The sequence below is a fragment of the Melospiza melodia genome, chromosome 6 (assembly GCF_035770615.1).
Source record: "Melospiza melodia melodia isolate bMelMel2 chromosome 6, bMelMel2.pri, whole genome shotgun sequence".
Lineage (NCBI taxonomy): Eukaryota > Metazoa > Chordata > Aves > Passeriformes > Passerellidae > Melospiza > Melospiza melodia.
Window position 1 is genome coordinate 59,983,530 of NC_086199.1, and position 110,282 is coordinate 60,093,811.

At 40.8% G+C, this 110,282-nt stretch overlaps 2 protein-coding genes across 2 annotated transcripts; both read right to left on the bottom strand.

Moving 5' to 3' along the window:
- Positions 1-15,002: 15,002 nt before the first annotated feature.
- KCNJ11 (potassium inwardly rectifying channel subfamily J member 11) lies at positions 15,003-16,924 on the bottom strand. The gene has a single exon (XM_063158565.1). The coding sequence runs from the start codon at positions 16,877-16,879 to the stop codon at positions 15,677-15,679; it is 1,203 nt and encodes a 400-aa protein (XP_063014635.1). The 5' UTR covers positions 16,880-16,924; the 3' UTR covers positions 15,003-15,676.
- Positions 16,925-22,217: 5,293 nt separating this feature from the next.
- Positions 22,218-95,671, bottom strand: ABCC8 (ATP binding cassette subfamily C member 8). The gene is made up of 39 exons (XM_063158567.1): positions 95,507-95,671; positions 94,069-94,210; positions 91,320-91,441; positions 85,371-85,537; positions 83,821-84,063; positions 82,788-82,976; positions 77,789-77,953; positions 75,706-75,861; positions 70,133-70,267; positions 68,998-69,160; positions 65,609-65,649; positions 65,165-65,310; positions 60,923-61,028; positions 60,591-60,701; positions 58,644-58,719; positions 58,448-58,553; positions 54,194-54,229; positions 52,656-52,691; positions 49,318-49,416; positions 48,433-48,517; positions 47,694-47,774; positions 45,520-45,657; positions 43,013-43,138; positions 42,225-42,318; positions 41,379-41,626; positions 40,677-40,837; positions 39,445-39,514; positions 38,640-38,797; positions 37,391-37,483; positions 33,148-33,250; positions 31,692-31,805; positions 30,946-31,066; positions 30,658-30,788; positions 30,039-30,117; positions 29,063-29,171; positions 27,573-27,676; positions 26,664-26,797; positions 25,321-25,383; positions 22,218-22,839 (listed from the first exon to the last, which is right to left on the bottom strand). Exons 1-39 carry the CDS (start codon positions 95,652-95,654, stop codon positions 22,702-22,704), a joined length of 4,737 nt encoding a protein of 1,578 aa, XP_063014637.1. The 5' UTR covers positions 95,655-95,671; the 3' UTR covers positions 22,218-22,701.
- Between the last annotated feature and the right edge of the window lie 14,611 nt (positions 95,672-110,282).

Genomic DNA, 110,282 nt, shown 5'->3' on the forward strand with positions numbered 1-110,282 from the left:
AACACAAACCAAACTAATTAAAATCCTACTGTGCCACAGCATTACAAACTCCTAACACCACCCCACAGTTCCCTGACTTGTTCACATTCAAAACAGAAATTCCAGAGAAGGTGAAGCACCCAGGGCCTTAGTAACACACTCTTCTATAGGTTGCATTCTGTGCCTAGATTTTGCATTCCTAGTCAGGTGTTGGCCACTTCAGGATGTGAGAATGGCTGGGACAAGGTGTCTCCTACATCCACAGGATGTGATAGCCTATCCAGCCACATTAGAATTTTCCATCTCATGAATTTATCTGGACTAGGGAAAATATGATGCATGGTAGGGTTTTGTAAAGAAACAAAGCTTTGAACTAGGGCTTGTCCTTTGGTGATTTATGCACAAGTAGGCAACAGATGCCAAGGGCTGTCCCTAAGGTTGGTCCCAGTTGTACCAAGGCTGTGAAATGGGAGCTCCATCTGAAAACAGCAACACTGACTATTTAGTTACAGTTCTAGAAATGAATTATTTTTTACATAATGAGAAAGGAGGGAGTGAGTTGAGTCCTATTATTTATGCAACCACAGGCAGCAAATATCAAAACCATCTACAGTTACCTAATGCCTTAAATGTTACCTAATGCTTTAAAAGCGCCACTTGCCAGAACTAGGTTATATTCAGTAGTAACAGTTTTTATAATTATACTATGAAAAAACCTGCTAAATAACACCCTACCTACTTGCTTGTGTGGTAAGGTACAATATCAGTGAGGGAGAATAATTTTTCAGAGATAATTCAGTTTCTAAACCTGGTGTAGCTGTCGGTGACAAAGGTGGGGATAGAGCAGCACAGCAGAACTGACCTTTCCATTCTTTGCCCCTTTTCCATCAATTCAAGCAGCTGTTGGTCTGAGTGACTGCACAGCAGTCCCCGTGCAAACAATTCCTATTTACTCAAACGTGTATTTCCTTAAACACATAACAGCTCACAGCTGCTCTCTCCCGAGAAACTGCCCACAGAGCCATCCTGTGCCAAGGGAGGTGCCAGGGCATGCAATATCTCACTTCCCCCCCAATATCTCACTTCACACCCTCCCTCACTCTCTTATCACTGCTGTTAATAATGCGCCGAGAAGAAGGATTCCCTTTCTGTGTCCCCTGTCAGCAGGGACATGGCAGAACAGGGGATGGAGGCACAGCCCTCCAGCTCCTCTGTGCCCATCCCAGGCTATCCCTGTGCACAAACGCGGGGCCCGCCGAGGAGGAGGAGAGGATGAGCTGCCCAGCCATGGAGCCCCCAGCAAGCGGCATTTCCCGCAATTCCCATGCCCGGGAAGGCGAGCGCAGCTCCGGAGCCCGGGCCAGCCCCGGAGGCAGCGCAAACCCGGGCAATGCAAACCCGGGCAGCGCAAACCCTGGCAATGCAAACCCGGGCAATGCAAACCCTGCCAGCGCAAACCCTGCCAGCGCAAACCCTGCCAGCGCAAACCCTGCCAGCGCAAACCCTGCCAGCGCAAACCCTGCCAGCGCAAACCCTGCCAGCGCAAACCCGGGCAGCGCAAACCCGGGCAGCGCAAACCCGGGCAGCGCAAACCCTGCCAGCGCAAACCCTGCCAGCGCAAACCCGGGCAATGCAAACCCTGCCAGCGCAAACCCTGGCAGCGCAAACCCGGGCAGGGCTTTCAGCAGCGCACAGAGTGACCGCCGCAACATCGCCACAAACCCTCCGGGATGTCTCAGGGAAATCTGCACCATTCCCTCACTAGAGGGAGTCTCAAGACAAGCATTGCTGAGCCCTCTCCGCAGCCGATAAAGGAGCAGAGGGGCGGCGCAGTAAAATGGGATGTTGGGAAGGGAATGAGCCCTCAAAAGCCAAACAACAGCAGCTGCCGTGTTCCAAAAGGGCTTTTGGTTTTTTTTCTTCGACAGAAGGCATTTCTTGCACTATGCTGTTTCCTTCTGAAAGACGCCCTGAAAGTGCAAACGAGCACTAAGCCAATGATGCTCTCCCTGAATAGACACCTCTGTACTTCATCTCCCACTGCAGTACACCACAGCTGGGGAACAATGTGAGGATTAGCTGGTATTTAGAACCCAAGATACTGACCATGAAAAACCACTGTTTACATTTACACCTTGAAAACACAGTCCTAGAGAAGGCTCCTACCTATTAGTGAAACAAAAAAGCAACACCTGTACTTTTTCTGGAGGAAACAAGATTATCATGGTCACTCCAGAGGCTGCTCAATAAACAGCTACTTTGGAGGGAGATGCAAGTTGTAATTTTTGCCCCTCAGGAGTTCTAAAGTTAAAATTTGCATATATTGAAGCCAGCTTAGGCATGCTGCTTCACTTGGTCTCTGAAGCTCCCAGGGAAGTGTGATCACCAATGAACAGCCAAGAAAACTCATAAAAACCATCCTGTTAAATATGAGACCTCAGATTAAAGAATAAGGAGTTGCCATCCAGGCACACCTTAAATTTATGAGCAGTTTGCCTTCATCCCTAGTTCAATTTCAACGTTCAGTGTCATGTTGCTCACTGCATATAAAGCCACAACTCAATTTCATCTACAATAGCTTTATAATTCTTAGCCTAAAAATCCTCTTTCTATGTATTTCTTTTTAACAAGAGGAAAGTTAAGTGCTGTAGATATTAATTTGCGTTCATTGAATATTATAAATACGAATGACCCTGTATTTGAACTTCCTACTTTGTTTTCAGATGAGAAAAATAACCAGCCAGTTATCTATCCTGATGAGTATTTAGTTCAATCCACAGGTAATGATAGTTTCACCATAACAGTCCTAATTAATTTACCTATTAATTATTTACAGGCCCCAAGCTGCACTTCATTTGGCTCAGTCTTTGGATTAACAGCTGCTTGCCTTCCCCTTGGGCTGAGCTCTCCCGTACATCAAGCACTACCAACCACATCAGTGGCTGCCAGAGTCTCGATTTCAATTCTGTGTTACAATTTCTACCCTGAGAACTGCTCCTGCAGATGATTTTATTCTGAGGCTAATGGGAAGGACGAACAACTGCAGCCAGCACTGGAATGCTCCTCACCATTACTGGGATTTCACCCCAGCTCCCAAAAGCAACACTCACACACCTCTGCTCTCGTTTGCCTAAAAGCAGAAAGTTTTCCTTTGGTCCCCTGGCAGCTGCAGCGGGGCTGGAGATTGCTAAACCATCTGTGCCTGACGTGGCACTGCAGAGCTGGCCCTGGCAGCTCCTGCATGTTTCATCAGGGCTCAGCTTTCAGTCCAGACAGCTCCTCAACGTTTCAGAGCCTCGGGACAAAGCCAGGGTGGCACCAAGTGTGCACAGAGCATTTTTTTTAAAAATTAAAAACAAAACAAAGCCCCTCAACAAACATATTGCAACATAGCAGTTATGAACCATGGAAAAAGCTGTGCTGGGACTAGAGGCAGTGCATTCACATGCTGCCATAGCTGACTGGCTGAATAGATGCAGTTTGACCCAAAACCAGCACATGCACATCTTCCTGCTCATGCCTGAGGCACAGGTGTCATCAGCAGGACTTCAAAGTGAAACTCCCAACTCCTTGATGACATGGTTTCTTCATTATTGAACTGTGACAAACTCATGCATCTAAAGAACCCTTTCCCAAACAAATTCACAGAGAACAATCTTTGCCTGTAGCTGACCTCAGTCACATATCTGGCAACAGTGGTGGACTAAAGGCTACTTAAATAATTGCAGCTTTTCAACTAAGAGATTGTAACTGCATGTTTTAAAGCAATAAGGCAATAAAATACCTTAATGCACTATCACAGTCCAGTATCTAAACCTTTATAAAGTGAACAACCAACTCACATTTATGAGTTCAGGGGAAAAATAAAGCAAACTCCAGGTTATTTCGGGCAGGCACTTCCCCTGTGTAAATGCAGCTCCCTTTCCCACACGGCTCCCCAGGGCTCCCAGAAGCTGAGCAGGCTGTCCCACTCTTGGGGTAAGTGTGCATCCACACACAAGCGTATTTCCCTTTTTCCCTTACAGCTCCTCAAAAAGAAACATTGTTCAAAGGAAGCACAGAAAATAAGCTTTTGGAAGGAGCTGCCCTGAATTACGAGCTTGTGGGCTTTCATCCCAAACCATTATTACTACAACTTTTTATCAGAAATATCCACAAGAAAGGGAGGTACACACTTTCCTCTGACATGCAAAGCAGGGAGAAGACAAAGCAATTCTGCTAAAGAACCAGGGGGACCTGAAAGCTTTTCAGTTTCAGGCACACACACACAGAGGACAATGAGACTTTTGTGCACTGTTGGTCACAGCCAAACCAGGAAAAGCAGACACATTTTGGGTATTTCTCCAGAGGAATTTAACACCTGCCCTGGGTGCAGTCATGAAGCCCATCCTGCCCAAATCCCATTTCTGCCTGTGCTCTGGGCTGCCAGCATGGGCTCCTCTGCAGGCTGTGTGCTCAGGGGCTGGGAGAGGGGACACCCTCAATCAGCACCTTGCTGTGCTCTCTTCTCTTGATAAAACTTGCTACAAATCTGGTGATTTGGTTTTTAGCCCCACCAGAGCTGGATGCAGCGCAGTGCTCAATGGACAGGCCAGCTGCTGTGGAGGCTCCTCAATTTGCACAGCCCATTCCTTCTTTCCTGAAGGAATTAAACTCTTTAGGCAAAAATCATCTTTTTGTCTAAAGAGTTCATCTTTTTTGAGTAGCTCTCAGATGGATCCTCTGCAGATCCTCAAGACAAAGGTCTTTTACTTGCTGCTGGGGACAAAACTGCATTGCAAAGCAACCAAATTCCATTTTCACAGCCCCACAGACAGCTCATTGCTGATGCTGGACACCCAAAGGGTACTGCAAGGAAATCCTCTCGGTCTGCAAGGTGATTCTCTTATCCTATCTCCTTTGGGCAGGGTGTTTGTGCTTTTCTCTTTGGAAGCATCTGGAGAGGACAGAGTGCCTGTAAAGCTGTGCTGGTTCTGCCATGAGTCAGACACTGCAAGAGTGCCCTGGGGGAGCTCAGTGCAGCTTTACAAACACTGACACACCAGGAACAGAGAGTTTGGACAGGGCTGCACCCAAGGAGCAACACAAGTGCTGCTCCTGATAAGATCTCCAAGGATTTGTCACAAACTCTCTTAATAAAGTATTTAGGAAAAACCCAATAGAATCCCACACAGACCTGGGTGTCCCACTGTGAGACATCTACAGAGCACTGCACTCGCAAACCAATGCATAAAAAAGAGAAGAAAAATGTAGATGTAGATCTAAATCTGACCTGAGGATTAGATTAAGCTTAAAAAACAGAGAATTTCAAAGCCTGACAATTCCAAAGTGTCCATGGCATCTGTATTCCTGTTTACCCTACTGAAAATCAGAGAGCCTTGTCCACTATGGTCTACTTATCTTTGAAGGCTTCAAGAAATATCTCTTGGAGTTTGCTAAGTGTTTTCCTGAGGAAGCATATTTTAATAGGATAACATTGACCCTTTATGTTGTCTTAGAGACAGTAAATAGATTATTCCTCCTGCAGCAGGGAAGCCACTTGCACTTTGTAATTCCTAAGTTTTTAAATTGTGCTGGCATAGCTGTTTCAGGGTCAGGAGAAGGACTGGCAAGGAGAAGCTGGGAACTTCATAAACTGGGGAAAATAAAATAGGTAATTACATGGTACATTTGTTACATAAGCCTTGTAGCTGGATGAGTACTAAATTAATATAAATAAATTCATTTTCATAGCCAGAGGACTGAAGTTCAGTCATGTTTAAGCTGTAAAAAACCTATTGTTTTTCATATTTCTACCAGAAATGGAATTCCTCTTATTTCCCTTATAAATAACCAAATATATAAATACCAAGAGATAAATAATCAAGTTTCTTTGATCTCCTTTTCACATCTTTATCTGCTTATCTAGTAGGAGCTACTCTGTAGTCTCTCTGGGTGCAGAGAATAAGTGGTTTCTGACCTAAAGAGATGAAAATTCAGTGGTTATTGGAGGAGGACATAATCAATAAATAATAATAAATATATTTATAATAATTATAATATTTTAAATAAATAAATATAATGAATAAATAGAAAAAATTAATAATAAACAAGAGCTACTGGGCCACTAAGGCAACTGCTTCTACCTTTATCCTGTGCTTCAGATGACACTACAGTTTTCATATTTGTCAAAAAATAAAGCTGTTTTCAAAGTAATATACAAAGTCTGGAGAAACCTATTAAAAAAAAAAAAAGATTTCTAAGGTTGTCAGGCACATAAAATAAATCTGTGTTGTTCTCTCACTGGAAGGGCAGCACAGAGCAGCGCTTGATGCAATTTGTGAGGGGCAGCAATTTTGTTTCAGCTGTACAGAGTCACTTGGGCCAGAAAGGTAACTCACGAGTCACTGCAGGCACAGTTCAGCCCACCCTGGCTGCAGCTTTATATCAAATTATTCCATGCAGTGCTCCACAAGATGGGTTCACTTGGATGCTATTTTTGCTATTGAGAATCTCAACAAAATCTCCAACAAACTGGGGTAACAAAGGCTGAGTTTTACTCGGGTTTTTGCTTTGCTTCAATTGCTTCATTTCAAGTGACTGAAGAATAGTGTATTCCCCACTATGAAATGCTGAAAGTGGTTGGGGAATAAAAGCCACAAATTGAGTTCTGTTATCTTTAATCCAGCCATTCCACCACCAATTTGCTTTCCATGAGATCATATCTGACAGGAACGATTTCTCTTTCCTTCTCCCCTCTCAACCACAAGATGTAAATTCATATTTACCCTGCTGTAAAATCCTAGAGGCTAGAAAGCAGCATAGATTTTGCATTTCACACTTGAGAACCGTCGGCATCAAACCTTTGCTGGGGTATTTTAGCTAAAAAACAAACTTCACTTCTTAACTAATTTGTTCTCAAAGTATAACTCTTCTCCTTTTCCTGCAGCAAAGTAGCAGAAGGTTTTAATTGGTGGATGATGGTGATGGGGCTGAAAACAGCCTGCTCTAGTCAAGGGCTTAATTGCTATTATGTTGATAGGAATCATACTTTAGTCTTACTCCTGCTGCCAGAAAAAAAACTTGAGAAACACCCTCTTAAGACAAGAACAAGCTTATCAACTCACTCTTGCAGGCAAACTGTATTATTTTATAAATATTTGTTACCTTTTAGAAGTTAGTTTAAATTTGGGTACTAGTTTTGCAAACACTCAAGCTTCTTCTACTGTGGCTGGATAAAGGAATAAGAGACCCCACAAAGTTATTAAAGAGTGTTACCTAAAGGACATTATTTCTTTAAACAAGTATTTTTCTATGTCAGAAAATGTGGAAATTTGCAAAATATTCCACCCCCCTGCAGCAATGAATGAGCTGTAGCTACAAAGTAAATTCCAAAAACAAACTAACAAAACTTTGCACCTCCAACTCACTAAGGATCAAGAGAAACCTCCCAACAACCGCTGCTCAGTATTTTTTCATTTATTAAAACTGTTTCAGGAAAATGAATGAAATGTGAGCACCAGCACACCATTCTAGCCAGGCACTCTCTGAGCCACATCCAGACTGTTTTGAGCCAGTGAAATGACATCTGTTGAATTTAGCACACTTTGGAGCAGCTTCCCTGAGAGCCAATGGGAAAAGCAGTGAGCACTGGATACTGAGTAATGAGAGCAAAATCACTAAAAATGTTTCTGGACTGGTGTAAGTTGGGAAATACTGTAAAATGAGAGATTGAGGATTTCTCTATGGATATACTGACTCCCTTTACAACAGGTCAGTGTAAGAACATTCTACTGCAATTAATTTAATTCCTGCTGCTTTGTAGAAGAAGCCAACAGGGCTGCTAATAAACTGCACCTACTAAAAAGCAAATCTTATAAACAGAGTCTTCATAGTTTTAGAACAGAACAAACCTGCAAAGGTCATTCTGATAGTATCACCCTGAGCACGATCCTCACCTCAGCAGGCAAACATCTGGAACATCTGGTAAGTGAGAGGAGTCAGCAGCTGCTTGGCCCTACAGAACTCCAGGTCTGGGACCAGCAACACACACGTGGAATGGGAAGAAAGAGGCAGAATCTGTATTATCCATCACCACAAGCTGTCTCCAGGTTAATATGAATAGTTTTTAAACCAAGCTGGGTTTTTTTCCATATGCAAGTCAGCTGAAGGTAAGGGATCTCTGGCAGTCCTGAGAGGGCAGAGATAAAGAGAAGGGGTTTGAGCACACAAGTTTCACACCTGGCCTGCTCAAGGCCAAGCCCAAACAATGGGAACAAGGTAGCAGAGAGTCTTATTTTAGAGCTGTTTTTTCAAGTAATTATTTAATATTACAGGACACCAGTGAAATGTAGAAATTACAGTTTTAATAGTAAAACACAGACCACTCAGCCATAATATGACACATTTATGGAGTGGCTTTTCTGCCAAAACATTTATTCACTTCCCTCTGAAAAAAGAAAATAAACAGTCCTGGTCCACCCAGCCAGGAAGCATTCCCACTTTGGAGATGAAAGTGCACTGCTGCACATCCAAAGGCCACTGTGACAAATACTCACTTCTGGTGTGTGCAAGGAAGAGAAAATGGGTGAGTTTAGTTATCTGGTTTAAGGGACTATTCCCATTTGACAACCAAGGTAGAAAACAAGGACTGGGTAGGGATAGGTCTGGTTTAATCTCCTATATAACTTGCAAAAAGAAAATCAAGTGAAGAATGTAGGTTCAGGTGTGAGTTTCTACTGAAGATAAGACTTTCGAGGAAACACAAATTTTAGAATTTAGCTTAAATAACTTAGCTCCACTTAGAGGAGAAAACAGATGTTTCAATGAGCACAGAGCTCCACAGAGGAGAAACATTTGTGATACCATTGAAATACCTTGAGTGGTAGTATTGTAATTCAAGAGTTCTGACCATGTGTCAGAACAGGGCTAGGGCATGCTGGGGAACTTTTAATTCTCTTTCTCTCCTTAAACAAGAGCACAACAGAAAGTGACATGCTTTTCAGGCCACATACAATAATGAGCAAAGAAAGCAGGTTAAAGAGTCTATTAAATTAATAACAACCCTAATTTTAAAAAGGAAACATGAAAGAACAACCTTTCAAACCAAATAATCAAATATCACTGTCAAAAGCATCCATTTAGTAAAGCAGGTGGCTTCTAAACGTAGACTATCCAAGCAACACTCCATAGAAAAAAATCTGTGAGAAAGTAGCAGCTACTTCCTCCAAATTCACTTCTAAAGACAGATGCTGACTTTGGAAAAATATTTGCTTACTGCTTATTATTTAGATAAGAATTTTCCATCATTTTCCACATAGAAGCTGCTCTCTGTGCACTCTGCTCCACCAAAATCCATACAACTTTAAGAGCATCACTGTGATCTTCCTGCTCATCTCACTGCGTCCTTTCTCCACCTACCCCAGGAAAGAAACATCACCCTGCTAATTTTTATTCCTCAGGTTGTAAAGCCAAACTGGAAATAACAACTTTATCGAACCATTACTGTAAGCACACACTCACCAGAAGACACTGAGAACTTGTGATCAGAGAAGGGTTTAGGTTGGGAAAGACCCTCAGATCAGCAAGTCTCAGTGTTAGCCCAGCCCTGGCAACTCCAACACTAAACCAGGTCAGTCAGCAACACACCCACACAGCTCTCAAACACTGCCCTGGGCAGCCTGCTCAAATGCCTGAGAGCCCTTTCAGGGAAGAAATTTTCCCTAATGTCCAACCTAAACCACCCCTGGCATAACTTGAGCCCTTTGCTCTTGTCCTGTCCCTTGCCACTTGGAAAAGACCAAACGTTCACCACACTACAACAACATTTCATGCACATGGCAAGACCATGACACAAACATCCAACAAAGTCCAATGCCTTAGCAAAAGGTTATAAAATATGCACAAGGGCCATATTCCCTCAATCTTGAGAAAAGGAAATAAAGCAAGATTCTTACTCACAAGGCAGACGAACAAGTTCCCAGGAACTGCTGAAGCTGAGAAACAACATCACTGCTGCAGGAAAGCCCCATCAGAGGCTATTTGAGTCAGCTGCCCCCCCATTAACCTAATAGTGCCCAGCCCTAAGAGGGAAATCCTGGTGCTAATGAACTCCCTGGCAATCCTTCTTGGATTTGAAGGCCCAGGCTTTAGAATGGGACCTAGAGTTGAAGTTCATTGATGCTCACTGTCAATTTCAGTGCTCAAACTCCACTCAGGAAAAACATTATGGTGAATATAACAACAACAATAATGGTATTTACATCCTGTGCCTCCCCTCCCTTGGGCAGAGAGCAAAGGCAAAGCTCCTAAGCAAGTATTGGCCACCTGAATGAGCAGCTGGAGGAGGAGAAGGGTGCAGCCCCACTCCCAGGGAGGGAAGGGAAGAGGGGACAAGGTTCTGTGTGGGGGCACTGCCACGAGGCACCCCCAGACCCCCCAGTTGTGATGGGATTGCCATTTACTGCTGCTCAGCCCTGCAGGGAGGAGCTGGTCAGGAAAGATCACGGGGTGGCGTCATCTGCGTTTCAACTCCTGAGTAAGGCAGGCACAAATGTAACAGGGGCAAGTGGCAGAGAGGGGCTGCAGGCTCTGATTTTTGGAAATTCTGTTCAAACAGAACAGAGTTTCACAGAGTCATTGCCCTGTGATAACTCATCAAAGTCACACTATAAATTAAAACAGGAGCACAAGCCAAAGAACATGCAGCATGTTCTGCAGGCACCCTGCAGCGCTCAGAGCAGGACAGAGCAGCATCTGCAGCCTCTCAGGAATGTCTTCTGCTCTTTTAATAGTTCTCCTCGGTGGGGTGGGGAGGTTTGTATCACGTATCTTTCTCCCCTTGCTGAATCAAAAATAGTGCCCTGAGTCACAGGCAGTGCCTGGCCACGCTGAGCACGTGTCCCCAGCTCCCCCGGGCCTCCTCCTCACCTCCAGCAGCTCTCCTGCTCCAGGAGGAGAAAATCCTCTCCCTGCCTCAGCACGTGCTCCCAGCAGCCTGGCAGATGATGCCTGTGGATCCAGAAATACACTGAAATGGGTGGGAAGTTTTCCTGCTGCCTTCCAGGATGTTGGATCAGGGCTGTTGGGTTGGAGATGTCCACCTTGGAATGGGGCAGCTGGCCCTGGATGGATGGAGCTCCACATGGAACATGCCCTGCAAAGAGCACTTATCCTGCCCATTTTTAGTGGGAATGCCAGGATGACATTGAGCACAAAAGGTGTAACCAGGGACCCTTAAATGCAGTGATTTTGAACCTCAATCTCTTCTCCATAACCCTGTTCTGATGAGCCAAAACACTTCCCCTTCCACTCACATCTGCAAAATGAACAACAGGGAGCATAAACCCATGGTGGTTCATCAATGTCCTAAGAATGGATATTTCCATGCTTTGTACAAGTAATCACTGTGAAAGTTGCAAGCTGGGCAGTTTCACAGAAATTTTTGGGTTTCTAGTATCTACTTTAAGTTTGTATTTTACTCCCCAAAACATGTTTGTGCTTTGTCCCACATAATAACAGTCTATGCTAGCATACCTACAGTAATTACCTTCAGGGGTGATTGAGGTACAAAGAGTGGAAAAGGAAGGAAAACACAGAGACACAAATTCAGTTTTCCCAGAGCTGTTAATTACTCATTAGTTTGATATTATTAGCTATTAATACATAACTAACACAGGGGTCAGGCCCCCACAAGCCCTCCTAGCACTGCTCCCAGCAGGGCCCTGCTGTGGCTCCCACCTTGCTCAACAAGCAGCAATATTTACCCACTGGGTTGAGCAATGCTGGCCATGCCCAGCCCAGGCTCACGTTTCAGGGCAGCCTGATTTTGACACTGACCCTGTTGCTAATCTGTGCTAGCATGCAGACCTTGGCCTTGTTAAAGACTCTCATTGCAGCCTCCCAGATCTGCTTTTTAGGGCTTTGGTCTCTCATCCGAGCATCGTCACACCTTTGCTGGCACTTCAAAATAAAATTATTTATTACTGCTTGCCATTCTCTCCATACTGTGTAACTTCTGCATTTTAAATGTATTTATTCTGTATTCCTGACTCTCTTTTCCTTTATAATGCCATCTCTTCATCTCTCTGGTTTTAGGAGAGAACCTTGAGGTGCATCTTACACAGTGAAATAAGGCACTAAGGAGACTTAGGGACAGGCCAAGGATTTCACTTCTGGCTTGTATCTATTTCACAGGGACATGTCCCACCACCGTACACTGCTGTAACACTGCACTTATCATGTGCCTTGAGGGACAACGAGAGAAATTCTGACCCTGTTATAACCTAATTTTGTACATATATGTTTGGATTTCATCAGGAAAAGCAACACGAACTGAGATGCCCAGTGGCCCACCAGCAGTCACTGTAAGTATTTTAAAGCTGTGACATCCAGGTGCTCTGCAGCCTCCATTTCTGATTAACCAGCTCTGTGATCCTGCTCCCCCATCCAAGCAGCTCCACAAACTCAAAAGCAGTGAATGAACAGCGTGAGCCTGCGAGCACAAACTGACCAGGCTCTCCTGGAGCACACAGCAGGCAATTCCATGGGCTCCCTGCCTGTGTCAGTGCCACGGCCCGGGCAGGGCAAGCCCTGAGCAGGGGATGCCGCCTCCAGCTGCCCCCACGGCCCCCAGCACACGCGGGAGCCACAGCTCTGCAGGATCCAAACCGTGACACCGCCTCCCAAAAGAGACGTGGGCTGGGAAAGAAAGTTGAGGAGCCCACTCACTTCTGAGTTCACCCATGGAAAGCACAGTGCTGGCTCACTGCTGGGAACGAGGACTTTTCTGTGTACAAATGATGGCACTGCTGCCTTCCTCAGAGCCTTCCCACGGAGAATGGGGGTGGGCAGCAGAAGGAGAGCTCTGAGCACCATTTCAGGTACCTGTGCTCCCAAATACCTCATTAGTGACAAACTGAAAGGATTCCCAAAAAGAATATCCTTAATGCAAAATAAATACACTCATCCCTCCTTGCTCTGCCCCCAAAATGCTTCTGAATATTTGAAATGGTGAAAGAACAGAAGGATTTTATATCACAACAATCCTGAAATTCAAAATCACCAGCTCTTTGCTTCAAATAATTCACTATGGTGATTTTAACAGCACAAATCCTCCCTTCCTCATAATATTATGATCCTTTTTGGTTTGTGAGACTTCAGAAAAATCTTTTTGAAAAAGAAATGACATAAAAGATGCTCCTGACAGCAGCCCAGTGAACAGAAGCTGTTTCTTCCCATCCTTCCCCTCCCATCTCACAGGGAACAAAGAGAATTTTCCACCTCTCAGCTTCACAGACTTCCCCAGGGCAAAAAACAAGCTTGCATCAGTCCCTGAAAATAGTTGCAGGGTATTGCTGCTGAAACTGCTTCACATTTAGGTCAAATCTTGAGAAGATTTGCAGCCAGAGCTGAAGTGGTTTTAGGAGAGAACCTTGAGGTGCATCTCACACACTGAAATAAGGCACTAAGGAGACCTAGGGACAGGCCAAGGATTTCAAGTCACTGGAAAGCCAACTAATATTTTGTGTACAACTCTTGTGAGAACAGAGCAGTGTTTTTGTGACAAGTGATAAAGAACAATGAACTTTCAAAGGAACAAAGGTGCCTGGGAAATGCAGGGAGCTCTACTGTAGGTGCTCTCTGAGAGGCAATGGGAGACAGGGGCAGGAAAAAGGGAAAGCCAGAAAATAATATGACAAATCAACTTGGTCTTACAGAAGAAATTTAATCATGTAAGGCATTTAATCATGCCCTATTTTAAAAAAGCAGGAGGAGGGGTATGATTATAATATAAAATGTGCCCTTCCAAATTCTCTTTGCTGACTACTTGCTAATGCTAATTTTACTGTCATTTTGTTGTGAAATTCATTTCACATTTTCAGAGCTGTTCACAGAATTATATAGGTGTACTGGGGATTTGGAAACTGAGCAGGCATTTATTCCTGTAACTAGCAGTCTGGTAATGCTTCATAAAACCAAAATACATAAACACCAAAAACATAACAAATGGTTTTTCATTTTAACCCAATACTTGATTTCACCCAAACGTTGATTTTTCTATGATAGATGCCTGAAAATATTCCACAGTCACTGTGGAAGTTTTCTTATCCTTTTGAATGAGTTTGTCATACAGTTACACTGCCAAGGCATCAGAAATTTGCCATATTATTGCCAACACAAACGATTTTAGTGTCTATTGTGAACCACAGAGCACACAAGTGTTGACACTAGATCCTCCTTGAATAATGATATTTAAAGTAGCTTGGTTCTCTCTGCACTGCCTGTAAAACCAGGTGTGGGATCAGCTCTGTGATGTTCTATAGGTTCCTTTGGACATTTTATGTTTTTTACCTGGGGGGCAGTTTGCCCTGTAGCTGATGCTGGTGCCATGTCCCAACAACCCTGTGTAGGAATAAACTTGCTGCTGCTACCAGGAGCTCCAGAGAGGATTTGCAGGAGTGGTGAAGGGGAATCGTTCCTGTTGTCACTGCGGGGCCGAGAGAGTGAACATGGCTCCTTCATGTTTGCTGGCAAATGACAGATCCTGGAGCCAGCTGAAACCAAGGCAGGCACCAGCTGCACAGGGAGCTCAGGATGAGACTGGAACAGGAATTGCTTCCTCAGCAGCAGTAATGTTTTTGACACAGCATCCCAGGAGTGAACACGCTGTCCTATGCACCCTTCCTTCCCCTGAGCACAAAAAACCTTTGTTTCTTTTACTAAAGGGAAAGGAGTAAAAGGTTTTTCCTACTGCATGCAGATATATTTTCAGCATTCAGCACTGTCCTTTCATTCAAAATATGTAATTCTATTTTTATTCCCTGATTATCTAGCAGAATTCACCGTGACCCAAGGGAGAGGTTAATTCTTGTACTGAATATCCTATTGCCATGTGGTTTAGAGAGAGGGAATGTTGCTTCTCTTCATTTTGAAATTAAAATGCAGAATTTTCCTATTTATAATTGATTTCAACTGTATATTATCTGCTATTCCTTTTAAAGGCAAAGCATTGCTTACTTTCAGAAATGTACAATACAAAAAGGTATTCCTGAATGTTTTATTTTGGAAGTGTAAAGGCTTTTAAAATAAACAAAAGTAAATATTCAAATACATTTCATACTGCATGTGGTAGGAGTGGCTCCATACAACACAATATGGATGATGCAAATTCAGCAGTTAATTTCTTTGAGACATACAGTATAATATAGAGACACTTCCAGATCTGGTCTTGTGCTATTGCCTGACCCTTTTTTTATCATTTAAATCCAGCCTACTTTATTAATTATTAATATTTTATTTTGCTATATTGATTGTTCAAGTTAGGAAAAAAAAAAAACCAGTTAAAAACTACTGACTTGCAAACACTGCAAGACCCTAAAAAACCTGCAATCTCTGAGGATAAATATACATTTATTTTTTGAGAAAATGTGTCATTACCTGCAGTTGAATCAAGGCAAAATGATCGTGCGATTAAATAGTCTGAATTGAAATTTAAAGCTGCAGACCATGATTTTCCCTACTCCCAGTCCTGCTTGAAATCTCTCACACCTTTAAAAAAATATAATTAGCTTTAGATTTCCCCACAATAAATAACACCAGAACATACCTTGTGCTACCAACCTGAATTTTAAAAAAAAGTAAGAGGCCACCTCAGTGTTTTGAGTTCATGAGATCATTCAGACACAAAGCCCTAACAGAGTTTCCCAGTCAGAAGGCATCAGGAAGGCTCCTCGCTTATGGTAAACTTGGGCTTTAGCTTGACAGACCTTTTCCTGATGGTGCCCTTGGGGGACAGCGGCATGGTGTCCATGATGCTCTTGTCCTCCTCCAGCTGCCGGGCAGTGCACGACGGCGTGGGCACTTTCACCGTGTTGCCGAATTTGGAGTAGTCCACCGAGTACCGCCCGTCCTCCTCCGCCACGATGGGCACAAACCTTTGGCCCCAGAGGATCTCGTCCGCCAGGTAGGAGGTTCTGGCCTGCGTAGTGATGCCGGTGGTCTCCACCACCCCTTCCAGGATGACGATGATCTCCAGGTCCTCGTGGTGGTGCAGGTTCATGGGGGAGATGTCGTAGAGGGGGCTGTTCTTGTCTATCACGTGGTAGATGATGAGCGGGGACACCAGGAAGATGCTGTTGCCCCCCACGGGGTTCTCCATCTGGATGTCGATCTGGTTGAGGGGCACCACCTCGCCCTCCAGGCTGGCCGTCTTCTTCACCACCTGCATGCGGATGGTGGCACTGATGATCATGCTCTTGCGGAGGTCGCCCACCCTCAGCATGAAGCAGAGCCGGCCCTCCCGCAGCGCGATCACCGCGTGCTTGCTGAAGATGAGGGTCTCGGCCCGCCGGTGCGCCTGCGACGTCTTCATGAAGATGCAGCCCAGCATGATGGCGTTGATCACCAGCCCCACGATGTTCTGCACGATCAGCACCAGGATGGCGGCCGGGCACTCCTCCGTCACCATGCGCCCCCCGAAGCCGATGGTCACCTGCACCTCGATGGAGAAGAGGAAGGCGGAGGTGAAGGAGTGGATGCTGGTCACGCAGGGCACGAAGGCGGCCGCAGAGCCCGCCGTCCCCTCGGCGGGGTCCCGCTGCAGCCGGGTGCTGTGGTCCAGGTCCCCGTGCGCGAAGGCGATGAGCCACCAGACCATGCCGAAGAGCAGCCAGCTGCACAGGAAGGACATGGTGAAGATGAGCAGCGTGTGCGGCCACTTGAGGTCCACCAGGGTGGTGAAGACGTCCTGCAGGAAGCGCCCCTGCTCGCGGATGTTCTTGTGGGCCACATTGCAGGCGCCGTTCTTGCCCACGAAGCGCGCCCGCCTCTCCCGAGCGCGGTACCGGGCGTGATCGGGCACATCCTCGGCCAGCCGGGTCAGCACGTACTCCTCGGGGATGATGCCCTTCCTCGAGAGCATGGCTCCGCCGCCACCGCCGCCGCGCACCGCCCCGCCAGCCGGGGGGGCCCAGGGGCCCTGCGGGCTCTGCGCGCCCCTGTGCGCTCTGCGCGCCCCTGTGCTCCGCGGGCTCTGCGCGCTGCCGGCTCTGCGCGCCCCTGTGCGCTCTGCGCGCCCCTGCGCGCTGCCGGCTCTGCGCGCCCCTGTGCGCTCTGCGCGCCCCTGTGCTCCGCGGGCTCTGCGCGCTGCCGGCTCTGCGCGCCCGGGCCGAGGGAGCGCCGCGGGCTCGGGGGCGCGGCCGCGCCCGGTGCCGAGCGGGAGCGCCGCCGCCGCCGCCGCAGCCCCCGCCGCCGCAGCCGGGCCGGGAGCGCTCCCCGCCGGAGCTGGGGGCGTTTCTTTACCTTTTCACCCTCCTTTCCTTTTTTTTTTTTTTTTTAATTTCCCTCCGGGGGAAGGGTTTCGCGCCGCGGTTTGTATGTAAACATTTGATACAGGACGAGTTTGCTGCCTTCCATTAGCAGGGGCTCCTTTGTGGGATGCCGTGGCTTCATGTCGGGTGATTATTCCGTGAAATGGGGGCGGGGAGAAAAAAGGTACGGGCCAGTTTTAAAGAAGGAATTTGAATAATAATGATAGTAATAAAAATGATAGTAATAATAATAGTAATAATAATAATAGTAATAATAATGATACTAATAACAATAACAATAACAATATCTTAATAATAATAATAATAACATCCTAATAATATATTTTAAATAATAAAGTAATAGTATCAATAATAATAATAATAGTAGTAGTAGTAGTAATAACAATAATAATAATGTATATACTGAAATTCACCTGTGTGTCGTTTGGTAAGTAGGAGGAAAGCATTCATCTGATAAATCGCCAGGCAGTGGTAGGAAATTGGCTTGAATGAGCTGAATCCAAGGAGGTAATGGCTAAACAGAAACCTGGAACTAAAGGGGCTCAATCCCACTTGAAATTCTGCCAGAGTTATTTAGAATAAATAAGGAAATTTTTTTTGTTTGTTTTGTTTATTTAGTGCAGAGAGGAGACTGTGAAAATGGTGTGAGCTGTGGCTTCTCAGGAAAATGTCTACAGTCCATACAGCAGCAAAAGTTGCAAAAAAAAAATAAATCTGGCCAGAAGGGGTTAACCCCAGTGACATGAACTTTCAGACAGGCATCAAAATCCTCGGAAGAGGCAACAAAGGGAGGCAGGAAGCTAGAACCTGTTCAGGACACTGGGATGTCTCTGTGGGTATAAATACATACATGGGCATGCCTATGAGGATGTGTCCTCCTGACAAGATGCATTATGTAAAAACATTCTGATGTGGCTTTGCTGCTGTATAAACAGCAATATTCTCATTGATGTGTTTATTTCCTCTGGTTTCAATATTTTGTTTCTATTTCAGTTTAGACATCAACACTATGGAGTTTTTACAGCATCCCAGGATATTCTGGATAAGAGTTTTTTCTTTAGTACCAATGGATTTGTGATTATTTATTTTCTAGTTGCACGACATGTGTCCCTGGACTTTCCCTTTAGTTTTGGCTCTAAGTGTTTGGTACACACTGCAAACAGCACTTGGCACAGATTCCCTGGGCAAGGCAATTGTCCAGTGATGTCTGGGAATCAGCCAGTTGGGGTTGAGAGTAACTTCCACCACCTACAGCTGCTTAAAGCAGCCCACCGAGGGATTTCAGAATAGTGGTTTGAAGTAATCACCCTGAGCTCTCTGAGCAGTTGTTATAGGTCTTGTAATTAATTGTTTACTATTGCTTTGGACTATTTGTACTTTCTGTGTATGAATTGTGGCATGTCCTTGCACACATCGATTCCTTTTGGAGGGGTCAGTTTCCCAATCTGGTTCATCTTTCTTGCTGCTTTGATAAATAAAGCTAGAATAGCAACAAGGTGCCCTGGGACGTGGCTGCCAGGCCACTGAGTTAGCCAAAGGTGGCTAAGCCCTATCTCTAGCCCTTTCTCTTCTACATCTCTTCATCTAGTCATCTCCTAAACTCTCTTTGTGCCCTTGGTGTGCATGTCATCTGCACCTACCCCTTTAGGTTGTTAACTACATGATTTATATGACAATTTAATTTTTTAAAGAGTTTGGTTGTGGTTTTTTTCTTTTTAAAAGACCCCATTTTTCTTTCTAAACATGAAAAAGAAAACCCATAACCCAAGAGGATGAAGTTGATTGAAGTTTTACTTGTCAGATGTGTAGTTCTGCAGCTGGTGGCAGGTCCTATTCCAGAATTTTGCAGTGAGCATAAACAGGCTGTAGAACACCAGGCTACTCCTGGGCAGCATTTTACACCCTTGCAGACATGGACATAGGGATTCCAGAGGCAATCCTGACTTTTGTGCCGTTTTTCCCGACTCTTTCCTAAGCGTGGTCTTTATTCTGTGGCTTTTCCTCCAGAGGGCGGTACCTCCATAAACGTGGGATGGATAAAAACCTGTGTCGGGGCGAGGGTTTTGGAGGAAGAGGGAATTGCTGCATGGCCTGTGCTAGGAACGACCCAGGGAGGGGTGATTTATGAGCACACTCACCACGCTGCTTTCAGGAATCCTGAACTCTCTAGAGCAGTGCTTCCTTGCTTCCACTTCTGCAATGGGACTGTCATTTGCCGCTTCTTTTCCTTCATCTCTGAGCACTTAGGGGCTGAGATGGGACAGCAAAGCCAGTGGCTTCTGCTGAAGAATTTAGAGAGCTGTCTTTATGGATCAAGTGGCAGATACTTAAAAGAAAAAAGTGACAGATCTTCTGAGTGAGCCAACATATTTGTGTTAAGAGCTGCTGAAAACAATTGGGCTCACAGGAATGAACAATCCCACTCTGTAGTACTGAATCATGAGGGGTAAGTTCTACCACCCACAAAATAGGTTTTACACTTCAAAACTCCCCCCCTCCATTTATTCTAATTTTAATGGCTATCAAACAAGATCTTATGATAACTGTCAAATTAAAATTTAGTTGTTGCCATGTTATTACTCTGCCTTTAGAAGCTGAGTAAAGCTTCAGAGGCTACATAGTGTTAGTCTGAAATGAAGCCTCATGAATCACCTTGCAGTACGAGTAGGTAGGCTGAAGAAAAGAGATCAGAGTTGGTTCTGCAAAGCCACAAGGGGAGGCAGGAGGAGAGCTGGGAAGAGGACTGATGAGCAGAGCCCTGCTGTGTTTCCTGGCCACACTAAAACAAGGGAATAAACCCTATAAAGTTTTCTGTATGGTGGAAGCATTTATACAAATCAGCAAGAAAACCTCTGGTGCAGCTCCATGGGCAGCCTCTCCCCTAACACCTTTGGGGCTGGGACAAGTCCTATTCCTCAGGAAAACTGAAAGCCTGGCTTGGTTTGCAGCCACTGCAGTACGGCCCTTTGCTTAGTGATGCCTCACTGCCATACAAACACATTTGTGAGCCTGGTTAACAGTGACTGCTGGGCTGCCCATCTCATGGCAACGAGGTCTGCTGACTTGGGTAATGTCAATGAGCCTCACACCACAGAAAAACGTTCTTGGGAACTGCTTCTGCTCACTGGTGACACCCTTAATCCTCTAGAGTTAGGGGCAGGAACTCCCTGGCCCCACATAAACAAGACCAGCTGAAATGTGCTGAGGAAATGCCCTGTCCCAGTGGCAGCCAGGAGCCTCCCTGGTCACAGATATTGATTCAGCAGTGTGGTACCATTAAAAATTGGTAATTGTTGGATGTGAATGAACTCACCCTACGCTCCTGCAATGCTACTTTGGGAATGACAAGCCCCATTTAAAATGGAAATGTGACACTTGCACTTTTGAGTTCTAATTTCTTAGTGCTGCAGGATAAAGTCCAGCCTCCTGTCCCTTCCTCCCTGCATTCCCTTCTGGGTGAGGCTGGCAGGAGCTTGTGGAGTAGGAGCAAGCCCAAATTGCAGTGTCAAGTCCCAGACACTTATTAAAAGCACACCAAACCTCACTTCTCTGCATCTCTCCCCTTACCATTAGAATCCCTGAGAGCTTCCACAGAGGGCTGCAGAGCCTCTGCAGTGTGAGTTTGGGGAGTCCTGCAGAGTGGTGCTTTCCTAAGCCTTTTCAGGATGAGATCCTGCCTTAGAGCAGTAATGGGAAGCCAGGAGACAGCATGCCCAGGAGCTGTGGCAGAAACCTGCTCTGTGCCCTCCTGGTCCCACTTCTCCTCTCTCAGCCCTAATGGAAGCCTGGCATTCCAGGGTGAAAACACACCCTGCAATAGTTCTGCAGCCATTCTTTCCTGGACACTGCCCAGCAAACAATTCCCTGGAGGAGGAGAAAGCTCCCAACTGGCCTTTTTCCCTCTTGAAGGGTGGTAGGCAATGACAGAGCTGATGCCTTTCATCTGCATTGCCATATCCTGTTCATTTACCACTGCTCATTCTGCACTCTCCTCTGGTGCCACTTGCCTGCCCTTCATGATTGCCCAAGTAACAGCAGGGATGTGCTGCAAATACTCTGCTCTGCAGCAGGTAACACAAACAGCAACAACAGCTCTTCATTTTCCCTGGCTCTCTGCTGCAGTGCTAGAAGTAATGCCTTAAAATATCACAGGACCCATGAGAACACTGAGGTGTCTTGTTCTAGAAAATAAAGCTTTTGAAAAGTGGTTCCAAACTAATTGAGCAGGCTAAAGAGTGAATAAAAACCAAAAAATCCAAAAGATAAAGAGCTCTCCTAAGCACTAGAAGTCCTTCAAATAGGGGAAGTAACAAAACAAAAAAGTGGATGTAAAGGTAAACTTGCTTTGTAAAAAAATCAGGTAAAGGTAAACTTGTACAAAAATCAGTGAAAATTGTAGCCTTCCATTATTGACATTCTAACCCTCTATTAATGAAAAAGTCCCAGAATGACTGTCACAGGGCAGGGATAAGTAGCTGTCTAGCTGAATTAGGATAATTTTAGTGGCTGAAAGTTGTCTTTAGTGTCCAGAATTTATTGGTAAGGGTCACAGTAAATCTAGAGAGTACGACAGTGGGTGAAATATGTCAAACTAGGAGATGATGAGTCAAGCTCTCATGGCCCTGAGCTGCACTGAAAGGTTTAATGCTGTTTATTTACCAGACTTGGAGGGATAATTTCCAGATGAATTGGTACATCTGCACTGGTCTGGAAACAGTGTACATTAAACACTGATACTTTATCATAGCCTGCCTCCCCTCAGCTTCTTCACGGTTTGGGAGGGAGTCTGCCTCCATCCTGCTTGGAATCAGTGTAATAGTATTCAGTGGGCAGAAAGATGGAATCAGATTGTGATTCATTTCTAGACAGGATTAAAGGAGAGTCTAAGGCACAACTCAGGCACTATGAATAAACCACAATATAAAAAACGTTTTATAGATTTTGTATTTAGATATTAAAGCTTTACAGAGTCATTTCATTGAAACAGATACAAGCTTTTGAGAGATACCTTTGGTATATAATTTTTCCTTCTGCATTTAGTCAGTCATGAACATTATCTACAGTAAGGCTATGACACATAAAAAATAACATGTTAATAAATGATGGGGGTTGAGAGTTACATAAAAACTCCATGCTGGTTATGTTTGTTTGATGTGTATCCTGTTGTGGTTCACCCATGTAGTTTTTTGCAAATATATTTCACGATTCTTTGGCAGCAAATAAAAAGAAAAGTAGTAGTATACCAAAAGTTAAAGTACACAGATAATTCATTAATGCTTTGGATGGAAAAAATGGCTCATTTTATTAAAAAAGGAATAGCTCAATTTATTATGAAATAATATTTATTTACAGGTATTTTACATTTTTTTAGAAAATAATAAAATTGTATTCTAAAATGCTTTATTTATTTTTATTACTTATCTGCTTGTACAAAAGAAGCAAAGACACTGTCTTCTTGTTCTAGCAGAACCTCAGGCTTGTCATATTCCAAAATAACTCCTCTCTTCATTACAATAACCAAATCTGAATTGAGGATTGTGTGCACACGATGCTGAAAAACAAATAAACAAAATGCCAGGTCAGTGTGTCTCTCTATTCAATATATTCCAGGATAAGATGAATTTTCCTATCAAGTTCAAGTTTGATAAAGGCTACTTATCCTACTTTTCATCCTAATTTCTGTGTAAATACTGCAGATAAATATACAGACCAAGAGCCAGGTGGATACTCAAGTACCTAAAAACTACACAGGTACTTGAGAATGAGGAGTCCTACAAGTTCCCTTTAGAATGTCCCCAGCCCAGAGTCCTGCTCCCAAGTGCAGCCCAAAGAAGGCAGCCAGGCAGAGCAGGAACTGGGCAACTGAGTGTGGAAGTGCCTGTGGGAGGCTGGGAATTCTCCCACTCCTGGACTCTATCTGGGTCTGGGGTGGTTCCTGGGCTTAGTGAGGTTTGTCCATGTAGAAAGCTGATCCAGTCAATTTTACAAGACTTGGGCCACATCTTCTCCTGAGCTTTCACAACCATTTTGCACCCATATCATTTGGAAAAGGCTTTTCCATACTTCCTCCCCACTGCATGAACAAGCACTCCCTGTTCTGTGTGCTCTGGGCCGTGTTGCTCAGAGTTTCACCAGACACCCCTTGCCTGTGACTTCGCAGACCTCTCTCTCATGTCCCTACATTGTCCTTCTTCCTCACACAAGGGCCCCGGCCTGCTCAGCTGCTCCCTTCCAGGAGCAAGTCCAACACCTCCAAAATCATCCTGTGCTTCTCAGCATTTTTCACTTGTAATGTGTTATTCTGGGCAAAAGGAGACTGGAACTGCACACAGTATTCAAGGTATGTGTGAACTATGGACTCTGAGTTCAGTTTTCTTGTTCCTAATAATCTTTTTTATTTCTTTGTCCATACCACATTTTTCTATCCTATGTCAAGCCTTACCTAAACAAACAGCATGCATTGTTTCCATCTTCTTTTTAAATAAAATGCTTCAGTAATTTCCATAATCCCTGTCAGATTCCATCTCATTTACTGCTTCTTTTAGTTTTTTTTTTCCCCTACCATTTATTTTTGGGTTTAGTTTTCTATAAGCCTCTTCATACTGACAGAATTCCACTTTTTCGTGTTAACTGTAACTGCATGAGATTTTTTTGGATCTGCTTCACTCCCTCAGGGATATTTAATCTCAGAATATTATGGTTTCTGTTACACAGCTGCTCTTCACCCATAAGGTTCCTAATCAAGTCTTGGGCATCCTCAGTATCAAAACAACTCTTGTATTTCCTTCTCAGGCTTTCCTAGCCAGGTTTTCCATAAAAGAATCACTGATGGCATCTACAAATCTCATATATTCTGCAGTTTCTATGACATTTACCCATTCCACAGGCAGGGGCAGGGGGCTGAAATATCACATTCCAGTTGAATTTGCTGCCCTTGTCTGATCTCTTTTAGTGTAACACAATCAGTGCTGCCACCGTGGTAATTCTGAGTAACACAGAAGATAACAGAGAGCCAGAACTGTAACTCCTACTGTTCCTATTCTTCCTAAACTGAAATTAGGAATACATGGCTTTTTCTGGGGAAAAAAACCCCACCAAAACCAAGACAAAACAACACCACACCTGAAAATCAACAACACAACCAACCAACCAAAAAACCCAAAACAAACGAAAACCCAAACCAAAGAAAAAAAACCTCCACACCCCCAAAACCACTACCCATCTCACAAACCCCCTGTGTTATGTTTCCACTGCAGAATGTTTTGAATACAAACCCACCTGCTGTAAACCTCATTTACAATTGGAAGTAAGCAAAAATATTCAAAGTAACTTTATTCCAAGATGTTGTTTGTTTGAAATGTGCAATTTAAAACGCATTAAGAGTGCCAAAGAATAATAAAGCTTTTTCAGCCTGTCCCCAAACAAACTGAAAAAGATACATAAATGCAGAACACAGTGCAAATCTGAATTTCATGCAGAGAAATCAGGAAATGTCATGGTTATGACTCCTTTGCTTTTTTATAATGACACACTGGATGGATACCATAAGATAAATCAGGTCTTCTGTTATACATTTGCTCGGTGAAAATAAATGATGCTCAGAGATTCCTGAGCACAGATTTCTTATGTTGAATTTTCAAATGTTAAGGAGCATACTGACTTCATTTCAGCTCCCTGAAATATGTATTTACTTGTCCTTAGTTAAATGATTATTTTAGCTTGATGAAATTTATATTTTGCAGCAAAGTATATGGCATTTTAAATTAGCTTAAAATGGGAAACAGAAGATAGGGAGCATATTGAGATTATGTATCTTTACAGGTAATTTGACTTAGCATCATGTAACACATCTAAGAAGCCACTCTTATGAATTTAAGTAAGAAATTTTAAAAAGGAAAAGAAAGCTTACATTTAAACACTATTTAAAAAAAGAAAAAGATGACTGGCCCAATTACCACATTTATTAACACTGACAAGAGGTGACATTTCAGATCCTTGTTAGCATTAGGATGGCAGCAGGGACTGTACTTACTGCAATTGTAACCACAGTGCGGTCAGCAAACGCAGTCATGACCACCTTCTGGAGAATGTTCTCCTAGGGAAGGAACAACATTTGGTGCTTTTCAAACAACAGAAGTTGCATGATAGACACAGACAAGAAGAAGAATAAGAAGGGTTCAGTAAGTAAGCACTGACTATTCCATGCTGTTATTTATCATCCATTGCAGAAGTGGAAAATGAGCTCTGTGTCTGAAGGAAGCCAGAGCCTGGTGTCTCCTGCCATTGCCTCTGGGGTTCAGCAGACACCAGAGCTGTGCCCTGGCCCCAAACTCCTGCTGTCCTGGCCTCAGTCTGACACTCAGGAGACCCAAGGTGAATTTTGGGTGCTGCCAGGCTGCCCATGCTGGCGCCTCTGTGGTGTGTCCTTCACCCTAGTGCAAGCCCAGCAATGTTCCAGCACAATGGGGACATCTAACACCAAGGGGTGGCAGGGACAGGCAAGGGACTGTGCTGTACCTGGCATAGTTAACAGTGGAGATGATATTTAAGGTGGCCTTAACATACATAGCTCTCACTCAACAAGTACTCATCCTTTGCTATTTAGGAGACTGTTGTTCCATTCCAAACTGCCTGGAAGTGTCACGAGCACAGATACCTCCATTTGTTATTAGCTGCTCTTCAGAGAAGTATTGCAAAGGAGGAAAACTCAAAATTCAAAATGTGTTTCAACTGCACTATGGTTCCCTTGCTGAAGCTCAAACACTAACATTTTACTGAACTAAAAATTGTAGCTATTCTACCAAACCCCTCCAATTATGTTCTTTACTTACAGTGGAAAGAAAATGGAAACATTTCCTGTAACAACATAAGAGATGAAAAAATGTACTATTCTATTTGGCTTAAACCCAGTCACTGCACTATTACTGAGTGCCTAAGCATCTGCCTAGAAATTCCAGGCAATTAATGCAATAATCCAGTATGTCTTTTCTGTGTCTGTGTTTATTTCCTTGCCTCTACTTTCAAGCCTTATAACTTCCTGCCACCCATGCTGGGAAAACTTGTCACTTGCCAATTCACCCTTCACTGACCATTCCAGCTGGCCTTCTCCAGCTTTGTTTACTTTAGAAACCCCACTGCCAATTAAAATAACATGCTTCATTTTCCTAATGCAGTCAGCTCTGGAATAACTATTCAATCTCTAGTAAAATGGTTTGAAAGCTCTTTAGATTTGTTAGCAGTGACTCACAACTACCTGGGCTTTTAAGTATGTCTGCAACTAATTATGGTGTAAGCATATTACAGAATAGACAGACTTGTTTTCCACCTTTTACTTCACATATCAAGTAAAAGAAATCAGAAGCACTTCAAACTCACTGTTGCCATGTCAATAGATGCTGTGGCTTCATCCATGATGAAGATGCTAGTCTTCCTCACAAAAGCCCTTGCCAGGCAGAACAGCTGCCTTTGGCCCTGGCTGAAGTTTTCACCCCCTTCTGTGACTATTGCATCTGGAAGTGATACAGAAAATCACTAAGGTCAGATCAGAATAGAGCATATGCTTGGAAAACAGTCTCACTTTCAGTGTAAAGTAGTATTTCCTAGGCTTACAGCTGCTGGTGACACATTTTTGCCTGCTTATTCCCAGTGTTCAACACCACCAGTACTTTTGTCTCCCTATATTCTCTGTATCTGTTAGACATCAGAGCAGCTGAGGATGTTCAAGAGTGAGTTTCTCTGAAACATGTACAGTCTAGGACACTGCTACCCCAGTCCAACCAGCACCCATCATTTCTTTACCCTAGGGCTGTATAACTTACCATTTTAAGGAAGTTTATTGGTTATTTTTTGGTTTTTTGTTAGGTGTTTGGTGGGGGTTTTTTGATTTTTTTTTTTTTTTTCCTGCATGGCCAAATGATTCACACCTTGAAGCTTTAGAGATCTTCCTCCTTGGACATGACTATTAGAATATACAAAAGTGTTCTAGGTAACAGATGACTTGTTGACAGATTATTTAACAAGACCCATAAAGCTCATTGCTTCATAACAAAGACATACTGAAATAAAATAATTTAGCCATTCATTTGAAAAAAAGAGGATTCTGCGCCCCAGGTACACTTGGTAAAGGAGTTATACAGACATAGGACATTTGCCTGCAGGCACTTTTTGTCACCTTCCACAAACTTCAAAAGCTCTTTCTTCATCAGCTACCCTTGTAATAAATAAGTGTGAAACAGGAACATCGTGAATGCTGGAAACAATATTCTCAAACAGAAGTCTCATTACCTAGGCCCCCAGGGAGTGCCTTCACCACATGCTTGAGCTGAGCTATTTCCAGTGCTTCCCAGAGCATGCTGTCAGTGCACTTCTTCTCTGGGTCCAAGTTAAACCTGCAGCAGGGGGAATTCAAGAACATCAGTCAACAGAAACTGCTGCAATGGACTTCTGCTTTTAGTGTGCTTAGGACCAAACCTGCAGATAATCAGAATCATACACTGAAGGTCTGGGCTTGATTCTGATCTATCATTGTTATAAATCCATTGAATTTCCCAGACTTGATCAATGTTTATGCCAATGTGATTAAGGTGAAAATTTTACTGTCAGTTAAGCACAAAGGGAAAAGTTTGCTATTTTGTGGCTATCTTTATGGTTTTGGAATTTATTTTGTTCTGTATAAACAAAATAAATCTCATGTTTTACTAGAAAAAGATGTGACTATACTCAGTCTACATTAACATTCAATTTTAATAAACACCAAGATTTTACCCTCCCTCCTTTTAAATACAATGTCTCTTTGTTCTTCACTGCTGTAGAAATGTTGACAAAATAATCAAGCTTCATACTGCATTATGAGATTGAAGTCTTCACTGCAATTCAAAAAACCTTGGATTTATGAACAGATGAACATTATTTTAGCTTGCTGTGGCCCAGAAGTGACAGTAACAAATGTGAATCTCACATCATATTACATTAGAATGTAGAATGACAATAAAAGATTCAATGGTGCATGACACTATTTTTATGTTTTACTCCTGCTGTATGAGTTGTGAAGGATCAATGCTGGCCTAAATGCATTTTTTAATAGATTAATTAATAAAACAAAGGAATAAAATCACATAATCTACTGATGTGAATGAATCATGGTCTATTCAGGCATGTCCTGAAGCCTGTATCCTTTTCAGTGAACTCTAATCACTTATACAGAAACTAAAACTGCAGGAGATGTAACTGTGCGCTGAGGATTGTACTGTTTATTCCTAAGGTAAATGGCACAGACACAGGAAAGGGCATTTGTTGGAAACTGGAATTTTTGGCCATTGTTTCTACTACATCATCTTCTCAGAGAAGTAGGAGGAGAATGCAAAAAAAAAAAAAAAACCAGGCCAGGCTCCCAGTAATTCTCATGTTCTTCCTTTGCTTTCTCTCTGTCTACAGCAATTTTTTAGTCTGCATTTTTTTACATCTCATGTATTAAGGTAGACAGATTAAAACAGATGTAGGAGAGAGAAGGTTTCAAGAAATGTTGGGTGGTTATGGGTATTTGATCAGTGAGCTAAACTGATTACTGGATCTTGGAGGAAAAAATATTGGCTTTCCCTGCTTCCCAGGCATGGGATGTCTTCTGCCAACAGTGTCCTGTCCAGGCTCAGGCACAGGAAAGGTTAGTCTGGCAGGGGTGAATTAAAAGCACAGACAGAAATATAACATATAATTAATACTGTATGAAATATAAGCGATTTCATGTTTTTTATTTATTGCTGGTGCTTAATACTCACCGGATTGTTCCACTGAATAAAATAGGATCCTGGAGGATGATTGACAGCCTGGATCTCAGCGTCTGTAAGGGCAGCTTGGCAATATCTATACCATCAATGATAATCCTCCCTATTCAAAAGAAAGGGCACAGTGTGTTCATTGTGCCTCACAGCTGCTGGCAAAGACATGGCTCACTTCCAGGCTGAAAGGCAGTACAGCAGGAACTGTATCACGTAGCCCCTTCTCCACCAAAGAAACATGCTTTGGCTAAAAAGGCAGCACAGCCTTCTTGAGACTAAGCTCAGCTGGAAAGCACACAGAGGGGGCCTGAAGTATCTTCTGAATGATTAGATACACTGCTTAACTGCTTGATCAGTAGACAGCTATCAAACAACAGGGTCAGACATTACTTCAATCAAGGATTAATTACCAGGGGCAACAAGCCTTTCAGAAAACCAAATTACTCTTGAGCACTATGAAATCTTCTCTCTGAGTACAACTGTGTCTCTGCAGAGGGGCTCTGTGGGTGATGTGGCTGGGAAACAGGCTGACATCTTTTTGAGATGCACCCTGTGAGGCATGTGGACATGGCCCAAAAAGCAGGAAATATGGCAGGAAATTCCAGGGCAGCAGGCCAAGCTGCAACCCCCAAGTGCTGAGTTGTTTGGGCCTGGTGGATCCCTTCTGTGCCTTGAGCACAGATTACAATTGAACACCTTGCCCTTTTATGCTTTGGTCCTACTGTTGTGATTTAACTGCACAAAAGGCTGTCATCTGTCACTCTTGGACTTTTGCTTCTATCAAGCAGAATTTTTATTGATCTGGCTTAAAAATGGCACAGCTGTTAGGTGACAGATGATATCAGCTTTGAACAGGGCCAGAAAGTGTGTCCTGCAGATTGGAAAATCACACTTCAGAGCTACTGCTGTTAAGGAAAAGACTACCAAAGAACCTTCAGGAGCTAAGCTTGAGTGACACACAGAATTGTTATCTTACCCTCAAAGGTGTCAACCATTCTGAAAAATGCAAGAGAGAAGGAGGATTTTCCACTGCCTGTTCGGCCGCAGATCCCAATCTGTGACACAAAAGCAGATGAAGATCAGGCAATGGAAATACAGGAAATGGATAACATCTGTACTTGACACTGCAGATGAAAGGGTGGAGGAGCTGTTCTGATTCACATGACCCTCTTCTCCTCCTGACAGATCAAACTGAACCACTCATTACAGAATCGCTGTGTTCACTTTTTGTCTTTTAGGGTTCTGAGCATTTAAGGATAAATCAAGGCCAGTCCTGTAACAGGTACTATAGGAGAATGGCAATGATGGGTACAAAGACAAGAGAGTCACGTGAGAAGGATGAAAAGTAGGTGTAGCACTGTAAGGGCTCACTGTCACTTCATCTGGCACTGTGTGCTGACAGGAGGGCACTGGGATACTGAGAGGGAGGGTGTTTGCCTCAATACAACAAGGTAAGAATGCCCCAGACTCCTTAACAGTGCACTACATGCTTTCAGAGAAAAAAATCATCTGTAATTCAGTCACCAAAGCATTCTGTGGTATGTTTTAACTCTGATTTATGTGATGTGCTTCTGAGAACTACTGCAGCTCTTTACCTTTTGTCCTGGTGAGATGTGGGCATTGACGTGTTTTAGCACTGGCTTCAGGTTGCTGTCATATCGGACACTGAGGTTCTGGATCTGGATCTCCCCTCTGTCTGGCCAGTTCTGGGGAATCTGTGATGAAGCTGTACCACGGGCACAGGGGGGAAAAACCCAACATCAACCCTCTGATAATAAATTACTTGGTTCATTAGGTGATTTACTACATTTTTCATGGCAATACACTGCAAAGTCAATAAAATTTCAGCAAGCTTTCTGCATGCTGCACAAAACTGCACTTACAAAGGAGCCCTTCGTAATTTTCAGCTTCTGTTTTGAGAAGGCCATTGATCCTTTTCACTGCCCCCAGCTGGATCTCCATGTCAGCCAGGTTACGAACCATCCAATTCAAATAGTTTGACACCTGATGTAAAGCAAATACACAACTGAATCCCAGATCTTTAGTAGTTTGCACCATTTGACCAGCATGCAGTTTATATTCCTACACAAGAATGCCTCAGTAAGTGGAAGTTGTGAATGCACTGGATGGTACAACACCAACAGGGAGGCAACAATGACTAAAGGTTACATTTCCGAACTGCAGTGCACAGAGACTTTGGTACTGTGGAGATCTGATCTACACCAACAGAAAAGTGGGTGGGGGAACAATAAAGACAGGTGAAAAGACAATTTTGGTAACTCAAGTTTGGACAATCTAGAATGAGATACCAGGGCATAATTACAGCTGATGCACTGAAAATGTATTATTCACAATGCAACACAGTATAAAAAATTATGATGCAACTTGTCCATGTTTCATTGACATATTTGAACTAACACCTCAATGAGATTTGATCTCAAAACTGAAGAAAGCATACACTCAAATATGTCAACCATCACATGTGAACTGAAGTAAACACATGGTTTCCACGATGTTACAGTACCCACTAGAGATGTACAGACACCTTCAATCTTCCTGTTCATCTTTGTGCCCTGAGGAATTACAAAAAAATGTTTGGGAGAGACAGAAAGGATCCTGAGATTCTTACCATAAGAGCATAGGTTAGTCCCAAGCCTACAAGTCCTGAAGTGATTTTATTATACAGGCAACTGGTAATAGAAGTGACAGCTGCTATGAGCACCACACATGCTCCAATGTACTCCTGAAGGAACATGAATAAGCTCCATCATTATAAGTCTACAAAGGATTAAAACGTTCTCATAACTTTGCACACCAAATAACAAAGCCATTTCACCATTTCCAAACACAGGCAGAAAACCCCATGGAACTCCATCCAGACCTAACCAGGAACCCATTTTACTGCTATCAGCAGGGCTGTGCTGGGGAAATCAACCCAGATACCTTAAGCATGTAATGGAGGTGGCTGAAATCATGCAGCTGAAGTTACCTGCGATAGGAGGGAAGGGCTCATGCATCCCATCTCTGTGGCTGATGATGATCTGCTGGGAGGCTCTGCTGTTGCTGCTTGTTTCCTACCATCCATAACTGTTCAAACAAGCCTCTCTTGCACAGCACACACCTATTACCTTAAGGGCCTCTTTCTGCTTTAATTTAAATCATTGGTGATTTGACTTCCCACAGACAATTCTTTGAGTAAAATTTTGTAACAGAAAACAAACTCTGTGGGATAATAACTATCATTTGTCTGTGTTTGAACTGTTTAGTGATGTAGGCATTGATCAGAATTAGGGACTTCAGGGGGTCTAGCCCTAATAGGGTAATCATATTGTATTCAAGTCATACCCAATATCTGAACTAAATTAGAAAAAGGTACCAGTTAAGGAGGAGTCCAAAATGAAGCCATAGAGTATGACATGAAAAGTGAATTAACATACATTTAGCACATTTAAAAGAAGCCCATGTTACCAGAACAGCATTAGTACACCTGCATTTAAAATTGTGATAGAACATTCCACAACATAAAATTCCTTGACTTGCTTCTGAGAGAATTATTTTTAATAAACAATTTCTCATGCCAGGCTACTTCACTGAGCAGAAAACAAGCCACTGAATATCTCTGGTGTTCTTCAGATGACCCCAAAACAGCCTCAGATTTATCTACATCCTTCTGCTCATTAGAAGAGCTTCCAAGATATTGAAATGTTCCTAGGAAGCCACAAGGCAGAGGCTGCTGACACTGACTGACATGGCTCCACAGTGACATGCTGGCTGGTGGCACTGCTCAACTAGCTCTGATCACTCTTCACACACAGAGGAGCCAATGTGACCCATGAAAACTATTCCTGTCTTGGAAAAACAGCTGCAGGTTGTAGGAAAAATTCATACCCCATTCAGTGTCCAGGATGGGTTGGGCATATGAACATTACAGCCAGAGAGACATAGAGGGCAAAGGTATAGAAACTGTTGGATGCCTCATCAGATTACTTGGAACAAAGTAAAAAATTCCTTGTGTACACAAAATAATAATAATAATAATAGCAATGTAATAACAATAACAACAACAATAATAATATTGTACTTGCCATGCGAACTTCCAGCCAGCGATTGGCTGCTGTGAGGAAAAGGGAGGCAATGTTGTTGGAATCTGTGTATTCAAGAAGTTTTTGTCGGAATTTGGCTTCATACCTAAAAAAAGGAAACAAAATAAAAGAAAGGAAGAAAGCAGGAAAGCAAGAAGAAAAGAGAAAAAAATGAGTCAGGCCTTGGGGTATCAGAAAAATAGAAAGTAAAATTTAATTTCTGAGGTATGTGCTTATGGACAGCTTGGCACAGGGTATTAATCAGCCTATCAGTAGCTCAGAGTGACTTCATTTGTAGTTTTGTGTTTGACACAGGCCAAATGTATTTGTGCAGTATCTTGAGAAGTAATTTGTGGATATTATTGCATTGATTGCAATACAATTGATTATTGTATTGAAATTCTCTAGGAATTCCACTGGGCATTTTATAAATGTATTTTATGACATAATACTTGAGAGAGAGAGGAGAGAGAAATCTAAAACTAAAATACTTAAAATATGTATGAGAAAAATAATGCATGTTTGTACTCGTGAAAAGAAGCATTAATGCTGCAGGATTTGGCCTTCCTCAATCATATAAACTCATGTTTTAAGATTTTTATTACCAGTGCCTAGAAATGGTAACAGTTAAAAAAGTATAAACTCAAAGAACTTCCTATTATAGTAGCACTCATATTAAACAAATGTATTTGTCCTTATCATTAATCAAATGGGGCACTTTGGAAAATGGAAGTTCAAGAACACAGCACAACAATAAGTATTAGCTTGGAAAGAACTGTTTCCCTTTAGGAATACAGTACACAAAACTGGATTAATCACAAATAAGCCTGTTTACAGTTTGTTATAGTGAATTTGCACCCACTCATCTGAATAGCTGTGCCAATGAAATCTGCCATGAATTCAGCAGGTGTGAGAGGTGATTCCCTGCTAGGGTCTTGGCAAGTGCTCAAGTCAGCCAGTCCCCCTTTTGAGCTGGGCATATTTAATTGCATAGTTTTTAATATAAATTAAAAGTAAATTAAAATGACATCAAAAATCAAGTGTATCAACAATTACAGCTAATAATGCACAAGCCTGGCACAAAAGTCTTTTCCAGGGTAGTGATATAAAGCTCAAAGGCCTGAAGATTTAGTTTCAGCACCAAAATCTTGCATTTCCCCCCCTTTTATTACATGATAAAGTTTAATACACTTGATTTCCCCCTTTGAAACTTTACCATACACTTGAGCTATTATGGCTGTGACAAGCACTGATTATTTATAAACTCAGCTCTCCTAATAGATATAGAAGAATGCCTATGTATGATGCACATGGCTTGTAGAAGCTTTCAAACTCGTTCACTGCAGAGTACCTTAATCCTTCTTCTGATCACAGGAATGATTTTACATAAAAAGTTTATGATTTTGAGGAAAAGAAATAATTCAGCTGCCCACAATTTAGCCACATGCTAAGACATTAGAGACATGTCTGCTGTGTGCAGTGGGGAATGATGGAATGGCTTGGATTGGAAGGGACCTTACAGATCATCTCATTCCAACCCCCAAAGACACTTGTCACCAGCCCAGCTTGCTCAGGGTCCCATCCAGCCTGGCCTTGCACACTTTCAGGGATGGGGTACCCACAGCTTCTCTGGGCAACCTGTGCCAGTGCCTTGCCACTCTCACAATAAAGGATTTTTTCCTAACATCTAATCTAAATCTACTCTCTTTCAGCCTGAAGCCATTCCCCTTGTCCTGTCATTACACGCCCTTGTAAATAGTCTCTCTCATCTTTCTCACAGGTTCTCTTCGGGTACTGGAAGGCCACGATTAGGTCACCCTAAAGCCTTCTCTTTTCCAGGCTGACCAAACCCAGCTCTCAGCCTGTGCTCAAAGGAGAGATGTTTCATCTCTAATCAGCTTGGTGCCCTCCTCTGGGCTCACCCCAGCAGGTCCCTGTCCTTGCTGTGCTGGGCCCCAGAGCTGATGCAGCTGCAGGTGGGCTCTGAGCAGAGCAGAGGGGCAGGATCCCCTCCCTGCCCTGCTGCCCAGGGGCTCTGGGTGCAGCCCAGGACCCAGGCTGGCTGTGAGCACGTTGGTGTGTTTGCAGAGCAGAATGGCTGTTTCTAAATCAGGCATTAGTGTCACCATGGCAGGGCTAGGGAGCCCTTCCTCTCCTCAGGGCTCACTGCCCCCAGCCCTCACTGCACAGACGTGGCCACGCTGCTGCTGCAACCAATTCAGCCACATTTAACTCCCCTATCTCATCCCAGGAGGAATTGTGAGAGGCAGATAGAGAATGTGAGGCAGATAGCCTGAGAGAATGTGAGGTATGCATCATGAGTCAGTCATGCACATGCACGTGGAACAGGGATGCAAAGTTACCACAGTTGCTGGACTGATGCAAAAATATCAGAATTTCTCTTCAGAAAGTGTCTTCAGATTACCAGGTTTTAAAGAATACAGACAAGTCTTTGCAGAATCATTTGCATTTACATCTTGTTGATTGTTTAACACAAATGCTATGTGAAGTACCAAAATAAACTATAAATCAGGTCAGGGAATCTGCTGAAGGAGGTTTTGTAGGCACAGCAATCACTGTCTTTCTGAACTCCCCTAGATTTTTTTGTAAATTTCTTTCCATTTGCATCCTGAATAAATCCTAACCAGGGGTAAGGACACTTCAGGAACAACTGGCACCTCCTAACAGAATGAATTCCTGAGCTAGTGTTATTTTTAGGGATGCTCACGCTAGCAAGTCTAAACTCCACTCCTGCTAATATGTTAGGCAGCTGAAAAGCTACACAGCCCTAAAAATAACTGGGTTAACAGCTGAGGCAGGAGGCTGGCAGACAGATGGAACACAGAACTCACTGAACACACATGGCTGGCTGGGTCAGAGACACATCACTTACTGCAGGATTTAAGGAAAAGGAGGCACCAAACACAATTCTTTGACAGAGGAATTAATTCCAAAGTGACACGAAGAATCAAGAGGGAATGCTCTGACAGACGGAAAATATTAGCTAGATGGCATTGAATATTGCTTTCTGTATCAACACCAGAAAATATACAGCCATAATGCTTCAAAGACACTCTTGATCAAATAAAAGGATAAAGGAATGAGAAAAGCAGAATTAAAAGAAAAATTGTTTTCCCTGCAAATTGAACATGGACATAACTACAAACCATAGAACATTGTTGGCACTTAATGAATTAAATATTCAAGAACAGTAATTAATGGAAAACATTAAGTTGCTCCACCATTCTTGGGTAAGCTACCTTCAGTCCAAAAGGAACAAACACTTAAATTGGTTATTCTTTCTTTGATCTATTTATAAATATTTTAAATATTTATAACATATTTAAAACATTTAAGTTACCTTTGTGCATTACTTCTATTAGAAAATTCCAATTATATACATTAGGAAGAATAAATAAAACCTACTATTTCAAGGATGGAAGGGTAACAATAATAATTAACTGACAAAATATGTAAACATCATCTAGATGAGAATCTAGTGGAAAAGTTGACCGTGTTTGAGTCAACTGGGAAAAGACAAGAATAGCCCTGGTTCAGGGAAAGCAGCTGGTAAGCTCAGCAGTGCTTTTTTATTGGTACCTCTGAGGTATCAGCATGACTGCCAGTTTTCTAACACACACACAGAACTCAGGCACGTTATCAGGTATTCCTGGGCTGCCCTCCTGGGAGCTTATGTGGATGGAAAAACAAACCAAAACAGGCAAGGAAATACTTTGTCTCCAGCTTGTGTATTTCCAAAATCAGTGTAAACACCCACATTTTCAACTAGTAAACTTAAAAACAATGCAGGGTACTACTGGAGCCTCTGAAGTCAGCAGCATGCACAGCTCATCTGCCCAGGACATGGACACAGATTATTCTGTACCAAGTTGGTGCATATTAGTTCTGCCATGGAAACTGTCCAAGCCCATCATCTGCCACACCACAAGCTGTGGTAATTGCAGGTTAATTTAGCTTCTTAAATCACATTTGCCCTCAAGTTCTGTTTTTCAGGCTGCATGCAAGTGTCTGGACAGCAACCACAGGGCAGATGACCCACATGTGCTTATTCTTTTTACAGTGACTCTTCTGCATACAAAATGCTTAAAATTCTTCAATGTTTGACATCCCCACCTGCCCATGTTGTAAGGGCTCTGGATTTTTTAGACAGAACAGTTTAAGACATAACATCATAACATTACCTCACTTTTGAATATCTATGTTTCTTAAAAAAAAAAATCTGTACCTGAAGGCTCGGATGGTGGTAAGACCTTCAACGGTCTCTGAAAAATGGGACAGTAATGGTAGCTGAGTGCTGTCATCCAGCTGCTGCAGGTCCCTGAAGAGGGTTAGGAAAAGAATTTAGTAAAAAAACAGGTTTGTTGTGCAGTTACTCTCTTGACTTAGGCCCAGGGAGTGAAAAGGAATATCATCACAATAGTCACATACATAAGGTTCAGACAGATTGCAAAGCAGTGCTGCAGGGGAATGAATTCCCCAGCAGGATTTTTCTTTTAACATTTAACTAGCTGGAGTTCTGAATGGGTCTTTTCCCTTCACTGCCTTCCCTCCTTTCTCCTACATTCCTTTTGCTTGTAGTCAATTTTTTATTGATTTAAACACCATTCTGTCTCTGTACTGAATATCAATTTAATGGAATGCTGCAAAGAGGAGCTCAAGTTAAGCAGAAGACAAAGTGCACCCCCAGATAACAGCACAACTACTGAGCCAACAGTATCTCATAAACTCAGTAAATCAGAGTCTGCACTCATTATTAAGTTGCATTTCTCAATGTCATATTTAGTCCTCATATCAGTAATAGCACATGTAGGGTGAAATCTATTTAGTCTCAGTTTCTTCCAGCAGGAAGTAAATTGGTTGCAGACTCCCTCTCAATCTGTGCATATATAAGGGGATATGCATATTTTTGCATTGCTGCAAACATTTCACAATAGGGAAACTATCATCTTAGGAGGAGTAAGGTCTCAGACAAAATTAAAATTTTCATGTTTTTAAAAACTAGAAGGAACCCAGAACAGAAGAGGAGGCTAATGCACACTGGATCCTTAATGGCTAGCAGTACCACCATGGTGATGCCGCATTCTGTTAAGTCAACGAAAGGCTGCATATTTCCACTTTGACCTGCACAGGCAGATTTCAGTTTCCCTGTCCACATTTTCTTGCATGCACCTAGCACACAGCCCTTGGGGGAGGACAGAATCCAGCTGGGGTTTTTTGTGTCCTGTGAACTCCAAACACCTTTGATCATGCAGAGTCTGCTTTATCACACAAGTTCTGCTCGAAGAGCTGCCAACAAAGGCACTCTTAAAATGACACATTTCCACTGCACTGGGTTTGTCCCACTTGCAGATAGTGTCACAGCTTTGACAGGACCAAATGCACACATGAAGCTCCCCTGCACTGCAATTCTGCAATTCCCTCCTGCCCTGCAGGGACTGTCCCCAGTGCAGGGACGGTGCTGGCGGTGCCCTTACCGGGAGGCGACTCGGAAGTACTTCTGGATGAAGTAGCACATGATGGCCAGGGGCACCAGGGCGATGAGGAACATGGGTGTGACGTAGGAGATCACAGCAAGGGCAGACACACACAGCAAGGTGGAGCGGCTCAAGCACTCCAGGGTAGCTGGGATGTGCTGTGCAGAGAAGAAAAAAGCACACAGAGTCGTCCATAACATGCCAAGCTTAAAACAATGCTTCCTTTTCCTTTCTCTGGCTTCCACAAAAATTTTATTCCCTGTGTATTTTAAGCATACAGGTCTGCTCTTGAATTTACCAATGGGTTTTGGGGATATCTGAAAGGATTTCTGTGAGGCTGCTTCACATCTGCATTGTGGAGCACAATCCTCATGTCAGAAGATTACAGATGGGATGCAGTAGATGATTTTAGCATGTGCATAAATCCTGGCAGTGCAGTCTGGGGTAAGTAATAGTAATTTGAATTTCAGTCATTTCTATTCTGGGCAATAGCATTTGCTTTTTTCTCATTTAATTTCCTCAAATGAATGTGTTTACTCACTTACAAAAAAAGTAGATACTCTTTAATTTAGGGATATCACTATTGATATTATTTTGCTTCCCTTTTATATACAGGACATCTTAACAAAATAAATGTTTTTTCAATGTGCATGTAAGATGAGGAACTCATTCAGAACTAAGAAAATAATGATTCAAACTGATAGAGTCCAAATTATAGCTCATCCATAAGCTTCACATAGATAAGTCTGTAAAAAATGAAACCCCACTTTTTCAACTTGAGAGCTCAAAAATACTTAAACAGTACCTGGTCGATGGTATTGCAGTCAGCTGAGAATCTGTTCAATATACTTCCCAGAGGAGTTGTTTCAAAAAACCTAAAATGGTGCAAGGAATGGCAAAGTTTACAATACTGGCATTAGAACTGATCCATGTTATTTTGTCTTACCTAAGATAGTTAGTTACTATATCACAGAAACAAGCAAATAAACTGACAGCTGTAGTAAAATTTCTCATTCTGCTCAGAACCTATGGCTTTCCAATTAAATGGAAATGTCTTGAATTTACAACCACAAGCATGAACCTACAACCACTTAGAACCCTACGACTGCAAGCATGTCCTCAGCTCCCTCTACTGCCTAAGCCACGGACATCACATGATTACACTTGAAAAAATCCTTTCAGACTTTAATTTGAAGCCACTTCAATTTAGGAAAAATTCAAAAGAAGTTAAATTGCAAACTCTTGCATATTTCTGGGAACAGAAATTTGTAACAAGAAGAACTACTGTTGGAATAATATATTAAAAGACATTTGGATATGCAAAATGCATACTATATTATTGTTCTGTAACTATTAGCTGTTCCATACCTCATGTGGAACCTGAAGTCTATCCTGGAAAAAAAATCTAAAAATAAGTCTGAGGTTTTTCATGTATATGATTTTCCACGTTCTTTGGATCAAATATAGTTAGTTTAAAAATAAGAACTTGTTTTTCCTAAAGCTGCAGGTTTGAATCAAACTTCACTTTTCCTTTCATATAGAGGAAAAAAACCTTATGGAGGACAACCAAGGTTCTGCTGGAACAAAGTACATCCCAGTATACTCTAATGATGCCTCTAATGACACTTGTCTGAGCTCATTACCTTTCCTAGACTTGCACAATCACTGCCTGACAGTAAATATTTCCAGTGATTAAGATGAGGAAGCATGCTATGAATTATCTGTACCACATATTGATCAATAATTGTGTTTTCTCCCTAATTAAAAACTGCCAAGAGAAATTAAACATGCAAGGAAGTAAATCTCTGAAGTCACAGTCAGACAGGAGAGGCATTTGACTTGTGTCTAGGAACTTAAGCAGCCTGGGTACCATTTTCAAAAACTACTCAGAAGCTTGACACCTGGTGGTTTTTCACTGTTATCTTAAAAAAAATGCAATGACAATCATTTCTTAGTAAAAACTGCACTTAGGAGACTGTCTTGAAGTAAAGAAGACAAAATTACTATAATAAAACTTCTATTACAATCAAGACATACCTCATTGGAGCCAAAATAATTTTATTTAGTAAAGAAGAGTGCAGCTTTTTGGTGACTTTCAAGCCAGTCCACTCCACTGCTATTGATGTGACAAGACATAATATGATGCCAAGGCAGCAAAGGATGCTGAAAACTTTTGAATATTGAGAATGGTCAAATTCCTAAGAAACAAAGAGCAACACAAATATTCACTGTAAATTACATTGAAAATATTTTTGTAAACACAGAAGCACAAAAGTGAAAAAATGTGAGAGTATAACCTTTTTGCTCCCTAAATTAAACTGTCCATGCTTTTCACTCGTCTTAAATCATAATTTATTATCCTTTGGAGAGGAAAATGATTGCATGGAAATAAGTGATAAATCAGAAGTTTAAATTCAAGGAACACCAAAAAAGCCCAGGTTGCTGTGAGAATGCAACAGTGCAGGGAAAACAAAAAAGAACCCTGATATCAAAATTACTTTAGAAACCCAGCTTTAAAAATACAATATATCAATACACTATATATCAATACACAATAAATCTAGCAAAAGGAGACTTAACTTCATTTTACTGTGCCGTATATGCAAAGATGTACTGAGCTTCAAAATACCCTGGAGTGGTTCTTTTATAACATTGCATACAAATCTTGGAGCAGAGGTTGACAGCGGGAGAACACCCCTAGTGAAATCATAAGAGGAAGGTGAAGAAGGCAGTGCCTACCATGCACTGGGAGCAGTTTTTTGTGTCAGGCTCTATCTTGAAAGAAATGGCACGCTCGGTCCAGAGTGCCAGGCAGTAGTCAATGGCCACCATGACCGTGTGCTTCAGCAGCTGGGACAGGAGCAGCAGGGGCAGCAGGAGGATCCCTGCTGCACTCAGGTACTTGCCACAGGCTCTCCAGGGCATCTTGGCTCTCTGATGCAGCACTGAGGACAGGTTGTCTTCGTCATCACTCTCGGTTACTTCTTCTGCAAGGTGCAAGAAAAAAGGACAGCCAAGCTGACATACATCTCCAAGAGACTGGATAGTGGTAGCTACAAACCAGGTATTCCCATCCAGGATAAAGGGTGGCTTTAAGGTCAAAGTACTTGCTCAGAACTGCATGTATTACCTGCTAAACTAAATAGCAATGCATACTAGAAAGATGCAAAAACCCTCAGCACTTGGTGATCAATTTCGTAAAGCACATTTTTGATAGGTGAAAGCAGGGGCTGGATAAAAATCAATTGCAATCTTTTTCCTTTGTAAAACCTTAAGCAAATATGTTTAGCTATTGACAGGTAAAGTTCATCCAGCATATTGTTTAATACTATTCTTCATTCAGTATTAAATCATATTTGCATATAAGAAAAAGCCTCAGAAGTCTGGAGGAAGAGATGACTTGTGAATGCTTGCAATCACTCTGGTCCAGAGGTCACAGCAATGGAAACAAGCACTCCTATAAATCACAACTCACATGAAAAACGTTTTGATCTCCTGCCAGTTTGAATGGTGTTAATTCATTCTAATATCATTTAACAGTGAATCAGTAATGTACTGGCAGTGGGCTCAAAGGGTGCCCTTTACCTTCATCCTCTTCATCATCTTTCAGCAATGCTTCCCGGGAATACATCGTCCTCCGATGTCTTTCCAAAACAGGGTTTTCCTCAATAGTTGTTTCCTGAAAAAGGCACAGCTCATGTGTTTTTAACCAGAGAATTAATAAAAAAAAAAAAAAAATGATACTTGTGATAAAACTCAGCGAAAAATACAAGTGGGAATCTCACAGCAGGCAGCTGTAAGTGATTGATTTTCTACCTCTGTATAAAACCAAAGGAGATAAATGAAATATCTAACATTCATTTCAGGTTGTCAATCCCAACCCTCCTGGAATCTTAACTTGGAAATTTATCCTGAATTAATAAGATCAAAGATTAATATCAGATTCTTCTTGTGTTATAAGTATGAAAGACAAAATGTCTTCATCATTTAGGGAACTTGACACAGGCATATCTGCAAAGCTCCCACCCAAGGCAATGAATAAATTCAGGCATATCTATAAAACCAGCTGTCAATATCAGCAAAGCTTTTCCTAAAATGGCCATATTTATATTCCTCAGGTGGCAATATTTTGATAGGGCTTCCTATCAAGAATGAATTAGAACAGTATCAAGGAAATATGACATGTCCAGATGAAGGAATTTATCTTGAGAGATAAATAATAACGGTAACACCAATACTCATTCATATTAAGTTAGACATCACACATAGTATGTCAATTCTTGTTAAACCTTTCAAACTAAGGTAAAAAAAAAAGGCAGCGCAACATTTTCTTGCACATATTGCACATATTGATTGCCCTGCCCATCAAAAACCTTCTCCAGCTCCTGGTCTTGTCGATTCATTAATGTCTTCCAGTGTTCAAAGAGCTCAGTCTCTGATTTCTGAATGTCCTTGAGTGTTCCTTCTCTCTGGATGTTACCATCTTTCATTGCAATTATCTGAAAAGTCAGAAACACAAGCGCTGAGATAAATAGCCATGTATGTCTATTTATTTTAAAGCTATGTGTCTGTGCTTTGACAGGATTTTCTCTTTTCCCTAAATAAATCATATTTCCACAAACAAATCTGACTTCTAAAAAGACAGTGGCATTATCTCTTGGCTCCATCCCCTTCATTCAAGATGCTGAAAACCCAGAAACTTCCTGCCCTCCATGTTTTCAGAAAAGGCTGCTTTTAAGAAAGAGGAATGGGATCCCTGTCAGCAGATCTCTTCCTAAATACAAGTCATTAGCAAGATAAGATTTTAGAGCTCTCTTACCTCCTAAAAGGAAAAAGCTTTTAGCAAGACACTGAGTGCAGGAGGTTTTGCCCTCATTCAGGCAATTAGATTTGAGCATGCTGGCTCCTTCTCTGATACCATGGACTGATAAGGAAGAGCTAGGCAATCTGAATCCCTAAAGCTTTAAAAGCATAAAATAGTGGACACACTTTGGAAAAGAAAAATATCTGTGCAAGACAAAGACTGCAGGGAGCAGTTTCCAGTTTGTGTCAGTGTAACTGTGTTACACACACAGTGGAACTACCACCAGCCTGGGTCTGACAGGGACAATTGGAAAACGAGACATGCAGACTGCAAATCTCCATCATTACAAAACAGTTAATGCACTATTTATTTTTCTCTCTCCCTGGAAACTCAGAAATTTCCACAGGCAGGGAGTGGGGAAATAAACTATTTCATTTATTGCTAAGAATTTACTTTCAATTATTGCTATGAATTTGCACCAGAGAGAAGGTAAAAATAAAGAAAACAAGGATCTTTTTGTGATCAATTTATTCAGGAGACCTACAACTGGGCTGGACCTTGAATTCTTCTGAGGGTTTTGTTGAAAAGATTTAGGAGGACCATGACAAACTTCAAACTATACTTTTATTTAAAATTTCTTAATAAAATAAATATTCCCTCTTCACTCCATTGGGTAAGTATTGCTAAGGATTATTGAAACATACAATTAGGGAAAAAACCTGAATTATTTGTAATAAATCTTTTTTATTATAAAGTTTATACAAATCCTTCCTGTGCTACTGTTTGAAACAGTGTATTTCATAAAAAAATCACACATCTGGAAGATAAGAAAAATAAAGCAATTTTCATACATCTCTTAAAACACTAAGATCTAGAAATGGGTCTTATATTCACAATGAAAATTAAAACAATTACACTGATGAACAGCCATAGCCTTTAAAAAATTTGCAGATATATAAAAACAAAAAAGAAGTTAAGATGGACCTCGTAGGGAGGGGAAGAAGGCAAAAAATTCCTGTATCCCAAGACACACTACTTTGAAAACCAGGGCTGTGTTGAGAACAGTGCTAACTCTAAAGGTAAACAAACAACTGAGGGACAAGGTCACAGCCGAGACCATAAATAACAATTGCTGCCCACCAAACCCTGATCAGAACAAGATGAATGTCTATCTGCAACTTTATACCAAGCCAGCATGAAGCTCAGGAAGCAGCTGCAATATGATTATTTCTTGAGACCAGGAAACTGCTGCTATAGCCTGTGCAGGATGTGAAAGAGAGAAGTCCTGCTAGGAGGTATAACTGCAGTCATCAATCACCATGGGCCAGGAGACCTGGGAGGGTGGAAAACTGCAGGAACTAGTGCAAGGCCAATGGGAACCAATGAATTAAAAAAGAAAGAATCCAAACCCTAAAAATTCCCTTTTCATCTTTTTGACATTTCCAATTACAAACTGGTATAGAAAGCATACCTCCGTTTTTTTTCCCCTTTAAAGTAGAAGATATAAAAAAGAAACCTAACAGAACAATCAAATACTACAGATTTCTTAACATCTTGCCCACACACAAAGGGAAAAGATGTTCTTAATATACTAGTATATACTCAACATGCTAGTACTAACCACAGGGAAACAATGGGTTTTTTCCTTATATTTCCACACTTCCCAATATCCACCTTGCATAAATGAACCTTTTCCTGTGATAACACAAATTCCTAGTAACATCCCAGCAGAGGCAAAGGTGTTACTCAAACATTTCACTGTTTTGAGATCAAAAAATCAGCCAAAATTTTCAATATAACAAATGGTTTGGGATGTTCAATATATTTTAAATGTTACTGGCTTTCATAAGAGTATTAAGAAGCAGGTCTATGAAAATGCAACATATTTAGGTGTTCCAAGATGGGAATAACAAAATTATGGCTCTCCTAACTGGCTGATTTTCAAAAGATCTTTATTACATATCTTCTCACTGAACTATTACTTGGTGGAGAGATGAAGTGAAAGCACTGTTTGCAGCAAGACATGTTCCTGCCATGCTTCTTCTTCCACAGAAAAATTGAGAAGAGGCTCCTTACCCAGTCAGCGTGGGGCAAGTACTGCAGCTTGTGGGTCACCAGCACAACCGTCCGCTTGTCCTCCCGCAGCATCTTCAGGATCCCCTCTTGCATGAGATGGTCACTCAGGTGGATATCCAGGGCAGAAAAAGGATCATCCTGTCATGAGGATAAGGGGGGGGTCAGCTTTTGGAGCCACAACTTGTGGGATCCAAGGAAACTAACAGATTTTAATATCAGTAAAACCAGGTAGATCAACACAGACACACCAAGAGGCCATCAGATCAAAATTGTGAGGAAGAGTTTTCTTAATTTACAGAACGCCAAAACTTGAACTGTGGTTTTACAGAGAGCACTGAGTAACACCAGCTGTGTTAATTCTACAATTCTGTGGGGTTTTCTGGGACCTGCTCCTCTCTCCAGATGTGTTCATGGCCCACACAGCTGGAGAGCATGGCTTCTGTCAGGCTCCCAGTGTGGGTCTGTGGCAAATATTGCATTACTGCTCCACCAATAGGGAAAACAAGCATATTTCTGTTTCCCTTGAACATCACTGCCTCCAGTTATTGGGTTGTTTTTTGTTTGGTTTTTTTTTTCTTCATAAATCAATACACTATTAACAAAGAATCACCAAAAAATATCATAAAAGAAGCAGTATTGATAATTTTGCTGACTCAGCTCAGATGTTTGATTTGAGATCTACATTATCTTATTAAATCAATCAATTATATGCAATTCATTTAGGCATAAATTAATCTCTACTATCTTTTGGGAAACTTGTCTACCTAATCCTATTTATATGGAATCACAAACCCTGTGATTTGATTTGATATTTCTGCTTGCAATAGTGATACTGGCTGTAGGATTTACTTAGTGTTACTTTTTCATACTATAATATCACACTAAACCCAGGCTTCATTAGAAATCAAAAATATCTGAAATTAGAAGTAAGATAAATATGGCCACTTAGATTCACTTAGTTTATTAAACCAGAGCATCACAACATAAAGCACCTAGGAAATGCTTTTGAAACACAATAACTTCATGATCCAGAATTTTCTCTCAAAACCTATGTATGCAGTGTGCTCGCTGAGCAAGGATGTTTTGAGCTCTGCTGCTGCACTCTTCTGACCTGGCACAGACCTAAACATCAGCCACATGACATTTGTACTTGTGAGAGTGAAGCTTCACAGGTATTTCTTTACAAAACCAGCCTTAAAAGAACTGAGTGTTCGCCAATACTAACATATAGGATTCCTGGTTATTTTCTAAATATTAATATTGGAAATGAAGTTTATTTGTAGGTGTTTTTCCATTGTCAAACCATAAGAGAACCTGCTGCTATTAGGAGGTTATTGAGTGTCCTTCACAGAAGGACAAAAAGGGCAAAACCAAGTTACAGACCAATAGTGGATTAGCTGATTTGCAGCACCTGACCCAACTGTTCTCTATTCTCCTGCACTCTGATCTTTGCCTGGAAATGCCCTACAGTGAAGCAAGCACAGATTGATCAGCTTAATTACAGGGAAATGTCTAAAGAGCCTCCCTTTCTTTTAGGTATGACATCTAATGTGCACAGCTTATCTAATCCTACATGATTTATGTCTCACTGTCATAACAGCTGGAGTCAAACCTTCTAGAAAACTGAGCTCAAGAAGGAAGTCCTAAATTGAAAAGCCAGCAAGCTACTACAAGCGAGTGCAGAGGATGCATTTGTTTTTCCACCTGTGAAGGTGTTAGAACCTGCTGTCACTCTCTTTCCATAGCTGAAGCTGGGACAGGATATACAACAGGCAGTTCAGGGTGCAAAAGCAGCTTAGATTGTTGCAGAAAGGAAACACCCCAGACATGAGGCAACATTAATTTTAGGCCTGAGACAGCTTAGGAATTTCATGAATACAGTTGAAACTATTACATTTCCAAGACCCAAAAATAAAAGCAAGGGTCAAATTGAACTTTCAACATACTGAGAGGATAAGCATCAGCATTTTAATGTGCAATACCTACCTGTCTGTCTGCAGCATTTACAAAATGCTTCCTACCTGCAGGCTAGCTGACAAGAGATATAAAACACACAGTGCACATTTGGCTCAGCTCAGTGAAACACAATGTTCAGCATGCGACCCATGAAATACTCTAAATGAAAAAGCAGCTCCTTCTTCTGCATGGAGCATAAACAGAAGGGCACTGCTCACCAGAAACACAACATTTGTCTGCTGGTAAAGTGCTCGTGCCACGCTGATCCGCTGGCGCTGCCCTCCAGACAGATTAATACCCTGGAGATAAGCAGGAGAGAAACAATCAGACAGTTAAAGAAAACATCAACTGAATAGTCATATTCCCTATTCTAATTGAATTATGCATAGAAGACTTTTCTGGGCAGAGAAACATGAGAAATTTTTTCAATGTGTGGGCCTGTAATGTATCCTTGTGGTGTTTTAGGGGGCATTTTTGGGGTTCTTTTGTTTGTACCAGCGCCAGCATATGCTAGAGTAAATTGTTTACAAATCTCTGACTTCTGTTTCCATTCTCATCATTCCCTAATCTTCCCTGATATGATAAAGCTATTGATTAAACACCTGCCCTTCTGTAAATGAAAGGGCTCTAAAAATATATCTATGTATTGTTATTTATTTTTCTGTTACTTCTAAAGAAACCAAAAAATATCCTGTTAAGTCAGGATATCTGCAATAGCAGCTGCAGAATAGTCAAACATTCTGATAGCAGCACATTTAAAGCATTGCACATCACATAAATGACAGTGTTTCCATGTTCACTGAGCAATGAGCTTTCAGACTAATGACCCAAACATACACTTAACTAAAAGATTACCTTTGTTGCCAAATAACCTGTAAGATTTTAAGAACCAACAAAATAATAAACCCCCCTCCATATATTTAAACCAAAAATAGAAGCCTGTAGCTGTTTACTGACCCTCTCTCCAATCTGGGTTTGGTCTCCGTGAGGCAGAATGTCAATATCAGGCTGGAGGGAACAAGCATCAATTACTGCCTTGTACCTGTGGAAACAGAAAGGGCAACAAAATCCACACAGATACTGCTGGAGAAGCACATTTCCTACCTGCAGAGGAACAAAAATTAACCAGCTGGAAAAAATCACACAGTGGAAAACATATTTGTTAGCCACTAATTGTTCTAATGGGATCTCTTTCAATCACAGGCAAGTAAGTAATATTTCAGCTTAGAAAAAGCTGAGCTGAAATCTTATGTTAGCTTCCCAAATAAAAATGTTAAATAGTTAAACCTAGGAAAGACAAACATAAGTTCTTTCAAGGTATATTGCTATTTTTAGCAGTTGGTTTTCACACCTTTGTTTCTTGTTTCAATATCCAAGGACAACAGAAAAAAATGAGTCTAAGATGCAAATGCATAATTGACCACTTCTTTTAAGGGTGGGGAATGGAATACCAACAGCTGATTTCTAAGTATTTTACAATGTGTTGTGGGCATTTATACTGAATAAAAAGGCAGCCCACTAATTCTTTACACACAATATTCCCACTCCCAGACAGGTGATGTCCCTCCAGGAGAGGCAAACTAGTCAATCACATGAGAGAACACTGCATGCTAAACAAACACAATCCTTGGAAATGGAAACATTTGTACACCTGAGCTCAAGTGAGACAAACCCAGTCCTTTGTGTCACTCAGGAAAAGCGTGCTCTAAGGGGGAGGCTGTCATGTTCAGGCAGGTGCAGTAGGTTTGTTCCTGCAGGGAGATGGGGCCCCATGTGTGACCCACGCGACCCCAGTATTTATGGAAAAGGGGAGTAAAACACAACAGTGCTGGAACTTGTTACCTCTGTTTGTTAAAAGAGCTTTCAAATGTGATATTCTCTTCCACTGTGGCATTGAGCAGCCAAGGCTTCTGAGATGCATAAGCTACTGCACCTCTTTTCCTGGGAAAAAAACAAACACAAGAGTTCCCAGCTTACCAGTGAAATTGCTGCTTTTGGAAACCATTTTCTTGTTAATGTAGAAACTAGTAATTAGTCTTCAAAATGCTTTCCTTTCTTTCATTAGGACAATCAATATCTTTTCCATCAAGGAAATACATAAGATGATAAATTTCCAACAGAATACTGGAATTGTTTACCCAACTGAATTTCACTTTGTTCCCTCTTCTACTGTGAGGTGGGATTTGGAGAGTCCAGCTCAATAAAGCTGCCTCTTGATCAGAGTGGATGGCAGGAGGAAAATTACCAAAGACTGAATCCCAGCTCTGTTTGGATAGATTAATAAAAAATTACATGTGTAGCAGATCACTAGTTAGGCAGCACATTTCAGGAGGGACATTCTAGAAAGATAAAGTGTTTGAAAAAGATCCAAACAATCTGCACATGGACAAAGGCAATTCCCTCTGCCATTTCCTCCCCCCCCATTTTTAGAAGAGAACTAGAGTTGGAAAGTAAATGAGTAAGTCATTTCTGTGCCTCTAAAGGCAAGAAAAAAGAACACAGACAAAAAAATTTGCTAAATTTCCGCCAGGGAAATGGCCCTCGTAATGTATCATCAGAAGGGACAATTTAGCAGGTACAGTCAACAGGATCTTACTCACTATGCATATATTATTTAGCAGAAATTATTATTATTAAAAAAGGAAAGTTCTGCCTGCTAGAGAATTTGTGCTTTTGTTGTCTGTGGTGCATTAAGGATCCCAGTAAGACAGAGCTGGGAGAAAGGCAACATCTTTTATCAGAGCAACTGATACTTTTGGAAAACTCATTGGCATATCATCCTTTCTACAGAAAAGGTAGATAGAGGGATCATATGCCTAAAAGCATATTTGTTTTCTTCCTAGCTCTATCAGTTAATCCAATAAAAAGATAGGACCTCTCACCCAAACGCGGCCTTTGTCTGCTAGACAGCCTAGATGGACCTGAAAGCAATTCAAACCATAACTTGACAAAGTACATTTTATTTCTCTTTATAAGTTAAGGTCACTTGCCCTGCTCTTTTTTTCATGCTTTTACCAAGCTTGTTTAGAAACCAAGATAGGATCCAATTTTTGTTAATGACCTCAAAGAACACACAATTCCACTATTCTGCTAACATGCTTCCAAGTTGAAATTTATGATGTTTCACTAGAATTTCATTATGCTTTATACATTTTCTTTACTGGAAAATGAAACAGAAATAGCTAAACAAAAGAAAAAAAAGACAGAAAATAGCCCCTAGGCAGCCCAGCCTGCAGCCCCAAAATCTAATTCAAAGAGCATTCAGGTCTGCCTCAAGAAAGCAGCACTTTTTCTATTTGTATGAAATTTTCATCCCAATAACTGAGAAAAAAATTGCTCTGAGCATTCCAAGATGAAGATGTATTCCCTTCCTCTCCTTTTCATTGCTTGAAACTGTGACCATGCATCTCTTAATTCTAAATGTGATCAAAAAGTTACTGCTAATTTACTTTTTGAAAAACATCAGCAAAGCTGTGAAGAAAAAGCTTTTACAATTTGGCAGAAAGTGTTCTTTGGTTGAGTGAAGATATGGGTCCTGCCAGTGTGATGCACTCCATGCTGAGAACCAGCACAATCTGGGAATATCACTCACATTTGGATTACATTCTGCTTTTAGGACATCAGTGAGAATTCATTACTGCAAGGAACTTGGCAACAGGCAACAAGCTTGCCAAAACTGACTGTGGACTGAGGATTTAGTAAATTCCTCTAAATTGATCCCAGTTGCAAACCGACACTAGGATGGCATATCAGGACTGATTATATTCTGACATAAACAAAAAGTCTGCAAATGCTTGCAAGCATCTTTCTTTCCATATGTATGGAATCTATTGCATGTCCACAGTGCTGCATACAGCAAAGAGAATCAAACAATTGTTACTGAAACTGTGAGAAACACATGGCTGAAAATCCAGAGAAGAAAATATTCTGCAATGGAGTGTGCAAGACTTGCTCTGAAAGTCTGCCTTGAATATCCATAAGGTTTCACAGTTTTAGGACTGGATGCAAACCAATGGTTTAGGAGACACAGGCCTTCAAGGCATCATTCTGTGGGTGGAAGTGATTGTTCCTGTCCCCAGACTGCATAAATAACCATGTGTTTCAGCAATGCAGTGTGTTTGTTTCCCCTCTGATAACACAACAGACTAACCATAGCCTCTTAATTATCACAGAGGTGCAGACACTAAATAGGGAAAACCTTCACTGAGCTCCCTGGAGACTATGAACTATGTCTAATATAGAATCAAGCCTGTTTACTAATTATGAATCAGGTTAATTAATCAAAAACAACACTGTGAAAAGGAACAACATTCACTTTACAGTGTGGGCGGCTGAGCACTGGAACAGATTGTCCAGAGAGGATGTGGAGTCTCCCTCAGTGGAGATACTCCAGAACCATCTGGATACAATCCTGTGCCATGTGCTCTGGGATGGCCCTGCTGGAGCAGATGACCCCTGAGGTCCCTTCAACCTTAATCTTTCAGTCATTCTGTTGTGAAGATTGTTTGCTTAAACTTATTAATCTATCTCTTCTTTCACATTTCATTTTGTTAAGTGCAGGAGGTGCAGTAGATCTTCAAGATCAAACACAAATAGTTAAGGGACACATATGAATCTCAGTGCCTTAATAAACCTACAAATCTGAGATGTTGGCAATTTTTAAAAGAAAATAGATGCACTTAAAATGCAATGGAGTTAGGATTATGATGATGGAGGAAATAATATTTTGCAAAGCCTTTCCTGTGTGTTTTGGGATTGCTGACTTCAGTTTTGTTTTGATTATTTTGCACAATTCATTAACTTTTAGTACCAGTCAACTCAAATCCAAATGTTCTTCAGATATGAGAGAAATGTGTACTGTTCTACATTATAACTGCACATGCAAAAACTATGCTTCTTGTATTTTCAGCTTGATGTGAAGTATTGGAGCATTCTGGTACTGCCAGTCCTGAGCATTCAGGAAGAAATCTTTCTGCCGTAATTAAACTTCAAGGGCTGCCTGTTTGTTTTTTGGTTTAGATCTTGCAGTAGCTGCATACAGAGACATCCTGTTTGTCTTTAAGGGGGAATATTCAACTCATTAAGTGCAGAGACCGCTGAACAATGTTCACCAAGTGACAGAACGGCTGAGTTTGGAATAGAACCTCTGGGGCTTCCCATTAGTTTTTAAAATGTTGTACCTGACTTCCATGTCAACAGGAGATTCTTTCTCTGGGCTGTAGAAAACAAACACACGAGTTTTTTGAAAAAAAAAAATATTTCAGACAGTGCAAATAACACCACAAATATAACTATGCTATAATTAAAAAATAGCAAAATGACTGCATAACAGAAATAAAGCTCTTTTTATGCTAAAATTCTGGGCTATGTGATATTGACCTAAAAAGGGTAGAGTTAAAACTTCGGTTTGGAGAAGTGCTAAACAACCTCATAGAAAGCCTCCAACACCTACGAGTAAATGCTCAAGACCTCAAAAGACTTTGACCCAAAATTTTCTTCTGAGAACACCAAAAAAGTTCTACAGGATTTTAGTGCAACAAAACCACCAAAGGTATTCTTACAGCACTTAAACAACCAAGATTCCCAGAACATATGACAATGTAGGTAATTTTTTCATCCAGTCTAATATTCTTTCCTACTTTTTAATACTCTTGCTATACTGTTGTGCATGTTATCTCACTCTTCTCCATCCATTTCCGTACCAGTTTCAAACATGAGACTGATTCTGATCATGATTCTCTTGTATCTTAATGGGTTCAAATGTTTTTTCTTCAACTTGGCCCAGAAACGTCAGTCTCTGAACACAGAAAGGACTGTGAGATTTCTAAGTGTCCTTGACCATGAGCCTTAGACACGAGGTACATGAAAATTCCTCTTATACTCCCAGATGGGAGCAGCAGTTTTGCAGGACTCAGTCTGACAACCAGGCAACAAGTCTGAGAAATGAAGTACATGGGAGAGAAGAGGCTGGCAAATCCAAAGAAAAGGCAGGGGGATAGCTGGAGAATCACAGAACCAAGAACATATTTTGGTCAGTAAAAGCCACAGGATTTACCCTAAGTCAAGGTAAGGGAGGCCATATGACACTGCTAATTTCAACAACAAAGTTCTCACTGAGTCCAGCAGGAACAGGATCATCACTTTTACAAGGTTTACCATTCTGGAGGTTTGTGCCCCAAAGTTAGAAAGCTTTGTTCTTAGTTGATTTGGTAAATAGTCCCAAAATCCAAGCTGAGCTATGTTAATCAGGTAAAAATAATTTCTAAGCCAACAGATGGACTAATCTCTTACTCTCCACACTTCTCTGCATGTGCCTCAAGAATGGCAGGTGAGAAAACAAACTTATGACAGGATGTGAAAAAATGAAGAGAAGGATAATGGGGAGAATTTGCTTCAATAGATGAGACCTTTAAACACTTAATACAATTTTTCAAAGTGCAGCATAATCTGGTTCAGATCTTCAGAGAAAGATTTTCAAAGACATATCAGGATAGAATTTTCAAAATCTCCAAATGGGAATGCTTTCATTACAGAAATCCAACTCTTATTTGCATTAATTGCATAAGTGCTTTCAAAAATTGTATCCTGAGATAATGCAGTTAAAACTTTCACTGATTTTCAGAATTCTGACTCTATATCTTAAGATTTTAGACACCTTTGGTTTTTTCTACTGCAATCAATTCAGAAGGAAAGCCAATAATGGCATCTAATACCATACCTGAAATCTTCCCCCGTCTCACTGTCAGAAGTGCAGCTGCATCACAAATAGAAAGCAAAGATTGTTTACTTAAGTGAGCACAAGCAATCTGCCCCAGAAAGAAAAACTATTAAATTCCACTTAGTGCACAGGCTGCAAACATTACTTATCACAGAGCTCCAGTGCAGCATCTGTTCCTTCTACACAAACGGACTTGATTTCATCAGGCAAAAAGATTTGGTGACTCTTTTTTACCTTATAAACATTAATTTGACTCAAATAAAATCACCTCCACCCTGTCCTGGAGGTGCTAGCAGAACTGAGAAGTCCTGCTGTGACAAGAATGATGTTCCATTATAAAAAGTTCATTTTCTGGGAAAACCAAATGATAATTTGTGATACTGTTTTTGGTGGGGTTTTTTTTAACTGCATGTTTATAGCATATAATGGGTTACTGTGAACCCCAAACCCCACCTTCAGTTGCCACATACTGTGTCCTGTGCCAGCCCTATCCTTGGGGTGATGTGCTTGTGTTAATGTAGGCAGGTCCAAAGGACAGACAGGTTTTGGTTTTGCTATTTTTGAACGTACACAAAGATGTTCCGAGTTGTTTTGACAGGATGACTGGGCATACTTATTACTGATGCTAAATTCAGTTCCATTCAAAAGAGTGAAAAACCTGTGTGTCAAATGATATAAACAAAATCAAGGAGGAACAAAGTCTTTGATGCTTTAAACAGGACAATCTCATTAACTTTGAGTCAACACAATTTGCTTATAAATACACCAGAGAGAAAACTATACCTGCAGATTCAAAAGTTGGTGTGAGACACTTCCATAAAATTGACACACAATAAGCAATGACCATATCTAAATCAAATTACTGTACAATTTGTGAGCACCAGCCAGCCACCAGTACCTTTACTCCAAAGGTCTGTGTACTGAACAAAGCTTTTCCACAGTACACTCATACTCCACTGGTCTTTAGTGACCATGTGAACTCAGTGGTCCAGTCTCCAAAAACCCACAAGCCTGTTGCATGTCATTAACTAGAAACACATTCTTCACAGGAACTAGTGATAAGCTGAAATAGAAAATTCCTTTTCCAGCCCTTCCCTGCAGGACACAATGACCCTGAACCAATGGTACTCAATTCCCTGATCTCTGTTTCTGCTCTGTAGCGGGAAAACAATTATTCTCCATTTGGAGTTTTAGCTCAAATTTCTCAACCAACTTTTCCACACTTGTCCTATCCCTTCCTTCTCCCTTTTCCTACATACTCTTGGCAATTAAGGATGCTGAAATGTCAAAGTAACATATGTTTGATAATGAGGTCTAGATCTAATTTGTCAAGGTACTTTAGATGTCTAATGATGCAAAGATGAGCCTACTGAGATTTTCATGCCTTCAGATTTTGATATCCCCCTTAGATAAAATTAAGTACTTGGATGTTTCTGAAAACTCCAGAAACTTGAATTGTAAAAAACCAATTACTTTGCAGGCATAAAAACAAGTTTAATTTTTTTCATTAGATTAAACCAGTCAACTTCACACTAAGATGAAAACCTACTGTTAACAACCTTAAATCTCTATTTTCCTTCACATTATAAAGACTCAAGATTCACATGCAAGAATGTATGTCCCGTTTAAAACAAATTGCCTAATTATGTCTGAGTAACACATTTGTTTGAGCATCATTAGGTCAGTTTTCTGGTATTATTTACTCCAACAAGACTTGAATTGGGACTATTAAAACAGAGATACTGCCCAGAAGAAATTAGCTTGGCATATACTATAATTATTTACTCAATAACAGGTCAAATCATTACCATTTACCACCTGCACAGAAGGTAAATAATGAGTCCTCTATTTTTGTTAAATCCCTAACCATATTTTAAAATATTTATACTGAGATGCTTTCAGGCTGTTCTGGACAGGAGGCATTAATCTGAGCTGACTCTTCTGGACACACACTGTAACACAACAAAAATATCACAAATGAGCCATGGTTCGCTTCTGATTATCTCCCTCCTAGCCCAGGAATAAACTACATTATTTTTTAAGGGTTTGAAAGAATTTTTGTAAGAAACAAGAAAAATGATATGCAGTTAATCCTGTTTTATTCATAAAGCATGGAGGCAGAGAGTGGGGAAATAACTTATCTATTAGATCAAGGGAAGGGCCGGGAACAGCATCCAGATTTCCTGAGCACTGAGTGACATGTCAGCAGGACACATCCTTCATCTTCATAGCTATGACCTTGGAGGAAGGGAAGGGGAAGGAAATTTGGATGAACTAATTCCGGTCTATTCTGTAACATGAATGACTGAAGCCAAGCATTCCCAAAGAAAGAGCTCTAACAAGGAACTTAAGTGATTTTGGTGACACTTTTCATTGCCTGAGCTGGGGCTACCAGCCCTGATGATTACTTGATAAGACTACTCTCCTTGAACCTGGGATAAGGTTGCATGTTCCCAGTCAGGCATTAGTAATTTCTTATCAAATTAAGGGAGCTTTCATCTGATAGCTTTACAACACAAGTGTGCAGCCCACACTGGCTGCATCCATCACTCTGAATAGACCAGTGCACATGGCAGCAGCTCTGAAAGATGAGACAACACCTAATCTGCCTCAGTGCAGCCAGCACTTACAGTGCTCAGATTGTTCAGCCACAAGTCCCTTTCTACATATCTGACAGATAGCACAGCAAATGTGATAACAACTGAATTGCACCTTGTGATACTTTGGCACATATAGAAGACATGAAAACCAGTTCTGACCTTTCCACTGTTGTGAAGAACATACTTCTAAACAAGTGCTATTTAAAAACACAGCAGAGTTTCTGATCAGAAACATCATGTCATCTGTTTTAGTTTAGCATCAGACATTCAAATTACACTTCTTAATCATGTTATGTCCTCTGCAAAAAATTACAGCCTTGCTGAAATGAAATTAGTTCACCTAATAAGGCTGCAGGGATTCTGTATGGTTCCTCACCACAGTCTGATTTTCTGCTTATGGAAGTATATTCTCATGGATAGATCACCACATTCTGGAACTTTGGCTGCGGTGCTTGTTTCCCTCACTAGCTGAAAGGGTCAGCTTCTTATATTTCATTTTCCCCACCTATAAAGTAGACAACCTTCCTTCCACATATTATTGCTATTAAAGCACGTGCAATTCTCAGAAGTGTGACTGGCTTATACATGAAGGTTGGATATAAATCATATCTCTTGACAAACACTCAAGGAATTTAGAGAACCCTTCCACAAAATCGCTGCAGCATCCATTGCATAACAACAACCCTCTGTCTATCAGAGTGTGTGGATTTGATTTATAGGTAGGCTGGTTTTCCCTCATTCCCAATCAATTGAAAATAAAATTAATTGTTTCTCCAGGTACTTCTGCAATTTGTTGAACCTTATCTACAAATTATTATAGCCCAAAAGGCAAAGCGCAGACTGTAGGAGTAGGAAGTCTGCTACTGTGAAATAAACAGGCCAAAAATGTTCACACACATTGATTAAACTGTATATTAGAGATGGCAGGAATTTACTGGAAACCATATACAGGAGCTGCAATACATTTTACCATCTGTCACCTTGCCTGAGGGTCAAGAGAAGAAGTCCCAACAGAAGCTGCTGGAGTTCAGAACAATTTTTTTCCCTCCCTTCAAGGCCAATACCCAAGTCAGACATGAGTGGAATCTCTAAGTGGCTATCAGAGTCCAGGTGCTGCGTCCCCTTGGGGAAGGAGGGCAGGACATGGCTGACTCACTCCTGTCAGACCAGGCAGGATGCACTGGGGATGACTCTGAGGTCACTGCCACTTGAAAGACACTTTTCAAATTGTCAGGCATTAGCCTGGTGCTGGGATGGAGCACACATCTGAGCCAAGCACTGCTCCCAGTGAGCCAGAACCGCTTCAGAGCTCCATGCAAAGATACCAGCTCAGGCCTGAAAGTACAAACACCATTCTGTAGCTGCACAACATCTCAAGCTCATTAATTCTAATTCCAAATTAGTTACAGTTTCACTCAGGTTATGTTGCTGGAGTGCAGAATGCCCAAAAATGGTTGTCCTTTCCTATGAATGGAATAGGCAACTTGTTTGACCCTGGCTGGGGATTCCTTCTGATCTTTTTATCTTGACTGTGTATCTAGAAAATCCTTGACTCCACAAGTTCCCAGGAGAGATTTTGGGCTTTTTCTGCATTACCACTCTAGTCAAGCCGAATTTTAAAATTAAATTAGAATTTTACATTAAATGCCCCTACCTGGTCCAGGATATGTTCCCAGAGATCTTCTGCATCTCACCAAGAATGGCCAGCAAGAGAGATGACTTACCACAGCCCACCTGTCCTACAATCATTGTTAGCTGGCCTGTGAGGGTAAAAGGTATACATAAGGTTATGATTTAGCAAATAACTATGGAAAAATATCTTATTCTGCTTGTCTGATGTAAATTTGTACCTTGAGGGATTCGGATATCAATATTAGACAACGCTGGAGGACCTTCAGGTGTCCAAGTGAAAAATCCATTTGTGATCTATAACAACATGGAGAAATAAAATAAACAGAAACCCAGATTTAGAGCTCACTTTCCCCCCCCCAACATCAGAGACACTTCTTTTTTCATTACACTGAGCATGGGAACAGAGTTAGCCTTTGCCCACTGCAGGAAATAGATCTTCAAGTGACTGATTTTGTGAAGGACTGTACTTAGATGGGCAGAACTCAAGCACTATTAGAAAATTATTGAGAATTCATAAGGACAAAAAAGTTGCCATTTAGAGTTTCTCTTGTTCTGTTGTCTGTAAGGTGGGTACATGTAATAGGTGAAATTATTATAATACAATTAAATTACATCCATGTCCAGTTTGCTCTCTGCAGAGCCCTGAATGTCACTCGAGACACAGTGCAGCTTTCACAGCAATTACACCCCCCAAATTCCAAGCAGACCTGCAGAACCTTTCATGAAATTAGATGTTGCTGCCCATTACAGAATTTTCCTTTGTATTTCTGACATGATTCTCAGATAATCTAGGTTTTAATAGATAGAGAAATAATTTCACTGAAAAAGACTGAAACCAGGAAACAAAGCCTGTTCAGACTTTAAATGGAGATTTCCATGGATACTATGAGAAACAAGGGATGGGAGATAATTTTAAATTTATACAGGACCCTCTTCTCTCACTTCTTCAGAGCCACTAAAGCCTTCAAAGCCTTTCAGCTATGCAAGGTACAACAAATTTTCATCTAAGAAGCGTGGAAGGGGACACTTTTATCACACTCTTGAGAAAAGCTGATACTCCTATCTTGAGCAAAGCGAGCGTGGTGTTCCTCCCTCTGGATTACCAAAGGCAGCCAGAGGATCCTCTCTCTACTGATGTCCCTTCCTGGGCAATGAGCTACAGGCAGGCAGTACCTGCATAAATTCCCTGACCCAGGGCTGCTGGTGACAGTGGTGTCAGCAGATGGAGCCAAAAGTTATCCCTGGGCCTGGCTTTCCCTTCAAGCCTTAACGAGGTTACTACACTGGCCTCTCCTTTGTGACACTGTTGCCACTCCAGGCAGTCTTTTGACCCAACATTGCCCCCAAAACCCTCTTTCAAATATTCCTCTTATTTTCCTGGAAGTCTGTTAAGAAGGATCCTGCACCAATTCAGCATGTATAAATAAAAGCCAGAAAGCATCACCAGTTGTCCTACTTAGTCCCATGAAACTGAATTATTCATCCTCTTTTGCTGGAAATGCAAATGTATTAGCAGGCTCCCTAAATAAACAGCTTCATCACTATAACAACCATCAGGATTTTTATTACTTCTGGCCATTTCCACAACAAATCAAGAGCATCAGTCTTCAAAGTGGGTAATTGTAATTTTTTTCTTCAGACAAGTTAGGTCTTTGGGAGTTAGTTTTTAATTTCATCTGGGGAAAGGCTACTAGGAATTCCAAAATAGGAAGGGAAGACCCATGATGACATTATTTCGGAAACATCTAGAACAAATTCCATTTTCTTCATCCTATTATTCTATACAAACCCTGGAACTGGAAGAAAGAGTCTAGCATACATAAAAGGTTGGGTCAGATGATCTTTTGAGGTTCCTTCCAACCTTGGTCGTTCTGGGTTAAAAATTTTGGATCTGAGAACAGGGCTAATGACTTAAACACTTGAAATAGCAAAAGGCTGGGTGAAATCTAAAGGAACAATTGCAACTAATCACAACCTAGAGATTAGTAGTTAATTCTTAAAAAGGAAGACAGATACAAGAAAGGTGGAGGTTAATCTCTGACAAGTGCACAAGTGTCTAACAGTTCACATCAAATGCTGTGTTTTGAACTTTAAACTGCCATCAGAGCACAAAAGTGACTATTAGTGAGCTAATATAAGTGTTATTAGAGTGACCTTCATATCACCTTTACACAAAAATCATCTGCTTCTGTGATGTTAATGGGTCTTCTCATGTGAGAGCTGTAATTGTTCCAGTCCTCCCTGGCAGGCCTCTTGCGGTTCACAACCTTGAGTGGCTGTGCAAAATCAGAGAGACAGAAATAAGCACTAATTGGTGGCAGCATCAGCAAAACGTCCCAAACTCTAGCAACCATAGTGTGAATGATACAATTCAGGGTATTAAAATAGAGGTTTTGCAATTGCAAGAAATAATCAGTAGGAAATGGAGGAGTGAAAAATTTATTCTGGGTACAAACGACTGCAGCCACTTCACCAGCAATGAGACAGCTTTACTCACCACTGCTTGGTACTTGCTGTGATTATCTGCACTTCTGAGCTCTGAAGATTTATCATGCTCTTCTCCAATTTCTTCACTTGACAGGAATTCACTCAATTTCTGCACACTGAAAGGGAAAAAAATCCCACAATGACACCTCAACCTTGGAAGCAAAACTTTTGTTCAGTGCAATGTTTATTACAGAGCATCCCTTCTTGTACTTCAGCTGCTGTCTGCTGCAGTTTGTTTGTTCTTGTTTGGTAACAGGTGTATGAAAACATGCAATGGGAAGTTACTCAAGGAAGCTGTCAAAACCTGTCCTGTTGCCTATTAACAGTGATATTTTAACAGCTTGTGCACGTTCCTCAAGTCATGTCTCTTCTGACACCACCAGAGAGATCTCACACAAAAGTTTTTTCAGGCATTTGGTAGGACACAGAAGGGCAACAGCAGTGGCTTCTTTTGAAACCACTCACCCAATTCTAGTAATTTATGAATTTTATAGAATTTTAGTCATTTATGCTGATCAAGTTTGGCCCAGTCAGTCCTACTGAAGAGCCTTATAAAAGCTGTACACTGTGAGCGAAATTCAACCAGCTATGGTGAAATATGATGTGCATAAGGTAACTAGATAAAGGAATACACCACAACAGAATAGTGTTCAACAGATGAGATATAAAAGGAATCCTGACAACCAGCAACAAAGAAGAAGGCATAAAATTTTCACTAGCTGCTTTAAGATTTAATTAGCTAAGAGATAATGTGCCTTTATTAAGACATTTAACAGATCAGGGCATTAATTTTATCTCTGTACCTGACTTTATAAAATGTATGTCTAATCTACTCACAGGAACACCAAATGAAATTTGTGAAAGAATTGGATTGAATCATGAACTCAACATCAAAGGAGCTCAATTAGCTGGAAATAAGTCTTCAAAATTATAAAGTGTCAGAAGGTCTAAAAATAAATTTATGAACAAGAGCTGAAAAAAATTGATTTCAATGTCTAGCCAGAGGCTCACTGGGAAGAAAGAGGATAAACAATGCCACTGGAGCATTGTGATACGTGGTAATCTGTTAGGATGTCAATCTCACAAAATAAGAATTCACCTGCCAAGATTTATTTTGCATTTCACTACCAGGGATTTCTTCTTTAGACAGAGACTTATTTTCTTCTAAGAACCTTATGAAATCCCCCATTGATGCCAAAACATTGCTGGATCCAGGCAGTGCAGAACTGCCTGAGGCAGACTCCCTGCACAGCTACCACCTGCCCTGCAAGCAGAGATCAAAGCCACCCTGGGACTCCCTAGGAGAGAACTGGTTCTAGAGTTTTTCTGTCAACTCTACTGATTGCTAGTGGCAGCTGGGGACTGAGATCAGTGGATCTCTTAGTGGATTCAGTGGAGGGAATTTAGCTAGAGCAGGTACTACAATCTAAACAACAAAAAGAGGGAGAATAATTATTTGGGATGCGACAAGAGGAATAATAATTAATTCAGGATCAATTTTTGATCCCCTAATGGGAAGGTCTTTTATCTCAAAGGAATTGATTAGAAGTCCCATTGCTAGTGATATTAATATCTATTTGCACAAAGTTCTGGAAAACAGGGCTAGGAATCTTACCCTTTTTTTTCAGTGAACCAAATATTTAAAAGAAAATTTCAAATGTCTTTCAATGGACCAGATGATGGTTTATATGTTGCCTATATGGATTTGATATATAGCTGCATCTATGTTATCTGGATGAAAATTACACTGATATTTGAGAAATTTCTGTGAAGATAGAAGGAACAGACAGAGAAGTCCCCCATGTATCTACTCCAGGGCCTAGAAGGGCAGGAAGAGAAGACAGCAAACATTCTCAGACCATGCATATCCAAACAGAAGTATGTTTCTATTAAGCCATCCAACAATTTGATTTTATTCTCTAGTTATGCATTCAGGTGTCTGTACTCTCCGCAAACCCCTGCAATGCTCTGCATAATTCTGGAATTACTCCTCCTGAGGCAATTATTGAAGAAACACAGTAGAGCTGTGAGAAAATATTGTCTTAGAGGCAATAGCTCTTACTTAGGATGCCAGACTGTTCTGAACACTTAAAGAATAGAAAAAGGACATTCTCTAAAGAGCTCTTGCTGACAGCACAATTTGAGTACTCCAATATCTCCAGAGGGGAACTTATTTTTAAGCCACAGAAAGGACATATTGATTAAAACACTGTTATTTGCACACCTCACTGGAAAGATGGTTTGATATTAAACCCAGTAAGAGACATAATACCACTCTTGCCACTTAACCTTTGCTGATTGAAAATGGTACACTGCACTCTTTGTCCCTGAAGACTCACATTGAACAAATGCATCCACTGGCTCCTCAGTTTTAGTTTTCAGTTGCAGAAACACTCCACACATTAAAAAAAACCCAAAGAACCACTATACAAAGAGGTATCAGATTTGTCACCTTCCTAAAGACACTGAACAATTGCTCCTCTCAGAAGCAAACACCCAAGCCCATAACTTGGAACATTTTCAGGGGTCCTACATGGAACAGAAGCTTTAAATCTGTCAGTCTTACAGTGGTTCTGAGCAGGTCAATGCCCATCCATGGGGATGCTTTGCAATTGGGCAATGTGTAACAATTAAAGATACTGACAAGATTATTGATCAATATTATTGTCCTTGATACATTGGGCATCAATCACTGCAGCCAACAGTAAGAGAGCAGGGTTTATGGAGTGTCTGGGAAGCAGAGCCAGTAACACACTCTCATTGTCGTTTACATGCAGGTTTCACTGTGGATCATCTTCTGCACCACTTAGTCCCTTTCTGTCACTCCAGGAAAAGCTGTCTTTGCACACATGCTAAAATCAGTTAGACTATCACAGCCTAAAACAGTGAAATACAAATTTGCCAAGTTTGGTCACCTTTGACTGACCAGCTACTCACAAGTAGGAAGGTGTAACAGCAGGACACAGTTGCAGAAAGCAAAAAATAGCTATGTTCAATTAGTGCAAACTCAACTGTCTGCTTTTTAACATTTACTAAAGTATTTCAGCAACCACATCTTTTTATGGCTTGAAAATATCTGGCACATGCTTCCAAAATATTCCACTGAAGGGTGAGGCACTCTAGAGAGAGCAGCACCACCAGCACTATGGAGCAATGCACTCTGGAACACTACCTGGGTGATACAGACAGCCAGCAGGGATGATGCCAGCTTTGTTACAGAGCTTGATTCTTGTCTGCACCACAAACAGCCTGCCACCAAGAAGATATCTCCAGAATAACCCATGAAGAACTCCCAGCTAGCAACAATTAATACTTGGCTGATCCTAATCACTCTCAAATTGTTCCTGTGGCATTAGCAGGCACAATTCATTTGCAAAGAAATCTTTAGACAAGCCAAAATAAATGCCTGCTGGTAATAGGCAGTGTCAGTGTGGGCTCCCAGGCACTTTGCTGGCTGTAATCTTTGCATGAAAATTTGCCATGGCTCAAGGGACTACCACAGTGGCTGCAAAACATTTCCTGCCAGCTGCTGATGCTCTCAGATTTCACACTTCTTAGGAGAGAGGACACAGCTGTGACTTTGCACTGTCAGGGAATTTTCAAACACTGAAGGCAATCTCAGCCTTGTGCTGCAGTCTCCCATCTCCAAAGCAACACAAAGGAAATTAAGCAAGAGGTGGTGGCCAATACCTGTCCCATAGCTTAAATAAGCTTGTCAGACAGCTTCATTGGAGGTCAAACTTGTCCTAATAAAGAAGGAAGTCCAAACTCTGTTTCCGCTATCAGTCAGGTAGAGTTACACTGCATATGAAAAAGCATTAGGAGGTTTTTACACTAATCTGTTGATACTACAATTCCCAGTGAAATAGCAGTTCTACTGGTTGTTACTTGGTCAGCTTTTCAACACTTAAACCAACATGTTCATCAGAAAGTAAAAATTCATCAAGGCTGGATTAGACATTTAGTCGTTAAGTTACTGTGACTCTTAGAAGTGATTTTTAAGGTTTTTAATTTGCCTGTTTCAGTCTAACTCAGTCCCAACAGGCAAAACCAAGAGATACAGGCTGAAACACATGTCCTTCTGTGATTACTGTTTACCCTTCTATGTGCTTGATGGAGGGGAAAAAAAGCTGGGAGGCAGTTTACAGATAAATAATCACCATGCTATTTCTAAACTTGAAATTGTAAAATGAGCAATGGGCACATTCTCAGAAACTGGGTAGGTGGAAGATATTAATCTTACAGTTCTTACCTTACTAATGCTTTGACAGTGGATCTAACCACACTTGAAAGCAGGAACAACGGAGACACAAGGATATGAAACAGGGAGAGGGAGGCAAATGCCACTGATGGGGAGAAGTCAGCCTTTCTTGTCAGATGAGCATGGACAACAAATGTCTACAAAGAGACAAACATCACCATGAGTGCTTTGCCATAAGGAAGGAAACAAATTTCATATTTCACAAACATTTCAGTTACAGAACCTTGATTCATACTCTCTTAACAGTTTGGAGGAGTGCTGCATGCTCTGAGCTGCTTCTGGTCCCAGAAGGCAAGTGAGCATTTTCCATTCTTTCCCAGAGGAACTGCAAATGTGCAGCAGGTTTGCATCCTGTTCTCCTCCCTCCCCAGCTCCACATCACTTATACTTGAAAATGCAGTTGTAATTGACACTATTTACAAAGTCCATACTCACTATGAGCACAGCTGCAATTGGTATTGCTGCATTCATAAAGACTGTGAAGGAAAACACATAGGAACATTTAGGAACAATTTTCATTCAGACAGGCTAAATGCTAAAATTGACAGTTTGGTCACCCTTTTCTTGGCATGAACCCCTGAAGGACTCCATAGAGTGTCAGATATTTCTCTTGCCTACGTTTAGAGGAGCTTTAATGAATCCTCTAACATATTCCTAAATTCTGTACTCATGCTTATATAAAATAGTTGAGTAATTGCACATATCTTCTAATTCATTGTCAGAGAGGAGAATTAAAAAAATATAAGTATATTAGAGTGTGTAATCACAAATTAAAAGCTTCAGCTTTGAAAGACTAATGTGTATTAAAGTCTAGAAATGCACAGTTTACACCTCACTCCTGGAAAAAAACCCCTACATATTTTTCTGACAAAAATATTCCGTGTTGGAACACAAAGCAGCCTCTCATGTCTCTTTAATGGTTCTACTTCCTGACCAGTTTTCACACTTTGTATCAATTCAAGGTAGGTACATGCACAGAAATTGTAAAGAAGGGAAGCTTGCTGCCTGCAACTCTGTCCTTCTGAATGCCATTAAATCTTTGCCTTTGCACTGTGGCTTTGCAACTGCTGCAGTACACGGGTTGCTTTTAGGGAGCAGTGTGGTGAGGGAATCTAGCAAAGATGATCAGATTCTCAGAGATGGATCCTGCTCTACTCCTGTCCACAGCACAAGATCATACCTGTCAAATAGGAAGCTGGATGCAATAAATATCCTGTAGGGGTGGCAAAGCTTGCTGCAGAGTTAAAACACCTAAAACACTTGGTGGATCCCAAGAAGCTGAGCTGAATTTTGCTATTAAATGAGATCACCAGTACATACAAGGACTTCAAACTTCTTTCAACCAAACAAATATGAGCCATTGGAATTTGGGGGTTGCTTTCCTTTTTTTATAAATCTTTTTTTTTTTTTTTCCAACTATGCAAGTGTCCAGAATAATAAAATGTCTTCTAAAATAACTCTATTTTGCAGCTAAGACTTTATGCTTAATTAGTTTTAGTCAAAAGGACTTTGTTACTGAAAAAAGGTAGACTAAGAACTGAGAAAAATATCCAGTTGGTCTGGATATTTTAGTAACAGTAACCACTGTTATTTTCCTGTGAGAAAGCCTGGAGTTATTTTGCTTCTGAGAGATTAGGCAAAAAATCATAGAAGTAGGAAAACCACTCCTTTCTTTCTCTGTCTTTCCTGAATTTTAATGTACATTAAATCCTTTAAAGATGCCACCCAACTTTGATTCTGGTGGGGGCCTTTCATTAAAATACAGGAAGAGGCAATTTCTATAGTGGCTCTTTTAGTACACATGAACAATTCCATATACATATAGCCTGGATCCTGGCACAGGGGTGAGGCACACCATCCAATTTCCATGTGGTCTTGAAATGTAATTTTCTTGTAGTCTAGCCAACACTGCCCTGAAACTTGTAGGTATATTTTCTATAATCCAATGCAAATCTATTCCTTATGAATAAAATAACTCCAACCACATCCTTTATTTCTGTTAATAGCTATGTGTACTTAGAAAAGAATTCCAGACTCTATTCAACACTCTGTTAAAAGAACTATTTATAAAAATCTCTTTTGTTCTGTCTTAGTATTCTAGCATCTTTCTGCCTTCCTCTACATCACAAATACAAAAAATTGTGGTCCTCTAATGCCTTTTAATTTTTTTTCCCTAAAGAAATTAAATAATATGTTCACTACAATATTAGTCAACGTGTTTTGGGCTGATTATGCCTCTCATTCTAATTATACTTAAGGTAAAAGAGCAAATTCTCCTGTATTTACATTCCCTTTTTAGTCTGCAAAAGTGCAAGTTGGCAAAGACAAGTGTTATTTCTGCTAAAGTCTGAAGGTGTAACTCCTAGGCTGAAATAACAGGAACCTTTATAAGCCAAAACTATAAGCACCTTCAGCATAAAGCTGCACTGCTCTACCCCAACTGAGAACTTATCTCTTGTGTCTTGCCCATACTTAAATATAAATTTTAATACAAAATAAGAATGCAATTACAAACTCGGAATGTTTCATGAAGCATCAGTAAATATAAATTTCTAGAAGCATCAGTAAATATAAATTTCTAATAATACAGATTCTTATGTCATTGCTTCATAGAATAATCAGTACCCCTGGGATGAAAACACCTTTTCCTACCTCTTGCAAATGACTCTGTGAGGATTTAAAATCCAATAAGCCTTCACAGCCCTACAGCTGAACCCTTGGCCCTGACTATAAATAGATTTTTAATGCCACATGAAGCACTGCAGACAAAGGGAACCCATCTATGTTCATCTGGGAGTAACACAGAGTTTCTGCTCTCACAGCATGCAGCTAAATTCTGTTTTATGTCAAAACAGAAACTCCTCTCCAAGCCCACAATGCCTAGGATTGCCAGAGAGAAATTCTGGTCTTAGAAGACAATGAATACCTCAATTTAATGTCAGATAAATTCAGTGGGATCATGATCTTTCTCTTAGAGTACATTACCTTATGTGATCATAAGAACTAGGCCTCCTTATTACCCCAGGAGATATTTGTACAGGTACCTAGTAGTGCTCAAAAACTTCTTGCTAAAGTTTTCCATTTCATTAATATCTCACAGATTATATATTCTTCAGTGTGACTTTACTAATTATTTCTAAAATATTAACATAGCAATTATATAGGTATTGCATATAACAATATGCATCAAACACAGATTTCAATCTGCTGTAGGTCTTTTTAAAAACACAATAAAGTCTTAAAGCAGCCTGAAAAATAACAGGAGAGGAAAGAATTGGGATACAGAATGATGAAATTGCCAGAATGCTCATACTTTTCTTTCCAGCATATAGAAATGGTTTTAACAATCACTTATTTTAACAAGAAATCCAAGTTTTGAGTAAGAATATGTAAATATTGTCTGTTGGAGCTTCAGTGCAAAGACAATGCCTGTCACATATTATTTGTATGCTCTGAATTGTGCAAAATGCAGAAAAAACCCTCAAAAATAAATAAATTTCAGCAGCCGTTTCCTCTTGAATGCTGTGTTCTAGAAGAGAATATTGCTGGCTAAATACAGTCTGGGAAATATTTGTCCCTTGAAAGCTTTTGTCCAGAAAAAGTCAATTCTTTGAAGCACACATTTTTTCTTTCAGGCATATTTCCCACACAAGCAAAGTTCTACTGAATGAAATGCAGGGTCTGACTAGATGCAAAGTGAGAAGTACAGATCAGAGCCTAAAGCAACTGAAATAATCTTGACAGAGAAATGGGAAACTCATTAGTAGCCAATAATTCAGTAGCACTTAGCTGAGCAGTGGATTACTGTGAAGGAACAGACTTACTGGATATGGAGGTGTAAAGGGCAAAAGACTTGAGGCTAGTCATTTCTTTCTGTCTGGTTTCCTCCACACTGCTGTGAAATATGTGCTCCCAAGCGTAGAGTTTCAGGAGTTTAATGCCCCGCAGCATCTCATTTGTCTTCTTCAGTCTCTCGTTGGAGTACTCCTGCAATATTTACACACACATTTACCTGAAAAGCACAATAAAAACACTTCTTCCCTAAGCATAAGGATGACACATAAATTATAAGCAGCCCCCTTGCACAGTGCAGACATTTCCATCACAAACAGCACTGCTCCCCTGTGCAGGAATTTCTAGGTGACACTGACTATGATTGGATGCTGCAAGAATGAATGCTGTCCACATTTCTGGAAGGGTGCATACTGTTGATGGGAAGGAATTCCTCCACACACAGGAAGATGCACAAATAACTCTCATCACTACCCATGATCTGTGGTGGAAGAGATTTCAGCAAGCTCTGGCTCCATTACAAGTTCCTGTGGCTTCCTTGGCAGTGCAACAGTTGCTGAAAGGGGGAATAAGTTCAGAGCAGCTGGGCATGGGAATGCCAATGAAGCACGGTAACATTTTCAGCAGTGGTGCAGGTGATTCAAATTATAGACAAGCCAAATGAGAGATCAAGGAACAGCTTGTGACTTATCAGACCCATAAGCTGCCCAGTTGAGGGACACACTGTGGGAGTTAGGACAGCATGGGGTTTGTTTAAATGAACCTGTTTGATAGAATTCCACATGTGGGGTCTGAGTTTGGACACAGCATTCCTACTTCCTTTCCCCTTGGACAGCTTGCCCTGCACGACTCACAGCTCTGTGCACTCCCCACAGCTACTTCAGTCCATGACTACTGATCATCTCTATTTGTAGACCAGAAGGTTTTAAAGGTATTTTTGCTCTTAGGGAGCCACACTTGCTGAAAAATATAAACCCCAAAAAATATGTATTTACTGCCTACACTTACAATCTCACATTCGTGAACGTGGCATTCTTGAACACTAGCAAATGTTTGAGAAGCAATTCTGGGTCAACATCCATGGTTAGCTTTGTAATTCCAAGCATAGACCAATGCATAATTACCAGATATGATATTTAGATTACAAATTAGTTTGAAGACACTCACCAATGTGCTTCGCTGGGCCTGTGAGAGTTTTGTTGCTACAAAGTACTGAACAGGTGCAAGGACTATGATTACTGCTGCTCCAATTAAGGCACTGATTCCAAGAAGGTAGTAGAGCAGAAGAATTCCTACAATTATCTGTTGGGATAAAAGAAGGCGAGGGAAAGATCTTGGCTTCACTTGGGGTACGCACCACAAAGACCAACGTCAGGGTAAGGGACCTTGCTCAACCAACAGCAGCTGCAGTTAAAGCCACCCCAAATGTCACAAGTTCAGCACTGCTGGCACACCCAATGTGATCAGTCAGGGCTTCTCCCAGGGACCCAGACACTCACCCAGTGCTCCTCTCCCTAGCTTGGGCATTTTGTGTATTTCTGTTTCTGTATTTCTCCCCATTATGCACAGTAAAAGAAAGTTTTACAGGTTTGTGTATCTTCCATAATTTAACTTTCAAAACTATTTAGAAGAACTTTATTTAAAAATAAATAGATTTTAGAAAAACACCTTTAAATAAAATTTAATTTAAAAATACTTCCAAATAACACACTATAGCACTGAGAATACTCGTCTCAGATAATCTCTGACAAACTGGCAAGGACCTGTTTTAAGGATATACAGTGCCAGATAGGCAATTACTTTTGAAACAGAGTTAGAGAAATGGTTAAAAAAAAAAAAAGGTTTTGTCTTTGAATAAGTAAAAATCTAGAAGAAAGTCACATCCATGGTTTACTGTAAGCAGCTCAATAAACACAAACAATATATACAAGCTACCAAAGTTAATTATCACTATTGTAATGACTGACTCCTGAACAATATGCAACATTGACGATCTAAGAATTCAAAAGTGTAAGCTGATAAATCAATCGGATGACAAAGGGATAGAAAGTTAATTTCATACAAAATTTCCCTTAATTAAAAAAACCCAATTACTGGAAATTTCTTTAATATGTTATCTACTACTCTTGATATGTTTGTACACTCTCATAACCTTCACCATCTTCCATCATTTCAAAGCTCAATGGTCATATGCCTATTTCCACACATTTATAGGAAAGTGACTGTTTACATGAAAAAAAAAAGGAGTTTGCAGTTTCCACATTGCCATCCATTTAAAGCACAGAGAGAAAATTTTTTTTTTCTTCTTAGGAACTCTCTGATGCCTCTCTACAGCTGAACTGAACTAAAACATGACTCTCAAAAAGAGCCACAGTATTGAATAAGAAATAAGGCACTGACATGAAAGTAAAATCCCATTGTATATGCACCACAAATCTAGTAAGAGGCAAGGTTAAATTCCAAATTAAAAAAATCTTTCAGTGATCAGTAAGTGAGCAATCTGCTTCCACCTGAAGTCAGGAAATTAATGAGTGTCTGAAAACAAACAGAACACGAAAGGCCTCTGCCAGACACCCGTGTCAGAGCTCTCCTCCATAACACAAAATGGTCTTGGTCTCTTTACAGATCAAGATTTTCACTCCCAACTGCTTCATCATGTGCACATGCTGTGGGCATTGAAAATACAGGAAAGCATTGAACAGTGAGAAGCCACTGCAGAACACTGACTCCTTGTTTGCCTGCTGTCTCTCACTACTGGTTGATTGTCAAGGACATTATGGGACCACCTGGTTCTAAAAAGAGAGCATCAGCTTCTCCCTTAGACAAGGAGAAACCTATCTCAGCTGGATCCTGAGGGAGTTGCTAGCTCACAGCTGCTTTTCCAACCCTCATCCTAGCTACTGAGAGGCTCGGTCTTTGCAAAAGTGCTAATGATACCATGTTTCAAATAGGTCAAAAATTATCCCATTTTCATCTTCTTTATAATGTGATAGTACAGACAAACTTTTGAAATACTGTGGGAACTCAGCACATCACTCCAGATGTCCAGAGTTACCGAGAGAACCCTTGGGGGGGGGGGGGGGGGGGGGGCTCAGAGATCCTGGAATGCTGCCAAAAGTACCTGGCACCTTGACTTTGACCCTACAAGGGATGTGCCACCTGTTTGAGGACATGAGAGTCACTTGGGAATGAATGGTGTAAGAAATTATGTATTTACAGAGTGAAATATAGATTTGAGGGTTTTGGTACAGGGGAGTTATGGAGACAAGATGGAGGGATCAGGGCGTGTCTCGTCCTTCTTCTTTCTTCTTGTCATCCATTTTCTGTGGTGATGTTGGCACTCTGGGATTGGTCCACAGTGAAGGTGCACTTGCTAATATTGGTGAAAGGTATTGGGAAATAAAGGTAAATATGATGTACGTAGTTTTTAGTATAAAAAGAGATGACCGCCCAGTGGGGGCTCAGAGTGCCCTTGACTGCCTTGCTGGTCAGACCTCTGTTGGGCAGACAGAAAATTTTATAGATAAGAAATAATAAACAATCTGAAGACTGAAAATCTGAAGAGTCCAGACTTGTCCTTTGAAGAGTGGGCTGTCCCAGAGCCATCCTACGCATGTCCGAGCAGAGACAAAGAGCCGATCGGACAAAATACCTTCAGTATGTATGGAAAAAAAAGTGAAGAATTGTATCTGATAAGAGCTGAAATCTTATTGAACATAATTCTATATCACATCACAAAGTATAGAATCAAGAATAAAGAGTACACAGATAACATCTGAGCTCTGGGGGACAGTATCTGGCAGATGGGAGTGCTCTCATCAGTATTCCTGAGAAGGCAAAAATCATATTTAAAAAAAAAGGCTGTGTAATGAAACACTGCTTCTCTTTCATCAAAATCCCAAAGCTCTTCTCTGCCAGAGATAAATATCAGGAGCGAAAAGCTCGCCAATAGCTCTGGTTATTTTGTCTTGATTATTTATTGAAGGATGGCCAGTATTTGCAGCCAGAAACTGCTTTGTGGGCAGTTCTGAAAGAGACAAATGCCCTTTCATTACAAGTGTAAGCTGTCCCTACCAATGAGCCAGAGATATGAGAATACAGGATTTTTCAATAATCACAATGAAATCAAACAAGGGTATTTATCAAATGGAGGCATGGGGGGAAGGCCTTTCTAAGGCCTCATTTTGCTCCCAGGGTTTCAGTCAAACCTACTGAGGGCATCTTTCAACTGACTGGCATCCCTGGGCCTCTTCTCATGGATTCCAATAACATTCAAACAGTAACTTAAGGCAATGATAAAGCTCCCATTGACTCCAGTCAGAGCAAAGATGGGGCTCAAATTATCTGGACTGTATAGAAAACCTACCTTGTCATGAATGGCTATTACAAAATCTACAGCAGATGCTGAAATGTTGATTGCTAGACTAAGAGCTACAAAACAATTAAAAACCTGTTTTAAATAATAACAGAGTTTGTGCAATGTAGTATCAGCCATCTTTCAAGCAGCCAGTAATAGTTTTGACTGCCTCATAAAACAAGGTACTGAATGAAAGCTATGGAAAACCTCCTGAAGAAGCCTTTGTGGCCAATGTGACTCACTGATTTTGGCATGACCCACAAAACAGGAGCACGCTCCAGCACTGATCGTCCTCATCTGGCAAGGAGCATCACGGCAGGAATTCTAATGCAAATATAATTTTATTTTCTGCAGACTGTCAGGAAGTCTTTATGAGTCTGTGACTTCTGGCCCATTAAAGCAAAATGTTGTTACAGAATATGCAATGGAATTGGATTAATTCTCAGTTGCACTAAAGCACTCTCTACGCTGAGCTGCCAGAGAGGTCTTAGAAAATAAGTGAAATTGATAGCTTGTACAAAGTTTGTCCATAATAATTGATACCCTAGACATTATCATTAAGGGGGTGGACTCTTCTTGGCTCTCCATAGCTTTTCAGCAACATCATTTTAGCAGTCTACAATCACTGACTTCTTACTGTGCTTCCCATAAAAGGAAGGAAAATACCCTGACATCCAAATTATTACCAAAAACTTCCAATAAGTAACCATACCTAATATGGTATTTTCTCTCAATTTATTTTCATTATAATTATCCTCTCTTTTGCAATTAGACATCAATATTAGGACAAACTCCTTGATAATTTTTTCCTCCCCACTTCAAAAAAATCTGGTTCCCATTTTTCCTCCCCTATCCATAATTTCAGGGAAACCATGCCATAAAATAAGTCAAGTTGCTTTCTGAAAAATTCAATACGATAACTGCTATATCCATCAACCTCCCTTAATTCTAGAATGCAAAATGTTTTAAACTGCCATATAAGCTCCTCCAGAGTAGATCAGAAAAACTAGTCCATACCTCTTATGCAGGAGTAAGTGTATTGGAGGAGAAAAATGCATTCATACTGCATGAAGATAACCACACAGTGACATAAATATGGCCACAATCACCTTAAATCTCAATATTTTAATAGGCATGGTGTTCTACATCTCACACATGTAGTAAGCACATTTAAAAGACGCCATCAGTCAGTAAACTGCTGATTGTTCACCCCTTAATACGCTCACTATCCTAATCTGAGGCTTTGCACAAGTCTCATGAAGCTAGCAAGAGTTTTATCAGAGAGTAAGAAAAATCACTTGTATAAGATGCTGATGGACACAAACTCCTAAGCAACACCCCTAAAACCACATTATAAACTGCCTGGAAATGCAATCTGCCAGGTGGTGTCTATATACAGCCTCATGAAAACCATTTAATTTTTGGGCAAGGGCAAGCAACCCAAAACGCAAAACTGCTGGATAGGTTACTTGCAGGTTTCTGACTTACACACCAGCAAAATCAGCCTCTGTGTGGTGCTGGAACCAGACTGCCTTTGTGACATTAATACAATGAAGTTTTCATCATGTTTTTGAAACTAAATTATACGTCTAGAAAATACCAAATTCGCCAAAAAGAGAATTTAAACTCTACTGCCTCTTCTATTTGTATTTACTGCTAGCACTGAACAACAAAAGGGACACCCAACAAAAGTGCACCAAGTAGCTGGAAGAAAGTGGGAAGACTTGCAGGGACTGAGTATCAGATGAAACTTCATGCTTTATTGTCAGTTTTTTCAGGTAATTCTTAAATAGAAGTATAGGGTGATCTGAGGAGGAAAGGAGACTGAAGGGATCAGACAGCTGTTTAGATATAGGAGGCCAAAGACACCACAGGATAAAGCAGCAAAACCATTTTGCATAAAAAATATGTTCTAATAAAAAAAAAAATAGCCTTTGAAACAATGACAAACTGTGGAGTTTTTCATCCAAAACGCAGCAGTAGTTTCAAGGCATGTCCAAAGGATCATCTCTATGTAATCATATTTATGCTACTTCTCTTGCTTCTGCTGGGATTCAGAAGACAAATGATTGCAATATCTTCCAGTTAACTTCCCTGATGTAATAAATGAATGCACTGTAACCTGCTGCACCCTATAAATTCATGTTATAAATGCAAAGCATTTTTGACAGCAGCCAAGATCCTAATACAATCATAAATACCTAAAGTCCAGTCACAGATGTGGAATCTATTACAGACAAGATTTCTAGATGTTAATAGCTTGAAATTTTATTTCAAGTTATTCTTTAACTTCTTGAATATCCCCACTTTCATAAAACTAGCATGCAATGAACCACTACAGACTGAGGCGCATTAGGAACAAAAGCACATTTAATCACCTTACCTGTACTGGCATAGCCCAAAGGTTAGGGCAGAGGAAGAAGAACCACATCAGCTGATTTGTGTCTATGGCAACCAGGTTACAGATCTGGCCTGCTGTCATCTCGCCCATAGACATGTTAGAAGTTGAAAGCTGCATAATTTTATTGTATATTTTTGTCTGGAAGAGAGATCAAAAGGTACTAGCATACAGAAATACAATGAGACTTCTAGCTCCATCTAAACTCCAGGCCCAGCATGTTGAGGGCAAACAATATTTCCAGTAACTTGAGTGAAGATAAAGTTTGGCCTTTTATGTTATTTCATAAAATTTAAAGGTACTCATCTTCCCTGACACAAAGCACAGCGCTGTTACCTGCACTGTGGTTGTCCAAGTACTCCCTTTTTTCATCCCTGTGCATCAATAAGAGAATGAAACCTTTACTGCCCAAAAATGCCCAAGAACACATCAGCAACTTCATAATCCAGCTAATGTGGTTCTTGGTCATTTTTGGGGAGTAAAGGTTTCACTCTCTTATTGATTTACACCTCCAGCATCTCCACAGAGTGCCCTTCCTGTAACTAACACTAAGATATTATTAGATTCAATATATAATCCTTCATGTATTATAATCCTTGTTCTTTTTCTCTGGCAATTGACTCAGGTCCCATCCAGCCTCAGCACAATGTTCCTGGCTGATTGCTACATTCTGCTTAGAGAACTCAGTTCCATTACACAGTTTAATTCACAGACAGTGAATGTCTCAGGTACAATTCTGTACTGAATTAAGCAGTTGCCTCAGTGCAGAATCAGGCACAGGTATAAAAATAACACAGTACAAAATAATGAAAGCACACTTTTATCAGCTAGTTTGGTAAAAATCAAATAGGGCACACTGAACAGCGGCAGATTTACACAGGACAGGAGGAGAGAAAAGATTTAAACAAAAAACATAGGAAAAAAAGTATAAAAATATTGGCAGGGAGACTGCCATTAACACTGATCTGCTGCTTAGAGTGCTGCCTAAAAATTTTCCAATTTGAATTGTCCAACTGGCATTATCTAGACTTCTATATGCAGAACAGCAAATACAAAGTTTTTCTTAAAAAAAATATTTAACTCTCTTTTCCAATTTTTCCCCTATTGCACTTGCTTTGGTTCTTGTATTTTTCAGTCATTTGCAGCTCTTCCACTTGATACAAGTCAAAATTTTTTTTTGTACTTTCGGGTCAAATTTTTATTCCTGTAGATTTTTTTTACTTCACTCTAGTGAGGCAAAACCAATGGATGGAAACCAGAAGTCTGTCAGCTGACAAGTGCTTCCAAGTGAAGATCAAAAGAGAATTAAACAATTAGGTTGCTATTGAAAGCATCCATCCATCAGGGACGCTCCCCACAGGATCCATGCAGCTCAGGGGATAAAGAGTGTAACTTATAAGTTACACTAAGCCTGGATTTCATGCTATCACAGGGTAGGTTTCAGTCAGTGCCTTTGGCAATCCCACACTGTAATCTTACACCAAATTCTCTCATTTCCAGGCACAGAGCTTTGTATGCTACATCAAACTCTGATCTATGGTTGTCAGCTATACAATGATTACAGACCCCATTTTTGCAATCTGACTTTTGTTCAGTGCTTACAAACTCCACAGTGCCTGGCAGACTCTGTGGCATGACCACCCCTGAAATAAAACACTGCTCATGCATTGGGAATACAACTATCCTTCTGTCCAAAATATATTTACAATACATTTTAAGGATGTTTTATTTGCATTGGATGTGACATTATCAAAAAATGCCTCTGAGATGGGAGGTGCAGTTCACACTTAAACTACTTCAAAAGTTATATTCAGTTTTACTGTCAGCAAACTTTTGCTTGAAGGTAAGAAGAAATACAGCATTGGATATTGAAAATAAACATTTATATAAAATCATCAAAATAAAACGCAAAGGAAACAACTTAGAGCTAACACAATTTCTAACAGCAATGGTACATTCAATACATTTCTGGAGAGAAGCATTTCAGAATTTAACAACTATATCATTTATATTTACAAGTACATGTTCATGAGGGTGTGAAAAGGTTAATTAGTAATATTTTGGGTACCTGTATTGCACCTCTCAAGTTGATTCCTGTTTCAATAGCAACATAGTATGATGCTTGCAGAAATGTCCTTTGCAATAGAAGGGCAAAAAATAAGAGTACAGCCAAAACATAAGCATTGGACAGGAACTCTTGTGATGAAATAAAGAAAACACCAAGAATTTTAATCTGCAAAAAGAAAGTTAGAAATCAGGTGCAATAGTAATTTGCACAATTGATAAACAGAGATAATCACAGTTTATTACTTTGAAAGTGCTCCCAGCCTTGTCTGAAACTTCACAATTTATCACCTCAAAGACACAGTCTCATAACATGCCAACTCAGTAAGCTTCACTTAAATGCAAAATGATGTTTATAGGAATTCTGATATCCTTCCAAAACTCTAGGACACTCCATATGGTCATTTATTAAAAAATGTGCACTGCCCATCATCAAAAAGGAACAGTCAACATCCTTTGGGAAAAATTACTCTCTTAATTTTAACGCCTCAGATTACTGAACACTAAAAATGACCTTCAGAACTTGTAAAAATCCCAAAACTCCTGGAATCATGCAAATTATTTTGGCCTGCAGCATCTTGTTCACTTTTACATATGGTCATTACTTTCTAGCAAGCTCATGAGATCACCAAAGTGCATTTTGATGCACGTCTACAGCTCAAGGGGAAAACAGTGCATTTATTTCAGATTATATTTAATGAGCTGACATCTTTGGTGCCACAACAAGTTGAGAGGCTGGCTCACCATGAGAAGCCTTCTATAACTCAAATGTCTCCATCTTCCTCTTTCTCCTCTTGGCTCCTCCAAAACTTTGATTGCTGGATTGGGCTTCCATTAAAGGCAAAATTAGGAAGATGAATCCTTCTATTCCCTTTCAGAATGCTTCTTGCATTTAACACTCCTGCTGGATCCCTTGCTCAGCACATTTTTTCTTGCCTACATAGTCTCTTTGCTGTTGAAGTTTTCACAAGTGCTATAACACTTAATCAGCTACATTTCACAAACTCTCAGTGTCTGTACATTTTATTAGATCTGATCTGCACCTTGCAGTTAACTTCATAAAAACCCCATATGGCAAGTTCATACAGAGGCAAAATTCAGGTTTTTAAGCTGTTCTTTTGGCTGAGCCAGCTGGAAAAGGAACAAACTTCTCCCTACTTTTATTTATACCCTGGTTGCTCCAACCTGCACGCTTTTGTTGCTTACTGTGCACTAGCTGGAGAGATAACTGGATTTCTCCCTGAGCCAATTCAAATCACTGAGATAAGAAAATCAGCCCAGGAAAAAAATAATAGGCCATATGAACCAAAAAAGTGTCCAAGTAGTGCCAGAGATATAAAGCAAAGAAGAAAAGAGGAGTAGAGGTGATAAGGAATGTAAAAGGAGAAAGATTTTAAAATCTTTATTAACTGTAAAACTCTGAACAATTACAGCACATGTCATCATTTACAGTTCAGATAAAGAGACATTTAACTGCTATTTTACCTATTTGCACCCCGAAGGGATTTTAAAGCCCTAATTTATTACTTATCCCATAGCAATTCATAGGCTACAGCAGCATTTTATATTTCACATAGTTTATAGTACACTAAAAATGAGTTTCTCTTCCAGATTATTTACAGCCTTCCAAGTTCAGGTTTTTAGTGCTGTCCTCCATACACATCTGGCCACTACTGCTAATCTCTGCAGCTAATACCACTTTTTACTGTATGTAAAAGAATACTTTTTTTCCCACAACTATGTTTGACAACTATGTTTGTCTAGCAATGAGATTTTGGCGCAGCACTGATTCCCATCAAAACATTATATAATAGACAAGGAAGGAAAGTGAGATGAATATTCTCATCCTTCCTTCTAATAAATACTCCCTTGAGAGAAAAAGAGGACAAACATACACCCATAAAGATCACACACTTGCTGATAGCAAGATGTTTGCCAAGCCTCAGGTGCATTATCAGGCCATTATGGCTTACTGAGTATAAGTAAGTGTTTAAACTGCAATAGGTTCTACACACTCTTGTCAGCCTGCAGGAAACACAGAAATACCTGAACACTTCCTGAACCTTTCACATATAAGGCAAATAAGCTTGTTTGAGAAGTTGACAGAAATAGATGTTTTATTTTCAGAAATAGATTTGGGAATATTCAGTGTCTCACCTTCCTGATAACTTCAGGGTAACACCAATTCTTAAAAGTTGGTCTAACCAGTAAAAGGCTGAGCAAAAAGCTGCAATTTAAATGCATAAAGCCTCTAGACTCAAACAATCTTAGTGTCAATACTGGGCTTTTAGCTACACTGGGCCCTATGACTTCTAGAGCTTTTTAAATAATGAGTTTGCTGTATCTCTGAATCTGTTATGTCAGCAGCCACTCCTAATACTGGAACTGCTAATCCTAATGTTGCAACGTGGAAGATGCTAGCAGCAAATGATAAAGGTTGTCATTCTGTCAGTCTCTTCTTCAGTGTGAAATGATTAACACTGAGAGAAATCTGTGTCATAGGAATGTTCTGGGGTGGCCATAAATATTGATACTGGAGTTATAAATAAACATGAAGAGCATGACAGAATTTAAGACACTGTTGTGCTCTAACTACAGCACTAACTTGAGCAGTTAATACTGCCTGTGACACCCATGTGATCTGAGTTACAGCTCCATGTGGGTTATATCTGTCACAAAGGACATGAGGAACAGAACAATTATTCTATCTCTTTGCCTTCAATTTCACAAAAAGAATTTCTCTTTGAAAGATACAGTTGACTCATGAAAATATCTCAATCTAAATATTTAAGATGCAGCTGGGTAGGAGATGGGTAAAATCACCCTCCATTGCACTCCCAACTCCTATTGCTTATCTGATTCTGTCCCACTGTGGGGCAACTCTTTCCAGTGCCCTCAAACTCAGTGGCACGTCAAGCACAAACAGTGTTTCCCCCACTTCTCAACACCTTCATATGACAGCATTTTAGAAAGCTTGTTTCTCACACCTGTGAGGCTCATAGGAGCAAACTATAAGGGCAAGGTTTTCCTCTTTTGATTTATTACAAGCAGGGGTATAGCATTCCTAGGAGTAGAGCTGGTGTTTTTCTTTCCAAAACAGACCAAGTGGGCTAGGTATGTGAACATACATGGGAGCCCTCCTGAACACCCCAGCCTGCTTCCAGATAGTTTGAATAAAAGCTTTTCATTAGAAAGATATTTCATCTCATCCAGCAAAAGCAATTTTCAAACTTAAATGTAGTTAGACCCTTACCAAAAAAAAAAAAAACAACAATGTCAAAACATAAGGGAAACATAAGCAAAGCTAAAATATACCCTTAAGGGTCACTTGTGGACTACAACCATCAGTGACTATTGCTGTTAGGTGATCTCAAATTGGTGTCAATGACAACAGTGAGGTACTGCTCAGCTAGTGAGTGAGGATTCTAGGTTGATAAAGCTCTGCTTAGTGCCTGTCAGGACTAGACTTGAATTTTTATTTTTCACAGAGAAGCAGTAGCTGACAATTTTAGAGGAAAATTAAATAGGACAATCTGTAAATTATATCCAATCACAATTTCAGCTGAAACAGTATCTCAAATTATTGAAAAGCAGAGCTCAAGAGCTTCCACGGTACTTTGCTGCAACATAGTACTATAGTTTTAATTTTCTCATTTCCTGCTTTAACTGGTTTCCATTGAACCTATTCACTATAATAAAGTTTCCAAATATTAGGATAAGGGTTGCAAAATGGACAAACAGTTAATTTTAGCCTGAGGCCTTTGTTAAATTTTCTGCACTGCAGCTGATGGACTTCAATATTTACAGTGGGCCTAATCCAAAGTGTACTTAAGTGGATGGGTATATTTCCATTAGTGTCAACAGACTTTAGAAAAAGTCTTATATCAGACACTAAGTGAGCTGCAGAAATAAACTGATGTATCTCATAGAAATCCAGCCTGAGTGACCTCACCTTATAATGAAAAGATGCTTCCTGAGTTACATTTTTATTTTTAGTTAATCAAGAGATATGTCTGCTTCCTTTTGGAGAGCATTCATTTAAATAGCATCCTTTAAAAATATGTTTCAGTTGATCTTTCAAAACTAACCTCCCCAAAGGCACTAGAGGGAATGCTTGGTCACAGTTAAATTACTTGGCATTTTATGATGATGACAAAACTCTGCTTTAATCCTCTTAGACATCCCTCATTTTTAGAAATGAAAAGCCAAGCCTATTAAAAACACTTTTCCTTTCTGGAAAGCACTCAGTCACATACTTGATTCAATCTCTACTCAAGATTGCAACTAAATTCCTTATGATATTGATGGGATTCTGGATATGCTTCCCTGTTCTCTTGAATGAGATTATTTTGCAGAATGCAAGGCTGACTAGATGCATGGCTCACATATTTTGCCCCAAAAGAATTACAGAATGGATCAGGTTGGAAGGGACCACTGGAGGTCATCTAGTCCAACCTCTCTGCTCAAGTAGAGTCATCCCTGAGCATATGGCACAGGATTGCATCCCAACTGCTCTTGAGTATCTCCAGGGAGGGAGATTGCACAACCTCTCTGGGCAACCTCTTCCAGTGCTCAGTAACCAACACTGCAAAGAAGTTCTTGCCGTGTTCAGGTTAAGCTTCCTGTGCATCATTTCCTGCCCATGGCCTTTAGTCCTATTGCTTGGCAGCACCAAGCAGAGCCTGCTCCATCCTCTTGAGACCCTCCCTTTGGATATTTACATAAATTGATGATGTCCCCTCCCAGTCACTTTGTCTCGAGGCTGAACACGTCCAGCTCCCTTAGCCTGTCCTTGCAAGAGATGCTCCAGTCCCTTAATCACCTTTGCTGCCCTGCACTGGATGCCCACCATCACAGTACAAGGGTGGGTATCAGCACATTTACACTGGCACTGCCAGCACTCAAACACAGCACAGAGTCGCTTTCCTTCCTGAGGACAAACAAAACAGAATCACAGCATCCCTTTTTGGACTCCTCTCTTTTTGGTGACATTTTGACAGTACCTGTGGGCGGATGGTGTTATTTCCTTTTCCAACGTTGTGAACAATCCCCGAGATGCAGAGCGGCCCGGCGAATCCAAGCAAATCAGCCAGAATACGGAATGTGCTGCTCAGGAGTAAGGGTCTTCCAAAAGCACAGCAGAGAGCACGCCAAATGGATCTGGATCCTTGGGGAGATGATGATCTTTTGTTCTGGTCAGAATTAAATTAAAATTAGTAAGAATTATGTTATACGTTAACCTCAGGTCTGACAAATACTTGGTATTTTTATCACTGCTTTATTTCATTGACAACCATTTGTAATCTCCCAGGCAGAAAGCAGAGGAACTACAACTATTGTTTCTTTTTGTAGAGTCAGAACAAAGCAATAATCTGCACTCCTCTCCACAAAAGGATCCATGATTTCTTTCCTACCTTTAATAGGGATCAAGTGTGTTGTTTGTGGCCTACTGAGGAAGAAAAAAAAAGAGGGAGGGAAGTGACAGGTTTTTGTTCTCTAGTGAAGCCAGAGACTGGAAGTATACACTTTTTAGGCAGGATGCAAACAAGTTCTCTTAGAATACCATAAACACTCAGCTCCCACTGAGGAGTGAAAATTAATTTGAGCCGAGGTAGCTTCAGCCTTGAACTCTCCTATGGACAAACTGTAACTGAAATAACATGGAAAAAAATAGCCTTGCAAGGCCTAATTAATACAGACTGTGTAAGTGAAAGTTTCCAGGTCTTATTAGGAGGAATAATGGTGTTAAGTGAACACAGTCCATGATTACTTTCCACATCAAAATAGAGGCTGCACACATTTTACACACATTTAACCAGTAATGTGTTTGATATACACATTTGATTAGAGAAACATCACTGTTTGTATGAGGCACAACTGAGAATGTGGTCTCTTGGTGTATGGACTGCTATGCCAATGAATCCTTCACTTGCATCATATCTGTTTATATCTCTTTGTGTCATGCTTATATGATAAAAATTAATGAAAAACACAAACTCTGAGAAAGAAGACAGATATAATTCCATGTTTGCATACCTTCTGTGCTTCAAAGGCCTCATTAAGGCGAATGTAATTGGTCAGAGCTCTCATAGCAATGGGAAGCTTGCCTATGGTTTTCAAGTCTATTGGTTTTTTATGGGCAGTCTTGATGAACGTGTTCATCCACCAGTATGTTCCTTTGGATAACAGATTCACAAAGGGCTGCAGGAATCGCACACCAAGATCCTGGAGATCCTCAGGAGGTTTAACTTCTTTAGGAGTTTTGAAGAAAACATATCTCTGAAATCCAGAAAAATGCCAGGAGAATCACAGTGAATGTGTAGAAAATACAAGTGCACAAAGAACAGATAAGGACATTGCAGATAATCAATGAATCAGTCTTAAAAGACATTCAAGTACAACCAATACAGCAATACAGTGTCCTCAGGTACTGAGGATAATCAGAGGCATCCAGTCTAGAAATAAGTAATTCTTATCATTCACTATGACTCTGCTTATGGGGCAAAAATTTGCATACTTGCAGGGGAAAAACACCTTACAGAAAAAGAATCAACACAGTTTGGAGACCTTCAAGATCATCCACTACAACCATCAAGCCAGAACCATCCTAATCACTCCTACACCATATCTCCAGACACCTCTGGAACATTTCAAGATGTGGTGACTCCACCACCTCCCTGGGCAACTTATTCCAGTGCCTGCCCCGTTTCAGCAAAAAAAAGTTTTTCTAGTAACTCATCTGAACCTCCATGGTGCAACTTGAGACCATTTCCTCTTGTCCTTTCACTTGAGACATGTCAGAAGACACTGACCCCCTCAATTATTTAAACAGGACAGTCCCAGCATTACTTTGAGTTCCAGGCAGCACATCATGGGACACAGGAGCAAAAGCATAGCTCGGAGGTTATCACTGGGATTCATCTCCCACACCACACTGCTTCACATTTGTTAGCTCAGAACATGGAGCTACTGGTGCTGCAGCAAAAAAAATTACATGGCAATATTTCTTTCCCTCCTAAATTGAATTTGTGTGCACAGTTGGTGAGTGCTAGCTGAAGGGAACTTTGGAATTTATGTATCCAGCAGTCTCCAATATCTCAGTTTAGATTATGACTGCAGACACTGAAGAGGAAAAAAAAATATATAGCTGGGAGGAACCCTAGTAGCCCAAATAAATCACTTATTGTGATTGTCTCCTGGAAAATGAGAGATGCTATTTGTGTGTCTAAGATACTCCCTGATAGAGCAGACAATTCCTTTCTACCAGTCTTCTCTTGCATCAGAAATACTTGGCTCTCATGACTGAAACAGACTAATTTAAAAAATTACAGCAAACTCAAACAGATGAAATTGATCTTAAATTATCAACAACAGAGTCTGGCATTTTTTGAAATTACACATTCATCTGGCCTAGTAAAATACTATTAACCCTTGATAGTCAAATAGTCAAATTTCTAACTGGATTTTTCATTCTCCTGAAACACATTTTACACCAACTACCTAGAAAAGGGATTAAAAAAAATACCAATAGCCCAAAAAACAACCAATAAAAATCACAGAAGGAGACTTCTAGCATAGTTACTTACCCTCACCCTGATGACATTGATTTCTACAGCTAGTAGCATTCCATAAAGAACAACCAAGAGTCCCGTGAGGCAAAATCGAAGCTGAGAAAAGCCAACCCCATTATCACAGAACTTCACAAATTTGATGGTTTTAGTTATGAAAGCTAAAGTCCAGTAGAACAGCAATGCTGTAGAGAAAAAACCCAAACAAATTAACCAGCTCCATAGTTGCAAAAACTTACAAAGGCATTATAAAATATAATTAAAGAATAATTCAACAAAATATATAAAACCAGAGAATGGCCTTTCTCATGTCAAACAGAACCCTAATTTAATTCCAAAAACATTAAAATAGTAAGATAATGTTGGTTGCTAATGCCTTTTCAATTAGATTTAGTGAGGTCTCATAAGTTTCACACAGTGAAGTCTGCTGAAGGAAATTTCATCTGCTGTAAAACTGTGTCCACATGATCAGCTCAAGGGAGGCTGTTGCTCCGAAAGTGAAGGTGCCTGTGAATGATGTTTTTCAGATTTGGTTAATGCTACAAGACTGCTATTAATGTGGTTTGAAGGAAAATTCCCTGTGAATCTCTGGGATGCATCAGGAACAGATATCAAAATACTTTGTCCAAACTGCTGCTGCACTACCATTCAACAAAAATTCCATATATGTAATTCACAATGTAGATAAAACAGTCACATCAAGGAAGTATATCTGGCATTCATGGAATACAACTTTCACTTTTTAGTGTTCTATTATACCTCTTGTCTCAAGGTGCTCATTGTACCATCAGCTACAGCTAAATAATCCATGGAATAAGCTCTGGTGGCTTGGAAGCGTTCTCCATACCATTCATCACACCATAAGCCAGCTCCTGTTCCCTATTCCTAAGGAAATGCCTCCCAGGGTTATGTTCTTTTAAGTAAACCTTTCATTGCTGCTGTATCTGCCACGGTACAACAGATGGAATGAGCTCTAACCGCCAAGAAAAGCTTGGATGTGCTTTCCAAGTGTCTTGCTGGAACACCACAGAAAGAAGACTTCAACCAAGGCATTAGCAACTCTAAGTCTAGCTTAAATATGGATAATCATCAGGAAGTTCCATAAATTTCAAAGAATTGGTGGTGTTCCAGCTACACTGAGGCACCAGAAAGCTCTCTGGAGATGTGCTCTGGGCCTACCCTTCCAAGCAAAGCTAAATTCAGTGCAGAGAATCCATGTGAGGTTTGGGACTGCCAGTCCTGCTTCTACAGAAATTAAGATAAAACCTCTTCTTTTAATGAGAACAGTGAATGGAACAGTACAGGAACACTGTGCATTAGGACATTTGCCAAGGGAGCCTCTCTTCCTCTAAAATTAAGAGGCCAGTTCATAAGAGGAAAACACTGAGTGGTCAGGTATTTGCACACTGCACTTCAGTGGCCAATGTGGTTGCAGAGAGGGTTTTAAAGATATACTAACCAAATTTCTCTGGTAAAACTTTAGCTTTTTTTATATGAGGCTTCCTACCATCTTCCCAACTTAGATTGCTTCTCATCCTGTTTCAGACTGCTTCCTTCCTTTGAGGCACTATCCCTCCCTATTTTGCAGTACTTCTGACTATAAAGTCTCACTTCATCCAAGAATTACATTCCATGCAGTTCTACTCTTAACCACCTTTATCTGTTAAGCCTTGTTTTGTTTCATTCTTTCAACAACAGGCTGAGAACACCTCCCTCTTGGAATAAAAGGGACTTAAACACTGCACACTGAAAATATCCACCAGTGGAAGGCTTCCATAAAAATAACCAAGCCAACAGGCATTTATGTATGTCTTGGAATTATAAATAAGAACTAGCAGAGCCATTCTCCTATTTAGGGCTTAAATAATGGTCTATATGACCTTTTATTATTATTGTTATAATGTTAATTTATCTTTTATCTAAGAAGTATTATGAAGTGCCAAACACAACATTCTCAAGTCCCACTTCCTTAGAAGCATTTGAATTTACTTAGCTTCTCACTTTTGAAAACAAATGTATCTAATCTGATCTGGAGAATGCTCACAGGCCACTCAAGGCTCCTTGGAAAATGCAATTGTGGCTCTGCTCTTTATAGATGATGTTTTTATCATCTGGCTGGTGAGTACATTTTGGCTGAGAGTTTTTAGAAATTATCTCTGAGAACTTAAACTGGTCTGAACTGCAAAGTTATCAGACCAGAGAGGCATTTATTTAGGATTGCTTTAGACCTATGCTACATGCCTAAACGACCTTGCTTTTTTCTTGGGCCATGTAAGGTACCTCAGACCACACCACCAGGGTGGAGATTCTCACCTGGGCCACACCTCTGAAAAATAAGGCAATTGCCAACTCAAACTCTTCTACACCTTTATTGAATTAAGCCAAATCAAAAAAGCCACACATTTAACTGGATGGGATTTATTAATTAACTTGTGCCTGTTTGGAGAGAAATTTTTTTGTACTAAGCAATAAGCAATATTTTTATGCAAGAAGTTCCAGTTTAGAGAATAAACCAATTCCAAGGGAAAAAACTACAATGCAAAGGGACAAAATTTTTGAATCAGAAAAATAGATCCCTGTCTAGTAGTAACAAGGTGTAGGCACACACAGTTTGTGGTAATTGGGAGTGAAGCTGCAGCAGAGCCTCATCCCTAATGGGCTGCAGCTGTGCAGGACAGGTGGATAATATTGAAGGTGATGAGCCATGGAGTGCCCAGGTGCACTGACCAACCACCAAAGGAACAGAGGGCACACAGGTGCAATGCATGAACATGAGGGGATAAAATGTTGGGCTAAAGAACAAGAAAGAGCAGATGCTTGCAGCCTTCTGAAGTGATGTGACTCTGTAAGAAGCTTTCTGAAATTGTATGGTGACACTCTGTGTATTGTGGCCATCTCAACTGTGACATATGGTGAGACATATACTGTAACAGTAAAGCAGTCAGATAATTAAGATTAGTTTAAAAAAAAGGACAATTTTCTAAAATGAAAAAATTCATGTGTTCCCACACTACCACCCATTTCAGATAAACACCTCAAAGTCCTGTTGTTGTCTTGTAGTTTTCTCCCACTATTAATTTTTGAGTTTTATTTATCTTTAAAACAAAGAAACTAACTTTAAAAATAATGGAATCAGATGCTACCATTCAATTGTGTATCTTAAAGATTGAGAAAGCAGTGATTTTTCCAATCCAGCATGAAAACTATTCTAAAATGAGTCCTGCTTAATTGTAGAAATGTTATGCAACCATGTGGTACAAACAGCATCAAAATTAGCATTATTATGAGAGTACCCTGGTAAATAGCACTACATGGGAACAGCTACATTTGTTGAAATATAATTACAGACCAAAATCATACAGAAAAAGAACACTTTCAAACCAGATCAAGGTGTTCCAATAGTTGGGTCACACAACTGCATTCATGAACTCAATCATTAGCTTCAGTGAATAAATATTCCAAACCTTGTAAACGTTTTTTGATAAGAACTACTAAGAATTACTACTTCCAAATAGCCAAGTGCCTGGGCTAAAGCTGAAAGGCAGGGTCAGGATCAGCAGAGGAACTTTGAGTCCTCCTTTTGCGTGCCCAAGGAAACACACTAATCCCCACATCTGTCACGGTATCTGCCTCTTACTTGTTCATGAAGCGCTACAAATGGATTTGGTTTCTTTGAGGTACAGAGTGAAAAGCATCTTTAAGAAACCACACATCGCAGAATTTCATGGGATTGGTAAATTTTACCCTGTTCAGAATTAGTGATCAGACCTTTAAAGCTCCACTGCACTGCATCAGTGAGAGTTCCCCTGCTGGGTTTAACAGTTTTTGGATAAGGCTCTGTTAGTCTTTGTTTTAAACAGCTACCAACTCTATGCAGCTGTGAGCATTCATCCTGCAGCTGAGGCAGATGATGCCCTGCAGTTTGCTGGAAATTCACTGATGCTCAGAAGCAGCAAGATGTCATATCAGCTCTTCTACTTTGCTCCCTGTGTGCAACACTAGATCTCTTCTACACAAGCCCATTTTCCCATACACCCAGCCAAAAGCTTATCACCAGCTTTAGCTTTCCCTCCTGGTCCTCATTTACCTCATAAAATGAGGCTCTAAAGCAAAGCTGCTTCATGGCCACACTGCACTCTAGTGGGTTGACAGGTGAGTAAAGGTATAATTTAACCATCCATACTGGGCTCATCTGCATCAAGTGCTCACTGTCTCGTCCCAGATGTCAATACTGAGTAGTTGCAATTAAGATTGAAAGATAACTAACAATCCTCCTAATCTGTGCAGTTAAGAACAAAGGATAGAGACTTCCAGAAATGTCTATCTTAGGACAAATAAAAGAAAAACAAAAGAAAAAATAAAATAAAAATCAAAGTCCATCAGCTCGTGAAAATTTTGGACTAAAATTCAAATCAGACACACTAAGTGGGAAAGACTGTGATGGTCTGATTTTCTTTATTGCCTAAGCGCTATTAGGAGCAGATTTTCTGAGGGAGTCTATTCCTTGGAAACCTTGCATAATTAAGATTCATCCATAATACTTAAGTAAGTGTTGGTATTTGTTGGCACAACTTTTTAGTATTCAAGTATTGTCCAGAGTTTATCCAGCATCAGCACTTTAAACACTGAAAAAAATTATCATAAAAAAGAAATCTCTACTGAGCAGCAATTATGCAAAAATGGGTAATCAACTACCAGCTGTAACTTTGCTACTCTTCGCAGAGACTTAACAGCAGGAATGTGGCTGTGACACTAAATTATTTAACACTGCATTATACATCTGAAATAACAACAAAAAGCCCAAACAACAAAACAACCTAAAAAGCAAAACCACAAAAATCACTGCTTGCTTTACAGGCAACTGTAACAGGCTAGCATTGCTTCCTGAGGCATAATGCCTTCCTGTGAGAAAGCATTAAAAATACTCTGTTGACATATTTAAAAAGCAACTAAATAACCTCACCTGTTCTTAAAGGATAAAAAAGATCCTACTTAAAAGAAAGGTACAGGAAGAAAAGCAGTCCCAAATGAGAAGACATAAAGGTTGCTAAGCCTGGATAGAAACCTAAGTCTTTGGAGAGGAATTTTTTTTCAGGAGTTACAGCCTAATTCTCCAGAACAGGACTCTCTCACTTACTCCAACATGTAGATCGAAATCATCTTCAATATTTAGAAGCTTTCTCAAATCTAGTTATTACTGACTTTTCCCCACCTGACAAAAACTAGAACAAAACTTTGATACACAGAGCTACAATGGCACAAGACAAACTTTAGCAGGATCTACTGAGACAGAAATCCAGCTCAAACAAAAGTTGATGAGCCAGAACCAAAGAAATAACAGGTAACAGGATGTGACTAAACATGTAGCCATCCCCAGACTATAGTCTACTTAAACAGATGAGAACATGAACAACTGCATGACTACCGGCAGCAGTGGATTTTCTACAGCTACAGTTTATTCACAATCTGGCAAAATACAGAGTAAACTAGGTAGCTCTCATTTATAGCATTTTCCATTCAAAAGGCCTTAAAGCAGTTTTCAAAGGGAGTTTTAGGAGCATGAAGCAAGAGCAAGCAGGCAGAGTAATATATTCATGAGTGAAAGTTAAGGATGTCATTCCTTAGCTCCTTGCATATTTCAACAGACCACGCACACCAAGATTTCTTCACTCTTGCATCACGCTTCCACACAACAGGCTGACAAGGGGGTTTGGATTTAGAGTTAACAATTTCCCATGCTACTTTTCCCACAAAAGCAGTTTTTCCAATAGAAATCTTTGGCTCGTTGAATCCCTGACAACATTACACAGACTATTATTAGAAGTTAAAAACATTAAAAGGAATGAAATGTTTGAGCATACATAGAGAGGTAGCTTTGGTTATAGAAGAGTGCAGTGACCTGTCACCAAGAAAGCAGACACACAGCACCACAGCCACATTTCCAGGTGCATAGATTTTGAGACATACCTATTAAGAGTTTGGGGAAGTTGGATGTTTCAATATTGTGGTAATAGACAACTGATGTGATGGCTGCCAGGAATGCCATTCCCGCCGGCATGTACAGGTGTAAGTGGCGGGATTCAGAAACCCTTCAAAACAAAAAAATATCTGTTAAAGTCAAACCTCTCAGCTATTTAAATGTTTCCCTTTTAATTCATGAACAGTACCTTGCTATGATGTAGGATTTTCTAGAATGACTTATGGATGCAAATCCCTCCAAGTTTTAATTGAATTTTTGCTCCTAAATCACACAGTTGAATTTCAAATTCCTCCCCTGTGCTGAAAATGAAAGGTGTGTACTCCTATTTCCTACTGAAATCAATTGGAACACTTGTTTAAATTAGGACAAGCAGCTCATCTACAAAACGAGAAAAGTTAATTTAAGCTAAACTAGTTTGGGAGCTGTCCATCAAAATATGCAGATAAGACCAACTGACAGCACAGTTCAAGATTTTCTACAGAAGCATTTTGTGCAAGTGTTTCATTTTTTTCAGTATCAAAGAAGGAACAGCACCACAGCACAGGATTTACTTACAGTGAGGTCTGTCTTCAGTGACTTCAAGCCAACAAAAAAAATCCCCTATAACAGAATCATGCACTCTAATAACAATCACACCTGTTTTGTCCTATAAAGCAAAACTCTGCTGATGCTTTGTTTCAGGTAGCAGCAAAAGGGGTCCTGCCAAATACAGCCCTTTGGGAATATTGGAATTGTTGGGCAATGTTGTTGGTTTGTGCAGCGTTCAATAGAAATTTGTTTTCTCCTCCTCTTTCTTCCTACTCATTTTCTCTTCCTTCCCTCTCCCCTTTTCTTTCTTTCACAAAAAGAATCTAATGCCCTAAGCTACCAAGGGCTACAATTTCCTCTGTCTCCCAGCCAGTTTCACCAGAAGGAGACACCAAGATGACTTCAGGACACAAACACTTTGAGAAATTGACACCGTGTCCTCTGAATGGATTTCTTCTTGCTGCATCAAACACTACTTTTGTGGAGTTTGGAGAGACAAGAAGTGCTGTGCTGGGAGGGAGATGAAATAGATCTCAGGACATCACACTTCTGAGAGCAGAACATTCCAAATGTCTAGCAGAACCATAGGAGCTCAGGACAATCATTTCCTGCATCTCTGCTCTAGAAAGGAGAGCCTTCCCTCAGTGATGATTGTGGTGAACTCTGCAGAGATGGCTGAAGCCATGCTCACAGCCTGTCATGAACACTAAATTCCTCTTGCTGACAATGGCTGGATGTCAATCCATCAAAATGAGAAAAGATCCTCTGAAATTCCTAGTAATGCCCGGAGGTTTTGTACACCAGGTCTGAATTCTCAGCAAGGATAAAAAAAACAACAAGAACAGATTTCTTCAGACAGCCTAAGCTTCAGTAGGTAACACTGCAGCAGTGGGAGGCTTTTTAAAACCTATTTATTTCACAGTTGCTGGAATTCCCCTATATAACTGTACCTCCAATAGGCCACTTCTGTTGCTGAGATGCCAAAGCCTTTAGCACCCAGTTGCTGCCAAAAGAACTCACCAGCACGATCCATTTTGGTTCTTAGAAAGCTGATGAATATCAAAACTCTCTTCTATTCACTGGAGCCCTCACCAGCCTGCTGAGTGCTCGGGAAGCAAGACTGTGGGTTGGCACTCCCCCAGCAGATCTCTGAGCTTTGATTCTCATCAGGTGACACCTATTACTTAACAGCAGGGTTCTGAGTCAAGTTAAATAGCAAATAAACATAATGAGAGGCATAGCTAACGAGAAAAATAAAGGAGAAAACTCAAAGCAGGAGATTGTGCTCTGAGCATCCCACACTCTGATAACTCTGAATAAGCAAGAGAAAAATTCCTTTAAAAAAAACTGGCAGCGAGAAACATCCTATTTATAAATGTTTAAGAGAAGTTAAAATAATAATGATGATATCATTTTCTACACCAGAAGTCTGCAGTGCATTTCACACTGGTTGGTGGATACTTGTTATATAGATGGCTAATCAGGGAGGTTTCTTCCTATTTAATTAGGAACTTCCATTTCATAATCCTTGGGTTCAAATTCATAATTGTTATGAAAAATCATGCCTCTCTTCATAGGAAGAGATCATATTCATTGTTATATAATTAGCTTTTTTCATAATAAATCACTCTCCTGTATCACTTTTTTTTCCCCACAGATTTCTGTTTAGTGACCTGCTAAGCTGCATAAAGGATGATGGTTCATGCTCATATAACATCAGCTGCTCTGCTCCAGGTAACATAGGAGATATAGTTCACAGTCATCAGAAGAAACCCTGTGGGTTTGACTTAAGCCCAGCAGATTCATTCCTCTTATTTAGATGAAAAGAACTCAGTTTTGGGGTGAATGGTGTGACCTACTGTGCACATGGGAGTTCCTCCTAAGTAATGACTGTGGGACATAAAACATATCATGAAAATGTCACCATCTGCTTGAATCATTAGGATTTATCTATGATTACTCTTTGGAAAGATAGTGTCATTAAGCTAAACTAAAAATGATTAAGGTCAGTTGTGCCTGTGTACATCACTTGGCAAGGTCTGTGGAATTTCTGATACAAGGTTGATAGGTTAATCACTAAGAAAACAGATTATATGTTCATAACCACAAGGAATATGGTTTAGATGACAACGTAGACAAGGAGGAAATATCTACTCTGAAACCTTTAAACTGTTCACTGCTACCAGGAGAAGGCAGACAAACACTTACCCATCAGACACTATGCCCTCGGCAATTTCACACACCAGCACAAACAAGAGGATAAAAGTCAGTATCCAACGTAAATTGTGGCCAGGAAAATGGAGCCATGTGCTATGATGTATATGTACTTTGGAACTCTGACTTCCCCATCCTAAAAGAGAAAGGAGAATTACAGAGAGCTTTCTTAACAAGAGTGACACACAAAGTTGCTGCTTACAAAAAACCCCAAACCATATATGTAACAACTTTGCATACCAACATTGACACGGCTGTGTTGCTAAACACACATGCATTTGATTATTATCAGAACTGTGCTCTCACTATCTCACTTTATATGGAATAAAATCAATAATTCAGACAGGACACAGCCTTAAATTCCTATACTTCTAGCAACTTAGTATCAAGTAATTACATGCACGAAACATTTTTCAAATCTATTCACAGCTTAAATGAACAACAAATTAACGTTCTGACAAATACAAACAAACACTCTAATAAATGCACTATTTCTTTTCCCTTTAATTCTTTTAAAAAGTTAAAAAAAATAAAAAGGATAAGGTGTGAAGTTTTATCTTGCTAAAAATTAGCAATACTTAGAGATTCCAGATAAACGCAGGGAATCCTAAGCAGCTGACCCCGTTTTCACAGTCGTACTGGCTGCTATTTCCCCACCGGACCTTTTCCCATTCCCAGGAGCGAGTGTTGCTCCAAGCCGTGCCGTGGCTCCCCGCGGGCCGGTCCAGCCTTCGGACGAGGGCATGCGGAGCAGTGACAGCCCCGTGCGCTGAACCACCGGGCCACCTACCGGCCCCGCCGGGCTCGTGACCTTAAATCGCGGTACCCGCCTCAGGTACCGCAGAAGCCAGCGGGGCAGGACCTGTAATGAGGGGGGGCTACCAGGCGGCTGTGACCCCGCAGTCATTGCTGGGGGTGATATTTCATAACGCAACACTTACTTCAGGTTTCCTGGGCTTTAATAGCACATTTATTTCTGCTCCTTGCCCTGCACCGGCAGAGCACATCCTGCGGTCTCTTCTAGCATCACCCTTCCCTGCCCTGCCTGCGCAAGGGGTTTCACCTGCGGGGAGCCCCGCGGGCTGCCCCGACAGACGGGGGCGGGCCCCGCAGCCCGGGCGGACAGCGGGCGGTGCGGGGCGGGGGCTGCCCGGGGAGAGGCGGCCGCCGGCCGGAGCATCCCGCAGCTCGCAGCGCATCCCAAGAGCGGCGCAGCCTCCCCGCGCGGCACGGGGGCAGGGCCAGGCCGGGGGACACGGCAAGGGGAGGCCAGGCGGGCACACGCGCGGGGGAGGGAAACCCACGGCAAAGGAGACAAAGCCGGGCGGGGGGACGCGGCAAAGCAGCACCGGGGATAGAGAGGCAGAAGGAAAAGGAGGGCAAAGAGGAGAGATAGAGGCGGACAGGGGAACGGAGAGCCGCAGGCACCCACCGATGAAGAGGATGGGGAAGGTGATGAAGAGCAAGAAGACGTGCGGCACCACGTTGAGCGCATCCACGAAGCAGCCGTTGTTGAGCACGCCGTGGTCCACGTTGTAGGCGGTGGAGTTGCCCTCGTCGCCGCAGAACGCCAGGGCCATGGCGGGACCCTGCGCGCAGCCGGGCGCCGCCTCCGCCTCCGCGCACATCAGGCGGGGCCGGCGCGGCCGCGGCTCTGCCCGCACCTGCCGGGAGCGGCGGCGGCCCCGGCCGCGGCCCCGGCCCCGCGCTCCGCCCGCCGCGGCGCCGCCCCGCCCCGGCACCGCCCCCGAACGGGGCGCTGGGCGAGCGCTCGGCGGGGACGGGGGCGGGACGGGCCTCCCCTGACGCGGTGGGACCGCTGCGAGCGCGCCGTGACAGCCCTCGGTACCCCACAGCGTCAGACCCGTGTTCCAGGGCTCTCGGGGTCGGTATTGAGCGCTTTATGCGTCGTTAATGTGACAGAACATTAAATATCCAGCACTAAATTAGTGACGACAGGAATTACAGATTATGGAAAGTGTGTTCCTTCAACCTTGTCAGCTTTTGCTTTTTTCTTGACTATGATAAAGATATTATTAGATTAAGTCACGTATTCAGCCATAGCTTTCTCCCAAAGGAGACTTCAACATTATATCCTGAACAGCTGTTGTGTTTGTGCCTTACCTTTTTTACCCCTAAAATGAGTTAAACTCTAGCTAGTTTTCCCTCTCCACCAAGGCTACCTCAGTCTCTGAGAATCAGATCATTAATCTGAGTGGGCTCCAAATCACTCCCTAAGCATTTTTATGTACACCAAAGTAATCTACAAATCAAAATTTCCAATTCCTTTTTTTCTAGAGCAGAAGTTAGGCTCCCCTGAGCCAATGTCAAACAAAAACTCTGATCAAATACCTCTCTGCTAGGGGATAGCACTGGAAAGTAAAATGTGATGTGCATCAGAAATCTGGACCTGGCACACACTTCCCAGCACAGGCTGAATCAATGTCCAAGATTCAAATATCTCTGGTGTGTAGCCATGAAATAATCAACAACTCAACAAAAAGAGTCCATATATCCAGGCTTCACTCTTCAAAATGCAAAAGCTACAAGTTGGCTAAATGCCTCTAAAGGAAATGAACCCATAAATGAAAAATTTCCTTCTTCCTTCAACATAACATTCAATTTCTAGGACAGACAGCTTCACTAATAGACCTGAAAATTGCTTTTGTCATGCTACTTTTATTGATCTTGCTGTTGGACAGGAGCAAAGAAAAAGCAATTCTCTGCATGGAATGTTATTTCCTAAATATGGTCTTTTGGAGCTACAGCAGTGTGGTTAAGAATAAAAATTAAAAGACAAACCCCAAGCCAAATCCTGTGTATATGTATTCTCAAATGTGAAAGTTTCACCCACGCTGGAAAGACTATAATTATTTTAAGTTTTGGATAGAATCCAGCATTCATTTGAGCTTCTGGTCAAGCTCAGCTCTGCTACCCTAATCGTTATTTAATAAACAGTATGAGCAGTTTACATGCAGATAATTTAAAAATCATTTATATTTTAGCATTTCCTGAGTCCCCAAGTGACACAAGGTCTCTGTGTTACCATGAACAAAGAGCAACGATAAACTCTTGGCAGTTTACACTCTGGAGGCTGAAATCACGGTTAAGATTTGAGGAAGAAATAACCATGACCAGAGAATTTAACACAGAAATTAAAGTTTGCCAAAACCTCTGAAGAAATCCAAGAACTGAGCTCACATGCCCAATCTCTGCATGCTTTCTGGAACTACAAGGTGCTGATCACAACATTTAAAAAAATGTCTATCTCAAACAAAAAAAGCCCAGAAACCCCATGGTTTTGAATTTGAAATTTATCTTTCCAATGATTTTCAGACACAGCCTGGATTGCATGGTTAATGTGGTGGTTTAAGATTAATATTCTCAGTTCATTGTTCTCCTACAACAGATCTGCTCCTGTCACAGAGCTCAAGTTGAGTCAGAAATGTGTTGGCACCCTGAACAGAGAGATGGTGGATTAAATGAGGAATTAATGACTTAATGAAATACAGAAAAAACCCCAGAGTGACAGAAATCAAAACAGTTGGTAAACTGAAATTGGTATGGTGAGCATTCATAGCGATAAACAGGGACGCACACAGACACCCAAACTCTTTAAATAACTCACACTTCCAATAACAATGTTCCAGTTTTGTCCCTACTGTTACAATGAAATCAAGTGAGTAATCTGGACAAATACTTGTCTTGCTTACTAAAGTGTTAAATAACTTTTTCACTCACAAATGGTAAAACAGCCATTTTGTGCCTTCACAAAATAATGCTAAAACATAGTTTGATCCTTTTCTTAGGAAAGGCTTGGATGTGATTGTGGTGTCAAAGGAATGGACTTCCTTACCCAGACTATCTCTGCTGGTCCTGTGGGCTTTGGAGCAGGTCACAGAGGAATAGTTTCTCTCTCAAAACTGTCATTTCATGAAGCTTTGTGAAAGCAAAATTCCTTTTCAAACTACAGAAAACGCAAAGAAAATATGAAACCAACAGGTAGACAGCCATGTTTATCTGCATGTTGCAAATGGAACCTGATTTTCCAGTAAAGTCCCTCTGCATCTTATTTCTCCAAGTCCAGAATACTTCCATTTGACAAGAAGTCAGTTTCCTATTTCATTATTTCAGTGTATCTATTAGAAATGAGACATCAAGTTAGATGCTGGCAGCAACTAGCACATTCAGTAGGTGACTGGAAATATTTTGAAAGCATTTTGATTATGTAAAATTGATTTCCAGAGAGACAAGGACAATATTTTTAACTCAAGGAAAAACGACTTTTTATGCTTGTCTTGGAATTTGTCTTTGTCTGCAAGATGCAGACAGGTTTTGGTTTTATAGTAAAGCACTGACACTTCAGAATTCAGTTGTTGTTAACAGATATTCATTTATGTGAGAGCTTTCATTGTTTCTTTCCTACCTTTGTAATTTGTATTGCTCCTCTTATTCAGCTTCTTCACACTGGCCTCTCTTTTTCATCAGTGAAGTGCTCTCTTTCTAAAAAACATGGTTTGATCACTCTGCAGTTTTGTGGTTTTGTTTGCATCTAGAAATGTAGATAGAAAAACCCCCAAAGGTTTGAAAGTACTGAACAGCCACAGACCATGTTCAAAGTTGTTGTAGTTAGGTATATAAATTTAGGCATCTTGCAGGAAAATTTCACTTCCCTGTGTACTTTAAAGTCATTAATGAGACCAATTATAAATAGGAAATCGTAGGGAAAAGTGCTAACAAAGCAAATTCTCATTGTGATTTAGAATTAGCTAAACAATATGCACTAAACTATGACTTCTGGTTCCTATTTAGTTCTGCTCTTGGAAGAGGAGAGGAAAAACAATATACATGTGTGGGAGGAAGCCACCAATCCCTTTCTGAAGCACATTGGGAAAGGCTGAGGGGAAAAAATGGGAGAAAATCACCTCCAGAGGTGATTTTTTCTCTTCCAGAGAAAAGTGTTATTTTATTCTTGTGGAACGAAGAGATCCATTCAATCATTTCATAGAAGACATCTTTTAACAACAACAAAAAAATCTTAGAAAAACAGTCTAAGTTCTGCTATTAAAATACACAGAATAAGCATACACATAGAATCCTAGAATGTTGGGGATGGAAGGGGCTTTAATGATCATCCAGTTCTAGCTCCCTTGCTATGAGCAGGGACACCTTTCACCAGACCAGGCTGTCCAAAGGTCCATCCACAGCTGATATGGCCCTGAACACTGTCAGAGATGGGGCATCCACAGCCTCTCTGGGAAACCTGTGCCAGTGCCTCACCATCCTCATAGTGAAGAATTTCTTCTTGATATCTAAACTAAACCTTCCCTCTTTCAGTTTAATAATAGTCCAAAGACTCACAGAAATAACTGTTTTTCTCTAAATAAACCTTATTAATTTTTAATTACTGTTCCTCATTTAAAATGAAGAAAGAACTTATGAGTAAGCAGATCTATCTTTGAGTGGAAACAAAATACAAACTGTTTGGTGGGCGATCATCTTCAGGCAAACACTCAGACAAGTGTTTTAGATTGGAACAGCTTATCTTTAAGTGTGTTCAGACATCTTGTGGCTTCAGCCACATCAATGACCTCTATCATTAAGTCATTTTATGAAGCACATTCTCCAACATACAATATAACATTCAGCCAATTAATCTCGCCATGAACTAGCTCCTCAGTTTAACAGTAGCTTCCTGGTTCAATAGAGACAGAGCAGTGCTGACCTGGCACCTGAAGCCTGGTGAAAAATCTCACTTTTCTGTTCATTCAGTCTCCTTTGCAGTGTTAAACAAACACTGACTCCTTTGGGGCTACCTGGCACAACTCAGGGAGAATCACCTGAAGGGCTGCAGGCCATCTCCTTACCAGCCTCACTTAAAGATATTCTTGATGCTCCCCCGCTCTCCTCAATCACCAGGATTCTCCACAACCATGACAAAAACACTAAACCAACTTTTTATTCACTCCTGACTATCCTTGTGCACAGATGAACTTTCACAATCTCTGCATGATCTCACTGATCACCTCACACCTTAGTTTCATCTCCAGTACCTAAATGGTTAAGGTGTTGAGTACTCCCTGTGTAGTACTTGAAGTACAAGTGTTGTGTTTTCCTCAGGGGAATACGCTGTGTGCTGTGAACTAACCCATGCCAATAAACAACTCGCGTGCTGGCTCCAGCGTGGTATTCTTCGCAAATATTATTTTAGTTACTGGTTCAGTTCAGTGCTGTTATGATGCTTGCCTTGTATGTGGGCTTTTGTATATAAAAGATTATTCTGCCTGTTTATACTAAAAAAATTACACACACTAACAAATAGCAAATGTCCAGCATTCATTTCCAAAAGATAAGACGGCTAAAAGTCACTGGTCTGTCTTGGAACCCTTTTGAAAACCACACAGATTGAACACTAAGATCTGAATTGTTTTTTGAAGATTATTAGAAACAAACCAAAGATATCATCTTTCCTTCTCAGAATGTAAAACAGTTTTCTGCTTAGGCATAGAGAGCTTTAGTTGATTTGTTTATTGACCACCAGGGATTGTTCCAGGCTACCCTCAATTTCTCCAGTGAGTAAAATTGACACAACAATTAGAGAGAAACAAAGCTATCAGTTGAGACTTGGCTTTGGAATATGTTTTCCTTGTGCCACTATTTGACAAAATTATGAAGAAAATTAACAGAAAGGGTGCTGTACTTTAATGAAGTTTTACACTTCCGAATTTCTTCTACTTCTTTTGTAATAGGTTGCAATGTAGCATTTATTCTAGCTCTTAAAATAATGACAAAAAAATCATATCACGGATTCATAAGAAAACCCAAAATGTGAGTATGCACAAAAGGTTTGTTCTTGCATAGCAAATACTGCTAATTCCCTGTTGCAATTTATCACATACCTAATTAATTTTAAAAGGCCTATTTCAGGAGACATTTCTCTTGAGTTCAGCCCACGTGCAGACTACTTTTGGGATTTTCAGAGACTCAAGGGAGTTAAAACAATCAATACCCATAAAAATATAAAGAAAATTAATTTAATAATTTAGTAATTGAACTTACAGCCAGTAGTAATTTTTTCTATCTTTTTCCTATTTTCATGATTATTTGAACCTGAAGCTCATTATCTCTTGGAGTAGTATAGTGCTGTTTTTTGTACAGCAAAGTGCTGAACCTGGATTTTTAAGTGTGAAGCTATGCAGAAAATTAAATTGTCTATGATACTTTTACCTGGCAACAGCAATTCCTGAATATCCTCACTTAGGGCAGATGTCCACAGCCTCAGCCCTCAAACCAGCCAGAGATGCTATGCTCTGGGTAACTATTCTTTATACTGTCAGTATTTAGGAGGAATTGAGTAGCTTTTGTAAAAAGGCAAAAAGTAACCTCCAGTATTGAAATTTGGCATTATTTTTCACTCTCTTCACAGCAAGAGAATTTTTTTTAACATAGTCTATATATTTGGATAGGAAAGTTAAAAATTTGTAACAACAATAAGACTTCAAAAATCCCTTTAAGCTGGGCAAAATAACACAGAGTCAAGGGGGCTAAAACTATTTACAAGTTTGGATCACATTTAATTAGTGTTTTCAGCCAAAGAAAAGAGGGAAAATTCCAAACTCCTCCTCTAAGGGAGCAAATGCAAATAACACCATGGCAGTCACGTTAGCACACAGGAAACAGGCTTTGCTGAGACAGGCCAGGCTTCCAGCCTCTGGACAGCAAATAGGTTGTCCTTAGGATTCAGGGTCGTGGAGTGTCTCAGCTGTTCATGCAAATGCCACAGGTCCTTCACACTCTGACTCACAGAGTCATCTCACGGACTGATCGCTGATTGTGCCCTGGTATTTTAAACATATTCTACTCTTACTACCTGAATTCCTTAAGTGGCTGAGTAGGAGTCGTGGATATTCAGATTAGGTTTATTGTGTGCATTAACAAGTTGCCTTTTTAAAGAGCAAATAACAGAAACAAGAGCTTTGTACCATCATATGGCACAAACTGGACAACCAGAGGATCAGGCAGGGGTTCATGAAAGGCGGGTGCTGCTCGACCAACCTAATTTCCTTTTGTGACAAAATGACCTGCTTGGCAGATGAGGGAAAGGCTGTTGATGTTTTCTGTCTGGGCTTTAGGAAAGACTTTTGACACCAGCATTTTCCTGGAGAAACTGGCTTCCCATAGAGAGGGCAGGTGTACTCTTCACTGGGTAAACACTGTCTGGATGGCTGAGCCCAGAGACTGGGGGTGAGTGGATTCCATCACCTATCATCATCCGGTACCAGTGGTGTTTCTCAGGGCTTTGTGGGCCCAGTCCTGTTCAAAATCTTGATCAGTTTTGTGGATGAGGGGATGGAGCAGCCTCAGTCAGCTGCAGACACACCAGGCTGGCTGGCAGTGCTGATCTGCTGCAGGGCAGGAAGGCTCTGCAGAGGGACCTGGGCAGGCCGGAGCGATGGCTGAGGCCCGGCTGTGTGAGGGTCAGCCAGGCCAAGGGCCGGGGCCTGGCCTTGGGCACAACAGCCCCAGACAGGGCCACAGGCTGGGGCACAGGGGCTGGGACCCTGCTGGGCAGAAACGACCTGGGGGTGCTGCTGACAGCAGCTGAACATGAGCCAGCAGTGCCCAGGGGGCCAAGAAGGCCAAGGGCACCCTGGCCTGGATCAGCCATAGTGTGGCCAGCAGGACCAGGCAGGGATTGTCCCCCTGTGCTGGTGAGGCCACACCTTGAATCCTGTGTCCAGTTCTGGGCCCCTCACTGCAGGAAAGACATTGAGGGGCTGGAGAGAGTCCAGAGAAGGGAAATGGGGCTGGTGGAGGGTCTGGGGCACAGGTCCTGTGAGGAGAGGCTGAGGGAGCTGGGGTGTTCAGCCTGGAGAAAAGGAGGCTCAGGGGAGACCTCACTGCTCTCTGCAACTGCGTGGAAGAAGGCTGGAGCCAGGTGGGTGTTGATCTTCTCCCACTAATAAATAATAGGATGAAAGAAAATGGCCAAAAGTTGTGCCATGGAAAGTTTAGATGGGATATTAGGAAACATTTCTTCACCAAAGGGGTTTTCAGGCCCTGGAACAGGCTGTCCAGGGAAATGGTTGAGTCTGTACCTCTGGAGTTATTTAAAAGCCATCTAGATGTGGCACTTAGGGACATGGTTCAGTGGTGGACTTGGCAGTGCTGGTTCAAGGGTTGGATTCTATCACCTGAGGGATCATTCCCAAAGTAGTGATTCTGAGATTCTGCTTTTATTCCTATGGAGAATTATTTTCTCTCTGAAAACAAGAATATTTAGAGGTGGAATAATATTTAAGACATATCAGGAATCTGACACTGACTGGCACTTACATGCACTATTATGATACAAGTGGTAACAAAAAATTCTAGGTACCCACATCAATGCAGGATGTAAAGTAGCTGCAGATCTCTCTATAAGAACTGCTCTGAAGAAAGTATGAGCTACTGGTAGGAATATGATGTGCCTATTATTGTTGTCTTATATAGTACAACAGTTCTATTATCCTTATATGTTGTCTTATATTGTCTTATATATCAAGAGTTCTTTTATCATGGTGCAAGGGTTCCATGGCCTCAGTCTCATACATCCTTGATGGTTTTTGTAGGCAGTTCCTCTGAGCACTGACTGTTCCTGGTTGTTGCAGCAGCCATCTGACTTCTCAGACTTCTCTTTTGTACCACTAGCTCTTATTGGTTACAGGTGTCACCTGTTACCATCCAGCCTGCTCCTAATCTTTAGTAGTAGGGTCCAGCTGCAACTCATTGGGGGATAAGATTACATTCTACATTACCCATACTGCGTCCTCCTATATATTATGAAAAATCATATAATTAAAGAAAAAATCGACACTGTCATGGTAACAAAAAATGTTGGGAAAGTTCCTTGTGTTCCTGATAATGTTTATAAAGAGAATAATTCCTGTTTCCTTCAGAAGTAGTTTTCCCCTCAGCACATGTATTAATTTTTCCTGACCGGTGATACCACAGGGCTGAAGATAACGTTTTCTATTGTAAATCTCTTCTTAAAAGAGAAGCTGTATTCTTTTGTTGTAGATTTTCTGAAAAAAAAAAATAATTCTCAAAGCTAAATGTTTTCTTTTCCTAACAGCATATGTTGCACTGTCTGAGTCTGTAGCATTAGATATGAAAACAATGCTGACTAGGGAGTGCAGCAGTCAATTTGCAGTGTGCAAAAACTGTAAACACAACTGTGATTGATAGAGCTGAAATCCTGCCAAGGATATAATGAGAATTGACCAGTAACATGAAAGAACACTATGTCAGGTTTTATAGTTTTTCACATAAATAGCCCATGAGGCCAGTTTGTAAAACGTAGTAGATAGAAATGCCTTTCTTCACAGGAATTAGTTTGTGGAGAGTTTGCAGAGTCTCTTTGGGTAGAGAATCATCCTAAAACAGCCTCAGGTACTTCTCAGCCTAAGTCTGGGTCCCAGTAGGTACCTGGGCAGCCACGTGCTGGCACACACACCCTTGGCTGCCCACCTGACACTATAAGGGGATGTGTCAGAACCATCTTGTGGGGCATAATTCCCACACTCTGATCTTCCCTCCCACGTGGAATTATTCCCATTTCTCTCTCTCTCAGTGCTGTAGGTAGCCTTTCTCAGCATGCTTTCCCCAGGCTATATTTGTCTCCTGTGATAAGGCAGCAATACGAGCCAGTGGAAGCGTTCTGCACGTCTGCATTTTGGCAGCCCAAACGTGAAGGGCGATGTCAAGTGCTGAGGCTCAGCCGTGGAGGTTTCTCACGTGCAACTCTCAGCTGTCTGTTTTTCATCTGCAGTGAAATAGCAACGCAGTGGAAACAAGAGCAACCACATCCAGCTGGAGAGCACTGACAAGGGATGATCCTCTCGTGTGTGCCAGGGACACATCCTCAGGACATGTTCCCAGCAACTGGGCAGAAAAAGTAAGATTGCTTCTTACATTTTCCCAGTCCTGGAACTGGCTATGTCTTCTTTAACAAACTGAACTTAAGTTCTGAATTGACTGTTCTTTTCACCACATCAGAAAAAAATCCACTTGCCATTTCCTCATTTGTTTGTAGTTTGGACAATGAAGGCTCAAGATATAAGGACTAAGATAAGGAAAGGATTATGCTACAAGTAGCTAAAAGCTCCTGTCTCTTCCACAGCTGGCTATAGTGATCACTGCCCTGTGGCTAAGAGACCACAGTATTAAAGAAAGAATACTTGAAATTTCATACTCAGATGCTATCTACTTAGGAAAATGGTGATGTTCCTTTTATAAAAGTCACTTACTTGTCCTAGTGCAAAGAAGGGGTAACTGTTTTGTCCCTTTGTGTCATTTATAAATCTAACCACTTTTCCCCATCTGTTTACTATGGTATTTTAAATATCTGTATAAACAGGTACACATGGGTTTAAAGACACCATTAGAAAAGGCAATACCAGGTATCTTTATCCTTGAGAAGTTATACTATTCCTGGTGTACTTCAATGGCATAACAGAAAATAAAAACCCATCTCTGCATCTGTTTGTCTGGCTAGAGGCAAAGAAATGTGAATATTGTCACAGCTGACAACAAAGAAACACAGCTTTCCTGCAGCAGTACAATATGGGACAAATTACTGCAACTTAATACACACAATTTACTTTCCCCTGTGAATCATCCAACCACAAAATGTGCCCACCACCTCTGTTTCAATCAGCCCTATGAGTGTTAACAGAAATTTGTTGCAATCATATTCTCCAAGAAGAAAAACAACATTATAAATTATGTTGCACCCACCTGCAAATTCTAAAATGACTGATGAGAAATTTATACATTAGTTGGAGAAAAGACTTTTGTGTCCTCTCAGTCTGGATTCTTGCTGTTCATGTCACTCTTCTGCATTAAGATGGAGCTGCCTGATTTCCACTGAGGAAGAGTATGCAATTTCTTCTGTCTTAGCAGGTTAATAACATTCAGAGATCTACTTCACCACAATTCTTTGTGAACAGTCAAAATGGGAACATGCATTTCTCTTTCTTTGCCTCTGTCCTTCCTTGAGGCTGGAATTGCTGGTAATTAAAAACTGTTAATGGGTGTCTCCACTCTGAAAATTCCACATTTTGTATTTGGGGGGAGAAAGAATAACAAAAATATTGATATTTGCAAACTTATAATCTACTTAGTTTCAAATGATAACCCTGGAAAGTTATTTCACCCTGTCAGGGTAATCCTTATTACAAGATTTTTGTCAAAGCTTAATTTTCTCTGGAGTGTTTCTAAAAATGTTTTATAGCTGGTGTTCTTTGCTCTCTGTTAAGTGGCTTTAATTCTCAAGAGCCTCAGGCTGTTGCCAACATGAACATGGGGTCCCAGTGCTAAAGCACGCAGAACTGCTTAGGGGAAAGGCAGAGAAAAGAGAACCAAATTTCAGAAAAAGTATTTTGAAACTCTCTTGCTTTTACATGTGTGTGTTTGGCTTTGCATAAAGAATAACCATTAGCAACTTTCCCTCTCACATCCTTACTGTTTAGAAAAGTCCTTGTCCTCAAAAAGGCTGTCTGATTTCTATCTTGCCCAGTTTATGTTGGGAGAGTCTCAGTCTCCTTCTCCCAAACTTTACTCTAAGCACCATATAAACAAACTCTGTTGTAGCTATTGAAGACTAATGAGTTTTACTGATGTTTGGAGGAGAAATGGTGAGAAAAGATAAGATGAGGACAAGCCAAGAAAATGGGCAGTAGGAGCTGGTGGGAGGAATAACCTTTGAAGATTATTTGAGAAAATGGGGAGGAACTAAAATTCAGTATTAATAGTAAAACTTGAGCATTAACAAGTTTCCATACTAAACACATCCAGGACTAAGGCATCAAATGCCTTCAGATTTTGACTTCAGGCCTCCATCCAGCAAAATCCAGCCTGAGGAGGATTATTGAACTCTACCTATGTCAATGGGATTAGCTCATATCCTTAAATTTAAGCATGTACTTAAGTGCTTTGCTTGTTCTAGTCTAAGATTGCTAAGTGCCAAACATCCATCAAGCACAGTGCAGGTGTGCAAGGGATACCCATTGCTAATCATGCAGCAGGTTTTGTGAATCATGATATAGCTCTCTGCAGGAAATCAGACTCCCTTTTTTTCCCATAAACATTCTGAGTTCAACAACAGCCATTTAGGCTTACATATCCAAGAGCTGTCAGTCTGCAACTTACTTATTCAAAATTAATTCCTTAAGACTTCCTTCCAGTGGCTTTTACACTAATCATTGATATTATGGTATGCATCAATCATTACAGTTTGGAGAACTGCAAGCAGAGATCCTCTGAAACTTCACATTTCAAAAACTTCCCTTCTAGAGAACAGAAATTTTATAGATTGCTTTTCCTATGTCTGTCTCCGCTTCCTCTTTCATCCTAGATGATTTCAGCAGAGACCAAAAGTAGTCCAAGTTACCTTGCTTTAAATATAAGTACACCCTGAATTTCACCAAAGTGTTGTGCTATTATCTGTGCCCTTCAATAACACATCAAATGTGAACCTGGTGATAGAGGAAGAAGAATTCCAGCAGAGGCCCCCAGTATTCCAGCAGAGACAAACCTCTGGATGCCTTCCCTAGGAAGAAGGAAAGCAAGCATCCTAGTCAACGTCCTTAAAAATGTTTGCATGATCTGTCAATGGCCCACCTGGAACCACCTCAGAGCTCAAGCCTGCAGAAAAACAATTTTGAAATCTGTTCCAGAAATTTCCGTCAGTCATAAAAGCAGAATCCTTGTGAGATCAAGGACAATGGCAAAAGATAAAATTGGCAGCAGAAAACCACTGAAGGTCAAACTCAGATTGAGGATCAAGCACTTATTAGCTTATCATCACTTGACTACAAGAGATGCACTGATTTATAATCCTAAGGGTCACATACTTACATTTAAGACACTGGCTTTCCTACACTAGACCTGGTCCTTAGATGGCTTAAAGGTGTCTGCTCATATCAACAGAGATCCCAGGGGGATTTTTCTGTGGTGAAAGATGGCTAAGAATTCCACAGCAGCTCCCCAAAATCTGACCACACTTTATCAGGGTCAACAAACAGCTGAAGCAAACGCAAGGACATTCATCAACTGTTGCATATCAAGCTCCTTACAACCTGATAGGCATCCTTTGACACAAAACCATGATGTTTCACTCTTCTTTTTATGGTGAGAGGAATTACAACAAATTATATATATTCAGAGGTTATGTCTCATATTTGTGAACTGCTAAGATTATTTGTACATGCGTGCTCCTCAGATTAAGTTGATTTTAAAAAAACCTTACTGGTGTATATCCATGCATACACCCCTCCTTATGTTGTACATTTGTTTGCGAATAGAGAATTTTTTTAAAAAAACCTAGCTTCTCTGAAATGTATGCACAATTTCTAAAAGATGCCATGGCCAAATAATAAATAGTAACAAAACTAAATAGTAGCAGAATGGCAGTAATAAATAGATCAAAGACCTCCCTATGCTAATCTCCATATGAGTAATAAACCATGGTATTTCCTATCCTATAACGCACGCCATGGTTCTGATCCATAGGGTCTCGCATTTTTTGCCTGCACACAGGCACGCACACGCTCACAGAGCAATGTGAGAGTCACAAGTCTCTAGTGTAATTCATGCTCCAGTTCAGCAGCTGTGGGGGGGTTACTAAAGAAAACGTGGCCAAGAAATTCCTGAGAGAATAAGAATGGTTGTTAACAGTTCTGAGAAAGTCTTCCTCTGGGTTATTATCCCATAGAGAGAGATAGTGCGGTTTGGCAGTCTTAACCAAACAAACAGCTCTGAGAAACTACACATATCCCCTCTGAGAGTACAGCAAATGAAAAACAAAAAACCATCTTCTCTTAAAAGTGGTTTGAAGCATTTGTGATACTGTCAGTGAAGTACTCGGACTTCTTCCTGCTTTGTGCAGCAGGTCACAGTTTCCATACTCCCAAAGGAAACAGCATTGGCTGAGCAAGAGAAAGTCCCATTTACTCTTACTGTTACCTTTTCAAAGCTGGTCTTTTTGAACAGGGATGAGGCACAAGCACATGTAATGACTGACAGTCACCAAAGAACAATGCAGCCCCAACTCAAAATGGGCACTCCTGTTTAAACTACTTACACCTGGGACACTGCTCACACACATCAAAATAACTGAAAGAGAAGTTGCCTGAAAAATGTATTTTCTTGTAGCATTTTCCAACCCCTTAAGCTAGCTGGCAAATGAAAGATGGGATGCAGTTCTAGGGCACCAAAAGTCAGAAATACAGTAAAAAACTACCTGCCTAATGGCTTAAGACCATTTTAAGATTGCAGAAGTAACAGGCTCTTTTCTCCTGACACTACATACTTATATTGCCTAAAGCAACACAGGTTAAACTCTCAAAGCAACACTTTCTTAACATACTTGGAATATTGAGCAGGAACTATTTCCTCAACTGCCTCTCATGCATTTTAAGCTGTATCCAAACAAATCAAGTTAACGGGGTAGATGGGGAGAAGAAACATAGTTCTGTGATGAAGAAGCAAGGCTACAACTCAACTGCTGGTACTCCCACAGATTTCCCAGCTCAGTCTTCTGTGCTCCTTCTGTCTCTGAAAAAATAACACCAATAGAAATATTTCTAATATCTAACCTCTAAGTTTTGTTATGTTTCTTAGTGTGCTGAGACAGTGTTTTGCACAATCAGGCTCTGAAGTTTTTTACTGGTGCATTACTGTGGCTCTCTGTTTGCTGGTACCAACATCCAAGCAGCCCTTGGGAGAACATTGGATAGCACCCCTCATCTCTCTGATGCATTGTCATGCAGTCCAGATGGCAGCAGTATGTAGGCAACTGGGAACCAAAGCAGCAGGAGAAGTACATCCTGCTGCAATTTCCTTCTGGTGCTGATATTGATGCATTCAGCATTTAGATTACTTTGTAGTTAGGAAGTCTATAGGCCTGGGTAGATGCATGCTAAGACCTAGCAAAAAAATACACTGTAGGAACTGTGTTAGCTTGCCAGCTGTCAAATGACCAGATTTGCCCCCAAAAAACTGTAAAAGATTACTGCAGCTCAGCCAAGGGAAAAATCCCTCCTGTGCAGAGTGAATTACAAGTTCCACAAGGGCGGCGATCTCTTCCAAGTGGGTCTGTAACTGAAGAAAAATTCAGAAGTCTGTGTACTTTAGCAGATTAACTATTACTATGATGTACAAACCCA

What these genes read in the sequence shown, in the direction of transcription:
- KCNJ11 (XM_063158565.1), bottom strand. Translation starts at nt 16,879, where the DNA reads ATGCTCTCGAGGAAGGGCATCATCCCCGAGGAGTACGTGCTGACCCGG.
- ABCC8 (XM_063158567.1), bottom strand. Translation starts at nt 95,654, where the DNA reads ATGGCCCTGGCGTTCTGCGGCGACGAGGGCAACTCCACCGCCTACAAC. An exon ending in TTTGGGCTATGCCAGTACAG is followed by an intron (nt 70,268 to 75,705) that starts GTAAGGTGATTA and finishes TTATCCCAACAG; the next exon opens with ATAATTGTAGGAATTCTTCT. An exon ending in ACTGTCAAAGCATTAGTAAG is followed by an intron (nt 61,029 to 65,164) that starts GTAAGAACTGTA and finishes TTTCCCTTTCAG; the next exon opens with TGTGCAGAAATTGAGTGAAT.